The sequence below is a fragment of the Coregonus lavaretus genome (assembly GCF_964263955.1).
Source record: "Coregonus lavaretus genome assembly, chromosome: 20".
NCBI lineage: Eukaryota > Metazoa > Chordata > Actinopteri > Salmoniformes > Salmonidae > Coregonus > Coregonus lavaretus.
The window spans coordinates 25,492,699-25,636,877 of NC_140007.1; the positions used below are offsets into that span (position 1 = coordinate 25,492,699).

Here is a 144,179-nt window from a genome sequence, read left to right on the forward strand (position 1 = left end):
GCAGTGTGGTGCCAGGATAACAACCTCTCCCTCAACGTGATCAATACAAAGGAGATGATTGTGGACTACAGGAAAAAAAAGAGGACTGAGCACGCCCCCATTCTCATCGGCAGGGCTGTAGTGGAACAGGTTGAGAGATTCAAGTTCCTTGGTGTCCACATCACCAACAAACTATCATGGGCCAAACACACCAAGACAGTCGTGAAGAGGGCACGACAAAGCCTATTTCCCCTCAGGAGACTGAAAATATTTGGTATGGGTCCTCAGATCCTCAAAAAGTTCTACAGCTGCACCATCGAGAGCATCCTGACTGGTTGCATCACTGCCTGGTATGGCAACTGCTCGGCCTCTGACCGCAAGGCACTACAGAGCGTACGGGCCAAGCTTCCTGCCATCCAGGACCTCTATACCAGGCGGTGTCAGAGGAAGGCCCTAAAAATTGTCAAAGACTCCAGCCACCCTATTCATAGACTGTTCTCTCTGCTACCGCACGGCAAGCGGTACCGGAGTGCCATGTCTAGGTCCAAAAGGCTTCTTAACAGCTTCTACCCCCAAGACATAAGACTCCTGAACAGCTAATTATGGCTACCCAGACTATTTGCATTGCCCACCCCACCCCCTCTTTTACGCTGTTGCTACTCTGTTTATTATCTGTGTATAGTCACTTTAACTCTACCCACATGTACATATTACCTCAACTACCTCTACTCTGTACCGGTACCCCCTGTATATAGCCTTCCAACTGTTAATTATTTTACTGCTGCTCTTTAATTAATTATTTTTTACTTAACACTTTTTTTTTCTTAATTGCAATGTTGGTTAAGGGCTTGTAAGTAAGCATTTCACTGTAAGGTCTACACCTGTTGTATTCGGTGCATGTGGCAAATACAATTTTGATTTGATTTGGCTACGTTTGTATTGTCTTTGTTTACAATGTCCAATGCATTGATCAGTGGCTTGGGGAGTCATTATGCCCCCTTGTGGCCAAACATTTCCCGTGCAACCTCATCAGGGGTGTGTTCAAGATGTAACGTTTCGATGGTTGAGATGAATGCAGAGTTAGCAAATCTTTACTGGTTTGCGAATGCAAAGTGTATTTTAAGCCGTTGTGCTAAAAAAACCCCGAAACAAATCATCGTACAGTGTTCAGCACCATTCCTGTTCTAAAACATTCACTATTGACTATTATTAAGATATCGAAAGGACCCCTGTTTTCAAACAAGTACGTGCATGTTATGCATGCTGAATAGATCTCAGAATGACGTCAGACATATACACTTGTAAGCGGAACTGTGGGGTTATGGTTTGCACACCGCCATTAAAACCCAAAGAAGATGTGGCGTGAATAAATTTGAATTTAGCAGCCAATGTGGGCTTGCTTGCGGAGATGTAGAAACATCAAGAACACGATTATCTAGTTGCTGTTTCACTTAAAAATGGACGAGATACGGTGAGTTGATGAGCTCGATACATTAACATAATTACAATAATCGATGTAGTGTAAGTTTAGTGACAGTATGTGAGATGTGATTTTAGTTCCGTTTCCAACATTCTTTCGTTTGGTGTGTCCATTGCCAGAAGATACCAACCCTACCATTAGGCTTGTTTACACTGAGTTGCACTGGGGTCGGAACTCAATCATTGTTACATTAATGCCATGTCAGAAACTCGGAAATGGCCAACTTGCTAACCTTGGCAGAAGAGTCGGATCCCGAGTTTCCCACATAGGTATCAGAATCAACCAATGGGAAGGTCTACACAAACAACTAAAGTTAATTTTAATCGGAGAGCCCCAGTTTGACATGACTTGATAGCGGCATAAGACACTTGGAGCAGGTGCAAGATATAGGTCTGAAAACGTACCTCAATGCAGGGATGGGATATGCCACTGTATTCCACATTTTTACCTTTGTCCTTTACCTTTGTCCACACAGCTCCATCGAGAACATTGAAATACTGCTAGTTTTCCCAGAAAACTGACCTTTTCGTCCTCTAGCAGTAGCCACAGTAGCCATTATGGAATGGCACGTTGCATTGAACAACAAAGGTGCTGATTGGCTGATACTGCCATTCCAAAATGGCTGCGGTGGCTACTGCTAGCTAGCATGAGGAAGGAAATGGGAAACACGCTTTTCACGCCACTTCGATATTGAAGTTACTTTTTCGTAGCAGACTACGGTTAAGGTTAAGAAAATAGTTAGGGTTGGCGAAAATGCTCTCCTAACCTGCTACAAAAATCACTTTGTATCGAAGTGGCGTGAAACGTGTGTCCTGAAGAAAAGGGCCGTTTTCTGGGAAAACTAGCAGTATTTCAATCTTCTCGATGTATCAGTGTGGATAAAGATCAAATTGAGTACAGTGGCATATCCCATCTCTGCATTGAGGTACGTTTTCCGACACATATCTTGTAAACCCAATGCCATGGCCGTCTCAGTCACCAGATCTCAACCCAATTGAACACTTATGGGAAATTCTGGAGCGGTGCCTGAAACAGCATTTTCCACCACCATCAACAAAACACAAAATAACTGAATTTCTCATGGAATAATGGTGTCAGATCCCTCCAATAGAGTTCCAGACCCTTGTAGAATCTATGCCAAGGTGCATTGAAGCCGTTCTGGCTCGTGGTGGCCCAATGCCCTATTAAGACACTTTATGTTGGGGTTTCCTTGATTTTGGCAGTTACCTGTATCTCATCATAGATCAATGAATATTACATATTATGCGTATATTAGCCATTGAATTTGAACCTATTAGCATCTTGCACAGTAACTAATATCCACATATATTTCTATTTCAGTCCACTGTTGAGCAATCAGCCGTGGGAGGGCTCAGATCTCCCATCCCCAAACCTGAGACCAAGGCACCAGGAACTGATCCCAACACCATGTGGCCCGGTCAGTATACGTCCCAATTGTTCTCATTTTACACAGAGTAGACATTGTCACATTTATCTATTCTAGCTATTGCTTGAATTGGGAACCAGAATTTCATTTCAACATTCTTCCTGCACTGCAGAAAACCTTTGAATTCCTATAAAGATAAGTTCCTTTTTGTGTCTCTCAGTAAAACATTTTATCTTATCACATGAATAAGAATGTAGGCTACATTTTCACAGCACAAGAAGAATGTTCCTTTGTCTTACTCAGGAATTTGCACCCGTTTTGATTTAAAAGGGCCCTAGGTGTCTGTGACTAAAGAAAGCTTATATGCTTTGCTTTCTCCTCCCCACAGATAAAGCCTTGGTCAGAGCTGTCATGCTTGGTGAAGCTTTACTTCTGCTTCACCATCGCCTCTCTACTGGCACTATTTGCCCTCACACTGACAAACATCTACAGGCAAAGCATGGCAACGTACAGCTATGAGGACGACTTCACTGTATCCCTCATCCAACTGGTTGGAATTTGTAAGTGGCATGTCTTACATTAGGGGTGATAGAAATGGATTGTTAACTAATGATGTAATCAACAGAGTGCCAACTCCTTACTGTGTCCAGACATGAACACATAATGAAAAGTTCAGAGAAAATAAATGCAATCCCCAACTCGGCTCACCCCATGACAACATTGTGTGCTATGGTTAAATCCTGATTATGCCGCCTACACCAATACTGTATCACACACAGTCTTCTTTATGTTTCTCCAGTGTTCTGCATATACTACATCACTAGGGGCATCCTGCAGGAGAACAGGCAAGAGTTGATAGTGTTTGTCCTCAGTGTGTTGGTGGTCATGATGCGGTCTGTGGTCAACTTCATGGTGCTCCCTGTCCAGGATAGAAAGGACCTGCTTCTGGTACGTTGCATGTGGACTGACAAAATTAAACCAACTCCTACAGTGGGGAAAAAAAGTATTTAGTCAGCCACCAATTGTGCAAGTTCTCCCACTTAAAAAGATGAGAGAGGCCTGTAATTTTCATCATAGGTACACGTCAACTATGACAGACAAAATTAGATTTTTTTTCTCCAGAAAATCACATTGTAGGATTTTTAATGAATTTATTTGCAAATTATGGTGGAAAATAAGTATTTGGTCAATAACAAAACTTTCTCAATACTTTGTTATATACCCTTTGTTGGCAATGACACAGGTCAAACGTTTACTGTAAGTCTTCACAAGGTTTTCACACACTGGTGCTGGTATTTTGGCCCATTCCTCCATGCAGATCTCCTCTAGAGCAGGGCAACACGGACTTTCAACTCCCTCCAAAGATTTTCTATGGGGTTGAGATCTGGAGACTGGCTAGGCCACTCCAGGACCTTGAAATGCTTCTTACGAAGCCACTCCTTCGTTGCCCGGGCGTTGTGTTTGGGATCATCGTCATGCTGAAAGACCCAGCCACGTTTCATCTTCAATGCCCTTGCTGATGGAAGGAGGTTTTCACTCAAAATATCACGATACATGGCCCCATTCATTCTTTCCTTTACACTGATCAGTCGTCCTGGTCCCTTTGCAGAAAAACAGCCCCAAAGCATGATGTTTCCACCCCCATGCTTCACAGTAGGTATGGTGTTATTTGGATGCAACTCAGCATTCTTTGTCCTCCAAACACGACGAGTTGAGTTTTTACCAAAAAGTTATATTTTGGTTTCATCTGACCATATGACATTCTCCCAATCCTCTTCTGGATCATCCAAATGCACTCTAGCAAACTTCAGACGGGCCTGGACATGTACTGGCTTAAGCAGGGGGACAGTCTGGCACTGCAGGATTTGAGTCCCTGGCGGCGTAGTGTGTTACTGATGGTAGGCTTTGTTACTTTGGTCCCAGCTCTCTGCAGGTCATTCACTAGGTCCCCCCGTGTGGTTCTGGGATTTTTGCTCACCGTTCTTGTGATCATTTTGACCCCACGGGGTGAGATCTTGCGTGGAGCCCCAGATCGAGGGAGATTATCAGTGGTCTTGTATGTCTTCCATTTCCTAATAATTGCTCCCACAGTTGATTTCTTCAAACCAAGCTGCTTACCTATTGCAGATTCAGTCTTCCCAGCCTGGTGCAGGTCTACAATTTTGTTTCTGGTGTCCTTTGACAGCTCTTTGGTCTTGGCCATAGTGGAGTTTGGAGTGTGACTGTTTGAGGTTGTGGACAGGTGTCTTTTATACTGATAACAAGTTCAAACAGGTGCCATTAATACAGGTAACGAGTGGAGGACAGAGGAGCCTCTTAAAGAAGAAGTTACAGGTCTGTGAGAGCCAGAAATCTTGCTTGTTTGTAGGTGACCAAATACTTATTTTCCACCATAATTTGCAAATAAAATCATTAAAAAATCCTACAATGTGATTTTCTGGAAATTTTTTCCTCAATTTGTCTGTCATAGTTGACGTGTACCTATGATGAAAATTACAGGCCTCTCTCATCTTTTTAAGTGGGAGAACTTGCACAATTGGTGGCTGACTAAATACTTTTTTCCCCCACTGTATGTCTAATCCAGGGTCATGTTCAGTAGGGTATACCGTAGCAAAGTGTTTTGCAACGGAAAACAACAATCTGTGTTCTCATTGGACAAGTTCAGGTAGTACCTCCCTGTTTCAAAACATTTTCTCCCTACTGAACACGGCTCAATTGTGACCAGATATGATTGTGCATGTGCTTATGTCACAGGTGCGGTTTGAGTAGCTGCAGTAGTTAATCGGTGTGTGCTTGTGTGGCAGGTGCGGTTTGTGTGCATCCTGTGTGTAGGAATGGTCCATGTCCTGTGCGCCACGCTGCTCATCCAAAGGCCCAACATGATGGCCTTCCGGGTGGGCGGAGCTCTGGAGAGCCTCCAGGAGCAGTACTTCCTGATCAACCTGTGCTTCTCCATGGTCACCTTTGATCTACAGGCCCAGGTACCGCCACATTCCACATGCGTCATAATACTGACAACCGACAACCATTTTCTTCTGACAGATGGCACCATTCTAACATGATCTGTTGCCTCGACACTGAGCATCTGTGGTGCAGATATGTATGATTGACTTCAGGGTATTTTTTTGTATTTATAAGGATCCCCATTAGCTGCTGCCAAGGCAGCAGCTACTATTCCTGGGGTCCAAACAAATTAAGGCAAAAATAAAACAGTACATGTAACATTACTACACCACTACATATCTACAATACATTTATAATACCACCATACATGTGCTTGTGTGTGTCTCTTCACAGTCTGCGTTGTTCCATAAGGTGTCGTTTTTGTATGTTTTTTAAAACCTGATTTTACTGCTTGCAAGAGTTACTTGATGTGGAATAGAGTTCCATGTAGTCATGGCTCTGTGTAGTACTGTGTGTTTTCCAGAGTCTTTTCTGGACTTGGGGACTGTGAAGAGACCTCTGGTGGCATGTCTTGTGGGGTATGCAGGGGTGTCTAAGCTGTGTGCTAGTAGTTTAAACAGACAGCTCTGTGCTTTCAACATGTCTATACCTCTCACAAAGACAAGTAGTGATGCAGTCAATCTCTCCTCTACTTCGAGCCAGGAGAGATTGACATGCATGTCATTGATATTAGATCTATGTGTACATTTAAGGGCCAGCCATGCTGCTCTGTTCTGGGCCAACTGTAATTTGCCTTTGTCCCTCTTTGTGGCACTTGACGATATGACTGGGCAGTAGTCCAGGTGCGACAACTTGAGCCTGTAAGACTTGTTTTGTTGATAGCAATGTCAAGAAAGCAGAGTATCGCTTTATTACGGACAGAACTCTCACCATCTTAGCTACCGTTGCATCAATATGTTTTGACCATGACAGTTTACAATCCAGGGTTACACCATGCAGTTTAGTCTGCTCAACTTGCTCAATTTTCACATTCTTCATTACACGATTTAGTTTAGGTTTTAGTGAATGATTTGTCCCAGATATAATGCTTTTAGTATTTGAAATATTTAGGACTAGCTTATTACTTGCCACCCATTCTAAAACTGACTGCAGCTCTTTAAGTATTGCAGTGATTTTACTTGCTGTGGTAGCTGACGTGCATAGTGTTGAGTCATCAGCATACATAGACACACAGGCTTTACTCAGAGCCAGGTCATTAGTAAAGATTGAACAAAGTAAGGGGCCTAAACAGCTATCCTGGGGAATACCCGACTCTACATGGATTGTTGGAGAGGCTTCCATTAAAAAACACCCTTTGTGTTCTGTTAGACAGAACTCTCGATCCACGATATAGCAGGGGATGTAAAATCATAACACACAAGTTTTTCCAGTAGCAGATTATGATCGATAATGTCAAAAGCTGCACTGAAGTCTAACAAAACAGCTCCAACAATCGTATTATCCATTTCTTTCAGCCAATCATCAGTCATTTGTGTAAGTGCCGTACATGTTGAGTGCCCTTCCCTATCAGCGTGCCGAAAGTCAGTTGTTAATTTGTTTACTGTGAAATAGCATTGTATCTGGTCAAACACATTTTTTCCCAAAAGTTTACTAAGGGTTGGCAACCGGTTGATTGGTTAGCTGTTTGAGCCAGTAAAGGGTGCCTTGCTATACTTGGGTAGCGGAATGACTTTTGCTTCCCTCCAGGTCTGAGGGCACACACTTAACTGTAGGCTTAGATTGAAGAGGTGGCAATATAGTCCGCTACCATCCTCTAATTTTCCATCCAAGTTGTCAGACCCAGGTGGTTTGCCATTGTTGATAGACAACCATTTGTTCAGCTCTTCCACACACAATTTACAGAATTCAAAATTACAATGTTTGTCTTTCATAATTTGGTCAGTTATGTATTGATGTGTATGTTCAGAATTTGTGTTTGCATGTCATGCCTAAATTTGCTAATCTTGCCAATGAAAAAAATAATTCAAGTAGTTGGCAATATCAGTGGGTTTTGTTATGAATTAGCCATTTGATTCAATGAATGATGGAGCGGAGTTTGCCTTTTTGTATTTTTATTTATTTAAGGTGCTCTAAAGCTTTTTACTATCATCCTTTATATCAGGGTCATTCATACATCAGGGTCTTTGGGATGGAGCTGTACTGGATTGATAGTTGGTATAACCTGTGGCTGGTTTTGCTGTTTCTCTGTCAGCTGTGCCTTTGCATACTGATTATGACGTCAGGCACAACCATGTCCTTCACGAACAGCATCATCCTGGGCTTTGGAGTGGTCTGGGCCTGCCTTACCGCAGCCATGGGGGCTATCGCAGTGAGTAACAAATATCAAGATAATAAAATATGTAATCTAATAATTAGGGTGCACTGCACAAGTGCATAAACAGTATGAGTATGTAAAGAATAGAACATAAATATTTCACAATGAAAGACTACACGATACTATTCATAAAGTATGTGAACTCAATTAAAGGAAGGGTGGTGGAAATAATTATGTTAACCTGTAAGCACTTATGAAGCGCATACAGTTGAAGTCGGAAGTGGTCCTCTGTAGCTCAATTGGTAGAGCACTTCTGACCATGGCGCTTGTAACGCCAGGGTAGTGGGTTCGATCCCCGGGACCACCCATACGTAAAAATGTATGCACACATGACTGTAAGTCGCTTTGGATAAAAGTGTCTGCTAAATGGAATATTATATTATATTATAGTATTACATACACTTAGGTTGGAGTCATTAAAACTTGTTTCTTGTTAACAAACTATAGTTTTGGCAAGTCTGTTAGGACATCTACTATGTGCATGACACAAGTAATTTTTCCAACAATTGTTTACAGACAGATTATTTTACTTATAAATTCACTGTATCACAATTCCAGTAGGTCAGAAGTTTACATACACTAAGTTGACTGTGCCTTTAACATCTTGGAAAATTCCAGAAAATGATGTCATGGCTTTAGAAGCTTCTGATAGGCTAATTGACATCATTTGAGTCAGTTGGAGGTGTACCTGTGGATGTATTTCAAGGCCTACCTTCAAACTCAGTGCCTCTTTGCTTGACATCATGGGAAAATCAAAAGAAATCAGCCAAGACCTCAGAAAAAAATTTGTAGACCTCCACAAATCTGGTTCATCCTTGGGAGCAATTTCCAAACGCCTGAAGGTAACACGTTCATCTGTACAAACAATAGTATGCAAGTATAAACACCATGGGACCACTGAAAAAGCGTGTGCGAGCAAGGAGGCCTACAAACCTGACTCAGTTACACCAGCTTTGTCAGGAGGAATGGGCCAAAAGTCACCCACCTTATTGTGGGAAGCTTGTGGAAGGCTACCTGAAACGTTTGACCCAAGTTAAACAATTTAAAGGCAATGCTACCAAATACTAATTGAGTGTATGTAAACTTCTTACCCAGTGGGAATGTGATGAAAGAAATAAAAGCTGAAATAAATCATTCTCTCTACTATTATTCTGACATTTCACATTCTTAAAATAAAGTGGTGATCCTAACTGACCTAAGACAGGGAATTTTTACTAGGATTAAATGTCAGGAATTGTGAAAAACTGAGTTTACATGTATTTGGCTAAGGTGTATGTAAACTTCTGACTTCAACTGTACATCATGTAAAACAGGTTTATCTGTCCTTTGTTCCAGGTTTTAAAAGAAGCCAAGTTGCTGGTTTGGGTCTTTGTCCTTCAGAATGTGCCGGAGGTGGCCTACTTCGTGTACCTGATGTACAGGGTGAGCTGTGAAAGCCAGTGGTTGAACTGATCCCAAATCAGGTCTTTAGGGAAATTATGGTGGATGGTTGCTCTGAGATGGACTTCATATGGTCTTCTGATTTCAGATCAGTGCACATTGGGGGCAGGACAAGACGTATACACTGGAGGCCGCTGCTGTGACTGGAGCGGTGATCTCAGTGCTGATCAAAGGCGTGCTTTTCGGGTCTCTCTTCCGATTGGCGCGCAGCTTCGGCCAGGGCCTGAGGGAGAGGAGTGAGTAGAGTACTGCCTGTATTTTTCCTTCACCTGTTCCACTCTGTTTACAAGGGGTCAGTATACTCAGGCTAGACTAGAACAAGGCTCATAGACGACACAAACATTCAATGTTTTGACACATTGAAGGAGCATTTGTATTAACACTTTTTTGTTATGGGCACAGTAAAACAGTCATTCCAAGAACTTCTGACTGAAATTGTGAAACAGACCTTCAACTACTTGTTTGTGTTGACTGTGTGATACACCTTTCCAACTCCTTCAACTTTCCTTTATATACAGTGGGGGGAAAAAAGTATTTAGTCAGCCACCAATTGTGCAAGTTCTCCCACTTAAAAAGATGAGAGGCCTGTAATTTTCATTATAGGTACACGTCAACTATGACAGACAAAATGAGATTTTTTTTCTCCAGAAAATCACATTGTAGGATTTTTAATGAATTTATTTGCAAATTATGGTGGAAAATAAGTATTTGGTCACCTACAAACAAGCAAGATTTCTGGCTCTCTCAGACCTGTAACTTCTTCTTTAAGAGGCTCCTCTGTCCTCCACTCGTTACCTGTATTAATGGCACCTGTTTTAACTTGTTATCAGTATAAAAGACACCTGTCCACAACCTCAAACAGTCACACTCCAAACTCCACTATGGCCAAGACCAAAGAGCTGTCAAAGGACACCAGAAACAAAATTGTAGACCTGCACCAGGCTGGGAAGACTGAATCTGCAATAGGTAAGCAGCTTGGTTTGAAGAAATCAACTGTGGGAGCAATTATTAGGAAATGGAAGACATACAAGACCACTGATAATCTCCCTCGATCTGGGGCTCCACGCAAGATCTCACCCCGTGGGGTCAAAATGATCACAAGAACGGTGAGCAAAAATCCCAGAACCACACGGGGGGACCTAGTGAATGACCTGCAGAGAGCTGGGACCAAAGTAACAAAGCCTACCATCAGTAACACACTACGCCACCAGGGACTCAAATCCTGCAGTGCAAGACGTGTCCCCCTGCTTAAGCCAGTACATGTCCAGGCCCGTCTGAAGTTTGCTAGAGTGCATTTGGATGATCCAGAAGAGGATTGGGAGAATGTGATATGGTCAGATGAAACCAAAATATAACTTTTTGGTAAAAACTCAACTTGTCGTGTTTGGAGGACAAAGAATGCTGAGTTGCATCCAAAGAACACCATACCTACTGTGAAGCATGGGGGTAGAAACATCATGCTTTGGGGCTGTTTTTCTGCAAAGGGACCAGGACGACTGATCCGTGTAAAGGAAAGAATGAATGGGGCCATGTATCGTGAGATTTTGAGGGAAAACCTACTTCCATCAGCAAGGGCATTGAAGATGAAACGTGGCTGGGTCTTTTTAGCATGACAATGATCCCAAACACACCGCCCGGGCAACGAAGGAGTGGCTTCGTAAGAAGCATTTCAAGGTCCTGGAGTGGCCTAGCCAGTCTCCAGATCTCAACCCCATAGAAAATCTTTGTAGGGAGTTGAAAGTCCGTGTTGCCCAGCGACAGCCCCAAAACATCACTGCTCTAGAGGAGATCTGCATGGAGGAATGGGCCAAAATACCAGCAACAGTGTGTGAAAACCTTGTGAAGACTTACAGAAAATGTTTGACCTGTGTCATTGCCAACAAATGGAATATAACAAAGTATTGAGAAACTTTTGTTATTGACCAAATACTTATTTTCCACCATAATTTGCAAATAAATTCATTAAAAATCCTACAATGTGATTTTCTGGATTTTTTTTTCTCATTTTGTCTGTCATAGTTGACGTGTACATATGATGAAAATTACAGGCCTCTCTCATCTTTTTAAGTGGGAGAACTTGCACAATTGGTGGCTGACTAAATACTTTTTTTCCCCACTGTATGAAAAGGTTTTGCCGGCGGCAGTCTCTACTTTTATTTCTGCCAACCGACCAAGTCATGATTGCGGTAAAGCTCTGCCTATGTAAAGCCAATTTACGCTTGCTCCAGCGATGCGATCCAGAGGCTCTGTACGGAGGGTGTGACACAATTGCGGAGCCCCCGGAGGCTTGCAGAGGCCAAATTGAGCTCCATACCGGATCGCCGTGTGCTTCCCAAATGTTTTAACAATGTGGAGGACTCCATATAGCTCCGCATTGACATGATTGGTTGACGGTAGGTGGGGGCAGGAGGTCCTGCATAAAACACAAACTTACTTCCGTCACAACCGCTCTGCGAAGCATGAATGCCCTGACTTCTGCAGAGGTCGTATCACCGTAAAGGCTGTACAGCCAATGCAGATGTCGGATTGACCATGCAGTGTCCCCAATTTCGATCTTGTCTCATCGCTGCAACTCCCCAATGGGCTCCTCGGGAGGTGAATGTCGAGTCATGCGTCCTCCGAAACATGACCCGCCAAGCCGCACTTCTTAACACCCGCCCGCTTAACTCGGAAGCCAGCCGCACCAATGTGTTGGAGGAAACACTGTTCAACTGATGACCGAGGTCAGCCTACAGGAGGACCGCCACAAGGAGTCGCTAGAACGCGATGAGTCAAGTAAAGCCCTATGGGACTCCCGACCACAGCCGGTTGTGATACAGCCTGGGATCGAACCCGGGTCTGTAGTAACGCCTCTAGCACTGCCTTAGACCGCTGCACCACTCGGGAGGTCCAGTGTCTGTTTTAATTAAGAAAATAACTATGGATTTCATGTGCATGGCGTACTATAGGCTGCACAGAGCAGTAACATAATTAAACTTTAAATATGCAATTTTATTCTTTTGAAAATTCATTTTATTAGTATTATGTTTCTTAGGAAATGCCTAAAACAAATTAATAAATGGGACTGTATGAATTAGGTGCTAAAAAACATTGCCTGATTTATATATATTATTTTACAGGCAACATACCGTAAATCTGTCTGTAAAGGGTATGAGACTAGCTAATCAGGGTACTTTCTCTCTCTCTCTCCAGTGTTTTCATCGGACAAGCAGTAAGATGCTGTCATGAGAAGGAAGTGGCTACGGTTACACAAGACGGATCAGCAACAATTTCTCAATTTTGTAACAACTCTGGTACTGACCAATGTTTGAAGTTAGGATCTAGAGGGAATTGCCCTCAAATGGCCGTTGGACTGGTCTGTTTTTACTAAAGATAATTTCACTGCATGTGACAGACGTAAGTTACTGTATCTGTCATACTTCACTAACAGTTTAAGTATAAAATAATCAGTTTACAATGTTTGATAGCTGATGATCACCACTGATTTAATGTATTACATGAGTCTACGACACACGGTTACTTTCATCACATTTTGCCTACTTCTGGAGGATTCACCTCAGTATGTTGGATAATGCTTACCCTTTAATGTGCCTACAACATATACAGTGAGATGTTAAGCTCTTTGGAGTCTGGAGAACCAGTTTACAAGGCCACATGCACAATCCAACTTCTGAAACAGCACTGAAAGAGCTACTGTATGTAAATCAATGCAGATATTCTGCACAACGATTTTCTTTTTAGGGTCACTTTGCTTTTACCATAATAATTTCAACGGATTATCACTTTTACCTTATTATTCAAAGTGTGCTTGTAGTAATATAAACCAAAGAAAATATGCAGTGGTATTCTAATACATCCATTGGAAATGGTGCCCTGTCTATGAAATGGTTTATTTGAGAGATTTTATACTGCTAACTTTCTATTTGCATTAGATTATTTTTTTTTTAATCTGTTTTGGTGAACAAGATGTATTATTTTATATACAGTAGTATGTTCCTATGTATTAACTTCTCTTGATATGTCCATTGTCTATGCACTGCACTAAATATCTTAGGTTGAAATGATTTTTAATCTATCATTAATTAATCATTGTTGAAAGCCAGTGAACATTATCTTTATAGGTTTTTGCTGCACTTTATTGATTGGTTGACAACCCATTATTGTGTTTTTGTAAACTGCAGGTTCTCAATAAAATGACGAAACAAGTGTTGCAGTAAACTCCTTAATAATAAAAAAAATTGGAAGAGAAGTGAACTGCTGGGAAAGAGCTTACTTCCTCAAATATTCAATAAGTAATAAAGCATGTTATGCTGTCTTTTTCCTTGTTCCCGTCACTTACAAAAAGAGGGGTCAAATTCATGTGACCTTGACATGCATGAAATACAATAACGTAGCATCTGAATATTTCAACAAGGAATCACCCCCCAAAAATTAACACCTTCCACAATTCATTGGCTCATTAATATATTACTATGTATTAACTACTCTCAACATATCCATTTTAAATGCACTGTAAAAAATGTATTAATCTTTATAATGATTAAAAGTTGATCACATTGCTGAAAGCCAGTTAACACATGATTACCTATTTGGGAATTGCAGTAAACTCCTTTGTTGCTTAATAAATAAATACAAATGCAGGAAGAGAAGTGCACTGCTGTGAAAGAGAGATTACTTCCTCAAATGTGGATTCTATTTTTCTTTGTTCCTGGACACACAAAAAAAGCGGTAAAATTAATTGGATGACCAACATGTAGCAAATTCATGTTTCAACAAGGCTCACAGAATAAAACCAAAACAATTGAAAATGAACATGTTCTGACAATACATTGGCTCGGTTTATTACAGTGCTCTGGAAAAATAGAATTCCTTTCAGAAACAATATTTACAAAAGAGTGATAGGCTCTCAGAGTTATAGAAGTCTACAAAACAAAGTTAAAAGTGAGAAGCACTTAAAGAGAAGAACTGACATAGAAAGAACAATAAGAATAAGGTCCTTCATCCAAAAGGACCCACAATGATATCACATTGTTTATAAATAGAAGTTTATATGATTTCAGTGTAACCATGGTTCTTTAGTTATCGGCTGGTTTGTAAGGCAAAGTCCACGACTGCCTTTACTTCAGGAGAGAAACACACTGTGCTCTCTGAAAAATAAAGTATAGTAGCATACAAAGAAACAGATTTCTTCCAAATGTTTCCTTTCCAAACAATATCTCCCTAACAACTGAAGGGACTGCCATTACAACTTGAACAGACTCCACTCCAAATTCCATTGAAAGAGGACATTTATATTTTCTACTTTGAGAAAATAGATAATATAGTGAAACTGACTTTTACTGTACTAATCATATACATATCAATATACAAAAACGTACCAAAGACATTTATATTTCAGCAATGATAGTGTAAACTGGTTAATAAATAAATTAGAAAATAAAGGAATGATTGATTGACTAGAGTTAGAGTTACCTGGTCCTCTTGCAGAGTGTGGTGCGCTGGTATCCACAGAGCTTAGATCAGTTTTTCCATTGGGGGAAATTTCACTTGCCCATCCAACAAGTACATTTAACATACAAATTCATAATGTATGTAGTAAACTCATATACACTATAATTAGTTGTCTGTAGGATAGAAGAAAAACCCTCAAACCATAATAGAATATTTTATTATATTATCAAGTCGGTATTTCAGAGCTTGTCAATAAGAGGGTTGAGTATTGCAGTCTCATTTGGTAAGGCAGGCCACTACCTACGACTGGTAGCATCTGAATACCTTCAATCTCTCAGCATACTGCAATAACAGTCAGACACCATAGGTCAGGGGTGGACAACACTGGTCCTGGAGTGCCACAGGCACAGCAAGGTTTAGGTCCATCCAGACACTACACCAGACTCTACTCATTACCTCACCAACTGAGCTAATTATTCAGTTGGGTGGTAAAAACCCTGTAGAATCACAATCGCTTTGATTGTAAACAATGGAATTACAATGGAATCACCTTATGCACCCCACTTCACTCTGAAACTAAAGACATAGTAGAGCTAGTGAAAGGCTATGAAGACATCGAGTTGTGGTCTCATCTCACCTGGAATGGACTTCAGTTCTTAATGTTTGTTCCATACTGTTTTGACATTACACACGGTCAGACACCACAGCGTTGTTGTAGACAGAGTAGTTAAGATACGCAACATTAATGTAAGATGAACATATATTCAAGCTTCTCAAATGGCTTGTACAAGAGAGGAATACTGAAGATATGGTTATGTTACACCTGCACTAAGATGTAAATCTGATTAAGAAAATTAAAGTTATTTAAACCTTAACTGATTATGATCTATATCATATTTATGAGTTTAAGGCACAATCTATACATTTAGTTCATTATTGCAGAGTAGAAGCAATTCTTCTGCTATTCCTGAAGTAATAATAATAATACAACATTTTATTTTAGGGATTGTATAAAAAAATATCAATCATTACTAGAAAATACATTTGTAACTCCTTATCCCCAAGAACATTGGTTCTTGATGAATGTCCCCACTGACAATAGTCATGATATCTGTGTTATATGTTGAGGAGCTTGAGCTTGATCCGTAGCTCAGTATTACTTTGTCTCACAGGTTAACTTAAACCTGGATTGTTTTCAGTCAGACATGAGACAATCTGGTTGTTGGCATAAAAAGGCCCTTTCAACAATATTTTTCAAAGGGTGTGGAATTCTTAACAGTAAGGGATGATCTAGAACCAAAACAAATTAATGCAAATATTCTCAGGAGGATGTTGGTTGCAAATTGACCTGATGGAATCCAACTGAAGTCAAAGAGTGCGTTCCAGATTTAGGATCGTTATATGATTTTGGTGTACTATGAGAATGGCGTCACCGGGAGGCGAGATTGTTGGCGTCAGAACTCGTCCTCCTCGGAGCTAAGGTAGTTCTGCTTCTTTCTCACGTTCCAGTGTAAACATTGGGCCAGGCTCTCAAACCAGTCGTTCACAGGATCCCGGAAACAGATGGAGGGAACGGGGAAGCAGGAAGTAGTGATGGTAATGCTGGAGATAAAAAGACAAAAGAGTGAGAAAGAAAAAGACCAAAGAGAGAGAAAGAGCAAACATCATAGTCAGTCAGGTATGAGTGGGAGGCATGTCAGGTATTCGCAATCACCCAAACAATGCTGAAAGAGACACTTGAAACTGGCAGACTAACTTCCTTAAAGGAGTCCTCTGAGTCATCTGTTACTGGTATATCAATGGGCTGCTAGCATTTCAGCGACAAGGAAGATAATTATCTCTGGTTGCATAAAGGAAAACCAGTACGGAACATTATGTGACGTGACATTTTTGTCTCGAGTTCATGAAACGGGTCAATATAATGATATAACTGGTTCTGTCTGTGTATTCAGGCTCCTTGCGGTAGTTAGATGCATTTTGGGTTGAGTTCGTCAGGCTATCTTCCATGTTTATCAGCTTTTGTTTGACGTTTGGTGGTATTTTCAATAGGGGGGAGGTTTCGGTGACTCTGAGGGGTGAAAAGGTTGCCCACCTGTCTCCATGGCAGATCTCTTGTCTCTTCCTCCCATCGAATGACACCCAGGCCGTATTCCTGGCGTCACGTGACAGCATGATCTGAGCGTGACAGATGGAGCAGAAGATAGGAATCCAGATGAACGACCAGTCAAAGACAACAAAAGTCTAGCAGAACATTTGAAAGTGTGTGTATTACAAGCAATGTCCTCATTCCCATACATCACCAGTGACTGAAAGGGTACGCATTGTGCTAGCTGTGTGTCAGACTGGTCATTGGTTACCTGGTAATTGCTTGTGTGCTGTTCAATACACATTTTCTGGAGAGGAGCAGTAAATGGATAATGACAGTATGCTGAACGCATGTGTGTGTATGAATGTGCATTTGTGTGTGTGTGTTTGTGTTTACCTTGAGTTCCACCCCAGCAGGCACCACTATGGGTCTGAAGGACAGTGAGTGGGGGCAGATGGGGGTGATCATGATGGCCGGCACGTTGGGGTGGATCATGGAGGCTCCGGCTGCCACTGCGTACGCAGTGCTGCCTGTGGGAGTCGACACTATCACACCTGAGACAACACAAACACACAGACAGTCTGAGACAGACACTACTTTGACCACACCACCACCAACACTCAAGCCTAAAAACACCAACAACGAGCTGAAAGAAGTTCCAAAACACAGTAAACCGTCCCCAAGACAACGAAAATACCTCTGACATTCAGAAAGACCCTGAGAGGCTTCCAGAAAGGGAGTTACTAGGAAGTAGTGAAGGACAGATAGCAAAGCAAAGACTAAACTTTGCCCTCTCAGCCAAATCTACCAACAAGGCAAGCTGCAACAGTATGCACCATTAATAGACCATCAGCACCATGTTTGTACTTCAAAATATTTCTCCCTCTGGGCTTGTACACAAGCAGTAAGCAGTTGCATAAACATCAAAGTATAACGACCAGTTACAGCATCTAAACCCTGGTACAACTTGAAATCAGAGCTAGCTGCATTAACAACGAAACCCTGTATTATTTGAGTGAAATTTCTAAGTAAAGTGGGGAATAAAAGTGAGGCAGTTAATACAGATGGGGTAAAACATGTCCTTTAACCCAGTAGCAGCAGGTTGAGGGGTTTACTACTCACCGTCTCCCTGTACCGTGGTGATGAGGTGTCCGTCTAAGAAGAGGTCCACGTTGGAAAGGTAGGAGGACGGGCCTCGGTCCACCACCACCTCATTCAGCACCTGTTGGACCAGGACACCCAGAGTCATGTTAACCAGAGATACTCCACTAGCCATGTTGTTAGTTACTTTGGGAATACTTTTTGAACCCAGCCCTATGTTATGACTTATCAAAGCCCACTCAGTAGGGAGTAGGGACTGTGTGTATGATGACAATGCAGAACCCTGGGACTAAACGCCTCCCTCTGCAACTGGATCCTGGACTTCCTGACGGGCCGCCCCCAGGTGGTAAGGGTAGGTAACAACACATCTGCCACGCTAATCCTCAACCCTGGGGCCCCTCAGGGGTGCGTGCTAAGTCCACTCCTGAACTCCCTGTTCACCCATGACTGCATGGCCAGGCACGACTCCAACACCATCATTAAGTTTGCTGACGACACAACAGTGGTAGGCCTGATTACCGACAACGATGAGACAGCCTATAGGGAGGAGGTCAGAGAACTGGCCGCGTGGTGCCAGGATAACAACATCTCCCTCAATGTGATCAAGACAAAGGAGATGATTGTGGACTACAGGAAAAAGAAGAGGACCGAGCATGCCCCCATTCTCATCTACGGGGCTGTAGTGGAGCAGGTTGAGAGCTTCAAGTTCCTTGGTGTCCACATCACCAACAAACTATCATGGGCCAAACACACCAAGACAGTCGTGAAAAGGGCACGACAAAGCCAATTCCCCCTCAGGAGACTGGAAATATTTGGTATGGGTCCTCAGATCCTCAAAACGTTATACAGCTGCACCATCGAGAGCATCCTGACTGGTTGCATCACTGCCTGGTATGGCAACTGCTCGGCCTCTGACCGCAAGGCACTACAGAGCGTATGGGCCAAGCTTCCTGCCATCCAGGACCTCTATACCAGGCGGTGTCAGAGGAAGGCCCTAACAATTGTCAAAGACTCCAGCCACCCTAGTCATAGACTGTTCTCTCTGCTACCGCACGGCAAGTGGTACCGGAGTGCCATGTCTAGGTCAAAAAGGCTTCTTAACAGCTTCTACCCCCAAGACATAAGACTCCTGAACAGCTAATCATGGCTACCCGGACTATTTGCATTGTCCACCCCACCCCCTCTTTTACGCTGCTGCTACTCTCTGTTTATTATCTATGCATAGTCACTTTAACTCTACCTACATGTACATATTACCTCAATTAACCTGTGACCCCGCACATTGACTCTGTACCGGTACCCCCTGTATATAGCCTCGCTACTGTTATTTTACTGCTGCTCTTTAATTATTTGTTATTTTTCTTTTTTACTCATCTATTTTTTACCTAACACTTATTTTTCTTAAAACTGCATTGTTTGTTAAGGGCTTGTAAGTAAGCATTTCACTGTAAGGTCTACATATGTTGTATTCGGCGCATGTGACAAATAAAATTTGATTTGAACTACGATCACAACTCAAACACCCCATGTAGCCCACGTACATCAACCCTATGATACATGATAGCACCAGGACAAAATGGAAGCACATAGGGTGCATTGCTAGAACTACAGAAAAGCAGGGAAACAAGTCCATGTGACAGACTACCTCAAAAAAATAAGGAGGAAGTGAAACTAGACCTGAAGGATTGCTGCCACCTTACAAACCCCAGAACAGGTTGTACATTTCGACATTCCTGGTATTTTATCATGCCGTAGGTTTCTGTGGTCAAATTAAATCAAATCAAATTTTATTGGTCACATGCGCCGAATACAACAGGTGCAGACATTACAGTGAAATGCTTACTTACAGCCCTTAACCAACAGTGCATTTATTTTTAACAAAAAAAGTAAAAATAAAACAACAACAAAAATAAGTGTTGAGAAAAAAAAGAGCAGAAGTAAAATAAAGTGACAGTAGGGAGGCTATATATACAGGGGGGTACCGTTGCAGAGTCAATGTGCGGGGGCACCGGCTAGTTGAGGTAGTTGAGGTAATATGTACATGTGGGTAGAGTTAAAGTGACTATGCATAAATAATTAACAGAGTAGCAGCAGCGTAAAAAGGATGGGGTGGGGGGGGCAGTGCAAATAGTCCGGGTAGCCATGATTAGCTGTTCAGGAGTCTTATGGCTTGGGGGTAGAAGCTGTTGAGAAGTATTTTGGACCTAGACTTGGCACTCCGGTACCGCTTGCCGTGCGGTAGCAGAGAGAACAGTCTATAACTAGGGTGGCTGGAGTCTTTGACAATTTTGAGGGCCTTCCTCTGACACCGCCTGGTATAGAGGTCCTGGATGGCAGGAAGCTTTGCCCCAGTGATGTACTGGGCCGTACGCACTACCCTCTGTAGTGCCTTGCGGTCGGAGGCCAAGCAGTTGCCATACCAGGCGGTGATGCAACCAGTCAGGATGCTCTCGATGGTGCAGCTGTAGAATTTTTTGAGGATCTGAGGACCCATGACAAATCTTTTCAGTCTCCTGAGGGGGAATAGGCTTTGTCGTGCCCTCTTCACGACTGTCTTGGTGTGTTTGGACCATGATAGTTCGTTGGTGATGTGGACACCAAGGAACTTGAAGCTCTCAACCTGTTCCACTACAGCCCCGTCGATGAGAATGGGGGCGTGCTCAGTCCTCTTTTTTTTCCTGTAGTCCACAATCATCTCCTTTGTCTTGGTCACGTTGAGGGAGAGGTTGTTGTCCTGGCACCACACAGCCAAGTCTCTGACCTCCTCCCTATAGGCTGTCTCATCGTTGTCGGTGATCAGGCCTACCACTGTTGTGTCGTCGGCAAACTTAATGATGGTGTTGGAGTCGTGCCTGGCCATGCAGTCATGGGTGAACAGAGAGTACAGGAGGGAACTGAGCACGCACCCCTGAGGGGCCCCCGTGTTGAGGATCAGTGTGGCAGATGTGTTGTTACCTACCCTTACCACCTGGGGGCGGCCCGTCAGGAAGTCCAGGATCCAGTTGCAGAGGGAGGTGTTTAGTCCCAGGATCCTTAGCTTAGTGATGAGCTTAGAGGGCACTATGGTGTTGAATGCTGAGCTGTAGTCAATGAATAGCATTCTCACGTAGGTGTTCCTCTTGTCCAGGTGGGAAAGGGCAGTGTGGAGTGCAATAGAGATTGCATCATCTGTGGATCTGTTGGGGCGGTATGCAAATTGGAGTGGGTCTAGGGTTTCTGGGATAATGCTGTTGATGTGAGCCATGACCAGCCTTTCAAAGCACTTCATGGCTACAGACGTCAGTGCTACGGGTCGGTAGTCATTTAGGCAGGTTATCTTAGAGTCCTTGGGCACGGGGACTATGGTGGTCTGCTTGAAACATGTTGGTATTACAGACTCAGTCAGGGACATGTTGAAAATGTCAGTGAAGACACTTGCCAGTTGGTCAGCACATGCTCGGAGTACACGTCCTGGTAATCCGTCTGGCCCTGCGGCCTTGTGAATGTTGACCTGCTTAAAAGTCTTACATCGGCTACGGAGAGCGTGATCACATAGTCATCCGGAACAGCTGGTGCTCTCATGCATGCTTCAGTGTTGCTTGCCTCGAAGCGAGCATAGAAGTGGTTAAGCTCGTCTGGTAGGCTTGTGTCACTGGGCAGCTCGCGGCTGTGCTTCCCTTTGTAGTCTGTAATAGTTTTCAAGCCCTGCCACATCCGACGAGCGTCAGAGCCAGTGTAGTACGATTCAATCTTAGTCCTGTATTGACTCTGCCTGTTTGATGGTTCGTCGGAGGTCATAGCGGGATTTCTTATAAGCGTCCGGGTTAGAGTCCCGTTCCTTGAAAGCGGCAGCTCTACCCTTTAGCTCAGTGCGGATGTTTCCTGTAATCCATGGCTTCTGGTTGGGGTATGTACGTACGGTCACTGTGGGGATGACATCATCGATGCACTTATTGATGAAGCCAGTGACTGATGTGGTGTACTCCTCAATGCTGTCTGAAGAATCCCGGAACATGTTCCAGTCTGTGCTAGCAAAACAGTCCTGTAGCTTAGCATCTGCGTCATCTGACCACTTTTTTATTAACCGAGTCACTGGTGCTTCCTGCTTTAGTTTTTGCTTATAAGCAGGAATCAGGAGGATAGAGTTATGGTCAGATTTGCCAAATGGAGGGCGAGGGAGAGCTTTGTATTCGTCTCTGTGTGTGGAGTAAAGGTGGTCTAGAGTTTTTTTTCCTCTGGTTGCACATTTAACATGCTGGTAGAAATTAGGTAGAACGGATTTAAGTTTCCCTGCATTAAAGTCCCCGGCCACTAGGAGCGCTGCATCTGGATGAGCGTTTTCCTGTTGATTTATGGCCTTGTACAACTCATTCAGTGCAATCTTAATGCCAGCATTGGTTTGTGGTGGTAAATAGACAGCTATGAAAAATATAGATGAAAACTCTCTTGGTAAATAGTGTGGTCTACAGCTTATCATAAGATACTCTACCTCAGGCGAGCAAAACCTTGAGTTCCTTAGTATTTGATTTTGTGCACCAGAATAAACGCCTTTTGTCTGCTACATGTAGCCTCCTTTCTACGCACCCAATGACTGCATATTTGTTTAACACATGTCGCAACAATAGGTGAACACCCAGTGACCACAGAGTAAAGACAACAAGCATGAGTCCTTTGACTGAGATGTGCCACGTTATCATGATGCTAGGAACCTATTGTGGTACTAACCATAATACTGGGGTGACATACCAGTCAGGTGTACTGTGTAGAGCTCACCTGGTACTGCATGGCTTTGCGGCTGCCCTCACTGTCTCCGTTGGTCATGATGATGCCCTTCTCGTCCACCCGGGCCTTCTTCTCTCGGCTCTCCTTCACCACTCGCACCCGCAGGCGACTGCGCAGGATGATAGCGGTGTTGCCTGCTCAGCAGACAGACAGACGGACAGACAGACAGACAAACACACAAACTTTTGTTTAACTAAAAGTAGCATGTAAAATGTAAAACGTAAATGTAAACCTAGCAGCTAGAAATGTTAACTGAAGCACAACTTGTGCCGTGTAAACAGCCACCGGCATACAGATAAGAGAGTAAGGCTCCTGTTGTTGAAATTCGGTAAGGCCAAGCCTAAAGACGTACCCTCAATGATTTGGGTGACCTGAGACTGGTACGTGTCAAAGTTGAAAGGCGTGAGGAAGCCCAGAGAACCCAGGTGGAAGGCCATAACAGGTGGAACACTCTTCTGAAAACACAACACACATCAGCACATACACACAAGCAAGCTATGGAAACAAGCGCATTCAATATTTATTTTACTACAATTCACAGTATATTCAAAAACTGACAAATGAGTATGTTTACTATACTAGGAAAAGTGAATAGTAAATGCATACCTGGAAGAGTGACGACGCGTAAAGTAAGGTCCCATCTCCACCAAGACAGATGATGAAGTCCACTCGATTGGAGATGTCATCGAGATCTGTGGTGTGCATCCAAACACATTAGGTTAATGTTGGTAAGAGAACGCTATACTACTTCAAGTGAGAGTTTCATAGACATTCATAGACAATCCTGACATTGACACTACAGATGTAGGATCTTAATTTGATCACTTTTGTTGCTGAGAATTTTCCTGCAAAGCAGGAAATGCAAACTTGTAGTGCATTTGAGTTTTAAAAAATCTTCTAAAATCTGTATTTGAAATTTGACTCGATTTGCCCTAACAAAACATTTGTCAACCCCTACAAAATTGTAAATTATTTATAATCTACATAATAATTCACATTTCCTGTTGCTGCAGGATAATTTTCCTGCTGTAGCATACTGGCTCAAATTAAGATCCTACATCTGTACATCACTAGCTACATAGAGTCATACAGATTAATCTATCATCCTTCAGCATCGTATTCACAAGGCACCAAATGGAAGAAAAATGCCAAAAAAGGGAGGGACTACCTAAACTTCTCCCATAAGATAATGCATTTTCGTTTTCTGTTGCAAAAAAAAGGTTACTTTGTGCATTAATGAATACGACCCAGTCCTCTGATGACGGTTCGTGGTCTCCTCACCTTCTCTGAAGGTGCAGAACTTCTGGATGACGGCCGCAAAGCTCTCATCGGCCGCGATGGCTGGGTCCGCCAGAACCTTCCTCTCCACGTAAACAATCATGTTTTTCTGGTAGAACAATGCACAAGTATAAACATACGTATTAGCAACATGCACATGTAATGCAGGGTTTGTACAGACAGTTGCAAGTCAAATTCAAGGACTTTCAAGTACATTTTCAAGCACTAATATTTATTTTCAAGGACCATCAATTTGTAATAGTTCCTATTATGCAATTGTTTCTAGTCGCCACCAGATGGCAGTATATCACCACAACCTCATAAAAAAAAAAAAAACGTACTATTCATTACATTTTAGTCATTTCGCAGACACTCTTATCCAGAGCGACTTACATGAGCAATTAGGTTTAAGTGCCTTGCTTAAGGGTACATCAACAGATTTTTCACCTAGTCGGCTCGGGGATTAGAACCAGCGACCTTTCGGTTACTGGCATAACGCTCTTACCCACTAAGCTACCTTACAAGTTCTACTCAATAATACGTGTTTCACTACTTATTTACTACATACATGATTGGTAAGTCAGGACTGATGATGTTGACTGATTTCCTTATATGAACTGTAACTCAGTAAAGTCATTGAAATTGTTGTATTTTGTGTTTATATTTTTGTTCAGTGTACAAAATATTAAATTGTCTTTATATTTCACAAAATGTTTGATCCCACAGGCTGTCCCAACACATAATGACATGAAAGTGAATTCTGACAGTGTAAAAGGCCCTTAGTTGACTCTAAAATGTTGTATTCTATACCCATTTGAAGAGAAACAAGTTCTTAATGTGTTTGATAAGATTAAAGACTCTCCCAGGGGACCTTATTTAAATTGTAGGGGACCTCACATGGGTCCCAGACCCCAAGTTTGGGAACCACTGTACTACTAACGTCATCCTTCTAGCCAGCTAGTTATAGCTAGCTACAGTACCTGGCTAATAGCTAGAGCCCTTTATCTACCTAGCTAGCTAGACTTCTGACTGAAATATCAGCGACTATTTACCAGTTGTACACTCATTCTCCGAGAGTCAGGGGGGGTTGTTTGGGGTATGTCTGTTGACACGGCAGGAGTCGAAGGATGTTAAAATAATTCTCACTGTCAGCGGCGTCCCTCTGCTACTTGCCACTGTAGGTCTGGCTGAGGTAGTTCGTTTCACCTCTCTGCCTATGTCGTGGGGCGGAGTTTCCCATTGGACAGAGTGGTGTATGGAGCAGGAGGACATAACGAGCATACATGAATCACTCATGATTCCACTCGTTCGCAGAGGCATGCGTGATTAGAACTGAGATCAAGAAGCCTTCTGAGTGTTGATCAACGCTGGGAACGCAATAATAAGTGGGTAAATGATAATTAACCAAATAAAAAAGGTGAGTAAACGCTATTTCACAAATAAAACAGTGCGTAAACAGCGTTTACCCTCCACTACATCCCTTGATGGGTTTGGCAAAACCCATTCAAAAAAATCAATATCCTGCCAGGCTGAATTAAATCTACATTTGCCCGGCATTTTATCTATCGATGTGACGTTTGGCGGCGCCTAATCAGTCAGTCTGTACCTGCCTGGCTGAGTGGCAGTGTGGATGGAATGAGCGAGCTCGCCTGGCAACCAGAGCGCAAAACACGTGAGGAAATAAAACTTGGTAGTCTGCCTGGAAATTAATTTGCAAGACCAATACAGTTTTCTAATATTTTTCATATGAACATATTTGATAATTTTCTGTCCTCCTCATTTTAATTCAAGTACTTTTCAAGTACCAACTTGAGAAAATGTCAGATTTTCAAGGCATTCCAGTATTTGAATATCAGAGTGCCAAATTCAAGTACTTTAAGCACCTCAAGCACCTTGTGCGAACCCTGGTAATGCTTTCATATTACCCTTTAGAAGACTAATTGGTCGAAAGAATATTCAGACTGTACAGTTTACAAGCAGCTTTACTTTCTAGTGAGGTATAAAAGTGTACAAAAATGTATTTTTGTAATACACTGCTCAAAAAAATTAAGGGAACACTAAAATAACACATCCTAGATCTGAATGAATGAAATAATCTTATTAAATACTTTTTTCTTTACATAGTTGAATGTGCTGACAACAAAATCACACAAAAATTATCAATGGAAATCAAATGTATCAACCCATGGAGGTCTGGATTTGGAGTCACACTCAAAATTAAAGTGGAAAACCACACTACAGGCTGATCCAACTTTGATGTAATGTCCTTAAAACAAGTCAAAATGAGGCTCAGTAGTGTGTGTGGCCTCCACGTGCCTGTATGACCTCCCTACAATGGCTGGGCATGCTCCTGATGAGGTGGCGGATGGTCTCCTGAGGGATCTCCTCCCAGACCTGGACTAAAGCATCCGCCAACTCCTGGACAGTCTGTGGTGCAACATGGCGTTGGTGGATGGAGCGAGACATGATGTCCCAGATGTGCTCAATTGGATTCAGGTCTGGGGAACGGGCAGGCCAGTCCATAGCATCAATGCCTTCCTCTTGCAGGAACTGCTGACACACTCCAGCCACATGAGGTCTAGCATTGTCTTGCATTAGGAGGAATCCAGGGCCAACCGCACAAGCATATGGTCTCACAAGGAGTCTGAGGATCTCATCTCGGTACTTAATGACAGTCAGGCTACCTCTGGCGAGCACATGGAGGGCTGTGCGGCCCCACAAAGAAATGCCACCCCACACCATGACTGACCCACCGCCAAACCGGTCATGCTGGAGGATGTTGCAGGCAGCAGAGCGTTCTCCACGGCGTCTCCAGACTCTGTCACGTCTGTCACGTGCTCAGTGTGAACCTGCTTTCATCTGTGAAAAGCACAGGGCGCCAGTGGCGAATTTGCTAATCTTGGTGTTCTCTGGCAAATGCCAAACGTCCTGCACGGTGTTGGGCTGTAAGCACAACCCCCACCTGTGGACGTCAGGCCCTCATACCACCCTCATGGAGTTTCTGACCGTTTGAGCAGACACATGCACATTTGTGGCCTGCTGGAGGTCATTTTACAGGGCTCTGGCAGTGCTCCTCCTGCTCCTCCTTGCACAAAGGCGGAGGTAGCGGTCCTGCTGCTGGGTTGTTGCCCTCCTACGGCCTCCTCCACGTCTCCTGATGTACTGGCCTGTCTCCTGGTAGCGCCTCCATGCTCTGGACACTACGTTGACAGACACAGCAAACCTTCTTGCCACAGCTCGCATTGATGTGCCATCCTGGATGAGCTGCACTACCTGAGCCAATTGTGTGGGTTGTAGACTCCGTTTCATGCTACCACTTGAGTGAAAGCACTGCCAGCATTCAAAAGTGACCAAAACATCAGCCAGGAAGCATAGGAACTGAGAAGTGGTCTGTGGTCACCACCTGCAGAACCAGTGCTTTATTGGGGGTGTCTTGCTAATTGCCTATACTTTCCACCTGTTGTCTATTCCATTTGCACAACAGCATGTGAAATTTATTGTCAATCAGTGTTGCTTCCTAAGTGGACAGTTTGATTTCACAGAAGTGTGATTGACTTGGAGTTACATTGTGTTGTTTAAGTGTTCCCTTTATTATTTTGAGCAGTGTATATATTCTCAGTCACTAATATTTCTGTTTTTAGGGACTTAATGGCAGACTTTCTACTGAAACTGAACTACACACACCCGTCAAGGCCGCTAAGGTGCAGGTAGCTATAATTTGAGACTAGAGAGCCTCTGCACACTGTAGGTCACTGCAAAAAGTACAAATGTCCTACTTCTGTGAGAAACACACAGAGCTCTTTGAAAGGCTGCAGTAGACTGGCATCCTGGATCTTCTTGATGACAAGGACACTTTTGGGAGGCTTGTTCCACGTCAGTCTCTGGCTGGCTGGGTCCTGTATGTGCCTGGGTGGTGAGAAAGAAAGACCACAGGTAATCAATACCTTTTCTAAGGGTAATAATGAACTGTACTTTTTAATCACTCATCGTTTGATCAAAAGGATTGCAGCAGTAAAGAGCTGTTGTTCCGTAATATAGAGCTATGTATGACTCCTTGACTAAATGGGGCTTTCCAAAATTATTCAATTTTGATGGAGCACCATTTGTAAACTTACAGCTAAGGCACCATTTGTAAACTTACAGCTAAGAACTGTAGTTTGACACAAGTCATAGTCTTTCTTGACATTTTGAGGTGAATAAACATATAGTTGTAATTCTCTCATGGTTGCTCACTACTGTAGCCTGTAAACTTTGCGGCTGTTGAACATTTCTGGTTTGGGCATGGTGAGCTCTCAGCAGCCATGTTTTGAGCTCTTGTGGTTGTTGGCTCAGTGTTACTTCATACTGTTTGTTTTGACCAGTTGGATAAGAGGCAGAGCTGCTTAACACCTATCCTATTATTGGCTGGGGCTTAGTCTAGTAACACTGGCAGCAGGGTCAAGACAGGGACCATACATTTACATAAACGCATCACAGTGACCTGACATTCCAACCAAGGTGCAGGAATAATACCCTGATGAAGGCGACACGTTGAAACGCTTTGGTGTCATAATAAGGACGTATTTTTCTTGTCAACTTCCACTGTTGTATTTGTATAACATTTCCAGTAGGGCTGTGACGATACCAGTATATCAATATTTTTTCCATGGCAAAAATGAAAACACGAAGCCGACCAAACTCTTTGGTCCTTTAAAAACCTGCTGTATATAAAAAATTGTGTGCTATAGCTTAGAAAATAAATGAATGTGACTCTAGATGTCAACATAATTATGTTTGTTCCCAACATTACGGCTGTTTTCCCAAATAAATTAACTCTGCTTCGTGTATTGTTTCCTTGCACGATACTAACGAGTATCGCGCTACTAGTATCGTCCGGCCCTAATTTCCAGTGTCAAGTAAATTTTCGAGGGGTTTGAAGAATAGTGTTTGTTGACAGAGCATACAGATACTGTATGTGGTAGATACCGTAAGCGGTAAACTTGCACTTTGTCATCATTCATTAAAAGTAAGGCTACTTGTAATTTATCATTACACAATGCATGTGATTGGCTTTAGCAGTCCTTGTTGACTTTATGAGCTGGTTACACATGACCTTAACTTGAAACGCAAATGGTCGATTAAAACAAAAACTAATCTATAGGCCTTCATACAAAGTAGCCTAATTGAGGCAAACCAGAGTTGGGCTGTAGTCTGTAGTTTTTGTACAATATAAAATTGTTATTTTGAGATACTGTTTAGGATGAGATACTCTGTCTGTTGAAATTGAGGTTTGTTTTACATAGAAAATGTGTTAAAACAGTAATACAACAGTACAAATTCAAGAAATGGACCACACATGATAACACCAGCTTACTACATTACACACTACACTGCTTCCTCTATTGTTGTTTGGCTTCCGGTACCATAAGACTGCCACTGTAAAAGAGACATAGTTCCCATGTGGCTCAGTTGGTAGAGCATGCCACTTGCAACGCCATGGTTGTGGATTCGATTCCCACGGGGACCAGTACGAAAAAGTAAAACAATTTATGCACTCACTACTGTAAGTCGCTCTGGATAAGAGCGTCTGCTAAATGACAAAAATTTAAATAACATCAACTTGGGTTTCCATATCCTTGAAATAGGACTACTGTATGTAAAACACTGACATAAGGTCAACTTGGGTTGCCTGATAAGCAAAAGATTGACTTTAAATCAACTTGGGTTGCCAGATCAATAATTCCTTTGGAGAGAAACAACGTTTTCATATTCCCCATCATCTCCTTTGGGGTACGGTAGTACGCAAATATACCATCTGGCAGCATAACCATCGATATCTTGAGGATGTTGGTCATTATTAATCTCTCATGGACTGTTAATGGAATTGAGTAGTTTACGTGAGATTCTTCGTTGCTGAGATTAGTGGTAAGGTACAGTATGTGTACTTGGAGGATCATCTTTCATTATAAATCAAGGTTTCAATATGTTGTTTCTGCCTTTCTAAATGTGTATCTGTTTATTGTCAACAACTGAGTCCTCTGTGTTAGCCAGAGAGGGTTTGTGCAGTGCACCACAGTCATTATTGCTCGTGGGGTGAGGTGGGGGCTTGTGTCAAACCATGACAGACCGAAGACACAACCCAACTCGTGACTTTCTCTGACTGTACCTCTATTCACGAAAGGCACAAATTACAATTCTACACAGGAATAGGCTACAAATGCAACGAAATAACAGTTTCGATACATGAGAAAACATCTTTACAAAACGTAACATTGGGTGGGCTTTAAGAAAGGTACTTTGTAAAAACATGTATTTGTTTGTGTGACATACGTGAGCAGTGAGCACACAATTAGCCTGTGTTATAATCCAATATCAGAACAGCCAAGCCCTCACCCACACCCTGCCCCTTCTCCCATTGGAGAAAGTCTGGCTAAACAGGTTGGCAAAACCCTCTTCCATGTTTCATTAAAGACCAAATATGGACAATGTCACAATGTGCCTGTGTTCATCAGTGCTATGGCTCATTTAGTTACAAATAGCATAGTCACTGATAATAACCTCAACCTACAGCTGGCAATGTAGGAATAGTACTTCTCATTTTAAATTCCACTGTTTACAAATGAGAGTAAAACCATGCCCATATGACCATAGATACTCTACAGATGGATACTATCTGTAGATACCATTGATACTAGTACACAGGTATACCAGTATTTCAGGTCCTTACTGTCACCTAATGACAAACCAAAAGCAAAAGGAGGAAAAAAACACATTCACACATTTCACTATGCTAACACTACAGGACAATGTAGGTTAGTACTTCACTCATCAAACATTACTGGTAAAACCATGTTCCTATTGAGAAAGCCTGTTAGCCGAGAGAGAATATTCTCACCATTTCCACACTTTGTTGTCGCTGTTCTCCGGAGCTTGCTGTTGTACACACTGGTTGAATTTCATGGCTGTCCGCATGTGATGCTTCTTCAAGCAGAGATGGGTGGAGAGAGCACTGACTGACTGTGCTTGGTTATGCCTAGCTACCTGCTCTTCAGTCTACCGATTCCACTATCTAAAGCAAAACAACTCATTCTACTCTGCACAGTCTCTGTGTGCCTAAAGCATTCTTAAAAAATCCTGTGGTTAACTCAAGTTAAATGTAACCACCTAATGCAGATCTCACCACTGAAGTTGAATTCGGCTGATAGTCTTCCCATAAGCTGCCTTCAATATCTCTCCTTCATCAAACCACCAGAAAAGCCACAGTAGTCACTACTTCTTCCTGGATTGCTTAGTGTAAATATTTGTCCACACAACAACTTCTTAACTCTAAATCTCTACTCTGCATTCTGATGGTGACCCAAACGTCTCACTCATCTTAAGACAGACTTGATAGAATGACATCACCGCCAGCCCCGCCCACATCAACTACATACCCTCCCCTTTAAGGGAAGACGACTCTCTCATTGGCTGGCTGTGTTATGATGTTATAGAACAATTTTCAAGTGGACTTTCCCGGGTTAGTCCTACCTAAAAGTAGTTCATCTGAGAACATTACATACATACAATGGACCATTACAGATGGATTACACTTCCTTGATATGAGGAATAAGTACTATGAATTGTTGTTTGTTTTATATTATTCAATGAGTATTATAAAGTTTTTCCTAGGGCATATACAGTTTTTAAAAAAATTAACTACCCCATACTGCTTTGTCGAAGAAAAAAAACTTCCACTGAATGTATTAACATAGACACATTTTAGAAGAGTTTTACTATGAAACAAATTGTACACAAATATTTTGTTACATAACAGAAAAGGGCCATCCTAAAATGAGTTCTTGTCAAAGACTGCGCTTCATTATCATGCCAGATACACTACACTGAGTGAACAAAACATTAAGGACATCTGTTCTTTCCATGACAGACTGACAAGGTTAATCCAGGTGAAAGCTATGAACCCTTATTGATGTCACTTGTTAAATCCACTTCAATCAGTGTAGATCAGGGGTTCTTAAACTTTTTCAGCCTGAGACCCAAATTAGAAATTCTGTGTTTTCCTGGGACCCAAGCTTATGAAAACATGCAACTATATGTAAATATCAGTACATTTCATTGTCCTTATGCCTAAAACAAATGCAATATAGACAAATAGCAAATAACAATGCAATGAAATATAACAATCTAAATAGCTATTCATGTTTATTTCCCCCCCATTAAAAACACTCTTACAGTGCATTCAGACCCCTTGACTTTTTCAACATTTTGTTATGTTACAGCCTAATTAAAAAAAAATATTAAATTTTTGTTTTTTCATCATCAATCTACACACAATACCCAATAATGACAAAGCAAAAACAGGTTTTTAGAAATGTTTGCAAATGTACACTACTGTTCAAGTTTGGGGTCACTTAGAAATGTCCTTGTTCCATGCGAGAAATTGCCAAGAAACTGAAGATCTCGTACAACGCTGTGTACTACTCCCTTCACAGAACAGCGCAAACTGGCTCTAACCAGAATAGAAAGAGGAGTAGGAGGCCCCGGTGCACAACTGAGCAAGAGGACAAATACATTAGTGTCTAGTTTGAGAAACAGATGCCTCACAGGTCATCAACTGGCAGCTTCATTAAATAGTACCCGCAAAACACCAGTCTCAACGTCAACAGTGAAGTGGCGACTCCGGGATGCTGACCTAGACAGGGTTGCAAAGAAAAAGTCCAGTGTCTGTGTTCTTTTGCCCATCTTAATATTTTATTTTTATTGGCCAGTCTAAGATATGGCTTTTTCTTTGCAACTCTGCCTAGGTCAGCATCCCAGAGTCGCCTCTTCACTGTTGACGTTGAGACTGGTGTTTTGTGGGTACTATTTAATGAAGCTGATAGATGAGGACCTGTGAGGCAAAGAAAACGTAACAAAATGTGGAAAAAGGGAAGGGGTCTGAATACTTTCCGAATGCACTGTACAAATCTGTCTAGGTTGGAACTGTTGCTGTTAAAATACAATAAATAGTTTGTATTCTGAATTGGAATACACTGATTGATCACATCACACAGATGTACACCAGAAAACACACACACAGTCCTAATGAGAGGTGTGTGGCTGGTTGAAGCTTTCAACAAGCATTTCTATTCTGGGCTCAGTTTTTGACAGTGAAACCCTGAGGTCATGCTCAGCATGGAGTCTGTTTCTGTACTTGTTCTTTAACTACGGGAGAGTTGAGCACCCTGACTCGCATAGGTATGTGGTGCCAAACTGGATCAGAATATCTACTGCTTCCTCAGCCTGGCAGGAGACTGCTTCCTGCTGTAGATGAGCAACACAGAACTATGTGAGTGGGTTTGCCTCAAAAAGCATCTTGCTTTAATCACTTTATTCCAGTTCAGAATAAAAATGATTACTTGTATTTTAACAGCAACAGCTCCAACCTAGACTTGTTTTCAACAATCATTTCTACAGTAAGATGTACAGTAGGCCTGATCATTTTTCATCTTCAAATGTACTGTAATTTAGGGTTGCACTATCAGTAGCTAGCTAGCTGGCTTTGGCTAATGTTAGCTATCAAACTATTAGCTGTGTACAAGGGAATTGTTTGAAAGAGAAACTCACATCTACTAATATGAGAGATAGTACTCCCTTATTTCTGCTTATCAACACCTGTTATAAAATTACAAAATGCCTTGCTAGTTGGCTTACTTTTCCACTGTCGAAGCACTGTTTCCTGAAGCATTATGGCCTGTTCTGAAAGAACTCCCTGGGTTTACCGTTATGCTGTGGATGTTTGGTCATAATGTGTTGTTTTAATTTGTTCATTTTGAGAGACTTATTACTAAGCACTTCCCCGCACAAAACACATTGTGGGCGCTACTCATTATTTCTCAAAGTTTGTATGAAACCAAGAGAGAGAAACTCATCGCTGTATTTGTGTTTCATGACGATTGACCTGTCAGAACTTGTTGCTAGCTTGACTCCATTTGATGACAGCGGTGAGTGATGGCGAGTGAGAATGACAAGTCATTGGCTGACAGCGCATAATCTGCTGTTGAACGAGAGTGATCTTCAAGAAAACTGCAGAAAAAATATCTGGTAAACCGCGAAGTACACGGGCATCTCACTCACACTCGCGCAGCTGCCAAACTGACACCGCTGCTACGTATAGAGCTCAATGAACAGAAAGCGCAGTTGCACTTGGCCAAATCAAATCCAGTAATTAATGAAATAATTATACATTTACTCTAACACGTCGCGACCCACCATTAACAGGTCTGACCCATACTTTCAGAAAGGCTGGTGTAGATGAAGGGGAGGTGACAGGATAAAGAAGGATTGTTAAGCCTTGAGACATGGATTGTGTATGTGTGCCATTCAGAGGGTGAATGGGCAAAACAAAATATTTAAGTGCCTTTGAACGGGTTTTGGTAGTAGGTGCCAGGCGCACCGGTTTGTGTCAAGAACTGCAATGCTGTGTCAAGAACAGCCAACTTGACATAACTGTGGGAAGCATTGGCGTCAACATGGGCCAGCATCAGTGTTGCCAACTCCTCAGTAAGGAAAGTAGCTATTGGCTGTCCTAAAAGTCGCTAAATGACGTCATCGCCTAATTTGCATAATTGGCCATGTGCATGTAATTGTGATGGACGCTGTAGGAGAGAGGAATAAGGTTGTGGAAGAGACAAAAAGTGAGTAAAAAACACCCTAAATATGTTTAGAAGTACAAATGAACTTTCTTCTGTCGATTCTTTTTTTTTTTTATGATTCATTTGCAGTCTGGACGCGGAGGGGTGAACATCTCCTGGTGTAGCTGGGAGGGACTGCTGCGTGAGGATTGGGTCGCCTGTGAGTGCTTTGGGACGGGGGTGGGGCCCACGGCAGGACCCGCTGCTCGTTGAGAAGAGTAAGAACGATATGCGCTTTTACGTCAGTCTCCAAAAGTCTCCAATAACACCAGAAAAAGTAGCTAGATTTGTCGCTAGTCGCTTTTTTGAAAATGTGTCGCTAGAGGGGTCTGAATACTTGCTAAATATAGCGACAAAGTCGCTAAGTTGGCAACACTGCCCAGCATCCTTGTGGAACGCTTTCGACACCATGCCCGACAAATTGAAGGGGGTTGGGGGGGATTCTCTCTATAGTCCATCACTCTCCACAGTCCCTAGAGTGAACAACACACACAAAAAGGCCTTCCCTATTAGGCAAGGGTAGTTTCATGAACACACCCACCCACAGACAAGGAAATGGCTTACCAGTGTATCGTGTTTCCAGGTTGCTAGCTGGCAAAGGTTGTAAAGGCATTACAGCCTATAGCATTGTGTCATGAACTGACTAATTAATTGGTTCTTCACCAATGACTGGAAATGAGTTGGACTGAAGGGGGAATTTCTTTTTTAGAGGTGAATCACACGACACAACACAAGTGTGTGTGTGTGTGTGAGAGAAGGGGGAGGGGTTGTCTGTGTGTGTGATTGTCAGGCCACACTTCACCCAGTCCAATTTCAAGGCTAAAACGTGTCACTGCCTGTAGATCAAGCAACTTTCTCGACATTCTCTTGCCCACATCAGTCAAATCAACACAGCAGACATCACCACATGATGTAATGGGAAACAAATATCCACTAGTGCAGGGTTCTTTCTGCATAGGAAATGCTTGGGCGGGCCAAAAATTAATATCCGGGATGGGAAAACACATTCAGTGTAAACTTAAACGACTAAAACCAGATAGAAAATGAAGTAGAATAGATAAATGGACCTATATATTTTTTAATAATATAATATTTGAGTATTTTTGTCATGGCATGGGGGCCCCCATTGAATTTGTTATTATATTTGAGTCACTCATAGCATAAGAACACAGCATAAGCTACGGCAAAATGTGTAGAATTGCAGGAAATTTGCTTGGAAACAGCAACATTTTCTCTCAGCCCCATGGCAAATTGTGTAGAATTGCTTTAAAACTGAAAAACTGTCTTTGGTCGGCGACCGTGCTATTGGCCACACCCACCACCTAAGCCCGTTTTTGATCCAGAAAAAACCCTGCACTAGTGAAAGGGATATTTTCATACCAGGATAAAAAGTAAACATCTAAAATAAAAATGGCCCTTGTGAAATGCAACATTTCACACTGACAGTAACAATTACAGTGGGGGAAAAAAGTATTTAGTCAGCCACCAATTGTGCAAGTTCTCCCACTTAAAAAGATGAGAGAGGCCTGTAATTTTCATCATAGGTACACGTCAACTATGACAGACAAATTGAGAAAAAGAAATCCAGAAAATCACATTGTAGGATTTTTAATGAATTTATTTGCAAATTATGGTGGAAAATAAGTATTTGGTCACCTACAAACAAGCAAGATTTCTGGCTCTCACAGACCTGTAACTTCTTCTTTAAGAGGCTCCTCTGTCCTCCACTCTTTACCTGTATTAATGGCACCTGTTTGAACTTGTTATCAGTATAAAAGACACCTGTCCACAACCTCAAACAGTCACACTCCAAACTCCACTATGGCCAAGACCAAAGAGCTGTCAAAGGACACCAGAAACAACATTGTAGACCTGCACCAGGCTGGGATGACTGAATCTGCAATAGGTAAGCAGCTTGGTTTGAAGAAATCAACTGTGGGAGCAATTATTAGGAAATGGAAGACATACAAGACCACTGATAATCTCCCTCGATCTGGGGCTCCACGTAAGAGCTCACCCCGTGGGGTCAAAATGATCACAAGAACGGTGAGCAAAAATCCCAGAACCACACGGGGGGACATAGTGAATGACCTGCAGAGAGCTGGGACCAAAGTAACAAAGCCTACCATCAGTAACACACTACGCCGCCAGGGACTCAAATCCTGCAGTGCCAGACGTGTCCCCCTGCTTAAGCCAGTACATGTCCAGGCCCGTCTGAAGTTTGCTAGAGTGCATTTGGAGGATCCAGAAGAGGATTGGGAGAATGTCATATGGTCAGATGAAACCAAAATAGAACTTTTTGGTAAAAACTCAACTCGTCGTGTTTGGAGGACAAAGAATGCTGAGTTGCATTTTTAATTAATTTATTTGCAAATTATGGTGGAAAATAAGTATTTGGTCAATAACAAAAGTTTCTCAATACTTTGTTATATACCCTTTGTTGGCAATGACACAGGTCAAACATTTTCTGTAAGTCTTCACAAGGTTTTCACACACTGGTGCTGGTATTTTGGCCCATTCCTCCATGCAGATCTCCTCTAGAGCAGTGATGTTTTGGGGCTGTCGCTGGGCAACACGGACTTTCAACTCCCTCCAAAGATTTTCTATGGGGTTGAGATCTGGAGACTGGCTAGGCCACTCCAGGACCTTGAAATGCTTCTTACGAAGCCACTCCTTCGTTGCCCGGGTGGTGTGTTTGGTTTCATCTGACCATATGACATTCTCCCAATCCTCTTCTGGATCATCCAAATGCACTCTAGCAAACTTCAGACGGGCCTGGACATGTACTGGCTTAAGCAGGGGGACACGTCTGGCACTGCAGGATTTGAGTCCCTGGCGGCGTAGTGTGTTACTGATGATAGGCTTTGTTACTTTGGTCCCAGCTCTCTGCAGGTCATTCACTAGGTCCCCCCGTGTGGTTCTGGGATTTTTGCTCACCGTTCTTGTGATCATTTTGACCCCACGGGGTGAGATCTTGCGTGGAGCCCCAGATCGAGGGAGATTATCAGTGGTCTTGTATGTCTTCCATTTCCTAATAATTGCTCCCACAGTTGATTTCTTCAAACCAAGCTGCTTACCTATTGCAGATTCAGTCTTCCCAGCCTGGTGCAGGTCTACAATTTTGTTTCTGGTGTCCTTTGACAGCTCTTTGGTCTTGGCCATAGTGGAGTTTGGAGTGTGATTGTTTGAGGTTGTGGACAGGTGTCTTTTATAATGATAACAAGTTCAAACAGGTGCCATTAATACAGGTAACGAGTGGAGGACAGAGGAGCCTCTTAAAGAAGAAGTTACAGGTCTGTGAGAGCCAGAAATCTTGCTTGTTTGTAGGTGACCAAATACTTATTTTCCACCATAATTTGCAAATAAATTCATAAAAAATCCTACAATGTGATTTTCTGGATTTCTTTTTCTCAATTTGTCTGTCATAGTTGACGTGTACCTATGATGAAAATTACAGGCCTCTCTCATCTTTTTAAGTGGGAGAACTTGCACAATTGGTGGCTGACTAAATACTTTTTTTCCCCACTGTAAGATGCCACTCAAGATGGCCAGACTTATACAACATATCTATAACACTTATTGAGAGTCATTGGTAGCCCTTTGTTGCCCTCACTGATAATAAATTAACCCTAAGATGGAAGACATGCTAACAAGAATGTCGTCGTGCGCTGTAGATGGGCTCCCGAGTGGCACAGCGGTCTAAGGCACTGCATCTCAGTGCTTGAGGCGTCACTACAGACCCCCTGGTTCGATTCCTGGCTTTATCACAACCGGCCATGTTTGGGAGTCCCATAGGGCGGCGCCGTCCCATTGGCCCAGCGTCGTCCAGGTTTGGCCGGTGTAGGCCGTCATTGTAAATAAGAATTTGTTCTTAACTGACTTGCCTAGTTAAATAAAGGTAAAATAAAAAATAAAAAAGATCACCTGCTGGGTGTCGATGAAAGGTTTCGATTCAAAATAATAGAAAATGACGGCCGATGTTCTGTGGTAAGAGGTGATAGGATGACCACCCGTGCACGGCTGACGTTCAAGTTTATCTGTCTTCCCTCTAAAGCAGACCATCTACCCACACCCATACTCAGTTATATATTTAGCATGGAGTACCGGTAGGCAGGCTGTATCATAGCCTATAAAACTATCTTTGCTACTTATGGCCAGCCCAGAGGCTTTGCACCTGAGGATGCTAATCCATCTATTATTGTTGCTTAAAGCAGACAGTATAAATCACCAAGTTACATGACGGCCCGAGTCAAGTGCCAAGGAAGGCTCTGGCCAATCTCTAAGAAAAGGGACAGTCAAACTGCTTTGGTAAGAGTCTTTCATAACTGTACGCCGACTGTCCCACAATGTGTGACCTGCAGTGTTGGGGAGTAGTGAACTACATGTAGTTCAACTAGTAATTTAACAACATTTTGCAGTAGCTTGGTGGTAGTTGGACTAAATTTAAATCTTGTTTTCAGTAGTTAATCACTTTTTTGGAATGTAGTTGTGTAGCTAACTACTGGAACTACACACAGAAAATACAAAATATGGGTGAAGTAGGCAAGAATTTCCTTTCTTTTTCGGCATCAAACCTGACAAACTTCAGGTTTGACCCCATCAGTCCAAAGACCCCAGCAAAAATCGGCTTTTCATTTATCTGACTTTCATTTACAGTGCCTTGAGAAAGTATTCATACCCCTTGGCTTATTCCACATTTTGTAGTGTTACAGCCTGAATTCAAAATGGATTAAATAGATTTTTCTCTCTCACCCATTTACACACAATACCCCATAATGACAAAGTGAAAACATTTTTTTATCAATTTTAGCAAATTTATTGAAAATGAAATACAGAAATATCTCATTTACATAAGTGTTCACACCCGAGTCAATAGATGTTAGAATCACCTTGGCAGCGATTACAGTCTTTCTGGGTAAATCTCTAAGAGCTGTGCACACCTGGATTGTACAATATTTATAAAAAAATTATTCAAGTTCTGTCAAGTTGGTTGTTAATCATTGCTAGACAGCCATTTTCAAGTCTTGCCATATATTTTCAAGCCGCTTTAAGTCAAAACTGTAACTAGGCCACTCAAGAACACTCAATGTTGTCTTGGTAAGCAACTCCAGTGTATATTTGGCCTTGTGTATTAGGTTATTGTCCTGGTGAAAGGTGAATTTGTCTACCAGTGTCTGTTGGAAAGCAGACTGAACCAGGTTTTCCTCTAGTATTTTGCCTGTACTGAGCTCTATTCCATTTCTTTTTTTCCTAAAAAACTCCCTAGTCCTTGCCGATGACAAGCATACCCATAACATGATGCAGCCACCACCATGCTTGAAGATATGAAGAGTGGTACTCAGTGATCTGTTGTGTTGGATTTGCCCCAAACATAACGCTTTGTATTCAGGACAAAGATTATTTCTTTGCTACATTTTTTCCAGTTTTACTTTATTGATTATTGCAGTACTTATTGCAAGCAGGATGCATGTTTTGGAATATTTTTATTCAGGCGTCCTTCTTTTCACTCTGTCAATTAGGTTAGTATTGTGGAGTAACTACAATGTTGTTGATCCATGCTCAGTTCTCTCCTATCACAGCCATTAAACTCTGTAACTGTTTTAAAGTCACCATTGGCCTCATGGCGAAATCCCTGAGCGGTTTCCTTCCTCTCTGGCAACTGAGTTAGGAAGGACGCCTGTATCTTTGTAGTGACTGGGTGTATTGATACGCTATCCAAAGTGTAATTAATAACTTCACCATGCTCAAAGGGATATTCAATGTCTGCTCTTTTTTTTTTTTTACCCATCTACCAACAGGTTCCCTTCTTTGCGAGGCATTGGAAAACCACCCTGGTCTTTGTGGTTGAATCTGTGTTTGAAATTCACTGCTCGACTGAGGGACCTTACAGATAACTCTATGTGTGGGTTACAGAGATGAGGTAGTCATTCAAAAATCATGTTAAACACTATTATTGCACACAGAGCGAGTCCATGCAACTTATTATGAGACTTGTTAGGCACATTTTTACTCCTGAATTTATTTAGGCTTGCCATAACAAAAGGGTTGAATACTTATTGACTCAAAATAGAAAATAAAACTTTTGTGAACTACCTGCCCCCCCCCCCTACTAGCTCTGACTTTACTGATAGCTACTTTATTTAGGAATAATTGACTTGCTATGACTGTGATATCTAGTTGTCACACCTAGCTATCTTAAGATGAATGTACTTGTAAGTCTTCCCAGCCTGGTGCAGGTCTACAATTTTGTTTCTGGTGTCCTTTGACAGCTCTTTGGTCTTGGCCATAGTGGAGTTTGGAGTGTGACTGTTTGAGGTTGTGGGCAGGTGTCTTTTATACTGATAACAAGTTCAAACAGGTGCCATTAATACAGGTAACGAGTGGAGGACAGAGGAGCCTCTTAAAGAAGAAGTTACAGGTCTGTGAGAGCCAGAAATCTTGCTTGTTTGTAGGTGACCAAATACTTATTTTCCACCATACTTTGCAAATAAATTCATAAAAAATCCTACAATGTGATTTTCTGGATTTTTCCTCAATTTGTCTGTCATTGTTGACATGTACCTATGATGAAAATTACAGGCCTCTCTCATCTTTTTAAGTGGGAGAACTTGCACAATTGGTGGCTGACTAAATACTTTTTTTCCCCACTGTAACTGTAATTAACATGTTAGCTTTGACAGCCCTTTTTGCAGAGTAACCTGTTGTTAAACAAATCAGAAAACTCATGCATGTTCTCTAAATCTAGGAAATGTCTCTGAAAACATCGACGGTAGCCTGTGCATGTTTCACCACTGGTACGCTTGTTACGATGGACACTTCGCATGAGGCTCTGACAAACGGCCATTGATTTTATCGACTTGCATATTTCAGCCATGATGACATAATGATGACTTCCCTGACTATCAATCTACCCACCTAATCTAACGGTACTGTCAGCCACATTGGCGTGAAATTGGGGCCATGTATTAAGACCCCCTTCCCAGCTGCCCCAACCCTCCCCTGAATTATGCGGCGTTACTCCTTCCTGCCTGGCTGATCTTACAGTCTTCACACCGTCAAATCACTATTCCCTGGGCGCTATTTACCTCGTGACCAGAATTGCTCATTTTTAAAAGCGAGAGGAGTAGTGGACAGATCTTCCTTCCATGTTACACAGTGAGACAGTCTGCATGTCAGTACTTCAGCCATTGATTCTGTGTATGTCAGCACACTGCCTCTACACCAGGAAGTACAGCGTGGAGCCTCTGAACGGGCGTTTCCTCTCAAAGGGTGTTTCCTTTGCTGCTCGTCGCTCTCTCTCTCCCTCTGTCGAAACACCCAGCGGAAGTGGCGACATCGCATCCTCCCAAAACAATATTTTTCAATCGCCCTCTCCCTTTGGGTCATACACCAGACAGGTGACTAAAATACTATCTGACCGGTCTGCAAGCAAAAGCAAAACTTTAGTGTTTGACCATGGCCAGATGCTCTGTCCATGTTCTGTTGTGTGCCACAGCCCTGGGCCACCAAGGCTACTGCCTACCTAAGCAGCAGGAGGTGTTGTGGGTGGTGAGCTCAGCTGAGGCTGCTGCAGCAAAGGTAGATGGACACAGTGGTCCTCTGTCAGATTATTCCACATTTAGCCTATTCCATACTCAATCAAATCATTCAACACTTACTCAATACTAGCTCAAAGTGTGACCTGACATGATCATCACAGTAAGTACGGTAGAAAAGATTTGACATGGGCCCTCAGATCCTCAAAAAGTTATGCAGCTGCACAATTGAGAGTATCTTGACTGGCTGCGTCACCTCTTGGTATGGCAACTACTTGGCATCTGACTGCAAGGCGCTACAGAAGGTAGTGCGTACAGCCAAGTAAATCACCGGGGCTGAGCTCCCTGCCATCCAGGACCTCTATACCAGGCGGTGTCAGAGGAAGGCCCTAAAATGTGTCAAAGACTCCAGCCACCCAAGTCATACACTTCTCTCTGCTACCGAACGGCAAGTGGTAACGATGCACCAAATCTGGAACCAACAGGACCATGAACAGCTTCTACCCCCAAGCCATAAGACTGCCCAATAGTTAACCAAATAGCTATATAGACTATCTGCATTAACCCCCTTTTGCACCAACTATTTTGACTCATCACATACACTGCTGCTTATTATGTATCCTGTTGTCTAGTCACTCTACGCCTACCTACAGTACTTTCGGAAAGTATTCAGACCCCTTGACTTTCTCCACTTTGTTACGTTACAGCCAATCTACACACAATACCCCATAATGACAAAGCGAAAATAGGTTTTAGATTTTTTGCAAATTTAGAAATGAAAAACAGAAATAACTTCTTTACATAAGTATTCAGACCCTTTGCTATGATACCCGAAATTGAGCTCAGGTGCATCCTGTTTCCATTAATCATCCTTCAGATGTTTCTACAACTTGGAGTCCACCTGTGGTAAATTCAATTGATTATACATGATTTGGAAAGGCACACACACCTGTCTATATAAGGTCCCACAGTTGACAGTGCATGTCTGAGCAAAAACCAAGCCATGAGGTCGGAGACATTGTCCGTAGAGCTCCGAGACAGGATTGTGTCAAGGCACAGATCTGGGGAAGGCTCCCAAAACATTTCTGCAGCACTGAAGGTCCCCAAGAACATTCTTAAATGGAAGAGGTCTGGAACCACCAAGACTCTTCCTAGAGTTGGCCGCCCGGCCAAACTGAGCAACCGGGGGAGAAGTGCCTTGGTCAGGGAGGTGACCAAGAGCCTGATGGTCACTCTGACATAGCTCTAGAGTTCCTCTGTGGAGATGGGAGAACCTTCCAGAATGACAACCATCTCTGCAGCACTCCCTTCAATCAGGCCTTTATGGTAGAGTGGCCAGACGGAAGCCACTCCTCAGTAAAAGGCACATGACAGCCCGCTTGAAGTTTGACAAAAGGCACATAAAGACTCTCAGACCATGAGAAACAAGATTCTCTGGTCTGATGGTCTGATGAAACCAAGATTGAACTCTTTGGCCTGAATGCCAAGCATCACGTCTGGAGGAAACCTGGCACCATCCCTACGGTGAAGCATGGTGGTGCAAGCATCATGCTATGGCGATGTTTTTCAGCAGCAGGGACTGGGAGACTAGTCAGGATCGAGGCAAAGATGAACGGAGCTAAGTACAGAGAGATCCTTGATGAAAACCTGCTCCAGAGCGCTCCGAACCTCAGACTGGGGAAAAGGTTCACCTTCCAACAGGACAACGACCCTAAGCACACAGCCAAGACAACGCAGGAGTGGCTTCTCTGAATGTCCTTGAGTGGCCCAGCCAGAGCCCGGACTTGAACACGATCGAACATTTCTGGAGAGACCTGAAAATAGCTGTGCAGCAACACTCCCCATCTAACCTGACAGAGCTTGAGAGGATCTGCAGAGAGGAATGGGAGAAACTCCCCAAATACAGGTGTGCCAAGCTTGTAGCGTCATACCAAAGAAGACTTGAGGCTGTAATCGCTGCCAAAGGAGCTTCAACAAAGTACTGAATACTTATGTAATTGTAATATTTCAGGTTCTTATTTTTAATACATTTGCAAAATATTCTAAAAACCTGTTTTTGCTTTGTCATTATGGGGTATTATGTATATGGATAAGGGGAAAAAAAACAATTTAATACATTTTAGAATAAGGCTGTAATGTTACAAAATGCAGAAAAAGTCAAGGGGTCTGAAAACTTTCCGAATGCACTGTATATTTGCATATCTACCTCAAATACCTGGTACCCCTGCACCGACTCGGTACCCTGTGTATATAGCCAAGTTATCGTTACTCATTGTGTATTAATTCCTTGTGTAATTATTTCTCTCTGCATTGTTGGGAATGGCCCTTAAGTAAGCATTTCACTGTTAGGCTACACCTGTTGTTGACAAAGTATGTGACAAATACAAATTGAAGTCCTTTTTCTATTGAACTACCAGACTGAAGGAGTACCAGATATGTACCAATGTCTTATTAGCATACAAACCACAAATTCAAAGCCATTCAAATCAAATAGGCTAGTTTATGAATAGCGGGAGGAGAGAAAATCTGAGTAATATGGGGAACACCCTTGAGCAAATCTCAATAAAAATAGCTGTCTCATGAAAACAACACCTTCCTAGCCTGTTTGTCCAACATTATAGTTCTTAACCTAGATTACAGTATATAACATTTTGAAACAATCTGTGGTTAACTGGTCTCCCTAAACTATCTACATGAGAAACCACATTCTTCCTTTATTCCACTAGCCTACTTCCTTAAACCCCTGGCTACTTGGACAGTACCGAGCACAAAAAGTCAAGAGTCAAAAGGAAACCTAACACATTCCGGGTGGACATCAGTCTTTCGTGAGGACAGGGAACTGAGAATATGGAGGAACCGCCAAAGAAAAGCTACCGCTCTTCTCCATACTGTAGCACAAACCTGAACTGGGCTTCCCTACTCACCATTCCCCACTGGTTTGCCTCTCAAATGGAGTTCCAGGTTGCTGTGATGTGAATACCCCCCCCCCCCCCCCCCCCACCAGTTCTCCCCTTTAGTCTCCACCTCTCCTCCAGCACTGAGATAATCCCACCCCTTCTACTGACTCACTTTAAGGAGCATGGATGAACCCTTCTCCCAGCTCCACACCCCCCCACACACACACCTTATTGGGGTATATGGAGTGGCGTTCCAAAGGCCTGCCCCGTCACTGGGATGAAGGCCTACTGGGTGCAGAGTGGACGGGCAGCTGGACAGCGCGTGCGTGTGGCCAGTGTCTGAACAGGGGGCTAAGTGCTGTGAGGGGGGAAAAAAAGGTCCAGGACAAGGGGGCTGATGGGGAAAGGCAGGAATCACTCCCAGCCGTTTCTTAAAAGCCCCGGCCACATTCACTCAAGCACAGCACTCGCTCCGGCTCTCAGGCCTTCTCTTTGCCAAATGGAGTCCAGCAGTAGCATTAAGGAAAAAAGAGTGAGCGAGCACTAGAGAAAGTGTTTCCACACGCTCATGGAGTAGCCAGCCAAATCGCAACTCAGTAATTAACACTGAACACATTTCTTAGCACTTTCACAGTGTTAGTTTCATCTGCTGTTGTACAATATGATGTAAAGCACAGTAAACTTAATTTTGACTGCAATGGGCCTTTAAAGAATCCTGTAAGCTTCCAATTTCAAAGTAAGAGGCATTTTCTCAGCTATCTGCAGGTATGATTGAAGAATGAAGCAGGTGTTAAACATGGGCTTTGCTACACAGAAAGCAGCAGTTGACTACTCCATAGTCAACACTTTGATTAAATCAGTAGACCTATATCAATATCTTTGACCTATATCAATACCATATAAGTATTATATTTCAAGCTTAACATCCTTATCATTTATCGCCCTCCAGGTTCCCTTGGAGAGTTTATCAATGAGCTTGACGCCTTGATAAGTTCCTTTCCTGAGGATGGCTCACCCCTCACAGTTCTGGGTGACTAACCTCCCTACGTCTACGTTTGACGCATTTCTCTCTGCCTCCTTCTTTCCACTCCTCTTTTGACCTCACCCTCTCACCGTCCCCCCCTACTCACAAGGCAGGCAATATGCTTGACCTCATCTTTACTAGATGCTGTTCTTCTACTAATCTCACTGCAACTCCCCTCCATGTCTCCGACCACTACTTTGTATCCTTTTCTCTCTCGCTCTCCTCCAACACTACTCACTCTGCCCCTACTCAGATGGTAATGCGCCGTCGCAACCTTCGATCTCTCTCTCCCGCTACTCTCTCCTCTTCCATCCTATCATCTCTTCCCTCTGCTCAATCCTTCTCCCTCCAATCTCCTGATTCTGCCTCCTCAACCCTCCTCTCCTCCCTTTCTGCATCCTTTGACTCTCTATGTCCCCTATCCTCCCGGCCGGCTCGGTCCTCTCCTCCTGCTCCGTGGCTTGACGACTCATTGCGAGCTCACAGAACAGGGCTCCGGGCAGCCGAGCGGATATGGAGGAAAACTAGACTCCCTGCGGACCTGGCATCTTTTCACTCCCTCCTCTCTACCTTTTCTTCATCTGTTTCTGCTGCTAAAGCCACTTTCTACCACTCTAAATTCCAAGCATCTGCCTCTAACCCTAGGAAGCTCTTTGCTACCTTCTCCTCCCTGCTGAATCACCCTCCTCCTCCCCCTCCCTCATCCCTCTCTGTGGATGACTTCGTCAACCATTTTGAAAAGAAGGTTGACGACATCTGATCCTCGTTTGTTAAGTCAAATGACACTGCTGGTCCTGCTCACACTGCCCTACCCTATGCTTTGACTTCTTTCTCCCCTCTCTCTCCAGATGAAATCTTGCGACTTGTGACGGCCGGCCGCCCAACAACCTGCCCGCTTGACCCTATCTCCTCCTCTCTTCTCCAGACCATTTCCGGAGACCTTCTCCCTTACCTCACCTCGCTCATCAACTCATCCTTGACCGCTGGCTACGTCCCTTCCGTTTTCAAGAGAGCGAGAGTTGCACCCCTTCTCAAAAAACCTACACTCGATCCATCCGATGTCAACAACTACAGACCAGTATCCCTTCTTTCTATTCTCTCCAAAACTCTTGAGCGTGCCGTCTTTAGCCAACTCTCTTGCTATCTCTCTCAGAATGACCTTCTTGATCTAAACCAGTCAGGTTTCAAGACTGGTCATTCAACTGAGACTGCTCTTCTCTGTGTCACGGAGGCTCTCCGCACTGCTAAAGCTAACTCTCTCCTCTGCTCTTGTCCTTCTAGACCTGTCTGCTGCCTTTGATACTGTGAACCATCAGATCCTCCTCTCCACCCTCTCCGATTTGGGCATCTCCGGCGCGGCTCACTCTTGGATTGCGTCCTACCTGACAGGTCGCTCCTACCAAGTGGCGTGGCGAGAATCTGTCTCCGCACCACGTGCTCTCACCACTGGTGTCCCCCAGGGCTCAGTTCTAGGCCCTCTCCTATTCTCGCTATACACCAAGTCACTTGGCTCTGTCATATCCTCACATGGCCTCTCCTATCATTGCTACGCAGACGACACACAACTAATCTTCTCCTTTCCCCCTTCTGATAACCAGGTGGCGAATCGCATCTCTGCATGTCTGGCAGACATATCAGTGTGGATGACGGATCACCACCTCAAGCTGAACTTCGGCAAGACAGAGCTGCTCTTCCTCCCGGGGAAGGACTGCCCGTTCCATTATCTCGCCATCACGGTTGACAACTCCATTGTGTCCTCCTCCCAGAGTGCAAAAAGCCTTGGCGTGACCCTGGACAACACCCTGTCGTTCTTCACTAACATCAAGGCGGTGACCCGATCATGTAGGTTCATGCTCTACAACATTCGGAGAGTACGACCCTGCCTTACACAGGAAGCGGCACAGGTCCTAATCCAGGCACTTGTCATCTCCCGTCTAGATTACTGCAACTCGCTGTTGGCTGGGCTCCCTGCCTGTGCCATTAAACCCCTACAACTCATCCAGAATGCCGCAGCCCGTCTGGTGTTCAACCTTCCCAAGTTCTCTCACGTCACCCCGCTCCTCCGCACACTCCACTGGCATCCAGTTGAAGCTCGCATCTACTACAAGACCATGGTGCTTGCCTACAGAGCTGTGAGGGGAACGGCACCTCCGTACCTTCAGGCTCTGATCAGTCCCTACACCCAAACGAGGGCACTGCGTTCATCCACCTCTGGCCTGCTGGCTCCCCTACCTCTGCGGAAGCATAGTTCCCGCTCAGCCCAGTCAAAACTGTTCGCTGCTCTGGCACCCCAATGGTGGAACAAGCTCCCTCACGACGCCAGGACAGCGGAATCACTCACCACCTTCCGGAGACATTTGAAACCCCACCTCTTTAAGGAATACCTGGGATAGGATAAAGTAATCCTTCTACCCCCCTCTTAAAAGGAGTGCTCCTAATCTCAGCTTGTTACCTGTATAAAAGACACCTGTCCACAGAAGCAATCAATCAATCAGATTCCAAACTCTCCACCATGGCCAATACCAAAGAGCTCTCCAAGGATGTCAGGGACAAGATTGTAGACCTACACAAGGCTGGAATGGGCTACAAGACCATCGCCAAGCAGCTTGGTGAGAAGGTGACAACAGTTGGTGCGATTATTCACAAATGGAAGAAACACAAAATAACTGTCAATCTCCCTCGGCCTGGGGCTCCATGCAAGATCTCACCTCGTGGAGTTGCAATGATCATGAGAACGGTGAGGAATCAGCCCAGAACAACAAGGGAAGATCTTGTCAATGATCTCAAGGCAGCTGGGACCATAGTCACCAAGAAAACAATTGGTAACACACTACGGCGTGAAGGACTGAAATCCTGCAGCGCCCGCAAGGTCCCCCTGTTCAAGAAAGCACATATACATGCCCGTCTGAAGTTTGCCAATGAACATCTGAATGATTCAGAGGAGAACTGGGTGAAAGTGTTGTGGTCAGATGAGACCAAAATTGAGCTCTTTGGCATCAACTCAACTCGCCGTGTTTGGAGGAGGAGGAATGCTGCCTATGACCCCAAGAACACCATCCCCACCATCAAACATGGAGGTGGAAACATTATGCTTTGGGGGTGTTTTTCTGCTAAGGGGACAGGACAACTTCACCACATCAAAGGGACGAGGGACGGGGCCATGTACCGTCAAATCTTGGGTGAGAACCTCCTTCCCTCAGCCAGGGCATTGAAAATGGGTCGTGGATGGGTATTCCAGCATGACAATGACCCAAAACACACGGCCAAGGCAACAAAGGAGTGGCTCAAGAAGAAGCACATTAAGGTCCTGGAGTGGCCTAGCCAGTCTCCAGACCTTAATCCCATAGAAAATCTGTGGAGGGAGCTGAAGGTTCGAGTTGCCAAACGTCAGCCTCGAAACCTTAATGACTTGGAGAAGATCTGCAAAGAGGAGTGGGACATAATCCCTCCTGAGATGTGTGCAAACCTGGTGGCCAACTACAAGAAACGTCTGACCTCTGTGATTGCCAACAAGGGTTTTGTAGTACTAAGTACTAAGTCATGTTTTGCAGAGGGGTCAAATACTTATTTCCCTCATTAAAATGCAAATCAATTTATAACATTTTTGACATGCGTTTTTCTTGATTTTTTTGTTGTTATTCTGTCTCTCACTGTTCAAATAAACCTACCATTAAAATTATAGACTGATCATGTCTTTGTCAGTGGGCAAACGTACAAAATCAGCAGGGGATCATATACTTTTTTCCCTCACTGTAGGATTTTTTAAATAAATACAAAAATTGTATTGTAATTTCAGAAAATGTCCATATTATATCTGCCGCTAATAGTGGAATGACAGCGTTTCACAGTATTACTTACTCGCCAGTGTTGTGATTGGCTGGGATATTCACCTATATACAGTACCAGTCAAAAGTTTGGACACACCTAAAGGGTGGCTACTTTGAAGAATCTCAAATATAAAATATATTTTGATTTGTTTAACACTTTTTTGGTTACTACATGATTCCATTTGTGTTACTTCATAGTTGTGATGTCTTCACTATAGTAGAAATAAAGAAAAACCCTGGAATGAGTAGGTGTGTCCAAACTTTTGACTGGTACTGTATTTCTCCCGCCAGAGCGGCATCTGTTGTCAAAATGGGAAAGCTGTTCTGAATAGTGTAGGGAATCATTGTACCATCTATGAAAAGCTGAGACTCACGCACATGTAACATGTGTTGCTCTATGACTCTCAAAAGCTGCACAAGAGTTGTTAGGTAAGGGGGTCTTCTACATAGAAGATCATAGGAAATCCCATAACATAGTGTCTATAATACTGTAATAAGCTCACATAGTTGCTGTCACAAACTCCACACAGTTGTCACTGACTAGTGGGATGTTGATTTCTCACTGAGAAAACAATTTCTGTACTTACAGCATTCATATAAATTCATTTCGGTCATCATTCATTCCATGTTTTGCTTTGGTGGACATTATTTTTTATTTATTGGAAATAGCTCTGTCATTTCCTGGTTGCTAAAGTTCTACACTGTTTGCTCAATTTCAGTTTATGTGAGAAATCAAGCACTGAATAGTGTAGAGAATCACTGTACCATCTAAATTGCTGTGAAATATATTTTCAATATCAAAAAATATAATTTTATATATTTGATATATAAAACCGAAAGTAAAACGCTCAAGCGCGAGCGATTTCCACTAGATAACACAGCCAGAACAGCTTTCCCATTTTGACAACAGATGCCGCTACGGCGGGAGAAATCAATAGGCAAATATCACAGCCAGTCACAACACTGGTGGGTAAGTAATACTGTGAAACACTATCATTCCACTATTAGCGGCATTTTCAAAAATTACAATGCAAAAATTCTTACGAAATCTTATGTGTAGCACCTTTAAGTTAACCTTTTTCTTTCTTAAAAGGGGCAATCTGCAGTTGCTACATCCATTTGTGTACTTATAAATTAATGATATGTACCCACTGATTCTTGAAGAATATAACTTATAAATGCCTCATGACCTTAGTTCAAATGTCGTACTCCATCAGAACCCAAAATAAAAGCTTGTTTTACTCCAGTGTTTGTAAACAAAGTATGTGTAAACAAACACTGTATAGCCTCAAAACATGGTTAAAACTATCATTTTGATATCATGGATGGTCAGTCCTTGCATCCGTAGCTCCGTCAATGAATTTGAGAGTGGTTACATTTCTCCAGCTCCATCCCTCAGCTTTTTACCGAAACGGGGGTTTTCTTTGTTATCGTTTCAACCACTGATTGCCACTTTAAGCTTAGCTTTAGTGTAGCTTAAGTTCTTCCAGTGTGAAGTAATTGGTCAACTATATTTTCAAAGTAGCTTCCCCAACACTGGTGACCTGTGCCTGTATCCACAAAGCGCCTCAGAGTAGAAAATTGGTCTGAAAGTAGTAATTTTACTCATACTCTCATGGGTAAAAGTAAAAGCTATGCATGAAGCCTCTTTAGCCATAAGAGTCCTGTCCTACCTAGGCCTACTCAGCAGATAATAAGGAGACCTTATGTGCTGTCCTAACCCATTAAAGGAAAAATCCACCCAAAACCACTCAATCCTTTAATTTGCAGTGTTAAATAACACTAATATGTGAACAAATGTTTAATTTTGGCGTTATAATAAGGTTGGTAGCAACATGGAAAATCGTTGTGGAAATCTGTTGCAGCTCAAGTCAACTACAAAACCCACAATGCAATGCTCTCTCTATGGGCTGGCTAGCTCGCAAACGTAGTTACACACAATAATACCAAAGACAAGATCCAATTTACATTTTTGTCATTTAGTAGACGCTCTTATCCAAAGCGACTTCCAATTAGTGAATGCATACAGTTTTTCATACTGGCCCGATCAGCATGTAACGTATCTAGTTAGCTGTAAAATCGCCTAAACAAACTGCACTATCAATTTAGGAGTCTACAATCTCACCATGTTCAACCTGCAGATCGATGTGCCTCACAGAGTGGAGTCTAACATTCACAACGGCAGATATACTTTTGAGGAGATGTGAAACGTTGCCCATGATACGGCAACGGGCCGCGCGGTGCATTCTGGGCGATTCTGGGACAAGGAGCGAATGGAAGTCTATTGGGCTCAAAAACCCAACATTAGCACAAATTTAATCAACAAGAAGTACAACATTACAAATATTTTCCGAGATATGAGATCATTAACCTGCCATCTGTAGTATCGTATAGGTTTGGATTTGTGACATTACGTACTTTTGAGGATAATAGGTATGTTTCTCGACATATACACTTACTTTGAGAAGGCATTGCGTGACGATTAGCTTAGCATGACAACGTGAACGCGACTGGTCGACAGTCTGCTGGGTGGGGCATTATACGTTCCTTCATTCATTGGATTCCTATCTCCTTTCTATAATATTTCTGGCAACGGCACCATACAATGCACACGGGACTAAAGAGGCAGACAAATAGGAAAAATGTGCTAGACCCTCTGTTAAATTACACATTTCTCGAGGTAGGAATATCGCAAAAAATATGATGAATGGTTCATTCGAGAGAAGACAACCTCGCGAGTTATGACATTGTCAAGTATTGAAATCTGACATGTATGACAGACGTTTTCATTTACATTTACATTTTTAGTCATTTAGCAGACGCTCTTATCCAGAGCGACTTACAGTTAGTGATTACATATTTTTTTTTTTATACTGGCCCCCCGTGGGAATCGAACCCACAACCCTGGCGTTGCAAACGCCATGCTCTATCAACTGAGCTACATCCCTGCCGGCCATTCCCTCCCCTACCCTCGACGACGCTGGGCCAATTGTGCGCCGCCCATGAGTCTCCCGGTCGCGGCCGGCTGCGACAGAGCCTGGATTCGAACCAGGATCTCTAGTGGCACAGTTAGCACTGCGATGCAGTGCCTTAGACCACTGCGCCACTCAGGAGACCATCGATCTAAAAGTCGTACTCCTATTAACTTCCAGTGTAGTGAGAGCGACTTCATCATGGTGCTACGTCAAACCGGCCGGATTTCTGCCTGCTTTAACGCCAATAACTCAGATGCACATGAAAACATGAAATGACCCAGGGAATAGATAGAACATCGCTCAGAGATGCACAAAAATGGGTGAAACTTTCCTTTAAGAGTTCCCAGCAGGTGTCTTAGAAAGGGCAGTGAGTCAGCAGTTCCCACGCCATAGACATTTCCCGCGCCAATTTGGAGGTGTTGAAAGAATGTTTTGATATTTCTGTATGATCCATCCATAAATAATCTAAGCTTACATGCAACATTATCGGGGTCCTTCCACGAAATGAGTCCTTTTGCATCCCTTTGGTATTTTAAATAGAAATTGTGCACCAATATTGAATTAAAAATCTGTTATATTAAATGAAGTGCCCTTTAATATAGACCACATTAAAAAAAAAATATATATATATATATATGAATAAAGACTTGCTAAATTGCCAAAATTCTGCATTTTGACATGTCCCCCTGTCAGAGGTGGCACCACAGGTCCCAGAGTGGTGCAGCAATTTTTTTCTCCTGATGGTAAGCGGGTAAAACTCCGGAACCTAGTTGTAGCAGTGACCTTGAGGGCTGCCCTATTGCATGGGGCAAGTGAACTGAGCAGTCGGGCAAGTTGAGCCTGCTCTAAAGTTGGCCCAGGTGATTTTTTCTTCTTCTGAAAACAACAAAACTGTAAGGAATTCCAGTAGGTGTAGCCTAAAACTGATCTTCCTGGTACTCCCTATTGTTTAAGTGAAAGATGGACCATTTATGGAAGCTGGGAAAGTTGAGCCTGCTCTGTGGTTGTCCCATTAGGCAGGGGATTTTTTAAAATTGAAAACAACCAAATTGCAAAGAATTCCTGTAGGGGCGTCGCAAAATATATTGTTTTACCTGCTACAGTGGAAATGTACTTTTGGTCAGGGCAAGCAGAACGCGAGCCACTTTATCCTATTGTTCTGGCAGAGGTACACTATATAGAGGTAACTCGCGTTGCCACACTCGCTTCGCTCTCATGTGGATGCTAACAAGCATGCTAGGTAGTGCTATGTATCAACAGCCATTGCCAGCCAATCCAGTAGGGGTTAGAAGCTTTGACAAATTCAGCTTTGACAACTTTAGACCTGTTCCTGCTCGCATCGCTTCCATTGAAAATTAATGGGAAGCCATTGTTTCACCATACGATGCCATCCGTAGTGTATAAGCCCCGTCAGGTGTGAGCTGCATGTTGATATCTTGAAAATTGAACCTGAGCGTAATTTTACGCTCGAGCAGCGCAAGCCTCTCGTGGAGCTGGCGCGCTCACGCCCAAGTTTCGTTGAAATTAATAGGAGTGTCTCATGCTGTGCAAAAGTTACGCGTCCGATGTAGCAGGCCAGTAAAACAGATTTTTCTGCTCCCTCCCTGTTGTTTAATTAAGAGACCGACAAGTTATGCCATTTCTGCATGTAATCAACTATATTCCCATTTTCGGGCAAGTGACCACAATCTTTGGGCAACCAAAAAAATACTGCTGACTTGGCCGATGGGAAAGTACCTTTCAGACCTTAATGTCTATCTCTGTGTAGGGTATGACATAGTGATTAATCCGTTGCAAAGCCGTTTTATATGGGCTATGATGAGAACAGAGTTGTTCTAATCCAGTAACATAGTTTTAAATTCTATATACATCTGTAATTAAAAAGTTACAGGTGCATTAACCCTTTAACAGTTTTTTCAACCCGGCTGGTAAAGCATGTTTTGACAGTAGATTTAGTTGGTAAACTGCCCCAGCCCTCCTGCATCAATTCACATAATGTGCATCCTTTTGGGTTGCTGTAGTTCGGTGTTGTGGCACTAACTTTGCCCACACCGAGGGCTGTACGAAAACTCAAAATCAGTCATGGGATAAAAGACAGGAATTCAGTTGTTGATGGATAAATATTGCACCATTCCTGTTAGTAGAGACCTTGAAGAGTAGAAATATGTAAATACATAGTTAAAATGCAAAACTGCTAAAAAGCAATAATTTTTTTTTTTTAATGTGCTCAACCATGCGGTTGATAAGTCAATATAAATTATTATAAAGTATGAAGAAATTGTAATTATTTTGTAATTATAATTTCTTATATTGGTGAAAAATATTGAATTGTTGACAACACACCTTATTATACAACATAAATTGGTTAAACTGCATTTTAATGCCTCTTGGGGTCAATTAATCCATATTCAGACTAAAGGTCACTTATAAAAGAATGCCTATAATGTTTTTTTTAAATGGCACTTTGTCAAATAATATCTCAAAAGGTAGTCTGAACATGTGTGAAACCTGGATAATTTCAAATTTAATAGAACCGTTTTAGGAGACATTGCACTATACAGTGGGGAAAACAAGTATTTAGTCAGCCACCAATTGTGCAAGTTCTCCCACTTAAAAAGATGAGAGAGGCCTGTAATTTTCATCATAGGTACACGTCAACTATGACAGACAAATTGAGGAAAAAAAATCCAGAAAATCACATTGTAGGATTTTTAATGAATTTATTCGCAAATTATGGTGGAAAATAAGTATTTGGTCACCTACAAACAAGCAAGATTTCTGGCTCTCACAGACCTGTAACTTCTTCTTTAAGAGGCTCCTCTGTCCTCCACTCGTTACCTGTATTAATGGCACCTGTTTGAACTTGTTATCAGTATAAAAGACACCTGTCCACAACCTCAAACAGTCACACTCCAAACTCCACTATGGCCAAGACCAAAGAGCTGTCAAAGGACACCAGAAACAAAATTGTAGACCTGCACCAGGCTGGGAAGACTGAATCTGCAATAGGTAAGCAGCTTGGTTTGAAGAAATCAACTGTGGGAGCAATTATTAGGAAATGGAAGACATACAAGACCACTGATAATCTCCCTCGATCTGGGGCTCCACGCAAGATCTCACCCTGTGGGGTCAAAATGATCACAAGAACGGTGAGCAAAAATCCCAGAACCACACGGGGGGATCTAGTGAATGACCTGCAGAGAGCTGGGACCAAAGTAACAAAGCCTACCATCAGTAACACACTACGCCGCCAGGGACTCAAATCCTGCAGTGCCAGACGTGTCCCCCTGCTTAAGCCAGTACATGTCCAGGCCCGTCTGAAGTTTGCTAGAGTCCATTTGGATGATCCAGAAGAGGATTGGGAGAATGTCATATGGTCAGATGAAACCAAAATATAACTTTTTGGTAAAAACTCAACTCGTCGTGTTTGGAGGACAAAGAATGCTTAGTTGCATCCAAAGAACACCATACCTACTGTGAAGCATGGGAGTGGAAACATCATGCTTTGGTGCTGTTTTTCTGCAAAGGGACCAGGACGACTGATCCGTGTAAAGGAAAGAATGAATGGGGCCATGTATCGTGAGATTTTGAGTGAAAACCTCCTTCCATCAGCAAGGGCATTGAAGATGAAACGTGGCTGGGTCTTTCAGCATGACAATGATCCCAAACACATCCTTGAGTGGCCTAGCCAGTCTCCAGATCTCAACCCCATAGAAAATCTTTGGAGGGAGTTGAAAGTCTGTGTTGCCCAGCGACAGCCCCAAAACATCACTGCTCTAGAGGAGATCTGCATGGAGGAATGGGCCAAAATACCAGCAACAGTGTGTGAAAACCTTGTGAAGACTTACAGAAAACGTTTGACCTGTGTCATTGCCAACAAAGGGTATATAACAAAGTATTGAGAAACTTTTGTTATTGACCAAATACTTATTTTCCACCATAATTTGCAAATAAATTCATTAAAAATCCTACAATTTTTTTCTCTCATTTTTTCTGTCATAGTTGACGTGTACCTATGATAAAAATTACAGGCCTCTCTCATCTTTTTAAGTTGGAGAACTTGCACAATTGGTGGCTGACTAAATACTTTTTTCCCCCACTGTACATCACATGAAAACGCATTAATTTCAATGTAATTAAATAATCGTGTTAGGACACACAAAATTACCATTTGACATCTGTCCTCATTTAACAATGCTTACCTTCCTATAAAAGCCATTGAAGCATATCTAAAGTAATGTATGTAATAATGTTGAGAGGAGTAAAAATGCTCTGCGAATTGCCATTCTAATATGGCATTGCTGGTATGACCCTCTTTTGACTTCTCAACCGCCTGGTAGAGCTCTGCAATTTCCAAAATAAACATCAAGTAATTAGAAGTTATTTGAGTTGTAAGTAGTAGGTGAAAAATTATTATCAACAGTTTTTCAAGAAGAGACAGTTAAAGGGTTAACAGTCTAGCCTATGTCATCACTATTTGTTGATTTGATTAATTCCAGTCAATAATTTTGGATTAAAAAGGCCTAGGTAGCCTAGCCAACCGAAGTTTGAATATAAACCAAATTTGATCACACTCACATTTTCTCTTAACACAAATAAATTGTCTTATGATATAAATAAACACATAATTTTACAGCTTTGTTTCCCCTGGCCAGATGGAACAGGGTGCATAGAGGCTAGGCCTACAGTAGATCAGACTGATACAGCATGTCAGACAGCTAACGTTTAGGTGTAGGCTGCTACAACATTTCTGTAAAGAGTTTTTGTTTGTGTCTGTCGGGAGTGAGTTACCTGAGGAAAGTGAGAGTGCACTCTGCTTTCTATCGACGTGTGCCATGCCCGACCTGTGACTTCCGTGAATCTGATTGGTCAAGACTAGGGCTGTGCCGGTCTCACGGTAATTTATCGTTAATTAACATAAACACATTTTGCATCTCCTGGCTCCCACTCATAGCCTACAAGCCACTTATGCAGACCTTTAGAACATCTACATTTTAAAAAGTCTAATAAATCCATTATTTATTTTAGACAGGTCTAAAGAAACATGATATGAAGAAAATGTAGTGTATTTCAGAAGAACAGAATAGCATACTCTGACTTGTCCTTATGTTAGGCCCTGATCTGGCTATACCATATGGCTGTGGGCTATACTAGTTCATTTAGCAGACAAGATTTGCTTAGAATTCCGTGGCATTATTTTATATGATTTTATAGTATGAAGATTACAATTGAACATAGCTGAATAAAATAGAAATGATATTTTCTCTTAACGATTTGAGGGAGTGCGCACATGCGGCTATTCTGTGTTGTCCTCCTATATGCTTAATTTAGAGTTATTTATGCAACTTTAGTTGTGATACAAACGTTGGGATATGTTTTGATTTGTAATACATTCTAAGGCTGCATGATGCGACTAATGATGATTAGAAAAAAGTAGCATAAAAGGCATGAGCTCTGCTTTGTTATTTGTGCAAGCTGCACACACTTCATCAGTCTCTCATTCACAATTTGACAAACACTTGATAATGCCTTGTATTTCCCGGTGGCATCCACTTAGGTTGGCAGTAATAACCCCTAAAACAATCCATGCCGTTTGCGCCCAGTGGCCGCTGTGCCCTTGGGTGTGCTCCGAAGCACCTCTCACTCACATGGCTCTCTCAGATATCTCAATTCTTATTAGTCAATGCCCGTCAAGTGATCGGGTTATTCTCACAGGCTACAAGTGAAGACAGACACATCGGGGACGAAACTGTGTGCGTCCTTATCCAATTCTGAGGTGCATATTGAAGATATTGGAAGAACTGTCCACATTTACTTTTCGTCAGTAGGCCAAACAATGAGCAAAAGCACAAGCCTATCAAGTTTTGTACTATGGGGGATAGTAGATTGACATAGGCTGCCTATCTACTATCCCCCATAGTACAAAAGTTAACCTATTCTATTCTGTGCGAGAAATAAATATTCCAAACATAGTCTGGGACAGTTGTGGGATGCGATAGATCCCAAATTGATGCAACCACTAGCATCAAAAAACCTTTTTTAAGCAATGAGGCTGACGCAACAGATCAGAACGTTTAGCTTAAAATGTTGATAAACTATTAGGCTATTTCTTCACATTATAAGCGCAGCAATGCACACGCGGCAGTAGGCTATAAGCGCGAATGTTCCAATATGCAATCAATTAGCGGGAAAACACAATTGTCAAAAGTGACCGCAAATGCGATTATGCATGTAATGCTTTTATTATAAAGGTGCATTTTTATGGTCAAAATGATCTTCCCCAAACTTCAAACTCACGCGCAGCGTATGTATGCCAGTTAGGCTTTACACCTGTTGTAAAGTGGATGAATGTGCTTAATTTTAAGAAGTCATTTGGCCACTTTAGTTGTGATACAAACCTTATCAAAACGTATAGGCCTATGGGCTACATGAGGTGTGCGACTATGATTTGAAAAAGTCGCAAAAAAAGCATGCACTGTTTCTTGCCTTACTGCTCACAAGCTGGGCACCATTCACAAGTGCTAATAAATAATTCACAAGTGATAGGCTAATATTGTCACCCATCAGACTATTCTTGATTTAATCTTATCTTTACATATACTAGGCTATACTCCTGTTGTAAAGAGAAGCAATGTGCTTAATGTTAGGAAAGTTGAGAAATAAATATAGTAGGCCTAGCCTATAGAAAGCTGATGGGATCCTCCTCTTTTTAATAGAGGCCATCACTCTGTTTTCTCACGCAATTGCATAGCCTATAGAAATGTTGCACAACATGAGCTCATGGGCTCTCATTAAGTGTTTGATTAGATTTTCGATGACATTTGCATTGATATCAGAGTGATTAGAGGGACAATAGAGTGCTGAGGACCAGGCAGTTAGCAAGTTTGGTAGGCTACTAATGACCATCAGCAGCATCAGAGCTTGGAGAAGCCTAATTACCATGACTAAACACATGGAATTTGACTGCCGTCATGACTCGTGACCGCTGGTGTGGCGGTAATACGGTCAACGCAACAGCCCTAGACGCAACTCACATTCAACTGCTGATTGGGGTTTTCCCTAGTCAAGACACACACAACCTGCAGCACTCTGATGAGAAGGGCATAGTGTGCAAGTTGACGAATTATGAGGCAAGGAAAGTCAGTATTTATTCATTTTGAGTTCAGGAGGGGGAAGAGGATGGGTCGAGGGCTTGTGCATGGGCTCTGTGGGTGGCTCTAATGGATCTCTTTATACAATCCCACCTACAGCTAACCATTCTTCATTCATCTCAGACAGCACAGTAGGCCTACTTTGTCGATGTTTCGATGCTTTTGCGTACATTTTTTATAAACCAAATCAAAAGTGGAGGGGCGCTGCAGTTTAAATAATGTGCAGTTTTGTCACACAACACAATGCCACAGATGTCTAAAGTTTTCAGGGAGCGTGCAATTGGCATGCTGACTGCAGGAATGTCCACCAGAGCTGTTGCTAGAGAATTTAATGTTCATTTCTCTATCATAAGCCACCTCCAACGTTGTTTTAGAGAATTTGGCAGTACGTCCAAGCAGCCTCACAACCGCAGACCACGTGTAACCACACCAGCCCAGGACCTCCACATCTGGCTTCTTCACCTGCGGGATCGTCCGATACCAGCCACCCGGACAGCTGATGAAACTGTTGGTTTGCACAACCAAATAATTTCTCTCAGGAAGCTCACCTGCGTGCTTGTCGTCCTCACTAGGGTCTTGACTTGACTGCAGTTCGGCGTCGTGACCGACTTCAGTGGGCAAATGCTCACCTTCAATGGCCACTGGCACGCTGGAGAAGCTCTTCACGGATGAATCCCAGTTTCAACTGTACCGGGCAGATGACAGACAGCCTGTATGGCGTTGTGTGGGTGAGCGGTTTGCTGATGTCAACGGTTTGCTGATGTCAATGAGTGCCTCATGGTGGTGGTGGGGTTATGGTATAGGCAGGCATAAGCTACAGACAACGAACACAATTGCATTTTATCGATGGCAATTTGAATGCACAGAGATACCGTGACAAGATCCTTAGGTCCATTGTCGTGCCATTCATCCGCCGCCATCACCTCATGTTTCAGTATGATAATGCACGGCCCCATGTCGCAAGGATCTGTACACAATTCCCGGAAGCTGAAAATGTCCGAGTTCTTCCATGGCCTGCATACTCACCAGTCATGTCACCCATTGAGCATGTTTGGGATGCTCTGGATCAACGTGTACAACAGCGTGTTCCAGTTCTCGGCAATATCCAGAGGATATTGAAGAGGAGTGGGACAACATTCCATAGGCCACAATCAACAGCCTGATCAACTCTATGCGAAGGAGATGTCATGCTGCATGAAGCAAATGGTGGTCACACCAGATACTGACTGGTTTTCTGATCCACGCCCCTACCTGTATTTTTAAGGTATCTGTGACCAACAGACGCATATCTGTATTCCCAGTCGTGAAATCCATAGATTAGGGCCAAATGAATTTATTTCAATTGACTGATTTCCTTATATGAACTGTAACTCAGTAAAATCTTTGAAATTGTTGCATGTTAAATGTGTTTATATTTTTGTTCAGTGTAGTAGAAATCAATGCACACTACTGAGGAAGATAATCGTTTTTCCAGACCCACGTGTTTGACAACAGCCAATAATCAGATAAGGTGATGCGCTGTACCAAAATGAATGAATTGTGGGAATCAACGGAACTACGCCCATTAGAGAAGAAAAAAAAGATGTTTTTATTATCACATACTCCGTCACCCCTGGAGCAAAATAGATGACACATTCTCAGTATGGATGAGCCTAGTATGTTGGTAAAGGAGCCTATATCTGTAGTACAATTAGTACACAGTATGTAGTTTTAGTAAGTACTGTAGTAGGCAAGACAGATTTCGGACACGGCCAGAGACTTTTCCACACAGTTGGTAAGAATCACGTGCACCAAGTGTCATTCAAAAACATCAGTTGATAGTAACTTACATGACTGCGTGTGGATTCTGCAGCATACATGCTTTTGGTCCAAAAGTGGTCACAGGACTTGGTCCATGTAGAGACTGATTTCTCCTGAAACATTTGAATGACAAGAGAAAAAAAGCATGTTGTTAACAGGTTCAAAACATTCCTCTCACAAAAGTCAGAAAATAATACCGGTAGATGTGTCGAGACACCTCAGGATATCCTTTCAAAATAATTTACTAAATCTCTTTAACCATGAGAAGAATGCATACTCAGCCCTTGGTCTTTTTTCAAAACAAGTTTGTTAAGCAACTGTAAAGCACCCATCCTACATGGGCTACATTTTCACCATCCTCTCATGGAAGTCGTATATTGAGAAGCTGCAAAAATAATTGCCACTAAGTATTCTCTTTTAAGAATTATACTGTCATTTTGTGTTGGTAGAAGGGGACAATTTCCTGGAGACATTGGAAACTTTTAGCATGTTTCAGATACAGGTATGCTTCATATCTAGGGCTGGTAATATACATGAGTTTGGAAGGAAATCAATCAAGTTAAATCTGATATTTATGAAAACACCCATCTATTACATCTAAAATCTAAACCAATTGAGAAAAACTGTACTGAACAAAAATATAAAACGCAACATGGAACAACTTCAACGATTTTACTGAGTTACAGTTCATATAAGGAAATCAGTCAATTGAAGTAAATTAATTATGACCTAATCTAAGGATTTCATATGACTGGGCAGGGGCGCAGCCATGGGTGGGCCTGGGAGGGCATAGGCCCACCCACTGGGGAGCCAGGGCCAGCCAATCAGAAAGCGTTTTTCGCCACAAAAGGGCTTTATTACAGACAGAAATACTCCTCAATTTCATCAGCTGTCTGGGTAGCTGGTCTCAGACGATCCCGCAGTTGAAGAAGCCGGATGTGGAGGTCCTGGGCTGGCATGATTACACTTGGTCTGCAGTTGAGAGGCCGGTTGGACGTACTGCCAAAATCTCTAAAACGACGTTGGGGGTGGCTTATGGTAGAGAAATGAACATTCGATTCTCTGGCAACAGCTCTGGTGGGCATTCCTGCAGTCAGCATGCCAATTGCACACTCCTTCAAAACTTGAGACATATGTGGCATTGTGTTGTGTGACAAAACTGCACATTTTAGAGTGGCCTTTTATTGTCCCCGGCACAAGGTGCACCTGTGTAATGATCATACTGTTTAATCAGCTTGTTGATATGCCACACCTGTCAGGTGGATGCATTATCTTAGCAAATGATAAATGCTCACTAATAGGGATGCAAACTAATTTGTGCAAAAAAATTGAGAGAAATACACTTTTTGTGTGCATGGAACATTTCTGGGATCTTTTATTTCAGTTCATGAAACATGGGACAAACACTTTACATGTTGCATTTGTATTTTTGTTCAGTATATATTAATCTCAAACACTGATAAAATACTTTAATCAATGTCCAACCTCAGCTTTGCAAATACTGCACCAGCAAATTAGGAAATTAGATAAATTAGGCTACAAGCAAAGAAACATTCACACACACACACACGACACAGTGACTTTTTATCTTCAAAGTTCTCAAGACCAGACCAGCCTGATTCAAGAGTACAACAGTTGAAAAGTCCTGAATTCATTATATTTTCTAAACTTCATTAAAATATCAGTAACTGTATCAGAGCTTTGATTGTTTTAGGGGTGAAAGGCCACTTCCAACTGATCTGAATGAGTCCACCTGCTCTGATGGAGCTCGACAAGATGGCCACCTCTCCTCCCTTCTCAGGGGGCCCTCTGGACAGTCAAGTCAGGTGACAGGTTAGCAAATCCTATTAGTTGTCTGGTTCTAAAAGTTCACCATCTGCTACTACACTACAGGCTGCAGACAAACGTACTGTGTGTGGGTGTGTGTGAGATGCCTAAACAGATTATAATTTACTGCCCCATGTAAATGGGTTCAACTGGTGGTTGCCTTCACACACACTCCCTCCACCACACTTGCACCAAACACCGTGGGCAAACGCACTTGCTGACACACGGGCAAACGCACGTGCCGTTTCCTCTAAAACTATGCTCTAGTGGCTTGAGGGACTGTACAGTCTTTCACATTTTTGGAATGGTGCAACTGCAAACCACGGACATGTAACGGTCTGCCTCAAATGTACTCTCTCACAAATCACAACCTCAAACCACACTGCAAATGAGAGGCTAGCACATTTATACCAAGACAGAATAAATGAAAGTGTGAGAGTGGGTCCCGATGTCATCTGAAAAACATTGCTCGCCAGGAAATCCCTCTCAAATGAAATACTCATACTATACGACAGATGCCCCATTTTCAGTAGCTAACACAGCAGCAACACACAGTAACTTTCTGTCAACACATAGTAATGGGGGTAGCATGGTGTTGATTCACAACCAAAAAGCAATTTGCATACACATAAAAAAAAAGAAGGCAATAATTACTAAAGAATAGGGTAGTAAGAGTCACTTGACATGTTTCTTAGCACTTATATTTCAAATTTTTTTGTTCCATCGTTTAGTATTTCACACGGTGAAATGAAAACGGGGCGATAATACGTTACCTGTAGTCACAAGCAGTGGCAGACGAGGTGCTCAGGCTGCGGGTCTTTCTGGTGCGGCAGGCAAGGCCACGGGTGGGGGTCTCCCCACCATCGCAGGCAGAACAGCAGTAGGGGACAGCCTCCACTCCAACCTGCTCTCCAGTTTCCATCTCAGCGCAGTCTGATAGGAAACACACAGGCCAAGAGGGGCCAAAATGGAAGCTTCGGGTCTTCACAGTCAACAAGGAAGGGTTACTTCAAATGCTGTGTCCTATTTAGAATTCTGGCTAAGTGTCTAACTGTTGACATAGCCCAGAGCTGAACCTTATATGAGTCTATAAGGTTTAGCTTTGGGCTAGTGTTGACAGAAACTCCAAATGATACTGTGGCTAGCTTAGAATGCAAGGTCAGAGTAGTACACATGTAAGATACACTTATGCACTTGGTCTTCTTTGTACAGTATGTTTGTGCAACATTTACAAAGTATCTAGTCAGTCGTATATGACAAACATTTGAAAATAAATGTGTCTTGCATCTGCATGTATGGAGGCTCAAGTTATTGCATAGAAACACTGTGCAGATTACATTACCCATGAAACTGGACATGATCATTATGTTATTCCTTTAACAACAAGTTATCTAGCTAGCTACAGACAGATACATTTATTTTTTGTTAGCCAGTCAAATATTGTACCAAATATTATATTAGCTATGATAATTAACGTTAACTCTTTCATAATAACCATTTCCACCCTTAAATCTGTGTATGTACAGACAGCTAGTTAGTTAGGGAAAGGTGATACCTAGTCAGTTGCACAACTGAATGCATTAAACCGAAAAATGGCTTCCGCATTTAACCCAAACCCTCTGAATCAGAGGTGCGGGGGGCTGCCTTAACCGACGTCCATGTCATCTGCGCCCGGGGAGCAGTTGCATTTACATTTTAGTCATTTAGCAGACGCTCTTATCCAGAGCGACTTACAGGAGCAAGTAGGGTTAAGTGCCTTGCTCAAGGGCACATCGACATATTTTTCACCTAGTAGGCTCGGGGATTAGAACCAGCGACCTTTCGGTTACTGGCACAACGCTCTTACCCACTAAGCTACCTGTCGCCCCAAGCTACCTGTCGTTGTTGGGGGCATACCGCGTACCGCTAAACTACCTGCCGCTGACCACTGGTCTAACGCTTGGCTTGGCTGGTACCAGCGGTAGTGCATCTCATTTAACGTAAGCTAGCTAGCTAACGTTAGTTGCCTAGCTGGAACCAACTACAAAATACATTACAATTGGATGTTCTGATACCGCTCTGGCAATGTATTGATTGGGGACCTTCTTTTTGAGGAATGTAATTGTTTTTCTTAAATATGTGTGTTGTGCTGTATTTGACTTGTTTTACATTGTATTTGATTTTGTCTTATTAAATTGTATATGCAGAGCTCCCTTGTGAAAGAGACCCTGGTCTCAATGGTGACTCCCTGATGAAATAAAAGGTAGCTACAATAACTAGCTAGCTAGTAGTTTAACAGTAACACACAACAAACTAGTGAAGCATGCTAGCTAGCTATTATAACTACTGAGCTATAATAAGATGACAGGCTAACGACGTAGATAGCTAGCTTACAACAGAATGCCGGGCTAGCTATCCGAGATAACTTTTAAGTGCTAGCTAGCGTGTCAGACGTCGATGGCTAACGTTAGCTAGCTACCTACATCAACGCCTTCGAGGTAGCTCACCCAGAGCTAACGTTATGATTTGACACGAAGAATTTTGGCCGCAGTAGTGTTGAATTAGAGCTTCTCCGTGAGTGTTCTATCGAACTGGCTCTAAAATAGCTAGCAAACAAGTTTCGCTTGTTTGGATAGATTTATATCTAGTTAGCCTTCTGCTCCCTGGCTGGCAGCATGTCAAACTGTCTAGCGTTTCCTGATTATACTGTAATTACTGACGTCATCTTGCCTTTCTTGAGCCACAGTCTACTTTCTTCTCTTTGGTTGGGTTATATAACCTTTCTAATTTACTTTTCGTAAATTGCTTATACATGTATGTTTTTATTGTGTTGGTATTGTAAATATTGTGAATTTGTATGATTTTATGCAGGGCTCCCTTGTAAAAAGAGGCCTTGCTCTCAATGGGATTTCCCTGTTTAAATAAAAACAATAATTATATTTTTGTCATCTCCAACCAAGACCATCCTTCATTCATTGAGACCATAGCCCAACCGGGCGCAAGATGGCGATATTCATTTTATATAGTTTGTCATTCATCGTAAAAGTAATAATACCGCCATCTTGCGGATGGTTGGGTTAACGTCACCAAACTGTTCACTTCACTCAGCAAAATTGTTTCATTCATTGCAACACCAATATGGTCACCTGGTGACCTCTGTTAGTAAAAGTTGAAATTGTGCCTTAAGTGATAACTAAGCTCAGGTAGAAGTGGTAAAATTCAGTTTTTCCAAAGTAGACAAGCAATCGAACTCCTTCAATAATTAGTCCTCTATAGTTATTTGAAATGCATGCAATCTCCATTACTCTCTCTCCTGAGTTGTTACGCAGTCTCATTGATAGGAAACTTAAGACAAGGGACATTTCGGTAACACTTTCTATGAGCCACTGTCTTATAGGGTCTTATAAGGAACCATGAGCTTTTTTTGTGTATAATATGTTTTATAGTGCATAATACTACCAGTGTGATTATTACAAATGCATCTACTGTATAGTGTGTATGTATTTATAAAGCGTGTTAATAGGAGCTGTGAGATGTGATGAAGCAACTTTAGGGTGATTGGGTGGCATTACAAATTAATTTCATTCCTGCATTAAACAATATTTCACTGGAGAAATCGTTCTGCATAAGTGTTTGCTATAGTAAATAACTCATGCAAATGTATTGTAAATGTAAAAAGCAACAATTATTTTAGTGTATAAGAAATCATTTTATTTGACTTCAATGTAATTACAATAACTAACATTGCTAAACATTTCAACTTGCATATTCTCAAATAATTATACTCGCAACAGATCTCAAACTGCTTTTTATTACATCTTAAATAACAATTCATTTTAATAGTTTCTATCTTGCATCCAGCTTTCAGTTGTACACTGACTGTCTTTAAAATTAAATACAAAAGGTGAGAAGGGAACAGTGGTGGTGTAGAGATCTACAGTTATTTAATGGAGAGAGAAAAGGAAAGGGAATTTCATTTGTAATATTTTTTAATTTTTATTTTTTTTGCCAACTTCAGGCCTAACGCACAATTACAGCACATTTTTGTACAGAATGTCGCAGAGAAAACAGAATGGAAAAAATGCCACTACTGCTAAAGAAAGAGTCTCTGTTTACAAGGAGAGGGGAACAGAACATTCTGCCATTCAGATGCTGCAAGTTTTTCTTTTTTATTATTAAAGGACAGAAAAAAACCTGTTTGTTACAAAAAAAAATCTTTTTTTTGTCACTGGAATTTGTTTGCTACAGAAGAAATTAACATTTCTTTGTTCCATTTGTGTGTCTGTGCGTGCGTGTTTTAAATGTTTACATTACTTTTAAAATCAAGGAATCCTTCCCAAGTATGGATATCATAAGACCAGGTAACCATTTATGTTATGGTGTTTTCTTCTCTCAAGTGCATAGCTTTGACATTTTAATTGAATTATTTATGCACAGAGTAGCCAAAAACAATATAAATACCATTGTAATGATGATATATTTAACAGGTTATTTTCTTAAAGAAAAACATCAAAAGGACTTAGTTCCATATGCACCTCTTTTTAAGCAATTCTACAGCATGCGATTCTAAGAGTTAACCCACCCATGGCAGACAACAAACTTTTTATTTTTTTTAACTTAAAAAGTTTCAATATCATTATTTTCAAACATTGATTTATACAACATGTCATTCAGAGTAGTAACTGCATTTCCAAGCACAGAATGGGCACCTCTGTTGAAACTCCGGAATGAAACCGGAGTATTAGTGGAGGCCTCCCTACCCAACCAAATCACCGGTGCCAACCACAGTCAACAGAAAAGGGAAATAAAATAAAGTGAACCGATGGGTGTATCTTCATTTCATAATTCTACATTGTCACCCAACAAAAGGTGAAGAGAATGGGTAAAATGTTTTTTTTTTGTTGGCTTTAGTTAAAAAAAAAATAGCATTCATTATCACAAACAGCATGTGCTTGGTTAGTTCACTTTTCTTTAAACATTCTTCTATATATGCAAAGTAAAATTTTGTGCAAACAAAGATTCATGACTAGACAGAAAAAAATAAACAGAGTAAAGTATCTTGGGACTAAATATACAGAATGGCCAGACCCTGTCGGCTGAGCGTTTAGCTGAGTGATAAACAATTGTGCTCTTCTTTTAAATGAGAAGGAGATAATTTTTGCCCTTGGTCGTTTTTTTTGGTTGTTGGGAGTCAATATAGTGGTGTTTTGAGAAAATTGGATATGCAATAAAATTGAACATTTTGATGTTGGAATGGTCTTCCACTCAACTTTGGAGTCCGGATGACATCTGAAAAAAGAAAGCGGGACAAAGAGAAACAATTATTGTTATTTGCAACAAAAGTACTTCCTAAAAGTGTATAGTCATTGTAGACAATTTACCTCTTAAATGAACCAAACAAAACTGAGCGGTCAATGGTGAGCTACAAACTGGTTGAGCACAAACCAACAAGCAAAGTTAAGACAGAGAGACTTGATTTTAGTGATCTTCCCACGTTCACCCCCAGATGGCAGCAGACATTCAAACTAGAGAATATGATATCCAGTGCTACACTACATGACCAAAAGTATGTGGACACCTGCTTGTCGAACACCTCATTCCAAAGTCATTGGCATTAATATGGAGTTGGTCCCCCCTTTGCTGCTATAACAGCCTCCACTCTTCTGGGAAGACTTTCCACTAGATGTTGGAACATTGCTGCGGGGACTTGCTTTCATTCAGCCACAAGAGCATTAGTAAGGTCGGGCACTGATGTTGGGCTATTAGGCCTGGCTCGCAGTCGGCGTTTCAATTCATCCCAAAGGTGTTCGATGGTGTTGAGGTCAGGGCTCTGTACAGGCCAGTCAAGTTCTTAAACACAGATCAACAAATAATTTCTTTATGAACCTCACTTTGTGCATGGGGGCATTGTAATGCTGAAACAGGAAAGGGCCTTCCCTAAAATGTTGCCACAAAGTTGGCAGCACAGAATCGTCTAGAATGTAATTGTATGTTGTAGCGTTAAGATTTCCCTTCACTGGAACTAAGGGGCCTAGCCCGAACTATGAAGACCATTATTCCTCCTCTACCAAACTTTACAGTTGCATTCGGGCAGGTAGTGTTCACCTGGCATCCGCCAAGGTAAGTTTCTCTAGGGGTAGAATAGGAGAAGCTTGAGAAAGCCACATTCTCGCAAATGGTACTTCAGGTGTGGACCATAATAACAATATACATTTTTTGGCTAAGTAAACAAGGGTATTGAAGAGATGTTCAGAGTCAGGTTCAAACAAAGTCGAACAAATATACAGTTGAAGTCAGAAGTTTACATGCACTTAGGTTGGAGTCATTAAAACTCGTTTTTCAACCACTCCACACATTTCTTGTTAACAAACTATGGTTTTGGCAAGCCGGTTAGGACATCTACTTTGTGCATGACACAAGTCATTTTTCCAACAATTGTTTACAGACAGATTATTTCACTTATTATTCACTGTATCACAACTCCAGTGGGTCAGAAGTTTACATACACTAAGTTGACTGTGCCTTCTGATAGGCTAATTGACATTGTTAGAGTCAATTGGAGGTGTACCTGTGGATGTATTTCAAGGCCTACCTTCAAACTCAGTGCCTCTTTGCTTGACATCATGGGAAAATCAAAATAAATCAGCCAAGACCTCAGAAAAAAATGGTAGACCTCCACAAGTCTGATTCATCCATTGGAGCAATTTCCAAACGCCTGAAGGTACCGCGTTCATCTGTACAAACAATATTACGCAAGTATAAACACCATGGGATGAACGTACTTTGGTGTGAAAAGTGCAAATCAATCCTAGAACAGCAGCAAAGGACCTTGTGAAGATGCTGGAGGAAACAGGTACAAAAGTATCTATATCCACAGTAAAACGAGTCCTATATCGACATAACCTGAAAGGCTGCTCAGCAAGGAAGAAGCCACTGGTCCAAAACCGCCATAAAAAAGCCACACTACGGTTTGCAACTGCACATGGGGACAAAGATCGTACTTTTTGGAGAAATGTCCTCTGGTCTGATTAAACAAAAATAGAACTGTTTGGCCATAATGACCATCATTATGTTTGGAGGAAAAAGGGGGGTGCTTGCAAGCCGAAGAACACCATGTCAACCGTGAAGCACGGGGGTGGCAGCATAATGCTGTGGGGGTGCTTTGCTGCAGGAGGGACTGGTGCACTTCACAAAATAGATGGCATCATGAGGAAGCAACATCTCAAGACATCAGTCAGGAAGTTAAAGCTCGGTCGCAAATGGGTCTTCCAAATGGACAATGACCCCAAGCATACTTCCAAAGTTGTGGCAAAATGGCTTAAGGACAACAAAGTCAAGGTATTGGAGTGGCCATCACAAAGCCCTGACCTCAATCCTATCGAAAATGTGTGGGCAGAACTGAAAAAGCGTGTGCGAGCAAGGAGGCCTACAAACCTGACTCAGTTACATCAGCTCTGTCAGGAGGAATGGGCCAAAATTCCCCCAACTTATTGTGGAAGGCTATCCGAAACGTTTGACCCAAGTTAAACAATTTAAAGGCAATGCTACCAAACTGGGAATGTGATTAAATAAATAATATCTGAAATAAATAAATCATTCTCTCTACTATTCTTCTGACATTTCACATTCTTAAAATAAAGTCGTGATCCTAACTGACATTTACATTTACATTTTTAGTCATTTAGCAGACGCTCTTATCCAGAGCGACTTACAGTTAGACAGGGAATTTTTTACTAGGATTAAATGTCAGGAATTGTGAAAAACTGAGTTTAAATGTATTTGGCTAAGGTGTATGTAAACTTCCGACTTCAACTGTACATTCAGTGAAAAAGCAAATTGTCTACCCAAGATGTTCTGGATGTGTAAATGAATATAATTCCAATAAGACTGGATTCTGCTACAGTACCAGAAAACATGCATGAAGGTGCCAGTACCCTGTTCACATTTGAAACATAAATGCGATGCATTGGAAAACATTCTGTGAAGGCGAACAGGTGTAAAGTAGGTTCTATGAAAACATTTGAAATGTAGTTCTTGTACGCTTATGGAGGTGCATTTGGGGTAGACCCTTCCTCACCGAATGCATGTCCAATGTCTCTCTCCCAAACATGTCTCAATGCGTCATAGGATGAGGCACTTCTGTTCAATAAAATAGAAGTTGGAGATTAAACCTCTCCGAACTTCAGTAATTTCAAAATGTCGTTTATCGACTTTCTTCTGACCCTCTATGAAGTGTCTAAATTGTAGGTACTTAAAAAAATATTTGTTGTCAAACTCAGTTTTTATCTGTTGGAAAGATTTAAGAGTGTCCTGAGTAAATAAAGGTAATAAATGGTAAGGAAGCTATTGCTCTTGGATGACATGCTATTGATTCCATCCCAACCCAAAGTGAGTGGCGCCTGTCTAGGTACCAACTTGATCTGAGCAGACCAGTAATATAGTTGCAGATTTGGCAAAGAGACCCCTCCTAAATCCTTAGGCTTAATTAGTTTGGTAAATTAGGTTATAGGTTTCTTATTGTCCCAGATATACCTAGAGATATTATAATAATAATATGCCATTTAGCAGAAACTTTTATCCAAAGCGACTTACAGTCATGCGTGCATACCTTTTTTTTTTTTTTGTGTATGGGTGGTCCCGGGGATCGAACCCACTACCTTAGCGTTACAAGCGTCGTGCTCTACCAGCTGAGCTACAGAGGACCACTGCCATCTATCTCAGTCCTTTTTTGTATTGGCATTCCTTTACTGAAAAAAGGACTGAGATAGATGGCAGGGGATATTTTGGAATAGATAATTTAGCAGAGGAAGGATATTCATCCTGACCACATTAATCATGCCAAAAAGAGAGTTTGGTAGGGTAGACCAGTTAACCAGGTCGTTTAATCTTTGTGAGCAAAGGCATATCATTTGAAGTGAACAGGTCTTTAAGAGTTGGAGTAACATATATGCCCAAGTATTTTAAGTAGAGGGGAAATTCAAAGGTAAAGCCATGGACTTATCCACGTTAATTTTGTATGCTGACAGGTTACCATATACAGATATGATGTCCATTACTGCAGTGACAGAGGTCTCTGGTTTAGACATGTACAGTTGAAGTCAGAAGTTTACATACACCTTAGCCAAAAACATTTAAACTCAGTTTTTCACAATTCCTGACATTTAATCCTAGTAAAAATTCCCTGTCTTGGGTTAGTTAGGATCACCACTTTATTTTAAGAATGTGAAATGTCAGAATAATAGTACAGAGAATGATTTATTTCAGCTTTGATTTATTTCATCACATTCCCAGTGGGTCAGAAGTTTACATACACTCAATTAGTATTTGGTAGCATTGCCTTTAAATTGTTTAACTTGGGTCAAACGTTTCAGGTAGCCTTCCACAACCTTCCCACAATAAGTTGGGTGAATTTTGGCCCATTCCTCCTGACAGAGCTGGTTTAACAGTCAGGTTTGTAGGCCTCCTTGCTCGCACACACTTTTTAAGTTCTGCCCACACATGTTCTGTAGGATTGAGGTCAGGGCTATATGATGGCCACTCCAATACCTTGACTTTGTTGTCCTTAAGCCATTTTGCCACAACTTTGGAAGTATGCTTGGGGTCATTATCCATTTGAAAGACCCATTTGCGACCAAGCTTCAACTTCCTGACTGATGTCTTGAGATGTTGCTTCAATATATCCACATAATTTCCCTTCCTCACGATGCCATCTATTTTGTGAAGTGCACCAGTCCCTCCTGCAGCAAAGCACCCCCACAGCATTATGCTGCCACCCCCTTGCTTCACGGTTGGGATGGTGTTCTTCGGCTTGCAAGCAACCGCCTTTTTCCTCCAAACATAACGATGGTCATTATGGCCAAACAGTTATATTGTTGTTTCATCAGACCAGAGGACATTTCTCCAAAAAGTATGATCTTTGTCCCCATGTGCAGTTGCAAACCGTAGTCTGGCTTTTTTATGGCGGTTTTGGAGCAGTGGCTTCTTCCTTGCTGAGCGGCCTTTCAGGTTTTGTCGATATAGGACTCGTTTTACTGTGGATATAGATACTTTTGTACCTTTTTCCTCCAGCATCTTCACAAGGTCCTTTGCTGTTGTTCTGGGATTGATTTGCACTTTTCGCACCAAAGTACGTTCATCTCTAGGAGACAGAACGCGTCTCCTTCCTGAGCGGTATGATGGCTGCGTGGTCCCATGGTGTTTATACTTGCGTAATATTGTTTGTACAGATGAATGTGGTACCTTCAGGCGTTTGGAAATTACTCCCAAGGATGAACCAGACTTGTGGAGGTCTACCATTTTTTTCTGAGGTCTTGGCTGATTTATTTTGATTTTCCCATGATGTCAAGCAAAGAGGCACTGAGTTTGAAGGTAGGCCTTGAAATACATCCACAGGTACACCTCCAATTGACTCAAATGATGTCAATTAGCCTATCAGAAGCTTCTAAAGCCATGACATCATTTTCTGGAATTTTCCAAGCTGTTTAAAGGCACAGTCAACTTAGTGTATGTAAACTTCTGACCCACTGGAATTGTGATACAGTGAATAATAAGTGAAATAATCTGTCTGTAAACAGTTGTTGGAAAAACTACTGGTGTCATAATCAAAGTAGATGTCCTAACCGACTTGCTAAAACTATAGTTTGTTAACAAGAAATCTGTGGAGTGGTTGAAAAACAAGTTTTAATGACTCCAACCTAAGTGTATGTAAACTTCCGACTTCAACTGTATGAAAGCACATCATCAGCAAATAATGGAATTCTGTGCTCCTTGTCACCCACAGAGAAGACCCTTCCAGAGGCCGTTTGGAACTCGGTAGTGAGTGTTGCAACCGAGGACTGACGATTTCTATACACTATGCGCTTCAGCACTCAGTGGTCCCGTTCTTTGAGCTTGTGTATCAAATCAAATTTTATTGGCCACATGCACCGAATACTACAGGTGCAGACATTACAGTGAAATGCTTACTTACAGCCCTTAACCAACAGTGCATTTATTTTTAATAAAAAAGTAAAATAAAACAACAAAAGTGTTGAGAAAAAAAAGAGCAGAAGTAAAATAAAATAACAGTAAGGAGGCTATATATACAGGGGGGTACCGGTGCAGAGTCAATGTGCGGGGGCACCGGCTAGTTGAAGCAATATGTGCATGTGGGTAGTTAAAGTGACTATGCATAAATAATTACCAGAGTAGCAGCAGCGTAAAAATATGGGGTGGGGGGGCAGTGCAAATAGTCCGGGTAGCCATGATTAGCTGTTCAGGAATCTTATGGCTTGGGGGTAGAAGCTGTTGAGAAGTATTTTGGACCTAAGCCTACCACTTCGCGGCTGAGCCGTTGTTGCTCCTAGTCGTTTCCACTTCACAATAACAGCACATACAGTTGACCGTGGCAGCTCCAGCAGGGCAGAAATCTGACGAACTGACTCGTTGGAAAGGTGGCATCCTATGACGGTGCCACCTTGAAAGTCACGGAGCTCTTCAGTGAGGCCATTGTACTGCCAATGTTTGTCTATGGAAATTGCATGGCTGTGTGCTCGATTTTATACACCTGTCATAGGGGTGTAACGATCCATCTACTACATCGATGTATCGATTTATATTCCTATGATCCAACTACATCGATCTGTGCTCGGCGAGTTGGCCTTTTGGACAACATATATCAATCTAACATCGTTTTAAAATGTAATAAATCGATTGTATCGATACTAGGAAATAACCCATTGGATTTAAGCACGTCAGACTTTATATGGATGTTTTTTCTTAGCACTTTTAATGATAAAGGCTTTAAACATTACTCGATTCAGTCTGCCTATCCGTGACGTCATCGCCCCGCGCCAGCAGCAGCGCAAAGGCGCAAAGACAACAAAACATAGCATGGCGGACGACAGAGGAGAAGCCGACGAGCGAGAAATTATCAAGCCACCATTGCGGTCCTTACAAGAAACAGGAATCTAGGAAACTTCACCTGCACTGTCCAGTATCCAGGTATTTATTTCAGTCACACTGGTTGAATTTTTGGCTAAAAGGTTACTGAATCGATTTCAAGTCACTGAATCGTTTCCGATCGTATCGTTCTAAATGAACCAATATCGTCCTTGAATCGTATCGACAACCACGAATCGTGATACAAATCGAATCGTTGTTAAAACGAATCGTTACACCCCTAACCTGTCAGCAATGGGTGAGGCTGAAATTGCCTAATCTACTAGTTTGAAGGGGTGTCCACATACTTTTGTATATATAGTGTATTACACAACCGCAACACTCCACTCAAATACAATTTGGCAAGGATGATACGTGGTCCTCTGTAGCTCAGCTGGTAGAGCATGGCGCTTGTAACGCCAGGGTAGTGGGTTCGATCCCCGGGACCACCCATACGTAAAAATGCATGCACACATGACTGTAAGTCGCTTTGGATAAAAGCGTCTGCTAAATGGCATATTATTATTTATATTATTATCAATCTTCATCCAAGTTACACTGGTACATGGTCCCCTCATGATAAACCAATTTTATCCATCAACTGATACAGAATGCCTTCTCATGGCAGCTCAACCCAAATGGGAAAATGGAATCCCACTTTACGAAGTGGCACGGATAGTATGCAACTACATGGCACCTTTACTTGGTGTTATTACATGTCAATACACAGTAACTCAATTGAAACCATAGGCTATTTCCACTCAGTATAATTATAGTTTCATATCGCGTATCTGCACATAGTGTTCAGCTGAGTAAACACATTCTGGTTACAACGTAGCTGTAGAGGAACTATAGGGCATAATGAAACAATGAGGATAAATACATTTCTTCACCCAGGACATAGAGCAAGTACAAATACATTCCTATTCAAGTCATGCATTCATGTCTTACTTTACTATGTTACTGTAAAGCATATTTTGATGTTTACATGAACATAAGTTAAAGTCCCCCTCCAGATATTTTGAAACCTTTCCAGTTGAAAAACAATATCCAGAGTAGAACCATAGCAATATACACATATTACATTTCAAGCTTCAATTGAGACATTTGGAGCAAAACAGCGCTTTTGACTTAAAACCGGCATTCTACAACTTCAGAAAAGGTTAAGGTAAAGTTAAGTGAATTAAACATGAGTTAAGTTTTCTTTATGGGGAGAGATGAGGAGAGTGCCATGCATGGCATGTCAGGCATGCTTGTGGTGGGAGGGCGGCTGTGAAGTGTAGTTACCTTCAGACTCTAGTTCCAGATCTTGAGGAAGCTGTCCCAGGACCCTGTTGCCACGGCCATGCCGTCATCGGTCACACCCAAGCAGCTGACACGGTTGTCATGCCCAGCCAGGACACCTAGGGACAAATCAGGGTCAGACCATGATATCATATCACAACACGCTCAGCCAATGCCACACCATCTCCTCTACTCACTTAGTTTGACTCTTAAAATATAATTCCATTAACGACCTGGCTAGTCTATAATTATGTGTACTAGTTCTATTGTACTGTATAAACAGAAAACTCAGTTATTAGCAAATGTTACTAGTACAAGTGTGTGTGTGTGTGTGTCAGACCCAGCCCATCTCTTTCTCCTCGGATCCAGACTACAGTCAAAAGCACTAAACTATTCATGCCTCTGTGGGAGCTCGTCCGCTGCTGGAGCAGGTGAAACAGCAGGGGCTGCATCCACAAACCCTGCTGCTGTAAAAACTAGCTTTCACTCCCTGTCATGGATTTAACAATGGTGAAAACTCCCTCTCACCAATGCTTACACCTGTCTTATGCTTTTGAATCCACAAAGGGAAGTCTAAGCGCACAATTCTGGAAAACGGTGGAGAATCGGGAATTCTCTAGTTCAATCTGCTCTATATGCAGTAATGCTGTATGTCTGCAGTATCGCTGATGTACTTGAGGAACTAGCCTGGCTACAACATTGACCCCTGAGTGGCCCCAGACGGTACCTCCAATGTGCTCAACTAAAGTAACCCTGCTGTCATCTGATACCTACTGGACCCCAGTCATTCCTGTAACACGGAGATGCTCTAAATCAATGTCCCTCGGGGACTCCTCACATATCAATCAATAAAATGTCATTTGTCACATGCTATGAATACAACAGGTGTAGACCTTACCGTGAAATGCTTACTTACAAGCCCTTAACCAACAATGCAGTTAAGAAAATCGGATTAAGAAAATATTAATATTTACTATATTAATATTTACTAAATAAACGTTAAAAAAATATAAAGTTACACAATAAAATAACAATAATGAGGCTATATACAGGGGGTACGGTACCGAGTAAACATATCCCTGCTACCGTAGAACCACACCTAGTAGATCTAGCCCATTCCACCCTGCTCCACTACCTGGAGGTGCACGGGCCTACAGCATTTTAGCTGGTGACGTCAAATATAGGTGTGTACAACCGTCAGAATAACATCCAGAACGTAGCTTGACCACTGCTCCTCCACTGTACCCCCGACTTTTATCATCATGGCCGCTTCAAAGTAGGATGAAGTTAGCCCTAGATCTAGAGTCAGTTTAGTGTTTTCCCCCCTAACCATTAAGGTTAGGATTGGGGAGTACGGTGACCTGATCCTAGACCTGTGGTTAGGTCTCTTTTTAACCCAGTCACACCCGCCCGGCAGTCACCTGCACGGTCGGCTTTGAGGCTGTCCCACACGTTGCAGTTGAAGTCATCGTAGCCGGCGAGAAGCAGGCGGCCACTCTTGGAGAACGCCACCGAGGTGATGCCGCAGATTATGTTGTCGTGGGAGTAGACCATCAGCTCCTGGTCGGCGCGCAGGTCAAACAGCCTGCAGGTGGCGTCGTCCGATCCCGTGGCAAAGGCGTTGCCGTTGGGGAAGAACTGGAGGGAGGGAAAGAGGGGGGAGAGGCAGTGAGGTTTGGTGTGATAATACCTTCCTCATCGCTCTACGTGCAGTGTTTGTATAATGAGCTAGTGCATAATGGCTGCCACAGCATCACCAAGGTGGGTGCTATACATTGGTTGTGAAGAGACTTCATCCTTTCATAATGTAAAGCGCTTGGTATTGTCCAAGTGACCATGCATACTAAATAGCCAATGGACAATGGATATGTCCATATTCACATTTCTACACATGACATAAATATAGACCACCCTTTAACATGCTAGTGTGTATACAATGTCTGTTCTGAAGTCTCTGTATGTCTGAATGCAAAAGACAACCACAACCGAAACAATGGTGACAAAAGACACTGGCATCGCTGAGAGTTTGCGGCTCCATTTTGAATGGAGGTGTAGCTAAGCAGGTTGATCGGCGGTCGGGTCGTGTAATTGACTTACGCAGATGGCATTAATGTCTGACTCGTGTCCGGTGAAGGTCTGTCGGCACATTCCTTCTCTGATGTCCCAGAGCTTGGCGGAGGCGTCGCATGCCCCGGACACAAACAGCCGGGTGTCGGGCGCCAGCGACAGGCTCATGACGTCACCAGTGTGGCCGGCGAATGTGGTCGTCTGCTGGCCCGTCTCAATGTCCCAGAGAGCACTGGGGGACGGAGAGGGAGGAAGAAAGAGAAAATGTCTGAGGGGAGTTTGGAGTGAGTGCTTTCTGTCATACTCCTGGGTTGCATTCAGATATCCGCCTTTTCATTTATTCTCAAAATGTTATCAAAACAACAGTGCAGAACTGGCATATCCACTCCGTGAACACGGGATAGGCATCCATCCATCCATCCACCCATGCATCCTCAGGGTTGGGTTGCATGTCGCTCAGGCAGGCACAGTTCCCTCACTCACCAGGTGGTGTCTCCAGAGCTGGTGACAATCTGGCTGTCATCCACGAAGCGACAGCAGGACAGGTAACCTGGATGCCATAGCAGAACAGACAGTAAGTCAGTAAGTCAGCCAGCACTGAGAAGCAGTCACAACACACAGGGGAAATGAACAAGACAGAAGGAGGAACTAATTTAATTACATTACAGTTTGTACATTATAGGCCTTACCCTGAAGGGTACAAACAGTGTATAGGAAGTGAATATGTGTACAACAGACCCGCTCAATAACACTAATGTGCCTTTTCAGTGACCATGCATACTGAAATCAGTGGCACTGAACGTATCTAATACTTCCAAGATACTGGTTATAAAAATAAATCTAGTGCATAAACAATACCTCTCCTGCAAACTGACTGTTGACCATAGTCTATCATATGTTACAGGTGAGCTGGCTGTGTGTGTGTGTGTGTGTGTGTGCGCGTGTATACTGTGGTAGCTATTAGGGGTGACTACCATACCCGTGTGTCCGGCCAGCTCGCGGCTGACACGCACGTTGCCCTCGCGGGTCTTGAGGTTGTAGATGGAGCAGATGTTGTCCAGGCCTCCGCAGGCCACGTAGTTCCCAGAGGGGGCGTAGGCACACGTCATCACCCAGGAAGAGCGCAGTGGGATGGCGTGGACCTGAGGGAGGCCAAGAGTTAGAGGGGGAGCATGGATGGACCCATGGCGCTGGTATTGGTAACATCACAACAAGGACTCTGGGTTTGATTCCCGCATGGACCACATATACTGGGTAGCCTATATCATACTGGACATCCTATGTCATAGTCATGAAACAACAAAATGGTGGAGAATCTTTTTTGTTTAGTAGCCCTCACATCATCTTTAGTTAAAATAAAAAAAACAGAACAAAAATGCATTCAAATGTGAGAGCTTCCTTTTGATTCTTAAAAGATGTGGCCAGGTCAGCCTTACCTTGTTTGTGGTGTAGCTGTCCCAAATAATGAGTTTACCATCCTGGGAGGCACTGACTAAAAGCCTATGGGGCAAAAGGAGAGCAATGATTAAACCAGTGATAAAGGAAATCTTAAGAGCACTCATATTATTAGGGCACCTGAATGACTGATATCCACACACCACAAATCCAACAAAACATGTTAAGTTTGGAACTGTTAATAATAACAAAGTAATATCAAGCAGAACAACACAGGCACGAGACACACGACTGGTTCCCTATGAACATAGGGTGGAACCATGTTCTGCATTTTAGGGGTGGTGTGGTTTCCAGGGGTCTTTATGGCTGGGGAGCGTCTTGCCACTATCTGGGCGAATCAAACATAGTCGCCACGGAAACCAGCACCTTATGGCCAGAGGTGGCTGGCTGGGGCACATTGGCTCCCTTTGGACCCACTCAGCTTGTGTGATTTGCATACACTAACACACACACGCACGCTAACAGGCACACCCACGCTAACAGGCACACCCACATCTGTACTCTCCAACATCCCGATCACGCATAATAGGAAGGACAAGGTAGGTACCCTATATTATGGGTGCGGTGGGTGTAAAACTGTAAGAGTGGGTTAGAAGCAGTAGAGCTGCTAGCTTCAGCGCTGGCAGTGATTCAATTCTTCCTGTCTCTGTGGTTTGAAATCATGTGCTGTTGGTTGAGGCTGATGAATGATGAAATACTGCTAGGTGTTCGCCTCAGGTACACTAGCCTTAAACTCCTGCACACTAAACTGTTGCTGCTTGAAATAGAGTGTCAAAGTAGCACGTTTGGGAAAAAAATAGGGCATTTTTCAAATAATGAATAAACCGGGCTCGTGTGGATTTATTTTAGCTTTGGGGTTTTGAAAAAATACACTCTAGTGGAAAGTTTACTTTGAACTACGGTCGGTGTGTCACTGTCCACTCTCAGTTTCTCCAGAGAGTGAGTAAGATGCTTAGCAGAGATTGCAGCGCATTATCTGACTTTCCAAACACGCCTGCAATAAAGCAGGAGTGGAATTAACTAGCTCTCTTCTGCTAGCTTAGCGCTGCTCTATTCACTTGCATTTACTGATTACACATTGGCATTTGGATTACTTCTGCTTTTCCATTAGACTATCGCACCTCAACGTGGACAGAGGCATTCCAAGTGACTGTTGAGGACTTGCACTCCTACTCTGAGACACTTTATGAATAGACCCCTGTTCTGGACCAATTAAAGGAAACCCACCCGGCAGGGGGCTATAAAAACCAGAGCGAGAGACACACACAGCCCCTGTGCCAAAATAGCACCCAACTCTGGGTCAATACATACATCTCTCCATTCTGCCTTCTCTCTGGACGACTGCACTTCACCACAGGTAGACTAATTAGATTCTTCAACCCCCCCAAAACAAAGACAATAATACACAGTAACATGAAAATGGAGGGGTGAAGTGGGGGGATAATAGTAATAATTTTTCTGTTGCATCATTGTGAGCTCACCGGTAAAGAATGGTCTCTTCTTTTAATTGGGGGTGGTGATAAAAATGAATCAGAGCAACAAAGCGAGATGACAAAGCAATTTGGTTTGGGGTGAGTGTGGTGCGTGTATGTGGTGTCTCTATGGAGCGGAGCAGCACACCTGCGGTAGTGTTATTAGTTGGCTGGTTGCTGAGATGAGGTGAGAGCTGCTGGGCTGGGGGCTCCTGGGAAGGCCCCCTAGGCTCAGGAACACAAGAGTCACCAGCACTGACTGACACTCAGGGAAGAGCAGCCAGCCAGCCAGCCACACCACTAACAAAGGACTATTCAATTTTGAATGTTTTACCTACCCGCATACCCCACCCACCCACACACACAGTACACATGCGACAAACACACAAGCGACAAAAACATTTGAGTTAACTATTGTCCACAAACACACACCATAAAGGTTCTACTCGTGAATGTTTTTTGGGGGGGTTTTAAATGGCGAGGGAGTCATCTTGGAAACTCTATATAGGGAAACTACACAAGACACAAAATCGGTAAAAAGAGAGCATCTTTTTATGGCAACTTCCTGGATTTAAGGAGGGGGGGTTGAATTATTTAGTTAATGGACAGAATGTGGCTAAATAAGATTACCTCGAGTCAGTGCCCCAGTGCATGGCATAGATTTTAGCCAGATGCCCCCTCAGTGTCCTTCTAGTGCGCATCTGAATTCGGCCAATTGGGTCGATGTTTGCTGTGATCTGAAGGGAAGGGGGGGGGAAAAACAATAAATGACCATGACACAATAGGCTGTGTATCTGCATGGGAAATGGGGATGCTCTTTTCTAGGTTCTCTTCTGTGAAACCATTGCATTTCCTTCATCAGCCCCCATGTTGCATTTATAGAAGTACAGAGAGTGGGTGCTGCTGCTTCCAGCATTTGTTGGCTGGGTGACACATAAAGAGCCTAGCAAGAGCAGGCTCTATTCTAGTGAGCTATCACTGCTGCTATCTAAGGACAGCCTTTGAGCTGTGGAATCATTGAACCCCAGTGCATCTCGCTCACCTATCCCAGTTTAACCTTTACTAGGCTTTGACAACAGGTTTAACATGGCCCTTCACATGTATACTGAATAATGAGGAAGGCTTTTCTAGTAGTTCCCCATCCCTCCCATCCTCGTGTCTGAACTGCACTCTATGGAATCTGTTTGTGTTTCAACTGAGAGTGGGGTAAGGTGGGAAGGTCTCTTACCTGAGACAAGGTAGCATCCGCACACGCTTTCCTGGCATCCTGGAAATAACAAAAAAATACAGTTATATTTCATCATCACTGATCTAAATAGACAAGTCCTTATTCTATCCCACATATGTTTTTGATAACGTGACAAGAATTCCACCTCAATGAATCAAAGCGTTGAGCCAATCATTTCAGCCATCACGGTAATAATTACCATTCCCACTGACCTGATAAACAACACTACCACTTACCTCTCTAAACCCACTTATTTGGGCTCAGTGTTGACTGATCCCATTGGCAATTTAATATCTGGTAGCTCACTACTTGAGCCTCAAGTGTGGATCCCCATGCAGGTCCATGTCCAACCAAGGCCTTACCCTTATCTAACATAAAGCTGTGCCGATGTCACAGAAATCCTTTCAAATCAAGATAAATGTGAACAGTCAGAAGATTGTGCCATTGAGGTGTTATTTGCTCAATCCATATAAAAAAACAGACACACACATACAGCAGTGACAGTGAAAATCCACATGCTAAACATATCTAGACAAACTGTTAACACTAACACTGACACTAAACAATCAAGCTATACATAACACCACTAGCTAAAGGCTACAGTGCCTTGCAAAAGTATTCATCCCCCTTGGCGTTTTTCCTATTTTGTTGCATTACAACCTGTAATTTAAATTGATTTTTATTTGGATTTCATGTAATGGACATCCACAAAATAGTCCAAAATGGTGAAGTGAAAAAAAAATAACTTTTTTCAAAAGACTAAATAAATAACAGAAAAGTGGTGAGTGCATGTGTATTCCCCCCACTTTGCTATGAAGTCCCTAAATAAGATCTGGTGCAACCAATTACCTTCAGAAGTCCACCTGTGTGCAATCTAAGTGTCACATGATCTCAGTATATATATACACACACACACACACACACACACCTGTTCTGAAAGGCCCCAGAGTCTGCAACACCACTAAGCAAGGGGCACCACCAAGCAAGCGGCACCATGAAGACCAAGGAGCTCTCCAAACAGGTCAGGGACAACGTTGTGGAGAAGTACAGATAAGGGTTGGGTTATAAAAAAAATATCAGAAACTTTGAACATCCATTATAAAAAATTGAAAGAATATGGCACCACAACAAACCTGCCAAGAGAGAGCGCCGCCCACCAAAACTCACAGACCAGGCAAGGAGGGCATTAATCAGAGGCAACAAAGAGACCAAAGATAACCCTGAAGGAGCTGCAAAGCTCCACAGCGGAGATTGGAGTATCTGTCCATAGGACCACTTTAAGCCGTACACTCCACAGAGCTGGGCTTTACGGATAGTGGTCAGAAAAAAGCCATTGCTTAAAGAAAAAAATTTGCCAACACGTTTGGTGTTCGCCAAAAGGCATGTGGGAGACTCCCCAAACATGTGGAAGAAGGTACTCTGGTCAGATGAGACAAAAATTGAGCTTTTTGGCCATCAAGGAAAACGCTATGTCTGGCGCAAACCCCGAGAACACCATCCCCACAGTGAAGCATGGTGGTGGCAGCATCATGCTGTGGGGATGTTTTTCATCGGCAGGGACTGGTCAGAATTGAAGGAACGATGGATGGGGCTAAATACAGGGAAATTCTTGAGGGAACCTGTTTCAGTCTTCCAGAGATTTGAGACTGGGATGGAGGTTCACCTTCCAGCAGGACAATGACCCTAAGCATACTGCTAAAGCAACACTCCAGTGGTTTAAGGGGAAACATTTAAATGTCTTGGAATGACCTAGTCAAAGCCCAGATCTCAATCCAATTGAGAATCTGTGGTACGACTTAAATATTGCTGTACACCAGCGGAACCCATCCAACTTGAAGGAGCTGGAGCAGTTTTGCCTTGAAGAATGGGCAAAAATCCCAGTGGCTAGATGTGCCAAGCTTATAGGGGGGGGGGGGGGGGGGGGGTTATGCACGCTCAAGTTCTGTTTTTTTTGTCTTATTTCTTGTTTGTTTCACAAGAAAAAATATTTTGCATCTTCAAAGTGGTAGGCATGTGTAAATCAAATGATACAAACCCCACAAAAATCAATTTGAATTCCAGGTTGTAAGGCAACAAAATAGGAAAAATGCCAAGGGGGGTGAATACGTTCGCAAGCCACTGTACATATCCCAGCTAATACATGGTCCGTAAGAGACACAAAATAGAACAGCAGTTTAATGCAGCTCTACACACTGAGGATCCAGAAATACTAGTACAAACATCTATCCTACAGACACACACCTACGCAACACTCATTAACAGACCACCACACCCAGCAAACATTTAGATAAATCTCACTTACATACACACCTTACCATACTACACATTCCTCTAACTCATTTGACAAACTCACTGTTTATAAATATACCCAGAGCACACACCGACTAAAATCTAGCTAAACATACAGTGGGGAAAAAAAGTATTTAGTCAGCCACCAATTGTGCAAGTTCTCCCACTTAAAAAGATGAGAGGCCTGTAATTTTCATCATAGGTACACGTCAACTATGACAGACAAAATGAGAAAAAGAAAATCCAGAAAATCACATTGTAGGATTAATGAATTTATTTGCAAATTATGGTGGAAAATAAGTATTTGGTCAATAACAAAAGTTTCTCAATACTTTGTTATATACCCTTTGTTGGCAATGACACAGGTCAAACGTTTTCTGTAAGTCTTCACACACTGTTGCTGGTATTTTGGCCCATTCCTCCATGCAGATCTCCTCTAGAGCAGTGATGTTTTGGGGCTGTCGCTGGGCAACACGGACTTTCAACTCCCTCCAAAGATTTTCTATGGGGTTGAGATCTGGAGACTGGCTAGGCCACTCCAGGACCTTGAAATGCTTCTAACGAAGCCACTCCTTCGTTGCCCAGGCGGTGTGTTTGGGATCATTGTCATGCTGAAAGACCCAGCCACGTTTCATCTTCAATGCCCTTGCTGATGGAAGGAGTTTTCACTCAAAATCTCACTATACATGGCCCCATTCATTCTTTCCTTTACACGGATCAGTCGTCCTGGTCCCTTTGCAGAAAAACAGCCCCAAAGCATGATGTTTCCACCCCCATGCTTCACAGTAGGTATGGTGTTCTTTGGATGCAACTCAGCATTCTTTGTCCTCCAAACACGACGAGTTGAGTTTTTACCAAATAGTTCTATTTTGGTTTCATCTGACCATATGACATTCTCCCAATCCTCTTCTGGATCATCCAAATGCACTCTAGCAAACTTCAGACGGGCCTGGACATGTACTGGCTTAAGCAGGGGGACACGTCTGGCACTGCAGGATTTGAGTCCCTGGCGGCGTAGTGTGTTACTGATGGTAGGCCTCTCTCATCTTTTTAAGTGGGAGAACTTGCACAATTGGTGGCTGACTAAATACTTTTTTCCCCCACTGTACATGCCACTAGACACAAATTCTGAATCTCAGTGTTTGCATTGCTGTATCCTTGAATCATATGTGGGATAGGGAAAAGGCAGGTCGTGAAGAGCAAAGACAAACATACTACAGCATCAAACACGCATAGTAATGTCATCGCTCAGTAGGGAAGGGGGGCTCAATAGCATTGTGAGAAAGGCAAGGAAGGTAGGGCTCTAGGCCCTGTGAGTTCAACTTTTTGTTAATTTGTCAGATTATGGCTACGCTATTAAAATGAGATGTGTTTAAACATCCCAAAACAATTACATTTCAATCTAGACTACAAGCCATGGGTCCAATTGTGTTATTTTTGGTGTTTAAACTTAGCACAACTGAAAAATGTTTCCTTACTTTGGCTATCCAGCTACCTACTAGTAGCTCGTTACGAGAGAATTGGCTGAGACTAAAACAGGTGCATGCGTATGTTATCTTTTAACACAATTGCCACAGATGAGATAATGCTGATTTTTGCATTCTAAAGTGCTAAAATGTAAATGTTCAACTGAGAACAAAGTTTGTGTTAGGCTTTCGGTACATCTGCGAGAATTGTAGTGCCCTCTAGTGGCGCTATGTAAAATCACTACACAGACATTCCCAATGCATTTATGAGAAGAAGGCAGGGAGAGGACTATTGTAGAGGACTTACTCTGATCTGGTTCTTGAGCTGCTCGGCCTCCTGGCGTAGCTGGTCTAGTTCGCTCATTTTCCTCTGCTAATGGGGTGCTTCGCTCCGCCGCCGGGACTTGTGCTGATCTGAGGGGCGAGAAAGAAGAGAGACAAGCTCAACACCCTGGTCACACAGTTTTTCCTATTAGCAATTAGTGTTACTTACCAGACCACGGTTCAAACAGTATTTGCAATCTGATAAAAATCCTAAATGTACAAACCCATCTGGCACTCCAGGCAGGCTCAAGCAAACGCTCTCTGAAACGAGGTCTGGTACACACAGGCAGCTCAATAAACAGCTGTTACAGGGTCCCTAACAAGTGAGCACCAAGTGAGCGGCCAAATCCTTGAGAAGGGCTCAATACGCAATTCCCGAAATATCAAGGACAAGCTCAGGGCAGTAGGGTTGAATGTTCCAGATAACCCAGACCATGTTATGGTCAGCTGCTATTTCTAAATGGTAGCCTCTAGATTTTCAAGTTAATACCTTTGTGTTGTGAAAGACAGGAGAAAATGAAGCGGTTTCCTATCACACATTCATGTAACTTCCAAGAACTAAACTGCTGAGAAGAAATTGTTCACCATTTCGGCATTTGGACTCAGCATACACTAGCTTCTGTAAAATACACAGCAAAGACAATTCCTGCTCAGAATCACACATCATCCCCCCGAAAGATTCATAAGGCACACAAAGTCACTGGGAATCACAGAATCCCAACCCTAGAGAAACCAAGATGTGTCCTCTCCAGCCTGAAACGGTTACCTAGCAACAGGATTCTGCAGCTAGTTTGTGCTAAATATCATCATTTCTAAAAATGATGCAGAATTTTTCTATCCCCCATCCCTTCCCCTCTCGATACACTGGCCAACTCGAGGCAAACATTTGGCGGCCTGTAGCCATTCCTGGACAACTGAGGCGAAATTGAAATCCATTGGCGGAAATCCATTCAGTCTGCGAAACCATTGAGAACATACCCCTCCTTTGGCTTGCCAAACGGAGAGGGCTGGAGCGCGAAAAGAGAGAAGGCTGGTGGGTTCTTTTAGCTACTTCTAGCATAGAGGTGCTCAGGTGACAAGGGCAAGCACTAGCGCAGCTCTCAGACACTCTGGCCCTGGTCAGTAGGCTCAGAATTCTCCTCCCAATGTCATTCCTGTAATCCTGGGACACAGTTGATTCAGCTCCTTCAGCCAAATCCAGTTAAGACAAAACCTGCTGATGATCCTAAAAGCAGTGGCTATCCCGCTGACCCCAATCCTCTGTTGAATGTGCTTAGCCCTGACACTTTCACTCTCTGGAGACAAAACACAAACAAACACAAAAATATAGGCTACTTAGTGTAGTGATAAATACTACAGTACAAGTTGGAAGTTCTGCATATTGACTGTCTGGGTTGAAGATCATTATTGGCTAAGGCTACGTTTGATGGAGACTGCTAAGCACCGATGCTACCTTCGAGCACTATGCAACAATGCTCATCTTACATTTGTACCAACTGGTTCCACAAACAAAAAATAACCCATTGACATCGTCAACCAGTTGCCATTGGTTTTTACAAGAAAAATTGATCTTAGTTAGTACATTAACAGGCTTCCAGTTTTACGATTCGTAGGTTTGACCAAGATAGGGATAAAATAATTCAGCCAGTGATGAAATAGCTCTGACCATCTTCAATGTACATAGGTAATGCATATAAAGCTAAGCATTTCTTTAAACTGTTTTGTGCAAACATTGGGGGGGAAACCATTACATCCACCTTTGTCATTGACAACACAGTTAAAGAAACACTTGGCCTACTAATATCCACATTTCTTAGTCCAATTATGTAGACTATCACAGTTTCTGAGTTTTGCAAAAAATTTAAACCATCCCGTCTGTATTTTCCTTACCTCCCTTTCTCGCTGTCTTTTCTGTATGGGTCGTGTGTCCTTAGAGCTTAGAGACCTTCTGAATGAAATACCTTATCCTTCAAACACCTGAGACATCTCAGCAGCTACCTGCCACCTGATTGGCTCACAGGCTAACTGGGTCTGCTTCTAAGCAATGAGACTTAACCCCCTAATCTTGTTGATAAAATGTGTCATGGTAATATCACTAACTCTCCTGGTCTTCTCCCTGACGAGAGCCCTGGTGTCAGAGCCAGTTAGAATGACCTGCGTGTGGCCTTTTCCCAGAACCAAAGCCGTCCAGACAGATCTCCATCCACTACATAAAAACCTGTCATTATTTCAACTAAATACACTTACAAGAGAAAGTGGGAGGTGAGTAGTAGGGTCTATTGTGAGTATTCTAAACTACAGGGTGCCTTGAATAGGCTTAGGGATGTCTAAGATGTATTTATTGAACCATATTGGATGTTGGTGGTGACAAAATAAGTTTGTAAATCCCATTACAATAGTCAGTTACATGCACACAAAAAAGGGCCATTAATACATTCAAATTGAGATGGAATAAATACAAACCAAATAGGTCAAACAGATGGCATTGAAACCAACCATGGCGGCAGAAATATGAGTGGAGGGGGGCTCTGTAAATGGTGGCAGAAGTGGGATTTAGGGGCAGCTTGGGGAGTCTACATTGGTGATGTAAGTGTGATATTTCTTTGTGGGGGGAGCGCTGTGATGGTGGCAGAGGTGTGATTCAGAGATGGCCTTTTTCTGTTCTGGTGGTGGGAGTGTTGAAACCGCTGGCAGTCCCACTGATAGTGTGTCTCTACGCTGCTGCCTTCTCTCTCAGCCGGCTATTTTTAGAGAGGTGGTGGAGGAGGAGGGAAGAAGACTTCCCATTTTCCAGCCAGTCCTATTGCCTCCATCTCAAGCACAATGCAGTGACATAGGGAGAGGGAAGTAAAATTAGGTGGGACCAGAGCTTTAAAGGCATTTCTTCTTCCATGAAGCAAATCAGCATTTACTACTGTATCAAGCCCCGATTCCACATTGTACGGCCATTTGACATAGAGAAGCCTAAAAAATGAATCATAGAAACTGTTGAGGAATGTCTTCATTTTGAAAAGCATCCAGTGGCAATTACTTCCCAAACTATAACAGCAATAGATTTGATCAGAATAAAAGTGGATAAGATAGTCATTACTCAGCCACCTTTCCAATCACAATATTGGTTCTGAGACAAAGCAGTCGAATCACTTTCCTACTACCCCCAGGTATGTACGCAAACGTTATTCATAAAAAAAAAATACCATTAAAAACAGACCTGCTTGATTCAAAATGGAAATATACTGAACAAAAATAAAAACGCAACATGCAACTGTTTCAATGATTTGACTGAGTGTTGCATTGCGTTGTGTGCCAAAACTGCACATTTTAGAGTGGCATTTTATTGTCCCCAGCACAAGGTGCACCTGTATAATGATCATGCTGTTTAATCAGCTTCTTGATATGCCACACCTGTCAGGTGGATGGATTATTTTGGCAAAGGAGAAATGCTCACTAACAGGGATGTAAGCAAATTTGTGCACATAATTTGAGAGAAATATGTTTTTTGTGCATATGGAAAATTTCTGGGATCTTTTATTTCAGCTCATGAAACATGGGACCAACACTTTTCATGATGCGTTTATATTTTTGTTCAGTGTAGATAACTGCTGAATCAAAATTGGGTCGGTGAAAACCATTGAAGGGAGGGAAGAAGAGGGAAGCTCCTCCCCATGGCATGAGGAAGGGGACTGAGGCAGGCTGGGTGGGTATTTAGGGAGATGTTCTGGTGCACAGGAGGATAGAGGAGAGGGAGGCGGAGGGAGGACAGAGCCAGATTAGCCTAATGAAAGTGAACAAGCAGAGGACGATTGGGAGGAGACCTGCTAATTAACCCCTTGGTGAAGGGGAACAGGGTGTGGTAACCTTCACAACATTAAGAACCCAGCGGAGCAGGCACGCAGACCCAGTCACCTTGCTGCTACTGCTGGGAGCCTCTTAAGGTTGGTACAACACACTTACTTCAAATACTATTTTCAAATACCTGGGTTAAACGTTCCAAGTGCATTTCCAAATACATACAAATATTCACTACTTGTCTTTTCTGAATACTTAATTTGAATGTATGTGAAAGTAATTGAGATATTTGAAATAGTATTTGAACCCAGGTCTGATAGCCACACACACACAGTGGCCATTCACTTAACCCAAAACCAACCCTGACATAATCTGTTTACCTTATGGTCATTGACTTCAAAATGTATAATCTTGGCATACATCATTTATTACAGACTAGACCGAGAGTCAACAAAGTGGTGATGATCCCCGATCATTTCAGTGTCTTTCAATTTCAGGTTTTGAAAGCTTTGTGCCCACCTGTTTGACATACGGATCAATTCCAGATAGGGCTGTCAAACAATAAATAAATAAAATCGAGTTAATTGCATGGTTCTCTAGTTAATTATGATTAATGGCAATTTTTTTAATCATTCAAATTTGACCCTAATTAAATATGCTTCAATTAAAAAAATTACATGGGTTGTTGGTATAATCTATTTTGATTATAGGGGAAGAAAACACAAAATAAACGGTATTCTACGAAAATAACATCAGCCACGTCTGATATAAAATATCATAGCTACAGCTATTAGATTTAGCCTAGGCTACTTCTTATCAATGTTCAACATGAACTAGTAACTAGTGCTGGCACAATGATTGTATTATCGTTGGGGGGGGGTTCAACTTTATTTTCAAGTAGAACGATTCGATACTCATCTCGATAAATGGGCTCCGATACGATACAGGAACAATAAATCTTCATTTGAAAGGATTCAGTGCGATTCGGTTTGATTAGGGGAACGAATTAAAGAGTTTCAGCTGGATACGATACACAATTTTGTTGTTGTTACATGAACACATTCCTTTTTCTATTTTAAATTGATCTGCTGCTGATGGGAGCTCAGAAACTGGACCTCTCTGAGATGACTTCCCTAAGCGGAGTGGCCCTCAGTGTGTGTGTGTGTGTGTGTGTGTGTGTGTGTGTGTGTAGGCACCTGAGCTGAGCCATATAGCAGACTGAGCATCTACCATCCCACTATCAGATTAGGGGTGGGGGCAATTTATGCTTTTTGTCCACCCACTTTTAATCTGAAATCACCATCACCCACTGATTAACTTAACATCTCTAATCTGCAAAAATGACTTGAGCTAGTATGCTACTATGTCACTATTTATCTTTAGAAATTATAAGGAATTTAGCCAATTAATGTAATGCAGTTTTGGATTTTACCCAGTCTCAAAAGTGAATGGTTTAGACTATTTGGAATTTTACAGAGAGCTTCTCCCACTCCGACCAATGAATGCGACCTTGCGCAGCTCGCAAAAATTATTGCTGTCCTTTATGAAATGATCCTGTTCATATAAAAATGACCAAACACTGATTTTTTAAAGCAAAACTACCAAAACTATTTCTTATGGTGAACCTGAATAATCTAAATAAAATCTGAATGATTGAAAACCCCAATCAGCAGTTGGATGTGAGTTGCGTCTAGGGCTGTTGCGGTGACCGTATTACCGCCACACTGGCGGTCACGAGTCATGAAGGCAGTCAAATTCCACATGACTGTTTAGTCATGGTAATTAGGCTTCTCCAAGCTCTGATGGTCATTAGAAGCCTACCAAACTTGCTAACTGCCTGGTACTCAGCACTCGATTGTCCCTCTAATCACTCTGACATCAATGCAAATGTCATTGAAAATCTAATCAAACACTTCATGAGCCCATGAGCTCATGTTGCGCAACATTTCTATAGACGTTTCTTGTAGTTGGCCACCTGGTTTGCACACATCTCAGGAGGGATTTTGTTCCACTCCTCTTTGCAGATCTTCTCCAAGTCATTAAGGTTGAGGCTGACGTTTGGCAACTCGAACCTTCAGCCCCCTCCACAGATTTTCTATGGGATTAAGGTCTGGAGACTGGCTAGGCCACTCCAGGACCTTAATGTGCTTCTTCTTGAGCCACTCCTTTGTTGCCTTGGCCGTGTGTTTTGGGTCGTTGTCATGCTGGAATACCCATCCACGACCCATTTTCAATGTCCTGGCTGAGGGAAGGAGGTTCTCACCCAAGATTTGATGGTACGTGGCCCCGTCCATCGTCCCTTTGATGCGGTGATGTTGTCCTGTCCCCTTAGCAGAAAAACACCCCCAAAGCATAATGTTTCCACCGCCATGTTTGACGGTGGGGATGGTGTTTTTGGGGTCATAGGCAGCATTCCTCCTCCTCCAAACACGGCGAGTTGAGTATATGTGCTTTGAGCAGGGGGACCTTGCGAGCGCTGCAGGATTTCAGTCCTTCACGGCGTAGTGTGTTACCAATTGTTTTCTTGGTGACTAGGGTCCCAGCTGCCTTGAGATCATTGACAAGATCATCCCGTGTAGTTCTGGGCTGATTCCTCACCGTTCTCGTGATCATTGCAACTCCACGAGGTGAGATCTTGCATGGAGCCCCAGGCCGAGGGAGATTGACAGTTATTTTGTGTTTCTTCCATTTGTGAATAATCGCACCAACTGTTGTCACCTTCTCACCAAGCTGCTTGGCGATGGTCTTGTAGCCCATTCTAGCCTTGTGTAGGTCTACAATCTTGTCCCCGACATCCTTGGAGAGCTCTTTGGTCTTGGCCATGGTGGAGAGTTTGGAATCTGATTGATTGATTGATTCTGTGGACAGGTGTCTTTTATACAGGTGACAAACTGAGTTTAGGAGCACTCCCTTTAAGAGTGTGCTCCTAATCTCAGCTCGTTACCTGTATAAAAGACACCTGGGAGCCAGAAATCTTTCTGATTGAGAGGGGGTCAAATACTTATTTCCCTCATTAAAATGCAAATCAATTTATAAAATTTTTGACATGCGTTTTCTGGATTTTGTTGTTGTTATTCTGTCTCACTGTTCAAATAAACCTACCATTAAAATTATAGACTGATCATGTCTTTGTCAGTGGGCAAACGTACAAAATCAGCAGGGGATCAAATACTTTTTCCCCTCACTGTACATGTTAATCAACGATCAATTAACGTGAGACCGACAGTTATTTGCTTGACAATCACCAGCTGACTAAATTTTGTGACCGCCACAGCCCTAGTTGCGTCCACTCCAGTAGGCTACACAACTCCGGTAAAACATAATTTTCTACAGCACATTTGGTAACAATGACCCAGCAAATTACATTGGTTGAACTCAACTAATAAAGTCTAAGAATTGACATTGCGAAAGCCATTTTACAAGCATCTGAACGCTAAAGGTGCAGCGCAGATGTACGAATAGCCTATTAGAAAAGGGATAGGCCTACCTCTCTTTGGCGCGAGCAGCTGTGTCTCCCGCACTGTGCGCACAGTTATGACAGTCCTACGCAGTAACATGCATAAAAGCTTGATAGGCTACTGAACTGAAGGAGAGGATGCATCAACTCTGTCACAACAGATAAGTTATTTTCGGAGTAAAACAATACGAGTAAAAAAACAGTGATCTGGCGATTCTTAACGTTTTAAAATTGGTTTTCTGATGATGCATGCTTCATTTGGATGCAGTCATATCTTAAACATTTGAACCGGGGACCGATGCCTATCAGTGAATCGTTACATCCCTAAGACAGTTTACTCAATCGCAGTCCTTCATTTTTACATTAAGTGGATAAAGTTGGTAATCATTTTACAAGCAGAATGGCACGGTCGGGAGGAGAAGCTTCCTTTCCAAAAGTTCCAAGCGGTCCATTTTGAGACAGGATTGTCACCAAACCTGTGTTATATTCATTAGGTATATCAAAGGTAATTTTGAAAGATGCATTATGATGCTTTACATGCTCAAAACATTGACAATATCCGTGTCCATTTGGATAATTGCCACAGCCCTAATAGTCACAAGCTGCTCCTGTACTAGAATTGGGATCCTTTGCTTTAATCTTTTGACCTGAGAACTACAACAAAAACAGTAGCTAAATGGAATGGAAGTTAAGTTCTGATTAAAATCATTGTGGGAAATTAGTTGCTGAATCTAGGCATTCTAAACATTCTTGTTTTTGGTTAGCTAGCTAACATTAGCATAACTGGGTAACTACTTCTGTGCAAATTAAGTTTGAACTGTTATCTAAAGAAAGGACAGAGTGCGTTGTGCTTAAAAAAGATTGAAAAAACTAACACCGTTAAAAGGTAACTGTAATTAACATGTTAGCTTTGACAGCCCTTTTTGCAGAGTAACCTGTTGTTAAACAAATCAGAAAACTCATGCATGTTCTCTAAATCTAGGAAATGTCTCTGAAAACATCGACGGTAGCCTGTGCATGTTTCACCACTGGTACGCTTGTTACGATGGACACTTCGCATGAGGCTCTGACAAACGGCCATTGATTTTATCAACTTGCATATTTCAGCCATGATGACATAATGATGACTTCCCTGACTATCAATCTACCCACCTAATCTAACGGTACTGTCAGCCACATTGGCGTGAAATTGGGGCCATGTATTAAGACCCCCTTCCCAGCTGCCCCAACCCTGCCCTGAATTATGCGGCGTTACTCCTTCCTGCCTGGCTGATCTTACAGTCTTCACACCGTCAAATCACTATTCCCTGGGCGCTATTTACCTCGTGACCAGAATTGCTCCTTTCTAAAAGCGAGAGGAGTAGTGGACAGATCTTCCCTCCATGTTACACAGTGAGACAGTCTGCATGTCAGTACTTCAGCCATTGATTCTGTGTATGTCAGCACACTGCCTCTACACCAGGAAGTGCAGCGTGGAGCCTCTGAACGGGCGTTTCCTCTCAAAGGGTGTTTCCTTTGCTGCTCGTCGCTCTCTCTCTCCCTCTGTCGAAACACCCAGCGGAAGTGGCGACATCGCATCCACCCAAAACAATATTTTTCAATCGCCCTCTCCCTTTGGGTCATACACCAGACAGGTGACTAAAATACTATTTGACCGGTCTGCAAGCAAAAGCAAAACTTTAGTGTTTGACCATGGCCAGATGCTCTGTCCATGTTCTGTTGTGTGCCACAGCCCTGGGCCACCAAGGCTACTGCCTACCTAAGCAGCAGGAGGTGTTGTGGGTGGTGAGCTCAGCTGAGGCTGCTGCAGCAAAGGTAGATGGACACAGTGGTCCTCTGTCAGATTATTCCACATTTAGCCTATTCCATACTCAATCAAATCATTCAACACTTACTCAATACTAGCTCAAAGTGTGACCTGACATGATCATCACAGTAAGTACGGTAGAAAAGATTTGACATGGGCCCTCAGATCCTCAAAAAGTTATGCAGCTGCACAATTGAGAGTCTCTTGACTGGCTGCGTCACCTCTTGGTATGGCAACTACTTGGCATCTGACTGCAAGGCGCTACAGAAGGTAGTGCGTACAGCCAAGTAAATCACCGGGGCTGAGCTCCCTGCCATCCAGGACCTCTATACCAGGCGGTGTCAGAGGAAGGCCCTAAAATGTGTCAAAGACTCCAGCCACCCAAGTCATACACTTCTCTCTGCTACCGAACGGCAAGTGGTAACGATGCACCAAATCTGGAACCAACAGGACCATGAACAGCTTCTACCCCCAAGCCATAAGACTGCCCAATAGTTAACCAAATAGCTATATAGACTATCTGCATTAACCCCCTTTTGCACCAACTATTTTGACTCATCACATACACTGCTGCTTATTATGTATCCTGTTGTCTAGTCACTCTACGCCTACCTACAGTACTTTCGGAAAGTATTCAGACCCCTTGACTTTCTCCACGTTGTTACGTTACAGCCAATCTACACACAATACCCCATAATGACAAAGCGAAAATAGGTTTTAGATTTTTTGCAAATTTAGAAATGAAAAACAGAAATAACTTCTTTACATAAGTATTCAGACCCTTTGCTATGATACCCGAAATTGAGCTCAGGTGCATCCTGTTTCGATTAATCATCCTTCAGATGTTTCTACAACTTGGAGTCCACCTGTGGTAAATTCAATTGATTATACATGATTTGGAAAGGCACACACACCTGTCTATATAAGGTCCCACAGTTGACAGTGCATGTCTGAGCAAAAACCAAGCCATGAGGTCGGAGACATTGTCCGTAGAGCTCCGAGACAGGATTGTGTCAAGGCACAGATCTGGGGAAGGGTCCCAAAACATTTCTGCAGCACTGAAGGTCCCCAAGAACATTCTTAAATGGAAGAGGTCTGGAACCACCAAGACTCTTCCTAGAGTTGGCCGCCCGGCCAAACTGAGCAACCGGGGGAGAAGTGCCTTGGTCAGGGAGGTGACCAAGAGCCTGATGGTCACTCTGACAGAGTTCTAGAGTTCCTCTGTGGAGATGGGAGAACCTTCCAGAATGACAACCATCTCTGCAGCACTCCCTTCAATCAGGCCTTTATGGTAGAGTGGCCAGACGGAAGGCACATGACAGCCCGCTTGAAGTTTGACAAAAGGCACATAAAGACTCTCAGACCATGAGAAGCAAGATTCTCTGGTCTGATGAAACCAAGATTGAACTCTTTGGCCTGAATGCCAAGCATCACGTCTGGAGGAAACCTGGCACCATCCCTACGGTGAAGCATGGTGGTGCAAGCATCATGCTATGGCGATGTTTTTCAGCAGCAGGGACTGGGAGACTAGTCAGGATCGAGGCAAAGATGAACGGAGCTAAGTACAGAGAGATCCTTGATGAAAACCTGCTCCAGAGCGCTCAGAACCTCAGACTGGGGAAAAGGTTCACCTTCCAACAGGACAACGACCCTAAGCACACAGCCAAGACAACGCAGGAGTGGCTTCTCTGAATGTCCTTGAGTGGCCCAGCCAGAGCCCGGACTTGAACACGATCGAACATTTCTGGAGAGACCTGAAAATAGCTGTGCAGCAACACTCCCCATCTAACCTGACAGAGCTTGAGAGGATCTGCAGAGAAGAATGGGAGAAACTCCCCAAATACAGGTGTGCCAAGCTTGTAGCGTCATACCAAAGAAGACTTGAGGCTGTAATCGCTGCCAAAGGAGCTTCAACAAAGTACTGAATACTTATGTAATTGTAATATTTCAGGTTCTTATTTTTAATACATTTGCAAAATATTCTAAAAACCTGTTTTTGCTTTGTCATTATGGGGTATTATGTATATGGATAAGGGGGAAAAAAAACAATTTAACACATTTTAGAATAAGGCTGTAATGTTACAAAATGTAGAAAAAGTCAAGGGGTCTGAAAACTTTCCGAATGCACTGTATATTTGCATATCTACCTCAAATACCTGGTACCCCTGCACCGACTCGGTACCCTGTGTATATAGCCAAGTTATCGTTACTCATTGTGTATTCATTCCTTGTGTAATTATTTCTCTCTGCATTGTTGGGAATGGCCCTTAAGTAAGCATTTCACTGTTAGGCTACACCTGTTGTTGACAAAGTATGTGACAAATACAAATTGAAGTCCTTTTTCTATTGAACTACCAGACTGAAGGAGTACCAGATATGTACCAATGTCTTATTAGCATACAAACCACAAATTCAAAGCCATTCAAATCAAATAGGCTAGTTTATGAATAGCGGGAGGAGAGAATCTGAGTAATATGGGGAACACCCTTGAGCAAATCTCAATAAAAATAGCTGTCTCATGAAAACAACACCTTCCTAGCCTGTTTGTCCAACATTATAGTTCTTAACCTAGATTACAGTATATAACATTTTGAAACAATCTGTGGTTAACTGGTCTCCCTAAACTAGCTACATGAGAAACCACATTCTTCCTTTATTCCACTAGCCTACTTCCTTAAACCCCTGGCTACTTGGACAGTACCGAGCACAAAAAGTCAAGAGTCAAAAGGAAACCTAACACATTCCGGGTGGACATCAGTATTTCGTGAGGACAGGGAACTGAGAATATGGAGGAACCGCCAAAGAAAAGCTACCGCTCTTCTCCATACTGTAGCACAAACCTGAACTGGGCTTCCCTACTCACCATTCCCCACTGGTTTGCCTCTCAAATGGAGTTCCAGGTTGCTGTGATGTGAATACCCCCCCCCCCCACCAGTTCTCCCCTTTAGTCTCCACCTCTCCTCCAGCACTGAGATAATCCCACCCCTTCTACTGACTCACTTTAAGGAGCATGGATGAACCCTTCTCCCAGCTCCACACCCCCCCACACACACACCTTATTGGGGTATATGGAGTGGCGTTCCAAAGGCCTGCCCCGTCACTGGGATGAAGGCCTACTGGGTGCAGAGTGGACGGGCAGCTGGACAGCGCGTGCGTGGCCAGTGTCTGAACAGGGGGCTAAGTGCTGTGAGGAAGTCTTGCATGTGAAGGGAGCTGAAACACAAGGTCAAAAAAGGTCCAGGACAAGGGGGCTGATGGGGAAAGGCAGGAATCACTCCCAGCCGTTTCTTAAAAGCCCCGGCCACATTCACTCAAGCACAGCACTCGCTCCGGCTCTCAGGCCCTCTCTTTGCCAAATGGAGTCCAGCAGTAGCATTAAGGAAAAAAGAGTGAGCGAGCACTAGAGAAAGTGTTTCCACACGCTCATGGAGTAGCCAGCCAAATCGCAACTCAGTAATCAACACTGAACACATTTCTTAGCACTTTCACAGTGTTAGTTTCATCTGCTGTTGTACAATATGATGTAAAGCACAGTAAACTTAATTTTGACTGCAATGGGCCTTTAAAGAATCCTGTAAGCTTCCAATTTCAAATTAAGAGGCATTTTCTCAGCTATCTGCAGGTATGATTGAAGAATGAAGCAGGTGTTAAACATGGGCTTTGCTACACAGAAAGCAGCAGTTGACTACTCCATAGTCAACACTTTGATTAAATCAGTAGACCTATATCAATATCTTTGACCTATATCAATACCATATAAGTATTATATTTCAAGCTTAACATCCTTATAATTTATCGCCCTCCAGGTTCCCTTGGAGAGTTTATCAATGAGCTTGACGCCTTGATAAGTTCCTTTCCTGAGGATGGCTCACCCCTCACAGTTCTGGGTGACTTTAACCTCCCTACGTCTACGTTTGACGCATTTCTCTCTGCCTCCTTCTTTCCACTCCTCTTTTGACCTCACCCTCTCACCGTCCCCCCCTACTCACAAGGCAGGCAATATGCTTGACCTCATCTTTACGAGATGCTGTTCTTCTACTAATCTCACTGCAACTCCCCTCCATGTCTCCGACCACTACTTTGTATCCTTTTCTCTCTCGCTCTCCTCCAACACTACTCACTCTGCCCCTACTCAGATGGTAATGCGCCGTCGCAACCTTCGATCTCTCTCTCCCGCTACTCTCTCCTCTTCCATCCTATAATCTCTTCCCTCTGCTCAATCCTTCTCCCTCCAATCTCCTGATTCTGCCTCCTCAACCCTCCTCTCCTCCCTTTCTGCATCCTTTGACTCTCTATGTCCCCTATCCTCCCGGCCGGCTCGGTCCTCTCCTCCTGCTCCGTGGCTTGACGACTCATTGCGAGCTCACAGAACAGGGCTCCGGGCAGCTGAGCGGATATGGAGGAAAACTAGACTCCCTGCGGACCTGGCATCTTTTCACTCCCTCCTCTCTACATTTTCTTCATCTGTTTCTGCTGCTAAAGCCACTTTCTACCACTCTAAATTCCAAGCATATGCCTCTAACCCTAGGAAGCTCTTTGCTACCTTATCCTCCCTGCTGAATCCCCCTCCTCCTCCCCCTCCCTCATCCCTCTCTGTGGATGACTTCGTCAACCATTTTGAAAAGAAGGTTGACGACATCCGATCCTCGTTTGTTAAGTCAAATGACACTGCTGGTCCTGCTCACACCCTATGCTTTGACTTCTTTCTCCCCTCTCTCTCCAGATGAAATCTTGCGACTTGTGACGGCCGGCCGCCCAACAACCTGCCCGCTTGACCCTATCTCCTCCTCTCTTCTCCAGACCATTTCCGGAGACCTTCTCCCTTACCTCACCTCGCTCATCAACTCATCCTTGACCGCTGGCTACGTCCCTTCCGTTTTCAAGAGAGCGAGAGTTGCACCCCTTCTCAAAAAACCTACACTCGATCCATCCGATGTCAACAACTACAGACCAGTATCCCTTCTTTCTATTCTCTCCAAAACTCTTGAGCGTGCCGTCTTTAGCCAACTCTTGCTATCTCTCTCAGAATGACCTTCTTGATCTAAACCAGTCAGGTTTCAAGACTGGTCATTCAACTGAGACTGCTCTTCTCTGTGTCACAGAGGCTCTCCGCACTGCTAAAGCTAACTCTCTCCTCTGCTCTTGTCCTTCTAGACCTGTCTGCTGCCTTTGATACTGTGAACCATCAGATCCTCCTCTCCACCCTCTCCGATTTGGGCATCTCCGGCGCGGCTCACTCTTGGATTGCGTCCTACCTGACAGGTCGCTCCTACCAAGTGGCATGGCGAGAATCTGTCTCCGCACCACGTTCTCTCACCACTGGTGTCCCCCAGGGCTCAGTTCTAGGCCCTCTCCTATTCTCACTATACACCAAGTCACTTGGCTCTGTCATATCCTCACATGGCCTCTCCTATCATTGCTCCGCAGACGACACAACTAATCTTCTCCTTTCCCCCCTTCTGATAACCAGGTGGCGAATCGCATCTCTCCATGTCTGGCAGATATATCAGTGTGGATGACGGATCACCACCTCAAGCTGAACTTCGGCAAGACAGAGCTGCTCTTCCTCCCGGGGAAGGACTGCCCGTTCCATGATCTCGCCATCACGGTTGACAACTCCATTGTGTCCTCCTCCCAGAGTGCAAAAAGCCTTGGCGTGACTCTGGACAACACCCTGTCGTTCTCCACTAACATCAAGGCGGTGACCCGATGATCATGTAGGTTCATGCTCTACAACATTCGGAGAGTACGACCCTGCCTTACACAGGAAGCGGCACAGGTCCTAATCCAGGCACTTGTCATCTCCCATCTAGATTACTGCAACTCGCTGTTGGCTGGGCTCCCTGCCTGTGCCATTAAACCCCTACAACTCATCCAGAATGCCGCAGCCCGTCTGGTGTTCAACCTTCCCAAGTTCTCTCACGTCACCCCGCTCCTCCGCACACTCCACTGGCATCCAGTTGAAGCTCGCATCTGCTACAAGACCATGGTGCTTGCCTACGGAGCTGTGAGGGGAACGGCACCTCCGTACCTTCAGGCTCTGATCAGTCCCTACACCCAAACGAGGGCATTGCGTTCATCCACCTCTGGCCTGCTGGCCCCACTACCTCTGCGGAAGCACAGTTCCCACTCAGCCCAGTCAAAACTGTTCGCTGCTCTGGCACCCCAATGGTGGAACAAGCTCCCTCACGACACCAGAGTCACTCACCACCTTCCGGAGACACTTGAAACCCCACCTCTTTAAGGAATACCTGGGATAGGATAAAGTAATCCTTCTACCCCCCCCCAAAAAAAAAAATACATTGTAAAGTAGTTATCCCACTGGCTACAAGGTGAATGCACCAATTTGTAAGTCGCTCTGGATAAGAGCGTCTGCTAAATGACGTAAATGTAAAACACTTCAATCTGTTTTATTTTCTTTGGACCAGAGTGAGGCTCTCTCCACTAGCCTACCCATTGTTCCTGCAGTGATGAGGATTCACCATCTTCATCGAATGTTTTCATAATTTATATGCAGATAAATTGCCAAAAAGCCTACCAGTAAGCAAATTTGGGCGCCAAATGAACAGCTCTCTTACTGATGCAATTAGGAAGGCTAGTGACAAGTCAGTCACTCACTTTAACATCATTGTCTGGAAAGTCCAGATGGCCTTCATATAGAAAATACAAACGAGATCTTTAGTTTACTTGTCCCGATGCGATACCATGGACATATAACTACATTGTGTGACTTATAAATGGCAAGGATATATGAGATCGACTTTATTCAGTCAGTTCCACACCTTTTATAAACTAGTCAAGCTTGCTGTTCGTCAATCAAAGCACAGTAAATAGCCTCTACGCCACCACTCCGTGGCTGCATATGAAACACGCCAGGGTCCAACGTTAACTTGTATTCTCACTGGCCCGCATGGGCCAGTTGGCTGAAAATCTACTGGCCCGAACAGAATTTCTACTGGCCCAGACATCGTGTAGTTCTTAAATGCATTTGGGTCATGCAGAGCCTATAGGTTGGCATGCTTTCGCTCTATATTCCGCTATTAATAGGCTACATTTGGTTATTATATGTATTAAAAAGCTGTGTAATATAATTTAGCAATGCAAGTCATTACTCTATTCTTTAGAATTTCATTGTATAAATTGCATTCATTTTTGTTTCTCAAGTATGTCATTGAAAATATTTGGAAATAGGACGATGCCCCTTTAAGAAATATTCCAAAAGAGATACGACATGGCTACAGTAGGCTAGCCAAGACAAATGCTAGGTGTATTTTTGTAGCTTTCTATTTGCAGACGATCAACAGTAGCCAGCATATTGCTGGTATGTTCACTATTGAAGGTTTACTTTTGTAAATCACTTTCCCTAAAATAAATACAAATAGCATAGCATTTACGCGTGTAGTTTCCAATGGTAGACTGCGACAGAGCAGGTAAATGTTGAACTGGAATGCCAAAATGCGCTGAAAAGTTACAAGATCCACTGGCCCAACACAGGTTTTTAGTGGCCCCAAACCAGCGGGCCATCGTTAATGTCAGACCCTGCACGCTAAAGAAAATAAATGAATGTGCCAGAAAACAATAGGCTAAGTGGATTTTGACTCATAGTTACCACATTATATGGGACGTGCCAATTCATGCCCTGTCCCTCTGTGTAAAGAAATTAGACTGCAACCACAGCGTACGCACCAAGGTACCGAGAGGCGGGACAGACAGCAGACTGTCAAACCAGCAGTGTTTCCCTGTCATCCCTCACTTTGTGACTGACATGCGCCTGTCCTATCAATAGATCGCTAGAAGATGCGTATCGTTCATTCTAGCAGGAGGGGGCTCGGCATACTTTTTTCTGACTAGCTAAAGTTGCCTAGTTAAATTAAGTGGAAAAAGTACCCCGCTGAAAATGAGTCTAATCTGCTGTATAGCCGACAGCCGGTGCTAGTGGAAAACACTGGAGAGAGAGAGAGATAGAACGCGAGAGAGTGCGCGCAAAAGACAGCAAGTGCGAGAGCGAGCGTTTATGGTAGAACACACAAATTCAATCAGACAGCCAGACACTGCCATGACTGGGAGGGGCCACTGCCCGCTATTCACCATGATCCCAGACGGAGCCGTACACAACCCGGAATATGGCACGCACACACTACAGCATGGACATACACTACAGTATAGACATTGGCATGCTTTCACACGAGGCAGCCTCTTATAACCATGCCCATTTTACACTGTGGGACTGGACTGGGGAATAGAGAGTACCTGACTACAACTGGCCCATGTCAGAGGAATGGGTGAACACCAAAACATATAGGAAAGTATCAATGAAGTGAAATGAGTACCCACTAGCCTACTTTCCCCACCATCGAAAATAGAGCAAAGCAGACTTGGATCCAAAATCCTGGGGCCAGAATACATAACATGAAACGCTTTTTATTGGGATAGGTTTCCTCTGATCTGGTAGTTCCCTGTATAAAACCATATATTCAGACTTGCAGCAGTGTTTTTATTGTTTGTCAGTCTTGCTGAGTGAGCCTCTGCAATATCTACTAGGCATATGTTACAGTATCAGTACTCCTACCACTAATGGCAAATGAAATGTATTTGTGACTGTTTGGCCCAAATATAACAATTTTGCTTATTCACTTATTTCATTGACCTAGAGACTCTTTATGCTGTTCCGTCAGAGCTGACTAGACATACAATTGAGAACATGACATTAAAGATGGTCACACACACACAATACTTGAGCTTGTGTACACGTTGACAAAAAGGCCCAACACAGAAGTATCCTTTCAACGTATTATTATTATTATGACGCAAGTCCCATTGAAGTCAGGACCTCAGGGATGATGGGAATAGAGGGGATTGGTTGGCCATCATAAAAGGCCCCACTCTCAGAGGACACTAGAATCAGGACTCCATATACTGTATATTCTGTCTACACAAAAGCATTTCCACCTCAGCAGCTACACACCCAGGGGCTACATGCATATGGCAACTTACTTAAGTCCCTTGCTTTTCCTTGACAACTGGGACGACGACCCCCACTACGGTTAGAAATGTGGCTTCGGTAAACAAGAACCCTCTGCTGTCGAACCACAGGGCTAACTTCAGAACGGATGTGGGGAAGAAACACGCTGGTGCAATTCAATTAAAGGATTCATTAAATGGAGCACTACACTTAAATCCATGGCCACGCAGGCCCAACATACGACAGCACACATACTGTACATTTAGGTACACTTTTCTTACATGCATAGAAAAAATTGCCATCATCTGAGTCAGTTAACTAGGAGGTTTGTGTTATTTCCATTACGCCTAACTTTTAAAATACTGATGGCTTTTGAAATTGTATAAGCTATGTAGCATAAATTGCAAAGGCAATGGGGTACAATGATGTTCAATTATCAATGCTAAACTCTTCTCCATAAAAACAATGTGCATTGCAATTCTGTCGATTCCTTTCAATGTAAAGAAAGACTGTACTGAAAATATGGTATTTGGGTGAATTGTCCTTTAAAATGGTCCCATTTCTGTAAAGACGGATGCACGTGGGTGATTAGTGCTTTCTGTGGCGATCGTCTGATGATAGATATTAGACATCACATTGATTGGAAGTTTCACTGATTGATTCATGAAACATTCCATGATGCTTCAAGCTCGTAGGAGGAAGGTAAGCTGGGCTGGGTGGAAATGGCAGGTGTGTCCTGTGCTGTACAGGTGTCCAGACTAACAGCCAGAATAAACAGCAAAAACATTACCTAACTCCCACAAGCGTGGCATAACCGCAGAGGGGTATCTTATTTTTTCTAATTTCTCTCAGGTGGCCATACTTGTATACAACCACAATATTGAGATGAATACACAGATAACTATGACCACATCACTATCAGGCCTTCCAGTCATAGTAAAGTGGAGCTTTCTGAACTTTACCACCACAAACCGAACAGTCATTACGAGAAACATAGCTGTTGGCAGGTGAGGGGTTACGGACACTCCCCTCTAGCACCTAAATTCCTAGGCACCCCTTCACTCAGCAGCCTGGTAGGCCCACCTTCTGCCTCCCCCATCCTCGCAGCAGCATCCCCGAGCACGAGGCTTGAGCCAAACAGGTTCCACAGGATAGCGCCCATGCTGGCAGACTTACTCCAAATGCCACAGCATTTTTTTCATTTGTGCTTGTGACATTTGCACAACTAGCTTTTTCATTGCAGAAAAAAATGAAGGCACATAAAAAACAAGAGTCAAGCTTGCCCAAAGCATGGCTTTGTTTAAAAAACAAAATACACTCCTTTAATATATTTACCCCCCCCCCCCCCCGCTCTCTCTCCCCGATTCCAAAAAGAGAGGAACAAGTGTGAAGAGTCACATGACAGCCAGCCAGTCCTTTTTACTCTGGCGACTCACTTTTTCTGACGTATAAAAACTCACTCACTGCCTTCCTGTTAGAGAGAGTTCTGGTTTGGTCACATTTTCCCGCGGGCAGTCAAATCTATGGGGCTGAATGTAAATAGAAAGCAATAGGCTTTTATTCAATTAAGCTGAGACATGAGGTTCCCCATGCAAAGTGGGGAACCACTAACAGTCCTGTCACCACTCACTTTGACTATTCAAAACAGTGGGGCACTCAGCCGTGCAGATGAAGCCAGAGCCACACAGTGCGGACCTTCATTCAAACTAGCTGGTGAGCAGAATGGTTACATTTACATTTTACATTTTAGTCATTTAGCAGACGCTCTTATCCAGAGCGACTTACAGGAGCAATTAGGGTGAAGTGCCTTGCTCAAGGGCACATCGGCAGATTTTTCACCTAGTCAGCTCGGGATTAGAACCAGCGACCTTTCGGTTACTGGCACAACGCTCTTAACCACTAAGCTACCTGCCGCCCCGCTCTCCTGGTTACAGCTAACCGAAACTATGTGGCTTGTATTTACTTGGCGTTATCCCACACACTGGGACAACTAACAATGGAACAGAGGAGATGTATTGACAAAGGACATGTTTGTCCTCAGGTAAAACACAGAAAAGAAATGCAGATTATGAAGCCGACAGCTAACAAACCACACACACCTGGGATGCCCAGAATAACCAAGGTGTCCATCTCTCGGCACACCTCCCACAACTGGCCTTGTCATACAGCTGAGAGCGAGCGAGGGGAAAGGGGAGGTGGGGGAACAGAGACAGAGAAGGGGGGGGGGGGGGGGGGGGCAGCAGAGAAGAGTGGCCAGTCACATGCAGCCAATACTTAAAATAACCCAGTGGTGGTGAAGATGTGCTTGTTTGTGTTCAAATATACTTCGACCTCAGGGGGTCAGGCCCAGGCTTCAACACCCCACCCTTCCCTCAGCCCAGAGAGAGCAGAACAGGCTGGGTTGGCCAGCGCTCTAGTGCACAGTCACTATTCAACTGGCACCTGGGTTTAAAACTAAAAAAGTAGGCCTGCATCGGAAATAGCAGAGCCCCGTGGAAGGGCAGTGCTGCTGTGGCTGCCATGTCGTGACCCTTCGGGGGAATAGCAGGAGGAAGGAGTGAGTGTAGCAGAGTGGATGGTGCTTGAGAGAGAATCGATGGCATAGAATCTCAGAATCGTCAGCACCGGTGGAAACAGGTCAGATTTGATAAAACAGGACCGACGGCTCACCTTTGAACCCTAAAGTAAAGACGAGCTGTCAGACTGCTCTACAGGTGAGGTTGAGGAAGAGGTAGGGCCACAAGCAAAGAAAAGGAACTTGTCTGGGAAATCTATTGGAATGACTTGGTTCCGACTGTACAGCCGTTGAAGCAAGGGAGCCAATATTAGCAGCCAAACAGCTGCTGCCTGCCCTGGGTGATCTGATCCGACCATGTGATAAAATGGAGTAAGGAACATGGAGGACAGACACACAACAGGAGAGAATAGTCTAGTCTGACAGGAAACTTTTGCTCATGACCAATGTGTTCCTCTTACAGAGGGATGTTAATTCCGGTTAGTGTTTCTCACCCCCAAGTACTGGGCTGCCAAGTTAAATATTGCCCCAGTAAGAACATTCTTAATGTGAACAAATCATACCAAGATTTGTATGGTTTTCCTTTTAACTTGATCAGTGTCATCATTATTAGAATTAGAAAAAATTTCACAATGTGGAAATTTGTACAAAAGTGCTGCAGTGCAATATAGCTACAGTGAGGGAAAAAAGTTTTTGATCCCCTGCTGATTTTGTATGTTGCCCACTGACAAAGACATGATCAGTCTAGAATTTTAATGGTAGGTTTATTTGAACAGTGAGACAGAATAATAAAAAAATCCAGAAAAACGCATGTCAAAAATGTTATAAATTGATTTGCATTTTAATGAGGGCAATAAGTATTTGACCCCCTCTCAATCAGAAAGATTTCTGGCTCCCAGGTGTCTTTTATACAGGTAACGAGCTGAGATTAGGAGCACACTCTTAAAGGGAGTGCTCCTAAACTCAGTTTGTCACCTGTATAAAAGACACCTGTCCACAGAAGCAATCAATCAATCAGATTCCAAACTCTCCACCATGGCCAAGACCAAAGAGCTCTCCAAGGATGTCAGGGACAAGATTGTAGACCTACACAAGGCTGGAATGGGCTACAAGACCATCGCCAAGCAGCTTGGTGAGAAGATGACAACAGTTGGTGCGATTATTCGCAAATGGAAGAAACACAAAATAACTGTCAATCTCCCTCGGCCTGGGGCTCCATGCAAGATCTCACCTCGTGGAGTTGCAATGATCACGAGAACGGTGAGGAATCAGCCCAGAACTACACAGGAGGATCTTGTCAATGATCTCAATGCAGCTGGGACCATAGTCACCAAGAAAACAATTCGTAACACACTTCACCGTGAAGGACTGAAATCCTGCAGCGCCCGCAAGGCCCCCCTGCTCAAGAAAGCACATATACAGGCCCGTCTGAAGTTTGCCAATGAACATCTGAATGATTCAGAGGAGATCTGGGTGAAAGTATTGGGGTCAGATGAGACCAAAATCGAGCTCTTTGGCATCAACTCAACTCGCCGTGTTTGGAGGAGGAGGAATGCTGCCTATGACCCCAAGAACACAAACCCCACCGTCAAACATGGAGGTGGAAACATTATGCTTTGGGGGTGTTTTTCTGCTAAGGGGACAGGACAACTTCACCGCATCAAAGGGACGATGGATGTGGCCATGTACCGTCAAATCTTGGGTGAGAACCTCCTTCCCTCAGCCAGGGCATTGAAAATGGGTCGTGGATGGGTATTCCAGCATGACAATGACCCAAAACACACGGCCAAGGCAACAAAGGAGTGGCTCAAGAAGAAGCACATTAAGGTCCTGGAGTGGCCTAGCCAGTCTCCAGACCTTAATCCCATAGAAAATCTGTGGAGGGAGCTGAAGGTTCGAGTTGCCAAACGTCAGGCTCGAAACCTTAATGACTTGGAGAAGATCTGCAAAGAGGAGTGGGACAAAATCCCTCCTGAGATGTGTGCAAACCTGGTGCCCAACTACAAGAAACGTCTGACCTCTGTGATTGCCAACAAGGATTTTTCCACCAAGTACTAAGTCATGTTTTGCAGAGGGGTCAAATACTTATTTCCCTCATTAAAATGCAAATCAATTTATAACATTTTTGACATGCGTTTTTCTGGATTTTTTTGTTGTTATTCTGTCACTCACTGTTCAAATAAACCTACCATTAAAATTATAGACTGATCATGTCTTTGTCAGTGGGCAAACGTACAAAATCAGCAGGGGATCAAATACTTTTTTCCCCTCACTGTATATGAAGCAGAATATCGTAAATAAACACGTCTATGGTAAAACAATAGGGATGGAATTGCCAGGACCTCACCATACTTAGGTGCCGATACAATATGAATTGTGATTTTATATTTATCACGATTCTATAAGAATTGCGATTTTATTGCGATTCAATGTTCCAAACATATTGCTCACTATATGTCTGCTGCAAAGGGACAAGAGAGAAAACGATTGAGTAAAGATTTTTGATCAGTCATGGAAATAAAAGTGCTGAAAACACATTGGCTCACCATTTTAAAAAGATGGAGAACAAGCTATTGAAGGAAAAATTATGGCGTTTTGGCACAGGTACAAAATAATATCCTCATATGTAACTGTATTGATTTTCTCCCCATCACTAGTCAGAAACTAACCAACAATTCACTGATAGATGATCCCATCTAGTCTGGCCTTGGCAGCCCCAGTCATGATAACAGGGCGGGACTGCCATTGTGATAGTAAGAAATTCCATATGGCTAAAAGCAGGATCACAGGAAAAGAGGAAAATCAGCACTATCATTGACCAAAACCCGTAATCCTAAAAGCTGAAATCCACAGACAGTAAGATTTTAATCCCTTTCATACCCAGCGCTCACATAAAAATCCAGTGGGATGAAAATCTGTTTAAAACAAAACAAATATCCCCCCATGGTTCACAAAGGGCAGATAATTCAGCTCATCCCCTGGTAGAGATGATGCTCATCCCAGTGTCATGTCATCTCTCAGTCTAAGGTGAACAAGACAAGCCAGGGGGGAAAATGTCACTCAGACACATTCTGAGTTCGCTTCTGCTTTTGAGTCCTGATTGTCAAGGCAAACATTAGTATGACAGTCATCTGAAGTGTCAACTCTACTAGTCTGATAGACACTGACTGAAGTCTCCATGTGAGGCACTATATGTATAGATGTGCTCCATGTTCACCCTCCTGGTTCCTGCCAGATGTCAACATGAGGCAGTGGATCATGTAAGGTTACAGCGGGGGTCGCAGTCGTACAAAATGAAATGTGCACATTTAGTATTTTTGACAACGGCTTACTTGAGACCAACACTGAGAAGGGGGACGTAGTGTGTAGATGTGTGCAAAGCATCTCCTGATGTTCTACTGCAGGAGTGTGGTGTTCTGACCTGTAAGCAACTATGAGATGAGAGCTGAGATCAGAGAGCCTGGAGGCCTGAATACTATAGTCACTGATTAGACTCAATCACACTTCCATGATGAGAGAAACCACAGTGGAGCTCAGAATTCTGTGAGTAAGACTGAGAAATTAGGTGGGACTAAATCTAAGTCACATTTTTACATTTACATTTTAGTCATTTAGCAGACACTCTTATCCAGAGTGACTTATAGTTAGTGCATTCATCTTAAGAAAGCAAGATGGGACAACCACATATCACAGGCATAGAAAGTACAATTCTCCTCAATAAGGTAGCTATCAGTAGAGTCTGAGCTGGGGGGGGGGGTCACTCACTCTCCTGGCACAGACATAGAAGTGAATACATATTAGAGGACCCAAACGCTTCAGTCTGCTTTATGGCCGGTACCCTGTAGGTATAGGCAGGGGGGAGAATTCACGGCACACTTAACCAGCATGGCTACCACAGCATTCTGCAGCAATACTTCATCCCATCTGGTTTGCGCTTAGTGAGACTATCATTTGTTTTTCAACAGGACAATGACCCAACACACCTCCAGGCTGTGTAAGGGCTATTTGACCAAGAAGGAGCGTGATGGAGTGCTGCATCAGATTACCTGGCCTTCACAATCACCCGACCTCAACCCAATTGATATGGTTTGGGATGAGTTGAACCGCAGATTGAAGGAAAAGCAGCCAACAAGTGCACAGCATATGTAGCAACTCCTTCAAGACTGTTGGAAAAGCATTCCAGGTGAAGCTGGTTGAGAGAATGCCAAGAGTGTGCAAAGCTGTCATCAAGGCAAAGGGTGGCTACTTTGAAGAATCTAAAATATATTTTGATTTGTTTAGCACTTTTGGTTACTACATGATTCCATATGTGTTATTTCATAGTTTTGATGTCTTCACTATTATTCTACAATGTAGAAAATAGTAAAAATAAAGAACAACCTTTGAATGAGTAGGTGTGTCCAAGCTTTTGACTGGTACTGTATATATTCACACACACACTCGTTAATACTGTACATCAAAATGAAACGTACAGTTATATTGGAACAATCCTGACTCAAAAACGTAGTGTTTAAACATTAAATAAATCTCATTCATATGAAGAACAGTTAAGTCGAGAGCGCTATTACATATTTGTACAGGTACACAGAATATTCCTTAATGTAGAAGCTCACTGGCTAATATTCAAGATGTCCTACACCCCACACTATAAACACCGGGTTCACTTTAATATCATTTGAATCACTTATACATAAATTATGAAGTGGTATATTTACTAACAAACTCTGTATATTAAGAAACATTCCCAATATATATTATGGTAAGCCTGAATACAGCCGATGCTGGGCTGCTGTCTTTCAGTCTGAGTAAAAAAGCGGTGTGGAAAAAGGCTTTGAACGCCATCTTGTTCGTTGCAGCTGCCTGGGCCCTGAATACAGGAACCCATTCATTCATGGAGGGGGGAGGACTAAGGGCTAGCAAAATGAATTCATCTTTGTGAAGCAGCAATTACAAATAGCCCATTTGAAAGACGGAAAATGTTTAACGTGACAAAGATATCACGGACCATCACAAATAACTACAGGGGGAAACCGAAACTACAGCCGTCCTATATTGTCTTTCAAAACGTAACAAATCTGCGATTTTTCATTCACCCAGAGTTCGATAATGGCAACAATGTTCCTACTCATTCTGCGACAATGTCTGGTTCAATAGAACTGAAAGCCCCGCGCGTTAAAATGTTTGCATATGAATTCCCCTCCCTACATTTTATTTTCATTTCTACCTATAAACTAACAAGATTAGCTGTTTCCTAATTTTAAATGAACGTTACTATTTTCCTCTAGTCTACTTCCATGAAATATTCACACTGGTGCGGCATTACTATTTAGGTGTAACCACTTGTACACCAGCTAATAGACATGGCCAGGGTGAACAGATTTTCGAAATCCAATTAACGTAAGTTTACTATCTCTCTATATCATTAAATGTTGATGCTCAAATTAAGACCAATCAAATGCACCGTACACGAATAAAGTAGCAAGCTGGCTAACTAGACTACTGCCTACTAGCAACACTTTCTAAATAACTAACGTTAGCCAACTAGGCGATAGTGTTAGGCTGAACACATCCGAAACCGAATGTCCCAGCAGCAACTAGCTACATCTTGGTTGGCTACTCTTGGCAGGCAAACACCTAACCAGCAAACGTAGGCTGTAACGATATGGCTTTATATGGCGTCTATGTCAGGTATGGACTACGAAAAAGTGGGGATCGTGGTTGCTAGCTAGCTGTCGGCTCCAGTGTTGGTGAACTAGACATTTGTAGTCTCACTATTACCACTTACGTGCTACACTTGTATTAAGTTAAAACACAAATCCTCTACGGAATAACCTTGTCACTTAATCCTTGCAAAAATACAAAATCATATCAAAACGTTACGCATCAGCATCTCTGCCACTTGGTACAGTAGTATTTAATTAGCATTTAAGATAACTGGCTATTGCTAATTTACTAGTTAGCTACGGTAAATAGCTAACTTTAGCCATCTAAGGACTATGTCGCTCAACCAACACATTCATCTTTTAAAAATCAAATTTACAGTAGACTGTATCCACTCACACCATTTCATTAGTTAGTTACAGTACGTTTGCTGTTTTGCTAGTTAGATGAGTGATAGGCAGTGCAACTCAGAAAATCAGATGCTGACAGTAATTACGTATCGTTAACTAGCTAGCTAGTTGTCGATCTTAGCAACTAGTACTAGCTGCCACTAGTTATGAGGTTTACATTCAGCTACTAGTAAGGTAGCTAACGTTAGTTAGCCTGCTAGCCCACTCAATGTACAGTATTGCAAAACATCTAAAGTTAAACCCCAGCCACGGTAAATAACTAACCCGCACCAGAATGTTTAAAACGTTTGCATAAAGTTACTGTTATTATATACTGTGAGTAGCTACGACCACAACTCAAAGTAGTTCAACATCGAATCATTTAAAGTGAGTGTATTGTCGATTAACATTATCAACTAGTTACCTACCCCCACCCCCGTCGCAGTAAGGGCATTAGATTCAACCAGCGACTCACTCAAACCAATTTAGCTAACCCCTTTCGCCTGGCTTCCTAGCTAGTTAGCCATCTTAAACCAATGTTAGCTAGCTAAGTTACATCTTTAGACAAATAAGTTGTAAAGCCTCCGTCCCAAATCATAACTTACCCGTTTTCAGTCGAGGGTATCCGTTGTTTATATCGCATTGACTGGAAACAGCGAAGTCGACTCCTCTCCACCTACTAGTACACAGACTAGAGCTAGCAAGCTATCGAGGAGCGGCACTCCCCGAACCCAGCTTTCGATCCGCCAAGGGGGAGTCACACCCGCACAAAAATGAAGCAATGTTTACCCTACCAAATGCTTTGTGGAACAACAATGCGTTTGAGTCTAGGGACGGTCTTCTAACTCAAAACAGCCTCTTTCCAATCTTCTATCCTTCTTGTCTTTCCCACCGTCGTTCCCCTATTCACTACTTCTTCACACCAGTAATATATCAAACTCTTCCTACCGCCATCAAACAGCAGCGATGGGCGCGGTAACCCTGCTCTCAGCTCTGGGAAACCCCACGTTACGGCTGCGTCATAACGCACGGCAAAGGGTAGTGGTTTATTTAAAAAATCTGGGTCCTGATCATTTGGCTGGTTTGCTACAAATGTAGCTAGCCAAATAGAAAACCAAAATATTGGCTTTTTATGTGATTTTAGTTTGTACTCCCATGAATGGGTGTTAATATTAAAGGGATTATTCACCCAAATTACAAATGGACATATTGGTGTCCTTACCCTGTAAGCAGTCTATGGACAAGGTATGACAACAATCCATGCTTTGGTATCCCTGGCACTGTTTCCACATGTTAACGTCTTAGCATTTGTGGCACAAATCACATTCAAGTCATGGGACCGATATTAGCATTTTTTCACGCATTATGTTCTAAACATCTATTAGTGACTCTGTTGAGCTTCACAATAAATTTTAGATCTTTTCGGATGATTTGGACATGATGTGCGAAAAATGCTAATATCGGTTGCTAGTTGCTACATCCATGTTTGGACTTATAAATTATTGATATATACCCATTGATTCTTGAAGAATATAACTTATAAATGCGTCATGAGCTTAGTTTAACTGTTGTACCCCATCAGAACCCAATGTATAAGCCTGTTTTACTCCAATGTTTGGTAAATGTAAACAAACAGTATATAGCCCCAAAACATGGTTAAAACGATCATTTTGATTTCATGGATGCTCAGTCCTTGCATCATTAGCTCTGTCTATGAATTTGAGAGTGGTTACATTTCGAGGCCCATCCCTCAGCTTTTTTAAACCAAAACAAAGGCAGGGTGACCGCTTTCTTATTGTTTCAATTAAGGACTAGCTTTAATGGAGAAAACAGAAGTACACGTGAAAGCAAAAATTGTCAGGGGACTATACCATCTCTGTCTGTAGAATAAAATATCAGTCTACACAGAGACAGCAGATCATTATCACCAGCAGCTAGTGTGTGTGTGATAGTGCTCAGAGGAAGGGCTGATGATGCTCAGTGGGTTAAGATGTTACTTAGAGACCTGGAACACAATATCCCCTCATCCATTACCCAGGGGAGAGAGAGAAATCCTCTTCCCTCCCATAGTGTGACCCTCCAGCGGGGAGACAGCAGTATCAACAAACCCCTCTCCTAGAGCTCAAGTTCATTAAAGGCCCAGTGCAGTCAAAATTCGATTTTTCCTGTGTTTCTTAACGTATTGTACAACAGCTGATGAAACGAACACTATAAAAGTGTGAATAAATTTGATCAATGTTAGTTCCTGATAGTTGCTGGTTGAAAATACAATTTACACAGGACCTTCTAATCAGCAGGTTTTGCATGGGTGGAGTTTTGGCTTCACCAGGCTTATAAGTTAATAGACCAATAACAAAGAGCGTTCCAAACCTCTCTGCCAATAACAACTAGTTTTCAGGTAACATATCCCTCCCATTAGGCCCTCCAATTAAATCAAATCAAATCAAATTGTATTTGTCACATACACGTGTTTAGCAGATGTTATAGCGTGTGTAGCGAAATGCTTGTGCTTCAATTAGGTCCCTCACTCAGACCACTCCCAGACCATCCTAGCAAAATCGTAGCTTGAGACTTTATTTTTTCTAAAAAGCTATATTTGTGGCTTTTTGACCATTTTAATGGGAAACTATTACAGTAATGTACTTAATTGTTACCCAGAAAGGATTTTATATTGAGATAAAAACATCTGCATTGGGCCTTTAAGATCAATGATACTTCTGTATAACCAGACATCATCTACTACCCTACCCAGTCTCTGGGGCTTATCTGCTGTGAAGTACAGACAGGATAATTTGTGCAAATGCTTCATTCTAGTAAATCATAAAATAACATGTTGCTATTAGCTCGAAGCAGAGCCATGATAATCATGTAAAGCTGTACTAACTCTGTTCTGAGAATATAAAATGCATCCTACCCATGCATCAGAATTGTTTTCATTTTTGTCAGGGTGTAGGATCTCTATAGTCCTGTTACAGGTGTGAATTGTGTGTGTGTGTGTGTGTGTGTGTGTGTGTGTGTGTGCACGCGTGTGTGTGTGCTACATTGGCAGCCACAGACCTTCTACCAGGTCACCTGAGTCTACACATCTCTGCAATTTCCTGTGTTGCTCAGGTCACCTTTGAGGCCTGAAAGCACTGAGTGACAGCACACAGCTCTAGTCCAGAGGAAATTATGGCACCGTTCAGCATACTGTACACTGTGCTCCCAGAGATGACACCTGCACAATGACCTCTCTACTATCATATGGGCCACCAGTGGTAACATGATGCACACCCCAGTCTGGACCATTTGTATGTCATTATATCTGAGCAGAGTTATGAGGATTATTTGGTCAGTGAAGTGTTTATTCTATTGAAATGCAACCCTGTTTAAGTATTCTGAAACCTAAAGGAAAATACCACTCAAAAACTATATTTTGGTATTTGTTTCATTAGTCCACTGTTGATACAGTCCCAAAATGTTTTGCATGTCAACAATCAAGTTTTCAATATATAGAACTTTCAAAATACAAACTCTGTGTTTGTGTTTTGTGTGTGTGCATGTGTGTGCGTGCGTGCGTGCATCCGTGTGTATGTGTGTGTGTGTGTGTGTGTACTTCATATATTTGAGCTTCCTCTGTAAAACACACACCTTGTGGAGTGTATGTGCAGATTGATATCTCTTCAGCCAACACCTCTGAGTTAAGTTGGTGGCTGGTTCCAGAGGGACTCATCTGCACAGCCCAGCCCCATCTCAGCTAGACCTGAGTGCTGGTGAGATTTAGTTGCCCTGGCTACACTGTCTGCATGCATGTGTTGTGAAGCTAATGCCATGTGCCCCAGGGAACCTTTTCCAAGATTGTCTGACTTGCATTTGCCTTTGACTTATAGGCTGTAAGAGAAAGCCTCACTGTACTATCCATTGTTTAGGAAATATGTTTATAGAAATATGTATCAAAGACTGTTTTCTAATCAAAAGAAAGTAATGTATCATGCAGATATGTTTTTTTTTTAGCTTCACACAGACTCTTTATAACCACAAGCGTCAGTTTTGACATTTTAATCTGGGAAATTCCCTTTATTTTACCCTTTATTAAGTCACTCATCTGTGACTTTTAAAGCATAATAGGCCTACTGTAAAATGTTAGTGGACTCTACACCTGGGAAATGTTTCCACCCAGTGGCGCAAGACAGTAACTGCTTCTATTCATTGGCAGTCTTGTTATCCTGGCCTTTCATGTCTTCAATGTACATTCTCTCTCTCTCTCTCTCTCTCTCTCTCTCTCTCTCTCTCTCTCTCTCTCTCTCTCTCTCTCTCTCTCACACACACACGCACACACACAACTCCACTGATCATAGAAAGCAAGTAGCAGTATTAATGGACTTCAGAAAATAAATCAGATTAGAAAAAGGCGAAATGGCAACACAAATATGATCTCATACATTTCATAAAATGGGTAACATTACATTAAGCTAAGCTCATAATGACCTTGCTTTTATAGCCAGGTTGGGCTGCACTAATCTGATTTAGTGTAATCTGCTTCAATCTCTGATAAATGCTTACCACATGTATCTTGCAGAATGGATGGATGCTATTGGCCCACCACATCATTACTGACATACAGTATGCTATTCCTATGAAGAGCTTCGCCATATTTTTAAACTGAGCACCTCATTCTCATACTCCTTATATTCTATTTTGTAGCAGCACTGTCTAGCATGTAACGACAGCAATCCATGTTGAATTGTAAATTAATGAATAGGAACATAATATACAAAAGTATGTGGACACCTGGTCATCGAACATCTCATTCCAAAATCATGGGCATTAATATGGAGTTGGTCCCCCCTTTGCTGCTATAACAGCCTCCACTCTTCTGCGAAGGCTTTCCACTAGTTGTTGCAACATTGCTGTGGGGACCTGCTTCCATTCAGCCGCAAGAGCATTAGTGAGGTAGGGCACTGATGTTGGGCGATTAGGCCTGGCTCATAGTCTGCGTTCCAATACATCCCAAAGGTGTTCGATGGGGTTTAGGTCAGGGCTCTGTGCAGGCCAGTCAAGTTCTTCCACACCGATCTCGACAAACCATTTTTGTATGGACCTCGCCTTGTGCACGGGGGCATTGTCATGCTGAAACAGGAAATGGCCTTCCCCAAACTGTTGCCACAAAGTTGGAAGCACAGAATCGCCTAGAATGTCATTGTATGCTGTAGCATTAAGATTTTCCTTCACTGGAACTAAGGGGCCTAGCCCAAACCATGAAAAACAACCCCAGACCATTATTCCTCCCCCACCAAACTTTACAGTTGGCACTATGCATTCGGGCAAGTTGTGTGGCCTACCACTTTGCGGCTGAGCTGTTGTTGCGCCTAGACGTTTCCACTTCACAATAACAACACTTATAGTTGACCGGGGCAGCTCTAGCAGGGCAACAATTTGACTAACTGACTTGTTGGAAAGGTGTTCCCACGTTGAAAGTCACTGAGCTCTTCAGTACAGGTCATTCTACTGCCAATGTTTGTCTATGGAGATTGCATGGCGGTGTACTCAATTTTATACACCTGTCAGCAACAGGTGTGGCTGAAATAGCCAAATCCACACGTTTGAAGGGGTGTCCACATACTTTTGGTCATGTAGTGTATATCCTGCTCATTATGTCGTCAAAGCCTTGTTATAAGTAACCTGCCAAATTTGGAGAGCTATGGTAAATATATCCTTGTCTTAAATTGTTGTTTTACGAGTGACATGGATGTATTATTACAGAGAGCTACTGTATGTATTGGTTTAAACATGTTGCTAGTAAAGTTCTCTTCACTGGGCGGCAGGTAGCCGTTAGGCCTGAATCCCTGAGCCGACAAGGTGAAAAATCTGTTGATGTGCCCTTGAACAAGGCAATTAACCCTCATTGCTCCAGGGTCGCCGTTGATAATGGCAGACCCTGGCTGTGGACCCTACTCTACGAGGGTGTCTCAGGGAGAGTGGGATATGCAAAAAACACATTTCTAATTCATATGTGTATTAATACACCCTTGCACATGTGTGAAATAGGACAAATATAAGCATCCACCAAATTATTACTATTATACTTTTACATTTTATATCAAGAATTATCTGCTCTGCTTGGCTTTGTAATAGTGGAGAACGTTTTTTTTTCAGTGTGTAGTAAGTAATTTGTATTACTATACAATTACTACTGTACAGTAGTAGTAATTGAACAATTTAATTAGAGAATGTATGAGCAGGGCTACACACCAATTACAATGTACCAGAGGAGGCTGGTGGGCAGATATATAGGAGGATGAGTCATTGTAATGTCTGGTTTCCAATGGTGCCACTGGACTCAGATCTACAGTTGCGCTCAGCTCAACCACTGGTGTCGCTGTGAAGTGAGTTTGGGGGGTGAATATAGCAGATGAGGATCTGTGAAACTCACTCATCAGCCTGAAGTGTCACCCTTTAACTTTAAAACTGAATGGAATATTAATTCACTGAACCACTGCTCTAGTCTAGACTACCTGCTGTAGTCTAGACAAACTTTATTTACAGTTTTATCCACTTTACATTGAAACACTTTTAAAAACAATACTATATGAACAAATATATCAGTAAGAAGAGTCAAACATCAACAAAGTATATGCAAGCATTTATCAACATGTTTGTGTGTACAGAGATCAGAGATGGACAATTAACCAATTAAATTGTCCTGTTGTCTGTAGTCAAACAAGTAAAGAATAGTTTTGTTATCTATACCTTCAGAACACAGTTCTGCTCACTGTACTATCAAACAATCACAAAAGTTAAGAATATAGTCTTGTCTGGACTAATAAAACAAAGAATACAGTCCTGTTCACTGTATAATCAATTAACTATTTAAAACCTTTAACAACAACAACCTGAGTGTTGAACTGAAGGAAATCAGAGTCTTCCTGTACTGACCCTATGGTACTGCCCCATCTACATCATGTTAAGCCCTGATTCAGACAGAGGCAGCAGCAGTCAGACACAGAGACCTTCACAGGTAACACCTTCAGCAAATCAAGAGAGTGATGAGTAAATTAGGGAAAGGCCCTCTCAGAGAACTTGTGTGTGTGAATTTGAAATTATACAATGACTATGAGGTTAAAGTGCAGACTGACAGCTTTAATTTTAGGGTATTTTCATCCATATTGGGTTTCTACATCACAATTACATAAGTATTCAGACCCTTTACTCAGCGATTACAGCCTCGAGTCTTCTTGGGTATGACGCTACAAGCTTGGCACACCTGTATTTGGGGAGTTTCTCCCATTCTTCTCTGCAGATCCTCTCAAGCTCTGTCAGGTTGGATGGGGAGTGTTGCTGCACAGCTATTTTCAGGTCTCTCCAGAGATGTTAGATAGGGTTCAAGTCCGGGCTTTGGCTGGGCCACTCAAGGACATTCAGAGACTTGTCCTGAAGCCACTCCTGTGTTGTCTTGGCTGCGTGCTTAGGGTCGTTGTCCTGTTGGAAGGTGAACCTTCGCCCCAGTCTGAGGTCCTGAGTGCTCTGGAGCAGGTTTTCATCAAGGATCTCTCTGTACTTTGCTCCGTTCATCTTTCCCTCGATCCTGTCTAGTCTCCCAGTCCCTGCCGCTGAAAAACATCCCCACAGCATGATGCTGCCACCACCATGCTTCACCGTAGGGATGGTGCCTGGTTTCCTCCAGACGTGACGCTTGGCATTCAGGCCAAAGAGTTCAATCTTGGTTTCATCAGACTAGAGAATCTTGTTTCTCATGGTCTGAGAGTCCTTTAGGTGCCTTTTGGCAAACTCCAAGCGGGCTGTCATGTGCCTTTTACTGAGGAGTGGCTTCCGTCTGCCCACTCTACCATAAAGGCCTGATTGGTGGAGTGCTGCAGAGATGGTTGTCCTTCTGGAAGGTTCTCCCATCTCCACAGAGGAACTGTAGAGCTCTGTCAGAGTGACCATTGGGTTCTTGGTCACTTCCCTGACCAAGGCCCTTCTCCCTCGATTGCTCAGTTTGGCTGGGCGGCCAGCTCTAGGAAGAGCCTTGGTGGTTCCAAACCTCTTCCATTTAAGAATGATGGAGGCCAATGTGTTCTTTGGGACCTTCAATGCTTCAGAAATGTTTAAGGACCCTTCCCCAGATCTGTGCCTCGACACAATCCTGTCTCTGAGCTCTAGGGACAATTCCTTCGACATAGCTTGGTTTTTGCTCTGACATGCACTGTCAACTGTGGGACCTTTAATAGACAGGTGTGTGCCTTTCCAAATCATGTCCAATCAATTGAATTTACCACAGGTGGACTGCAATCAAGTTGTAGAAACATCTGAAGGATGATCAATGGAAACAGGATGCACCTGAGCTCAATTTCGAGTCTCATAGCAAAGGGTCTGAATACTTACGTAAATGAGGTATTTCTGTTTTTTATTTTTAATACATTTGCAAACATTTCTAAAAACCTGTTTTCACTTTGTCTTTCTGGGGCTGTAACGTAACAAAATTTGGAAAAAGGGAAGGGGTCTGAATACGTTCCGATGCACTGTATCTTGTTGAATCTTCCAAGCTTTGGAGATAAAATTTGCAACCAGGAATACTTATTTCCTAAATAGCCATTCAAGTTTTTTTTTCATCTCTGATCCAGAATAGTTGCTCTTTTATCAGTATTGCTCTCAAATCATCATATAAAATACAATAAAGGGCAGTCCATTCTCGACCTCTCCTAAATCACAGACAGTACATAGTCGCTCTTCTTCATCTATGGCATTGAACCTACCTACTTCAATTGCCAGAGGCAGTATCCCAGTTCTCAACTGGGCACATAAGGACCTTTGGTTTCTGGTTAGGTGAGAGTGACAAGATATGAGATATGAAATGTGACATAAGATTCTGGATCTTAACCGTTTTTGATCTGGTTGTAAGTTCTGAGTTTTGGTTTTAGCCATATGTCAGTTGACGATTTTTCTTTGAATCTTAGGGTTAAGTTGTGTTTGATCATATTGACATTGCATTGTATCTTGTTTCTACATATGTGTTGTAGATCAGCTTCCTTAAATATGGCATTGAGTTTGTTCCTTTTTCCAAGGGTAGTTGTGTGTTTTATCCCAGTTGAAAACCTTTTTTGTTATTCTGTCCTCTGCAATATGACAAGGCAGTTCCATAACCTAATCATTTCACCCCTCTGCCTTATTTGACAGGGCTCCCAACCCATGTCTCCTTGAATAGCAAGGCTTGGGGCAAACATCGTACGGCTCTATTCTGAATAGAGTTTGCTGTTTTGGATTCTTTAAAACCCCATATTTCAGCAGCATAGTTCAGTACACACATAAATTATACAGCTGTGAATATGTGCAATAGCCAAGGTCTTTACTGATTTTAAGTTGACTTACAATAGAACCCAATACTCTACCTGCATAATCTGATAAAGACTTTATACCCTCTTCAAAGGTCATACATTCATCAAAATGGAAACCAAGGTATTTATATGAGCTAGTGTATTTTAGGGGCATTGCTCCAAAAGAAAATGAATACTTCTTACTGTACCCTTTTGTCTAAACTGCATTAACTGGGTTTTTATCTTGTTTAATCATTATCTCCATTTGGTACACCAGAGATTGACAGAGTTCAACATACAAAGCAAATCAAACTCACTCTCTGCAAGGAGGACAATATCATCTGCGTACAATAGTATCCACAATGTTGTGTCATCTAATTTAACTCCTAGGTTGGCGTGCTTGATTTTCTGGGGCAAGTCATTTACAAAAAGGTCAAACAAAGTTGAGGAAAACAAGTCGCCTTGTTTGACTCCAAACGAAGTGGGAAACCATCCAGTCTTCAACTAATTTACCTGTATACAGGCGACTGTAGCTCTATATAGAGCTTTAATTGCATCATATAATTTATCATCCACCCCGGGATTATACGTTTGAAAGCAAGAAGATCTCTATCTACCCAGTCAAAGGCCTTTTGGAAATCAATAATAAATACATACAATGCCTTGCAAAAGTATTCATCCCCCTTGGCGTTTTTCCTATTTTGTTGCATTACAACCTGTAATTTAAATTGATTTTTATTTTGATTTCATGTAATGGACATACACAAAATAGTCCAAATTGGTGAAGTGAAATGAAAAAAATAACTTGTTTCAAAGAATTCTAAAAAATAAATAACGGAAAAGTGGTGCGTGCATATGTATTCACCACCTTTGCTATTAAGCCCTTAAATAGGATCTGGTGCAACCAATTACCTTCAGAAGTCACATAATTAGTTAAATAAAGTCCACCTGAGTGCAATCTAAGTGTCACATGATCTGTTACATGATCTCAGTATATATACAGCTGTTCTGAAATGCCCCAGAGTCTGCAACACCCCTAAGCAAGGGGAACCACCAAGCAAGCTGCACCATGAAGACCAAGGAGCTCTCCAAACAGGTCAGGGACAAAGTTGTGGAGAAGTACAGATCAGGGTTGGGTTATAAAAAAATATCAGAAACTTTTAACATCCCACAGAGCACCATTAAATCCATTATTAAAAAATGGAAAGAATATGGCCCCACAACCAACCTGCCAAGAGAGGGCCGCCCACCAAAACTCACGGACCAGGCAAGGAGGGCATTAATCAGAGAGGCAACAAAGAGACCAAAGATAACCCTGAAGGAGCTGCGAAGCTCCACAGCGGAGATTGGAGTATCTGTCCATAGGACCACTTTAAGCCTTGTTTAAAGAAATGTACTTATTGTGATCGAGATGTAGTTGTCCCACTGGCTATCCTAAATTGAATGCACCAATTTGTAAGTCGCACTGGATAAGAGCGTCTGCTAAATGACTTAATTGTAAATGTCCATAGGACCACTTTAAGCCGTACACTCCACAGAGCTGGGCTTTACGGAAGAGTGGCCACAAAAAAAAGCCATTGCTTAAAGAAAAAAATAAGCAAACATATTTGGTGTTCGCCAAAAGGCATGTGGGAGACTCCCCAAACAGGTGGAAGAAGGTACTCTGGTCAGATGAGACTAAAATTGAGCTTTTTGGCCATCAAGGAAAACGCTATGTCTGGCGCAAATCCAACACTTCTCATCACCCCGAGAACACCATCCCCACAGTGAAGCATGGTGGTGGCAGCATGATGCTGTGGGGATGTTTTTCATTGGCAGGGACTGGGAAACTGGTCACAATTGAAGGAATGATGGATGGCACTAAATACAGGGAAATTCTTGAGGGAAACCTGTTTCAGTCTTCCAGAGATTTGAGACTGGGATGGAGGTTCACCTTCCAGCAGGACAATGACCCTAAGCATACTGCTAAAGCAACACTTGAGTGGTTTAAGGGGAAACATTTAAATGTCTTGGAATGGCCTAGTCAAAGCCCAGATCTCAATCCAATTGAGAATCTGTGGTATGACTTAAAGATTGCTGTACACCAGCGTAACCCATCCAACTTGAAGGAGCTGGAGCAGTTTTGCCTTGAAGAATGGGCAAAAATCCCAGTGGCTAGATGTGCCAAGCTTATAGAGACATACCCCAAAAGACTTGTAGCTGTAATTGCTGCAAAAGGTGGCTCTACAAAGTATTGACTTTCGGGGGGTGAATAGTTATGCACGCTCAAGTTTTCAGTTTTTTTGTCTTATTTCTTGTTTGTTTCACATTTTTATTTAATTTTGCATCTTCAAAGTGGTAGGCATGACTTTGGGATTGGTTTAATAATAGGTCTGTACCAAGTTGAAGAGATGATACCATTTTCAAAACACATTAGAAAAAGACTTAAAGGAGAATTTAGGATTTAATTTGGCCCAAGTCAATAGCCTAGTGGAGTCAGGATTTTTGCAGGCTTCAACCCTGTTCCTGGAGAGCAGTCAGTTTCATCATCCTCCCATTCCCTGAAATGTAGAAATCTCTCCCAGATCTCTCGTAGGAGTGTTCTGAAGTTGTTCGATGATTAGATCTGTGTGGGACGATCTGATGAACACCCTCTCAAATTTTTGGCTGCTCTTCAGATGTTGCTTCAGCCGGAGGACATCCACTTTATCTTTGACCCCCCCATAATGCGACCTTTAGAAATCCTGGTCCCCGGCCTCTCGCTCTCATTCTTTTGGTTGCCACCAGCTCTGGCACCTGCTCATAACGCAGACCCTTGGTGAGCAGCTCCCTCACCTTTTCTGACATATATCTTTGTTGTCCTCATAAGGTAGGCCTGTTACTATTATAGATATGTCTGGATCGAACCGGTTAGTTGGGTTATTCTTGGGTTGTTAAATGTTTTCCCAGATACTTTCCATTCTTGAACTCAGGAGCGCTATATAGAGGTCAATACTGTCATGGATTTCTTTGGCTTTCTGCTCCAAATCGTTTTTTATGAGATCTCGATTTTCTATGACCAGATTCTCCAGGTTGTCACGGAGGCCCTTGAGCTTGTTATTTATTTGCTTTCCAAGAGTTGTTTGCATTGTGTCCATTTTCGCATTGAGCAACTTCAATTCTTTCATTGTACTGGCGGTGGCGTTTTTGTCGAAGCGAGTCTCCATCGGGTTATTTTCTGCTATAGGCCTAATCATAGTGCAGCAGACTTCTCACTTATGATTAAGATAACCTACTGCTTTGAAAGTTTAAAACTAGGTATCTACATCTTGTTTTCAAAGTTTTGTCTCAAAGTTTGCTACATGCTGTTCACCAACCGGAAGTTATACAGTGGGGAGAACAAGTATTTGATACACTGCCGATTTTGCAGGTTTTCCTACTTACAAAGCATGTAGAGGTCTGTAATTTTTATCATAGGTACACTTCAACTGTGAGAGACGGAATCTAAAACAAAAATCCAGAAAATCACATTGTATGATTTTTAAGTAATTAATTTGCATTTTATTGCATGACATAAGTATTTGATCACCTACCAACCAGTAAGAATTCCGGCTCTCACAGACCTGTTAGTTTTTATTTAAGAAGCCCTCCTGTTCTCCACTCATTACCTGTATTAACTGCACCTGTTTGAACTCGTTACCTGTATAAAAGACACCTGTCCACACACTCAATCAAACAGACTCCAACCTCTCCACAATGGCCAAGACCAGAGAGCTGTGTAAGGACATCAGGGATTAAATTGTAGACCTGCACAAGGCTGGGATGGGCTACAGGACAATAGGCAAGCAGCTTGGTGAGAAGGCAACAACTGTTGGCGCAATTATTAGAAAATGGAAGAAGTTCAAGATGATGGTCAATCACCCTCGTTCTGGGGCTCCATGCAAGATCTCACCTCGTGGGGCATCAATGATCATGAGGAAGGTGAGGAATCAGCCCAGAACTACACAGAAGGACCTGGTCAATGACCTGAAGAGAGCTGGGACCACAGTCTCAAAGAAAACCATTAGTAACACACTACGCCGTCATGGATTAAAATCCTGCAGCGCACGCAAGGTCCCCCTGCTCAAGCCAGCGCATGTCCAGGCCCGTCTGAAGTTTGCCAATGACCATCTGGATGATCCAGAGGAGGAATGGGAGAAGGTCATGTGGTCTGATGAGACAAAAATAGAGCTTTTTGGTCTAAACTCCACTTGCCGTGTTTGGAGGAAGAAGAAGGATGAGTACAACCCCAAGAACACCATCCCAACCGTGAAGCATGGAGATGGAAACATCATTCTTTGGGTATGCTTTTCTGCAAAGGGGACAGGACGACTGCACCGTATTGAGGGGAGGATGGATGTGGCCATGTATCGCGAGATCTTGGCCAACAACCTCCTTCCCTCAGTAAGAGCATTGAAGATGGGTCGTGGCTGGGTCTTCCAGCATGACAACGACCCGAAACACACAGCCAGGGCAACTAAGGAGTGGCTCCGTAAGAAGCATCTCAAGGTCCTGGAGTGGCCTAGCCAGTCTCCAGACCTGAACCCAATAGAACATCTTTGGAGGGAGCTGAAAGTCCGTATTGCCCAGCGACAGCCCCGAAACCTGAAGGATCTGGAGAAGGTCTGTATGGAGGAGTGGGCCAAAATCCCTGCTGCAGTGTGTGCAAACCTGGTCAAGACCTACAGGAAACGTATGATCTCTGTAAATGCAAACAAAGGTTTCTGTACCAAATATTAAGTTCTGCTTTTCTGATGTATCAAATACTTATGTCATGCAATAAAATGCAAATTAATTACTTTAAAATCATACAATGTGATTTTCTGGATTTTTGTTTTAGATTCTGTCTCTCACAGTGGAAGTGTACCTATGATAAAAATTACAGACCTCTACATGCTTTGTAAGTAGGAAAACCTGCAAAATTGGCAGTGTATCAAATACTTGTTCTCCCCACTGTATATGAAACATGTGATCTGCCTCCTATACAAGCCCCATTGTGTCTTGGGTTGCGTTTACACAGGCTGATTGGTCAAAAGACAAATTAGTGGCAAAAGATCAGAATTGGGCTGCCTGTGTAAACACAGCCCTAGATACTCACTGTATTGAATGACCCTCCTCATCTTCTTCCAGACTCTGAAGGGCAGGTTGCCCAGGTGTTTGGCCACATCTAGCAGCGCTCCTTGGTCCAGCTTTGGATCCGGCACGTACAACAAGTTCTGGAAGAACATTCAGGAGAGGTGTCAGTGCTGCTGTGGGGTTGGGTTCAGAACCAGAGAAGATAGAGACAGGAGGCAGATCACTTAACTTTCCAGTGTGGCCTGTTACTTCTGCTGGAGAAAGGAAAACATAATAAAACAGTAAAGAGATGCCAATCAATCAAAATAAATACATAGCATATACCAATGCTTCCTATTAGGTATGGAACAAGAGGCCATTCTTACCTGCAGGAAAGAGATGTTTTCAGCTTTCAGTTCCTCCTCTATGGCCTTGATTCTGTCTGAAGGTGATGACAGGCCTGGCTCTCTTTTTAGCTCTTCAATATTCTTAATATTTTCACTCTGCTTCTCTTCCTCCCTCAGTGCAGCTATCCTGGCCTCCTCTTCCTATTGTAGAAACTGGTGAAGCTCCTCCTTAATCTGCTTCTCTGTCTGTTGGGCCTGAAGACAGCAGAGAAGAAAGTCTCAGATAATAACAGCAATATCATTCCTTTCCTCCATACTTCCAGAGGCTTAAAAGGTGCTGCCAATGACTGGAACAAACTGCAAAAATCTCTGAAGCTGGAGACTCTTATCTCCCTCACTAACTTTAAGTATCAGTTGTCAGAGCACCTTACCAATCACTGCACCTGTACACAGCCCATCTGAAATTAGCCCACACAACTACCTCATCCCCATATTGTTATTTATTTTGCTCATTTGCACCCCAGTATCACTATTTGCACATCATCTCTTGCACATCTATCATTCCAGTGTTAATACTAATTGTAATTATTTTGCACTATGGCCTATTTATTGCCTTACCTCCATAACTTGCTACATTTGCACACACTGTATATATATTTTCTGTTGTATTTTTGACTTTATGTTTTGTTTTACCCCATATGTAACTCTGTGTTGTTGTTTTTATCGCACTGCTTTGCTTTATCTTGGCCAGGTCGCAGTTATAAATGAGAACTTGTTCTCAACTGGCTTACCTGGTTAAATAAAGGTGGAAAAAAAAGTGTACAGTACTGTTGCATCTCAACATCACTCTACATTGTTACCTACAGTGAGGGAAAAAAGTATTTGATCCCCTGCTGATTTTGTATGTTTGCCCACTGACAAAGGAATGATCAGTCTATAAATTTAATGGTAGGTTTATTTGAACAGTGAGAGTGTCAAGGATGTTGTAAGTGGGTGTGGTGGTGGAATCAAGCGCAGGACGCAGAAGTATAGTTCCAAAGACTTTAGTGAAATCTCTAACCGTGCAAGCACTAAATAGCCCGAAGGCGAAACTCCGCGCGCAGGCGAAATAAAACGGGCGCACAGACAGGTGCGACAAAACTCTCCAAACTATGGAGGACAGCTCTACCGAGCAAATAGTCAAAACATCCAGCAACAAAGCACGACAGTGAAAACAATCACACACAACACTAACACAAACCCAAGGAGAACTTATAGGACACTAATCACTAAACGAAAACAGGTGTGACAACAATTAGACAAAAGCAAACGAACATAGAAACATGCAACGGTGGCAGCTAGTATTCCGGAGACAACGAACGCCGAAGCCTGCCCGAGCAAGGAAGAGAGGCAGCCTCGGCCGAAACCGTGACAGTACCCCCCCCTTGACGCGCGGCTCCAGACGTGCGCCGACTCCGGCCTCGGGGACGACCAGGAGGACGCGGAGCAGGATGCGTCGGGTGCCCACGATGGAATTCCGTCAGGAGAGACGGGTCCAAAATGTCCCTCCTTGGCACCCAGCACCGCTCCTCCGGGCCGTACCCCTCCCACTCCACTAGATATTGGAGACCCCCCATCCGACGTCTCGAATCCAAGATGGACCGCACGGAGTACGCCGGTGCCCCCTCGATGTCCAATGGGGGCGGAGGAGTCTCCCTGATCTCACTTTCTTGGAGTGGGCCAGCTACCACCGGCCTGAGAAGAGACACATGGAACGAGGGGTTAATACTTTTATATTCAACAGGTAGTTGTAATTTGTAACACACCTCGTTCAACCTTCTCAGGACTTTAAATGGCCCTACAAACCGCCGACCCAGTTTCCGACAGGGCAGGCGGAGGGGCAGGTTTCTGGTAGAGAGCCAGACTCGATCACCAGGTGCGTACACCGGTCCCTCACTGCGGTGGAGATCGGCGCTCGCCTTATGACGCCGGAGGGCCCGCTGCAGGTGGACGTGTGCAGCGTTCCATGTCTCCTCCGAGCGCCGCACCCACTCATCCACCGCAGGAGCCTCGATCTGGCTCTGCTGCCAAGGTGCCAGAACCGGCTGGTAACCTAACACACATTGGAAAGGGGTTAGGTTAGTGGAGGAATGGCGTAGGGAATTCTGGGCCATTTCGGCCCAGGGAACGTACCTTGCCCACTCCTCTGGCCGGTCCTGGCAGTATGTTCTAAGAAACCTACCCACATCCTGGTTCACACGTTCCACCTGCCCATTACTCTCCGGGTGGTAACCCGAGGTGAGGCTCACCGAGACCCCCAATCGCTCCATAAAAGCTCTCCAGACTCTGGAGGTAAATTGGGGACCTCGATCAGACACAATATCCTCGGGTACCCCGTAGTGCCGGAACACATGGGTGAATAGTGCTTCGGCGGTTTGCAGGGCAGTAGGAAGGCCCGGCATGGGGAGCAAACGACAGGCCTTAGAAAACCGGTCCACAACGACCAGTATAGTGGTATTCCCCTGTGAAGGAGGAAGGTCAGTTAGGAAATCCACCGAGAGGTGAGACCATGGTCGTTGTGGAACGGGCAGGGGTAGTAACTTACCCCTAGGCAGATGTCTAGGCGCCTTACACTGGGCGCACACCGAGCAGGAGGAAACATAAACCCTCACATCCCTCGCCAACGTGGGCCACCAGTACTTGGCACTAAGACAGTGCACTGTCCGGCCGATACCAGGGTGTCCAGAGGAGGGTGACGTGTGAGCCCAATAGATCAATCGATCCCGAACCTCGAGCGGAACGTACTTCCGACCCTCTGGGCATTGAGGTGGACTAGGGTCGGTGCGTAACGCTCGCTCGAGTTCAGCATCGACCTCCCACACTACCGGTGCCACCAGACACGACTCTGGCAGTATGGGAGTGGGCTCCACGGACCTCTCCTCCGTGTCATACCGCCGAGACAGTGCGTCTGCCTTACCATTCTGTGACCCAGGGATGTACGTGATCTTGAATGTGAACCGGGTCAAAAACATATTCCATCTCGCCTGGCGAGGGTTCAGCCTCCTCGCTGCCCGGATGTACTCCAGGTTACGGTGGTCCGTCAAAATGAGGAAAGGGTGTTGAGCCCCCTCAAGCCAGTGCCTCCACACCTTTAGGGCCTGTACCACGGCTAACAGCTCCCTGTCCCCTACGTCATAGTTTCGCTCCGCCGGACTGAGCTTCTTGGAATAAAAAGCACAGGGGCGGAGTTTAGGTGGCGCGCCGGACCGTTGCGAAAGCACGGCTCCTATACCGGCCTCTGACGCGTCCACCTCTACCTGAAATGGCAAAGAGGGATCCGGATGCGCCAACACCGGGGCCGAGGTAAACAGGTCCTTCAGCCTCCCAAACGCCCTGTCCGCCTCGGCAGACCACTGCAGACGCATCGGACCCCCCTTCAAAAGAGACGTGATGGGAGCTGCCACCTGTCCAAAACCCCGGATAAACCTCCGGTAGTAATTCGCAAACCCCAAAAACTGCTGCACCTCCTTCACAGTGGTTGGTGTTTGCCAATTACGCACGGCTGACACCCGGTCTACCTCCATCTTCACCCCTGACGCAGACAACTGATACCCCAAAAAGGAGACCGACTCCTGGAAAAACAGACACTTCTCTGCCTTGACATACAGGTCGTGCTCCACCAGCCTCCGCAACACTCTGCGCACCAGGGCCACATGCTCGACTTGGGTAGGCGAGTACACGAGAACGTCATCTATGTACACAACCACCCCCTGCCCCTGCATGTCCCTGAAGATCTCATCCACGAATGATTGGAAAATTGACGGAGCGTTCATCAACCCGTATGGCATGACAAGATACTCGTAATGGCCCGAGGTGGTACTAAAGGCTGTCTTCCATTCATCGCCCTCCCTGATGCGCACCAAGTTGTACGCGCTCCTGAGATCTAATTTAGTGAAGAAACGCGCCCCATGCAATGACTCAGTCATGGTCGCAATCAGCGGGAGTGGATAACTGTACTTCACCGTGATCTGATTGAGACCACGGTAATCGATGCACGGGCGTAACCCACCATCCTTTTTCTTCACAAAAAAGAAACTCGAGGACGCAGGGGAAGTGGAAGGCCGTATGTATCCTTGTCTCAGAGATTCGTCTATGTAAGTCTCCATAGCTTTCTTCTCCTCCTGAGACAGAGGATACACATGGCTCCGTGGGAGCGCAGCTCCTGCCTGGAGGTCTATCGCACAATCTCCCTGCCTATGGGGCGGCAACTGCGTCGCCCTCGACTTACTAAACGCAATAGCCAAATCCCCATACTCAGGGGGAACGTGCAATGCGGGCACCTGGTTTGGACTCTCCACCGAGGTAGCCCCTACGGAAACGCCCAAACATCGACCCACACACTGAGCAGACCACTCCATCAGAGCTCTCTCCTGCCACGAAATAGATGGGTTATGGGTACTCAACCAGGGCATGCCCAGCACCACCGGATACGCAGGCGAGTCGATCAGAAATAGCTGGATCATCTCCTGATGACCCCCCTGCGCACACATCCTAAGTGGCGCTGTAACCTCCCTGATCAAGCCCGCACCCAACGGACGGCTATCTAGGGCATGAACGGGGAAAGGAACGTCAACAGGTAGAAGGGGAATCCCTAAGGCTAAACAAAATTGCTTATCAACAAAATTCCCAGCCGTGCCTGAATCTACCAGCGCCTTATGCTGGGAATGAGGTGCTACCTGTGGAAAACGCACAGGTATACAAAAATGTGCAACAGAGAGCTCTGGGTGAGTGGGGCGCCTACTCACCTGGAAGGACTCCCCAGTGCGGGACCTGTCGTCTTCCCCCCTAGGAGGCCATCCCCAGCACCTAGCCGCGGTGTGTCCTCCCCGACCACAGTTGGTGCAGGAGATGGACCCCCTCGTATTCCGACCCCTCCTCTCTCTAGCGCCAGCGCCACCGAGCTCCATGGGGCACGGCTCGGAAGCGCTGGAGGGTGAAATGGACGGACCCCCCTCGGGACGTCTGCGGGTAGCTAGCAGGGTATCCAGCCTGATGGACATGTCGACCAACTGGTCGAACGAGAGACTGGTGTCCCTACAGGCCAGCTCCCTACGGACGTCCTCACGTAGACTACATCGATAGTGATCGATGAGGGCCCGCTCATTCCACCCTGCATCCGCCGCTAGAGTGTGGAATTCTAAGGCGAACTCCTGGGCACTCCTCCTCCCCTGCCGGAGGCCGAACAGACGCTCCCCCGCCGCTTTCCCCTCCGGGGGATGGTCAAACACCGCCCTGAAGCGGCGGGAGAAATCGTCGTAGGTGATGGTGTTAGCGTCTATTCTCCTCCACTCTGCGTTGGCCCATTCCAACGCTTTACCGGAAAGGCAGGAGATCAGGGCGGACACGCTCTCGTGCCCCGAGGGCGCTGGGTGCACGGTGGCCAGGTAAAGCTCCACCTGGAGAAGGAATCCCTGACACCCGGCAGCGGTCCCATCGTAGGCCCTCGGGAGCGAGAGTTGAACTCCTCTGGGTTCCGGAGCGGGAAGAGGCTGACTTGCCGATGGTGCGGGCAGGGACGATGGTAGTGGAGGTGTCCCTCGGGTCTCCCAGCCTCTGATGGTGGTGATCACCTCCTGCAATGCGGACCCCATCCGCAGGATCTGGTCATCTAGCTGGCGGACCCTGTCCTCCAGCGTCGCCTGCGCTGCTTCGGCTCCTGCTGATTCCATTTAACGGTGTGTGATTCTGTCAAGGATGTTGGAAGTGGGTGTGGTGGTGGAATCAGGCGCAGGACGCAGAAGTATAGTTCCAAAGACTTTAGTGAAATCTCTAACCGTGCAAGCACTAAATAGCCCGAAGGCGAAACTCCGCGCGCAGGCGAAATAAAACGGGCGCACAGACAGGTGCGACAAAACTCTCCAAACTATGGAGGACAGCTCTACCGAGCAAATAGTCAAAACATCCAGCAACAAAGCACGACAGTGAAAACAATCACACACAACACTAACACAAACCCAAGGAGAACTTATAGGACACTAATCACTAAACGAAAACAGGTGTGACAACAATTAGACAAAAGCAAACGAACATAGAAACATGCAACGGTGGCAGCTAGTATTCCGGAGACAACGAACGCCGAAGCCTGCCCGAGCAAGGAAGAGAGGCAGCCTCGGCCGAAACCGTGACAGAGAGACAGAATAACAACAAAAAAATCCAGAAAAACGCATGTCAAAAATGTTATAAATTGATTTGCATTTTAATGAGGGAAGTAAGTATTTGACCCCCTCTCAATCAGAAAGATTTCTGGCTCCCAGGTGTCTTTTATACAGGTAACGAGCTGAGATTAGGAGCACACTCTTAAAGGGAGTGCTCCTAATCTCAGTTTGTTACCTGTATAAAAGACACCTGTCCACAGAAGCAATCAATCAATCAGATTCCAAACTCTCCACCATGGCCAAGACCAAAGAGCTCTCCAAGGATGTCAGGGACAAGATTGTAGACCTACACAAGGCTGGAATGGGCTACAAGACCATCGCCAAGCAGCTTGGTGAGAAGGTGACAACAGTTGGTGCAATTATTCGCAAATGGAAGAAAAACAAAAGAACTGTCAATCTCCCTTGGCCTGGGGCTCCATGCAAGATCTCACCTCGTGGAGTTGCAATGATCATGAGAACGGTGAGGAATCAGCCCAGAACTACACGGGAGGATCTTGTCAATGATCTCAAGGCATCTGGGACCATAGTCACCAAGAAAACAGTTGGTAACACACTACGCCGTGAAGGACTGAAATCCTGCAGGTGCCCGCAAGGTCCCCCTGCTCAAGAAAGCACATATACAGGCCCGTCTGAAGTTTGCCAATGAACATCTGAATGATTCAGAGGAGAACTGGGTGAAAGTGTTGTGGTCAGATGAGACCAAAATGGAGCTCTTTGTCATCAACTCAACTCGCCGTGTTTGGAGGAGGAGGAATGCTGCCTATGACCCCAAGAACACCATCCCCACCGTCAAACATGGAGGTGGAAACATTATGCTTTGGGGGTGTTTTTCTGCTAAGGGACAGGACAACTTCACCGCATCAAAGGGACGATGGACGGGGCCATGTACCGTCAAATCTTGGGTGAGAACCTCCTTCCCTCAGCCAGGGCATTGAAATGGGTTGTGGATGGGTATTCCAGCATGACAATGACCCAAAACACACGGCCAAGGCAACAAAGGAGTGGCTCAAGAAGAAGCACATTAAGGTCCTGGAGTGGCCTAGCCAGTCTCCAGACCTTAATCCCATAGAAAATCTGTGGAGGGAGCTGAAGGTTCGAGTTGCCAAACGTTAGCCTCGAAACCTTAATGACTTGGAGAAGATCTGCAAAGAGGAGTGGGACAAAATCCCTCCTGAGATGTGTGCAAACCTGGTGGCCAACTACAAGAAACGTCTGACCTCTGTGATTGCCAACAAGGGTTTTGCCACCAAGTACAAAGTCATATTTTGCAGAGGGTCAAATACTTATTTCCCTCATTAAAATGCAAATATTTTTATAACATTTTTGACATGCGTTTTTCTGGATTTTTTTGTTGTTATTCTGTCTCTCACTGTTCAAATAAACCTACCATTAAAATTATAGACTGATCATTTCTTTGTCAGTGGGCAAACGTACAAAATCAGCAAGGGATCAAATACTTTTTTCCCTCACTGTACATATACTGTGCTGTTTGATCACGTCAGTCTATTGAAGAGCTTCTTCTTTCAAGTCTCCAGTTGACATATTTCTGAAATGAAACAGCATATAAAGAGAGAAGTGGAAGGGCACAGTAGTTAGTAACGTTATATCTCCTACCTTTCCAGTTAGTGCAGCTTCTTCCATCGATAACGAGAAGTCCTCCATTTAAGCCTTTTATGAGAGGCAGCTATAACTCTGAGGAAGACGAAGACGAAGACGTACTGCACAGAGCAAGACATTGAAAGAGTGAGACGACTTGGGGAGAGAGGAATGGCACAACTCAACTTTGACCGCTAGGGGAGCCCTCGAGTAGACGTTGAGCGGGTCATCCCGTTGAAAGAGTGTGACCTCTCGGGTCGGGGAGAGAGGGATGTGTACTTTTGTGGATGCAAGGACATCTCTGTCAGGGAAAGCCACTGCACAGATAGAACAAGGAGCAGAAGTGTAACCAGCTAGATGGATTCCGTGATTAGCATTTTGTCTGTACATTACTTTTATAACAGGTTTATATGTTGTTTTGAACTGTTGTTAAGACATTCGTTAAGATTAAACTTGGCTGTTATTGTTGCAAACAATTATTTCGGATGTAGCAGACAGGGCTATCAAGCTTGCTAGCTAACCATCATAATGGGTTTGTTAGCTAGCCAATTTAGCTAGCTAGTGTCGTCAACCAGATTAGCAACTGAATTCAAATTATTTTGAGTGTAATGCAGTTGATTGGTGACAATGGTATGAACATATATTCAGCATTATATGAGCATTATAACATGATTATTACCCAAAATAAATGTGGAATGGAATGTATATTTAGACTTTGGCTGGGCTTGCTAAGGGAGCGGTCGAAATTTAGCATTTGTTACTTGGAGGAAAATGGGGGAGGGTGGTGCTTTTTCAATTTCAGTCAGGGGGAGGGTTTAGTCTTTTTTTTCTTTTTTCAGGGGAGGGTCATGTAATTTGTAATCGATTAAATGTCATATTGCTCAGTGTTCAATAATTAGTTTCTTATTATATCTCCATGTGTGCCCGATGCTGCCCCTCATCACTGATTCTCTGCTGGGTGAACAATATCAACTGCACCTAGTGTGGTCTCAATCAAATGATCCATAGCCTATACTATTGGCTATAGGCCTAGGCTATACGAAGAGCATACTCTGGGAAGCACAGGGCAAAGTTATATTTCTAAGAAAATGTACTTCCTTCCCAAGTTTTTTGCACCGCTGGGATAGTGCATATAAAACTAGGCTACACTGCATTACACACTGCAATGGATAGGCTATCCCTGCTCTTGCTGATGTAAACCCTTTTGTGCTGCCTAACCAATGGCTGTGCTGTGTACAGTGGCACTTCAGGAGGCGAGTCAAAGGCTTCTTCTGAAAAAAATTTTGTTTGTCCAAAAAATGCAATATCTGTGATGTCCTGTTCAGTTTCAGAAGGAGAGCGCGAAGACGAGAAGGAGGACCGGAGGTAAGCTTGCTACTGCTATAATTGATTGTAATAAAAACAATATGTTTCGTTGCCCATAATGAAGCTATTTATCAGAGTTATTGACCTCACAATAAGCCACATTAGAGTAATTTACATAACTATGAAGCGGCAGCTGCGGAGATGGACAGCGCATGGGTGCTGAAGCTATGCTAATTCGAGAAGAACTAATTCATTTAAACAGTCTTTATTTTAATTTGACTTTAGGCTACTAATAGCAAGAGGGCTTTATGTTGGAGCCCATTTCTTCCTATTCAAGAAATAAGAGGTATGCCTATCTGTTTGACAGACGAAATTGGTGTGTTAAGTTAAAACCAGAGCTTGAATTGAGGGGCTATGTGAGGCTAAATGGATAAAGGCATATGCATACCCGTTGTTAGCTTAAGATTTTGAAGAAAATGTAATGGACCTGATTATATAAAGCAATCTATAACAACGCTTTAGTCCGCAATGCTTTATGCTAGAAACAAGCTGTAAATTGCCAGGGAAAGACGTGACTCCGATGCATATGGGATATATTTGGTTTGTGTCTATGACGTTCAGAGGCTGCACTACAACCTTCTATAGCCGAGGAAACAAAAAATATACTTTGCTTGGAAAGTACAGTAATGTGTGATTCTGTCACTATCAATTGACGTTCAACATTTCAAAAGGCTATTAAAGAATATACTAACTCTAAATCAGTCAGGAGAAAGCTGCAGGTAGCCTAAGAACATGTATTATTTAGGCTATATTATTATAATAATTTCAAGGCTATATATAGCCTGCCATTTCAGAAACAAATTGTGAAGCATTTGTAACAGCTACAGGCTGGCAGGAGTGCTCAGCATTTCAACAACACATCAACAACAGCACTTCAACAACATACCTATACATTTTGCATTTAGGCTGTATAAAATGAAATAAATAAAACAATTATTACTTAGAATTAAATAATAATGAAACAAAAATGGCTTATTAGGCTATACAGTCATTCTACAGTTCCATTGAATTAACCTTTAGGAACACGAGTTTCACTGGCAGCTTCATTAAATAGTACCCGCAAAACACCAGTCTCAACGTCAACAGTGAAAAGGCGACTCCTGGATGCTGACCTTCAAGGCAGAGATGCAAAGAAAAAGCCACATCTCAGATTGGCCAATAAAAATAAAAGATTAAGATGGGCAGTCTGAGATATGGCTTTTTCTTTGCAACTCTGCCTAGAAGGTCAGCATCCCGGAGTCGCCTCTTCACTGTTGACGTTGAGACTGGTGTTTTGCAGATACTATGTAATGAAGCTGCCAGTTGAGGACCTGTGAGACATCTGTTTCTCAAACTAGACACTCTAATGTATTTGTCCTCTTGCTCAGTTGTGCACCGGGGCCTCTACTCCTCTTTCTATTCTGGTTAGAGCCAGTTTGCGCTGTTCTGTGAATGGAGTAGTACACAGCGTTGTACGAGATCTTCAGTTTCTTGGCAATTTCTCGCATGGAATAGCCTTCATTTCTCAGAACAAGAATAGACTGACGAGTTTCAGAAGAAAGTTATTTGTTTCTGGCCATTTTGAGCCTGTAATCGAACCCACAATTGCTGATGCTCCAGATACTCAACTAGTCTCAAGAAGGCCAGTTTTATTGCTTCTTTAATCAGCACAACAGTTAATTGCAAAAGTGTTTTTTAATGATCAATTAGCCTTTTAAAATGATAAACTTGGATTAGCAAACACAATGTGCCATTGGAACACAGGACTGATGGTTGCTGATAATGGGCCTCTGAACGCCTATGTAGATATTCCATTAAAGATCAGCCGTTTCCAGCTACAATAGCCATTTACAACATTAACAATGTCTACACTGTATTTCTGATCAATTTGATGTTATGCTAAGTGACCCCAAACGTTTGAACGGTATTGTATATCTATTAATTATGAAATTATGTAAAATATTAATAACATTCCACCCATGAGGCCAAAGAGGTCACTTTGGTCATTGACTGCAGGAAAGGGCTACCAATAACCTGTATAGAAATCAAAACGTCTCCGGTGCTGCAGCATGTTACTCATTCGTTGTCATGCTCTGTTGTGGAATTATAAAAGATTCTGCTTGTCTCCAGTCATGCAAAATGACGTAGAATTGCATGAAATGCGTTTATAAAAGGCTATTTTTGTCAGACTGCAAATAAGTTGATAGGTTCATGTAGTGCTTTTATTGTAATGGAGATTCTTTCACCCTTGTCCGCGGTGGTCTGCGAATCCACAACCTTCTGGCTAATTTGCCATGTAATGCTTACCAAACAGATAACTGTTTTTAAAACTGCATATCAAAGACTCTGGTCTGTTCTAGGAGTGAGGGTAAATGGTAGGCATGTTCTCTGCTATCCACTTTGTGTTTTAATTGTTATTTTGGGTATAGGGGAGGGTCACTTGTTTTTATTTCAAGCGTTCAGGGAGGGTCGGGTAAAAATATATTTTACTGAATTGAGGGCCATCCATTTTTAGTTCAGAGTGGTCCGATTTTCTCCAGGTATCCTTCGTTATGAATAAAGTACATAATTGCTAACTTTAGTGTCACGTCTCCTCCCGTTGCTCCCCTCCGGCGCTCTGATTCGCCGGTCTACTGAGCCACCGGTCTGAGCGCACCACCTCGGCAACACCGGAATGGAAACCCAACGCACCCTAATCACCTCCAGCGCACCTGCAACTCATCATCTCATCACCACCCCTATTTAGCCCTGGACTGTTCTGGATGATGTTGTGTGTGATTGTTTAAGCTTCGTGTCGTTTCTTTGTTATTTCTCTTGCTCATTGTTAAGTAAACCTTGACCTTGTTAATTCCTGCGTCTGCGTCCTGCCTCTTCGTATTCTCAGTACGCGTCAGTTAGCCAGTGACGCTCTGCATGTTGGGAGTTGCAATGCAGACTGGGAGTCGTAGTATAACTGCTTATATTCTAAAGTGGTGGAATTTTCTTTGTAATATTTTTAACACTTGACCTCAGAACGCAGTTAGCTGCGCTTGTATGATATAAACTCTGTGGTGGTATTATATTTGGTAGGTTTCCCAGCTGGCACCAGTGATAGGTAGTGATGGGAAACCAAGGCTTTCTGAAGGCTTCGGAGCTTTCACCGAATTGTGGCGAAAAACGGTTCATTACTCAAACCTTCATTATATGTTCACAATGCACATTTATTTAACCTTTATTTTATCAGGGAGTCATACTGAGACCAAGGTCTCTTTTACAGATGAGCCCTGAATTACAGAAAATACACACATCATAATATAAATACAAAATGGAAGCAGAAAGGTAAACACGGTCATAAAAAACAAACACATTCATCAGTAAAAAGGTCCTCAATCAGCTTTCTGAATTGGCCTAGAGGCACCAAAACATCAAATTTAAGAACATTTTGAAGATTGTTCCACAAATAAGGTGCAAAAAAGCTAAAAGCTGATTTACCTAACTCAGTAGAGACCAAAGGAATTTTCGATAGGGAGGTCAACTGAACAATCTGCTTTCTCCTATTTAGCGAGAGGCAGGACCTATTTCTATAGAAGAAGCCCATTTTTATTCTCAGCTTCTTAACTCATCAATATGCTTTTTAAAAGACAGCTTTTCATCTATCCAGATGCCCAGATATGTGTAAGCAGGCACACTAACAATATGGACACCATCCAAAGTGCATATGCTTAAATTACTTATTTTTAGGCGCTCTAGAGAACAACATATACTTAGTTTTACCTGCATTCAATACTAATTTCAGGTCAATAAAATGTTTCTGTAATACAATGAAGGCAGACTGTAGTTCAGATAGAGCCTGGTCAACCATGGGGGCAATAGCATAGACAACAATATCATCGGCATACAAGCGCAGGTAACATTTTTTACAGACAAGTTGATACACGAAGACCAAAGGCCTGGAAGATGACCCGGGGCAGCCCCTGCTGACCAGCTTTGTACCTTGGCCACCCAGCATTCCAGACTTTAGTATGGCAGACTACCCCCGACAGCTCCTGCCCTGACCTGCTGAGGCTGATGTTGAGCCAGCAGCAGATGTTGGGGCAGCAATTGACAGGTTTGGGACTGGGCTTACTCACCCATGACTGACGGAATTATAGTGGCCTTCCCCGCACAGGACAACATCATGACAGGTATGTGAGCAATTCAAGTTTTAATATCACATGCACAAGTACAGTGAACAGTCTTTCTTGCAAACTCAAAACCCAACAATGCAATAATATATACAATGTATTACTAGAAAAAAAACACAGGAAATGAGAATATTAAATATGAAATATGAAATACACATTAAAGTAAGTAAGTTACGGTAGAAGCTGGTTCTTCACTTTCCTTAATTCTTCTAATAACTAAAAATATGGATAGTGTTCCATCCCCCATCCTTTTCCTTAATGCTGAACATGGCTTAAATACATTTTCAACATAATTCACAACTGGTTTTAAATTAAATCTTAAATTCTAATGTAATATGATGTAGTTATAATTTGAAGGTTGACTCTTATTAACAGCTCTCTCTCTCCTCCTGTGACATTAGCGGTGAGCAGCAGAGTGCCTATGTTGAACACTACAACCTCGCCCATACCCACAGCACAGACACCCATCAACACAGTGTCCCCACCCTCCATGCTCCCCCTCTACTCCTCTGTGGACTTCGATGCACATATACTGTGCGTCACACCACGAAGCTATATTTTTATATGTCAATTTTTCAAGGAACTTGATAATTTGACTGTAGAAGTAGGAGTCTGTATCTGTGTATGATAGTGTTGGAGAGTAATCGATCTGTACCCAGGTTTCGCTCCTCTAATCCTGGCTGCTACAGTGGGTCATGTTGAGGTGGATATCCTGCTATATAAGGAGGGGACATTGAAGCCCAGTCTGAGAGATCCAAAAGCACAAATTTGTTTATCTGAACAATATTGCAAAACATGTTGATACTCTCAGTATCACTGAATGTCTTACATGTGTTGACTCATACTGCTTTTTTTTATTCCTTTGCATGGGTGAGCAAGATTGATGCCACACACCACTAACTCAAGCTGAACTGGAAGACGTGGCTGCAGCTATGGTCCATGTTGTGTCTACAACCGTCTCCACACTGACCGGAAAAGACACACTGCTGTGAAGGATCCTGCTCAACCCAAATGCTTCAAATGACACAATTACATAAGAGGCTGTCATTTTGACAGGTGTTTATCAAACGTAACCCACCAGAACACTATCCCTCACAAGATAGACTAAAAACAGTGAATAGAGTGATTTTTTGATTGAAACTTTTATCATAAACTAATGATTAATTACATGTTGACTACATGTTTTGTTGTTACCCTTTCCTGATATGATTTTATAAATCCTGACTGCTGTCTCTAGGTTAGTCTTGTCTGGCACAAACACTTGTAGCTGAATGCATTGTGTTGACCTATGCCACCCCAGGTTTAAACAAGAGCATGGGGAGCTCTGCCTATTAGTACAGTACAATACAGGTTCTAAGATCTGGTGGGAGACTGGAATAACATTGTGTAATTTATTTCAGACAATGTCACTTTTAAAAAGGTAGAGTCAGCAACATGACAGATGCAGACGTAGATGCAACCATACATGAGTTGGGCTAACACACAAAGGGTTGGGTTAACAGCATGACATTGTGTTTAATGTATATCTGTGCCTTGACAATTCATTTTATGACATTCCCCCCTGGAGTTTTTTATTAATATTTAAATGAAATAAAATATATATAGAAAAACCTTCATGAAATTGGAAATGCAGGTGTTATTTTGGCATGAAATTGAGACTTATTATAAATAAAGGTACTATTATTTTAAAATTGGACATTTCATTAGTTATTCTAATGCCAAATAAAGGGACTCTTATTTTGAAATTGGAAATCACAGGAGTTTTATTTTGGCATGACAAATCGAGGGACTCTTATTTTGAAATTGGAAATCGCAGAAATGTTGTCATGACAAATCGAGGGATTCTTATTTTGAAATGACAAAGTGAAGGACTCTTATTTTGAAATCAGTAATGCAGGCAGGACTTTTATTTTGGTATTACATATCAAGGACTCTTATTTTGAAGTGTGTAACATCCAGCTCATAGTTACATCCAGCTCATACTTACATCCTGCTGGATGTAACTCTGTGCCGGATGCTGTATGTAACGCTGATCCGGAAGCAACTCTGAGCTGGATGCTGAATGTAACTCTGAGCCAGATTCCGGATGCTGGATGCAACTGAGCCGGATGCTGGATGTAACTCTGTGACAGATGCTGGATGCTGGATGTAACTCTGAGCCGGATGCCAGATGGAACTCTCAGCCGGATGGTGGATGTAAC

At 43.1% G+C, this 144,179-nt stretch overlaps 3 protein-coding genes across 7 annotated transcripts; 1 reads left to right on the forward strand and 2 right to left on the reverse strand.

Annotated features, from left to right (window-relative positions):
* Positions 1-1,274: 1,274 nt before the first annotated feature.
* LOC311147508 (uncharacterized protein) lies at positions 1,275-14,217 on the forward strand. 2 transcript variants are annotated; one of them, XM_084184260.1, is made up of 9 exons: positions 1,275-1,450; positions 2,801-2,897; positions 3,235-3,406; positions 3,646-3,794; positions 5,651-5,827; positions 8,002-8,118; positions 9,460-9,546; positions 9,653-9,800; positions 12,757-14,217. In XM_084184260.1, exons 1-9 carry the CDS (start codon positions 1,437-1,439, stop codon positions 12,777-12,779), a joined length of 984 nt encoding a protein of 327 aa, XP_084040386.1. In that variant the 5' UTR covers positions 1,275-1,436; the 3' UTR covers positions 12,780-14,217. The 2 variants fall into 2 exon arrangements, with proteins under 2 accessions (XP_084040386.1, XP_084040385.1); XM_084184259.1 differs by having other exon boundaries at positions 1,295-1,450; positions 7,912-8,118.
* A 998-nt stretch (positions 14,218-15,215) lies between these two features.
* On the reverse strand, positions 15,216-66,594 carry LOC311148068 (NAD kinase-like). 3 transcript variants are annotated; one of them, XM_084184961.1, is made up of 12 exons: positions 66,389-66,594; positions 64,700-64,859; positions 62,129-62,212; positions 28,018-28,147; positions 24,245-24,350; positions 23,570-23,655; positions 23,316-23,418; positions 22,955-23,097; positions 18,224-18,323; positions 17,498-17,655; positions 17,108-17,190; positions 15,216-16,617 (listed from the first exon to the last, which is right to left on the reverse strand). In XM_084184961.1, the coding sequence occupies exons 2-12, from the start codon at positions 64,846-64,848 to the stop codon at positions 16,470-16,472; spliced, it is 1,290 nt and encodes a 429-aa protein (XP_084041087.1). In that variant the 5' UTR covers positions 64,849-64,859; positions 66,389-66,594; the 3' UTR covers positions 15,216-16,469. The 3 variants fall into 3 exon arrangements, with proteins under 3 accessions (XP_084041087.1, XP_084041088.1, XP_084041089.1); XM_084184963.1 differs by having other exon boundaries at positions 16,388-16,617; positions 23,316-23,415; XM_084184962.1 differs by lacking the exon at positions 66,389-66,594 and having other exon boundaries at positions 64,700-64,912.
* A 1,102-nt stretch (positions 66,595-67,696) lies between these two features.
* Positions 67,697-114,984, reverse strand: LOC311148232 (guanine nucleotide-binding protein G(I)/G(S)/G(T) subunit beta-1). 2 transcript variants are annotated; one of them, XM_084185127.1, is made up of 11 exons: positions 114,595-114,984; positions 87,393-87,499; positions 83,331-83,369; positions 82,733-82,839; positions 80,612-80,675; positions 80,155-80,317; positions 79,659-79,725; positions 79,206-79,407; positions 78,530-78,746; positions 77,112-77,227; positions 67,697-69,194 (listed from the first exon to the last, which is right to left on the reverse strand). In XM_084185127.1, exons 2-10 carry the CDS (start codon positions 87,447-87,449, stop codon positions 77,121-77,123), a joined length of 1,023 nt encoding a protein of 340 aa, XP_084041253.1. In that variant the 5' UTR covers positions 87,450-87,499; positions 114,595-114,984; the 3' UTR covers positions 67,697-69,194; positions 77,112-77,120. The 2 variants fall into 2 exon arrangements, with proteins under 2 accessions (XP_084041253.1, XP_084041254.1); XM_084185128.1 differs by lacking the exons at positions 82,733-82,839; positions 83,331-83,369; positions 87,393-87,499; positions 114,595-114,984 and adding an exon at positions 82,251-82,383.
* Between the last annotated feature and the right edge of the window lie 29,195 nt (positions 114,985-144,179).

Excerpts from the sequence above, each read along its gene's own strand:
- LOC311147508 (XM_084184259.1), top strand. Across the intron at positions 2,898-3,234 it reads TCCCAACACCATGTGGCCCG|ATAAAGCCTTGGTCAGAGCT; the intron begins GTCAGTATACGT and ends TCCTCCCCACAG. Across the intron at positions 8,119-9,459 it reads CAGCCATGGGGGCTATCGCA|GTTTTAAAAGAAGCCAAGTT; the intron begins GTGAGTAACAAA and ends CCTTTGTTCCAG.
- LOC311148068 (XM_084184961.1), bottom strand. The coding sequence starts at position 64,848 with ATGGAAACTGGAGAGCAGGTTGGAGTGGAGGCTGTCCCCTACTGCTGT. Across the intron at positions 24,351-28,017 it reads TCTGTGTGTTTCTCACAGAA|AAAAACATGATTGTTTACGT; the intron begins GTAGGACATTTG and ends TTGTTCTACCAG. Across the intron at positions 17,656-18,223 it reads CACCACGGTACAGGGAGACG|GTGTGATAGTGTCGACTCCC; the intron begins GTGAGTAGTAAA and ends GTGTTGTCTCAG.
- LOC311148232 (XM_084185127.1), bottom strand. The coding sequence starts at position 87,449 with ATGAGCGAACTAGACCAGCTACGCCAGGAGGCCGAGCAGCTCAAGAAC. Across the intron at positions 82,840-83,330 it reads CGGATGCTACCTTGTCTCAG|ATCACAGCAAACATCGACCC; the intron begins GTAAGAGACCTT and ends CCTTCCCTTCAG. Across the intron at positions 78,747-79,205 it reads CAGACATTAATGCCATCTGC|TTCTTCCCCAACGGCAACGC; the intron begins GTAAGTCAATTA and ends CCCTCCCTCCAG.